This window comes from Macaca thibetana, chromosome 7, assembly GCF_024542745.1.
Source record: "Macaca thibetana thibetana isolate TM-01 chromosome 7, ASM2454274v1, whole genome shotgun sequence".
Taxonomy (NCBI): domain Eukaryota; kingdom Metazoa; phylum Chordata; class Mammalia; order Primates; family Cercopithecidae; genus Macaca; species Macaca thibetana.
The window spans coordinates 77288577-77432755 of record NC_065584.1 but is presented as its reverse complement, the minus strand read 5'-3'; the positions used below and the strand labels follow the sequence as shown (position 1 = coordinate 77432755).

The window sequence follows — 144179 nt, the reverse complement described above, 5'->3', positions numbered from 1 at the left end:
GGCTTATTTTCTCTTTAATGGGCATACCTCAGATGCTACTGAGAATCATAAATCTCTTTTACATCACTATAGGATTTTCATAACAGGAGATCTTTAGACATGACATAAAAATATTCCCTTCATAATGAAGCTTATCCTATATTTCCAATTAGTTTAGCAGACCTTCAGTGCATTTTTCTGTTTCTTCCATTTCATTTTTATGATGAGGTGGCTAAAACTCAACATCACATTCTAGACAAGGATATGCTGTCAATTTATATAATGGCACCTTAATATTGTCCACATTATTCTCACTCCTCTTCCAGTGGCTTATTTTTAGCACTGTTGCACATTGAGCAAGGCTTATGATCTTTCTCTTGGAAGGTTATGGCTAATTCAATACCCATCACTGTGTATGATTAGCTTAAATTGTTCTTTCAGATGTGCATCACCTCACACTTGCCTGTTTCAGATTTCATCTTCATCATATTGTCCAATTACCTGGTTTTGTTAAGTCTTGCTGGAATCTCTTATAGTCCTTATTGGACTGAAAATTTAGGGTCATTGAATAATATCACTCCTTTATTCACCTCCTCTTATAAATGGTTAATAAATATATTCAACAACAAAGATCTTTTCTGGCACAGATCTCCAGGGCATTCAGCTATTAACCTCATTCTGCATCCACAACTGGACCCACTGCCATTCTCTCAGGGCTCTTTCCCCATCTTTTTAATCCCTGGTCTGGCTTTTACCTCTGAGGCTACAATGACAAGGTTTTCTTATCAGCTGCTTGAAAGGTAATTTATCGAAATGCCTGTATGGGTCAAAAAAGCTCATATGCATGCCTGGCAGTGTTCATGTGATCAAAACTTAAATGGCAACCAGTATACACAATACCGTAGCCCAAGTTACACTGATGAGCCATTTTGTATGCTGCTCCCCCTTCTCTTTCTCTCTCTTTCCCTCTTTCTTTTTGTTAGAGGAATAAGATGCTTACTTTCAGTTACTTATAAGCCCTCTGGGCTCCTCTTATTAGAGGAGTCTTTGGACCTACCATCTGCCCACTCTATCTCCTTATCTGTTTAAAATAGTAACTGGATTTGACTTGAAACTCACATGATTGTGAGGTGGTTTATGATTCACACAAAGTGCATTATTTATCTTTTCCTATGGAAACCACACAGCCTAAAGAAAAGAATAAAGTTTCAATGTCATCTCGAGAAAAGGAAAGGTTTTACATTGCCAAATGAGTCAATATGAGGAGTCAATTCAAAATTGATTCTTCTGAACATTGGCCAAACAAGGAAATAAAATATGTCTTAAAGGGTTGGTTATTCACTCCCATGGCATAGTTTGACTTATATACAGCTTTCTGGCAAGACACCCTCAACTACAGGGGTGTGTGTGTGTGTGTGTGTGTGTGTGTGTGTGTGTGTATTTGGCTCTGTATAAATGTGAATTCTTAATTCAAGTTCAATGTGCATTGCCACCTTATCATCCTAACTACACAGAATTTTATACTCTAGCTAAAACTAACATAACCCCCTCTGGGATCACCCCCAGATAAGTTCCAAAATGCCTCCTCAGAGCTGTTAGGTAAGTGGTATCTCATTTAAGGTAAGTGGTATCTTATTTCAACTTAACAGTTTGAAATCACATGAATAGTGATAGATTCCATTTCCCTTTCAGATTCTAGCAGCAGTTAAAAGAACCAAGAGGAAGAAGCGGTTATCTGGACAGGGCACTCATTTCAAAACATGTATTACATTTTCAAAGATCCTAAAATTGCTAATGATAAACCACTTAATGGCACAAACTCTCTCTTCACCAAGAGCATTTTTTGCTGCCCTAGTTGTCACCCTTAAAACAAAATGTGTGGGAACAATCGTAAGGCTGCCCTTTTAAATTAGAAAAATCATACAGAGCAAGAGCAGATAAAGTAATGTCTCAGTGGCAAAAGGTACATTCCACAGTTCTCAAATCCCCTTCCAAACCTAAAATTGAGAGTTGTTTCATACCTAGATAATTTGTAGATTCAGACTAATGTGTGTCTGCTGTTTCAAAGCTGGTATGTTGTGAAGTCTTTCTTAGTATCTAGTACATTTATGATGGTTTTGGAAAAATTATCATCTAGCACTAGCATGGCCACTACTAGCATAAATCAAGTAGTTTTGGGTTGTGCAAAGTGGGGATAAAATCATATCAAGCCAAACAACAGATGCCAAAAGAAGGTGACCATCTCAGAGGTGAATAATACCTTGAGGGGAGATACCATATCTTCACTTAGTTCTTTCACGGATTTTTAGTTCCAGGCATTTGGTTCAACCATCAGTTGTTTCATTGAGTTAGACAAGCCTGTGCTGTGTTCTGATTTGGCTATGAATTTATTCAGTTAACTGTTTACTGCCACTGTATGGCATTACTCATGATATTATGAGTATAAAAGTGAAAACAAGTGTCAGAACTTAAATGTCTCCTCTCAGGGCTCCACCTTGTCTAGGTTTCCTCATCCTAATTTTCTTCTGACATTTTATGATTTTAAGATATCATAAAGATGACAGTAGCAGAGGACCATTTTATCCCCACTTTGCACAACCCAAAACTACTTGATTTATCCTAGTAGTGGCAATGCTAGTGCTAGATGATAATTTCTCCAAAACCATCATACATGTACTAGATATGAAGGAAGAGTTCACAACAGCTTTGAAACAGCAGGCACACATTAGTCTGCATCTATAGATTATCTAGGTATGAAACTGAACTCTCAATTTTAGGTTTGGAAGGGGATTTTAAGATATCATTAAGATATCACCTGAAGATTGTTACCATACAGAGAACAGTGGGAAAATCTCTTATTTTATATATTTGCATTTTTCCTTGCTTTCTCCACTTCTTTTACAGAGCATGTTGTCATGCTAACTGAAGCACCAGAGTGTAGCATGCAACAACATGGACAACATGTCTGAATTTAGTTAAGCCTGCAAAGCTTGAACAGTCATTCAAGATATTCACATAAAGACCTAGCTAATGTCACCCATTCTTAGCATCAGGATCTGTGAAATGATCACCTCTAGTAAATTTCTATTTTTAAATCTATTGAGTGAAGTGAAAAGTGTTTCACTATTAATTATAAAGCTCTATTGAGTTTCAGTTATCATCTCAAAAAGATGGAGGAAAAGGGAAATAAGTTCTAAGTTAATACCTTCCATGTTGCTGGTGGGCCAGGAAGGAGGAGGTGAATTCATTTTCCATATGCCATAATATATTTTAGCAGAAATCCTTTATTTCATTTTCGTTTTTAATTTGAATTGACAGCATAAACAATAGCCTAGATTCCTGCTTCCTGCTAAGCTATTTATTTTTGCAAGACTTATGTTGTCATATTAAGACTTTTTTTCTGATTACTCAATAAATCTCTGGCACAGAATTTATTTATTACTCAATAAATCTCTGTACTTACAGAATTCATGCCACTTATTCCTATACCTCATAAATGATTTGATTATATTTTATAATATTAATATATAAAATGATAGTATTTTAATTTTTTTTTTTTTTTTTTTTTTGAGACAGTCTTGTTCTGTCGCCCAGACTGGAGTACAGTGGCACAATCTCGGCTCACTGCAACCTCCACCTCCCAGGTTCAAGCGATTCTCCTGCCTCAGCCTCCTGGGTAGCTGGGATTACAGGAGCTGCTACCACACCCAGCTAACTTTTGTATTTTTAGTAGAGACGGGGTTTTACCATGTTGGTCAGGCTGATCTGGAACTCTTGACCTCGTGATCCACCCACCTCGGCCTCCCAGAGTGCTAGGAATACAGGCATGAGCCACTGCACCTAGCCAGTATTTTAATTTTTATGAAAAATGTTTCCAATGTTTTCCAAACATTAAGATTTATCGGCCTGGCGTGGTGGCTCACCGCCTGTAATCCCAGCACTTTCGGAGGCTGAGGGGGTGGATCACCTCAGGTTAGGAGTTCAAGCCCAGCCTGGCCAACATGGTGAAGCCCCGTCTCTACGGAAAATACAAAAATTCTCTGGGCGTGGTGGCAGGCACCTGTAATCTCAGCTACTCGGGAGCCTGAGGTGGGAGAATTGCTGGAACCCGGGAGGCGGAGGTTGCAGTGAGCCAAGATCGTGCCAAACTCCAGCCCGGGCCAAAAACAGCAAGACTCCGTCTCAAAAAAAACCAAAACAAAACACAAAAAAACAATAACAACAACAACAAAAAAGATATATCACTACTCCCAAAGTCTTAACTAAGATTGTTCTCCACATTGAAGCCACTATTTTCTTCCTGATAATCATGCTCTCAAAGTCCAAGAGGGTTGCGCAAATTGTTACTCCCCATTATCTCTTTCCTAATATCTGGCCATTTTTATCATCTTCTCTCTCTTAAAAATTCAGCTGGCGGAGTTTTCTTTTTAACCCTTTCCAATCAACAGTACCTCCCAAAAATGAGGAATAAGGAGAAAGAGGAAAAGAAGCAAAAATGGAAAAAAAGTTCTGAAAGTTTTTTCTGGTGCCTTTGATAAGCAGTTAAAAATAACCAACTTTGTGCTTTTGGATTTGCTGGAATTGCTTGACAAGAATGGCTGGGGGCCCAGGAAGCAGTCGTTGGACCTCTGGCTCTCTGCTCACCTGTTATTGTATTTACCCAGAGAGTGCTGAAGCAACATTGCCGAATGCTTGGTCACAATCTCCTTCCTATTCATCTTGTTCTACTGCCTCAATTTGGCCTCAGAAAAGGAGAGGGAAAGGAGGAATTAGGAAGTACAAAATGGGGGGCAGAGAGTACATTGAATGGATCTTTGCCCTTTAAATATCCCATAAACAGTTTTGGTTATCATACTTTGTGTGACTACCATCAATCCTGCATTGAGACCTTGGTTTTTTCAGTAAGTGACCCGACTTTAAAATAGTACAATTTACCTATTTTGGACAGCATCAAGAATAAAGGAAAACATTGCACATAGTCTTATTTATTCTTTATTTGCAACTTTAGAGAGTAGGATTATTTAGAGTGGGGTCATTGAACAAACGCAGTTTTGTTTTGCAGTTACTCTTGTTATTGTACATATCACACTGACTTTTGCTGCTTAAGTGTTCCGCTCTTTCAATGTGTCCTGATTTTTAGAGATATATATATAAAATACGTATAATATATATACATATATTTTAAAAACCTTTATTCCTCTCTGCACATAGACTTATTTATTATTCAGTCCTTCAAAAATTTACTTTCAAATAAAGATGTAAGCCCATAGAAAAGCATTCCACCTGATTCCCAGAACTTAGCACAAATCCTGGCGTAATCCAGTCTTAGAAAAAATAATATAAAGAAGTATATAAGAGCTCAAATATAATATAAAATTGTAATAATTCAAACAATATCAACAGGTTTTCCATGCTAAGTGCTTCAGAAATGCATCATTCCTTTTCTAAAGCTCTGTGGAGCTGAGACAAAATTCTTCCCCAAAACAACAGAAAAAGTGAATGATGACTAACTAAAGTCATTTGCTCCCAGTTTTCTGACCAGCCTGTGCTGTGTAGGAGCCCGGCCTCACTCCCACCTTTGGTGTTTGGGTCAAGACTCTGCAGGCAGGACCTGTTATCTAGAAACCATATCTTAAGGTGTCAAGTGTCACAAAGCTGACCAACTTATAATCCTGTATTTGTCTCTCAAACACCCTTGGTTTTATCATCCATGGAAGCAATCTCACAAAGAGCAAAGCAGAGAGGAATAAAGGTTTTTTAAATATATGTATATATATTATACATATATTTATATATACATATATAAATCAGGACACATTGAAAGAACTGAACACTTAAGCAGCAAAAATCAGTGTGATATGTACAATAACAAGAGTAACTGCAAAACAAAACTGCGTTTGTTCAATGACCCCACTCTAAATAATCCTACTCTCTAAAGTTGCAAATAAAGAATAAATAAGACTATGTGCAATGTTTTCCTTTATTCTTGATGCTGTCCAAAATAGGTAAATTGTACTATTTTAAAGTCGGGTCACTTACTGAAAAAACCAAGGTCTCAATGCAGGATTGATGGTAGTCACACAAAGTTAAGGGGTTGGTTGATACCTGGTAAAGACTATGTGAGCTGAGTCATCAAGTCAGTTTATCTCAAAGACCCCCAAATATGTGGTCTGTCCTCAAAAAAATAAACATTTTTAAAACCAAAATTGTATAAAATATACACCGAATACAAGTTAAACTAAGGAAGAACAATAGTGACATTAACTATGCCATCAGCCCGGACACTCACCCACAGAACTAGAATCTTCTGAGCTCATTTTAATGACTGTAAGTATTTCACTAAAGCTTCAATATACTAAATATATTCATTATCTTCCAGGTTTTCAGGACCTGATTACTAATATGATCTTCTGAAATATTGTGCTTTTAAGTTAAAACAGACAAACAAATTCAGTACAACATAAGTTGGTTCAGAGCATGGAGGTTATCTCGATGCTCTGAAATTCTTACTCATCTGCTTTGGCTATGCAAGTAGTGACCCAGTGCCCTGATTTGGGTCATCATTCACAAAAAGCCAACTTAGTTACTTGATTTAAAAAAAAATTCAAGTACAGCGTCTGAATAGTAAATATTTCTATTTGAAGTGTGAACACAAACATGTTTCCTTAGCAGTTTATCCATTGGGAAATCCTTTTAGAGATGGGTGATGCTGTTCTTTCTCTAAGTGCTCCTAAAGCAAAAATGTGTGCGATTTATTTCTAAACTCAAGAAACAGCATTAATTCAAAAACCAGGTGCCACAAACCTGACGAAGTTAAACGGTGCTTCCAGTGCACTTTGTTTGCTGTGTTTTCTCTTCCACGAGCTGTTCTGGTCTAAATCGAGTCCCTCGGATTTCCCAGATCATTGTCCATCTAAACCCAGAGCAATTTTAATTGGAAAAAAAAAAAAAAAAGACTATTCAAAAGTTGAACATTAAGACTTTAAAAGTCACAAAGTAATAATAGTGAAATAATATCTCATTTCCTTCTGTTGCTTGATTACAGGTGAAACCAATTGTAGTTTGTTGGTGCTTTCTGATTTGGAAGATGAAAATGTCAGAAATCCAAGCATCTAAGAAGTATCCACTTAAAATGGCTAGTTGGGAGAAAACCAGCCAGAGGAGTTAAAAAAAAAAAAAAGTATAAAAGCAAGGGTCTATTGTTTCATTAAGAAAACAACAAAGGTATCTAAAGTCTGAATGAGAAAATATTTAAAGAACAAAGAAGTGTATTTAATTAGCTATAAAACTAAAATAAGTCTCTCAGGTTTTAAATTTCATAATTTCCCTATGACAACAGGATTAGGGTTCTGGGGAACACACCAAACTGGGCCTCACATACACCATCTCAGCAAAAAAAACAAACAAACAAAAAAAAAAAAAAAAAAAAAAAACAGAGGAGACACACCACAGCAAAGTGAATCATGATGTCTATCTTCATGATAGCTATATCGTGCCACAGGTTTAATACACTGAGCTCCCCCAAGGAAATAAAAACACTTTCTCCTTCAATTAACTGATTTTTTTTTTTTTTTTTGAGACAGAGTCTCGCTCTGTCACCCAGGCTGGAGTACAGTGGCGCAATCATGGCTCACAGTAGTCTTGACATCCCATACACCCACCTCTCAGTCTCCCAAGTAACTGGGACTACAATAAGTAGCTGAGGGCCACCACGACTTTTTTTTTTTTTTTTTTTTTTTTCGTAGAGATGGGGTTTCACCGTGTTGTCCAGGCTGGTCTCAAACTCCTGGGCTCAAGCAATCCACCTGTCTCAGACTCTGGATGCCTTTTAATTCCTTCTTTTGCCTGATTACTCTGGTTGGGACTTCCAGTACTATATTGAATAGGAGTGGTGAGAATGGGCAGCCTTGTCTTATTCTAGTTCTCAGGGGAAATGTTTCCAGCTTTTTCCCATTCAATATGATGTTGGCTGTGAGTTTGTCATAGACAGCTCTTATTTTGAGGTATATTCCTTCAATGCCTACTTCCTTGAGGGTTTTATCATGAAGGGATACTGGATTTTGTCTAAAGCTTTCCTGAATCAATTGAGATGATCATGTGGTTTTTGTTTTCAATTCTGTTTATATGGTGAATCACATTCATCAATTTGCATATGTTGAAATAACATTGCATTTGAGGAATGAAGCCTATTGGGTCATGGTGAATTAACTTTTTGATGTGCTGTTGGATTCAGTTTGCCAGTATTTTGTTAATGATTTTTGCATCTATGTTCATCAGAGATAGTGGCCTCTAGTTTTCTTTTTCCCTGTTTCATTTCCGGGTTTTGGCATTAGGCTGATACTGGCTTTGTAGAATGAGTTACAGAGGAGCCACTCCTCCTCAATTTTTTGCACTAGTTTCAGTAGAATTGCTACCAGCTCTTCTTTGTATGTCTGGTACAATTTGGCTGTGAATCCATCTGATCCAGAGCTTTTTTTTTTATTAGTAGGCTTTTTACTACAAATTCAATTTTGGAATTTGATATTGGTCTGTTCATGGTTTCAATTTCGTCCTGATTCAATCTTGGGAGAGTGTGTGTTTCCATAAGTGTATCCATTTCCGCTAGATTTTCTAATTTGTGTGTGTAGAGGTGTTCATAAAGTCTCTGAGGATGTTTTGTATTACTGTGGTATCAGTTGTAATGTCACCTTTGTCATTTCTGATCGTACTTATTTGAGTCTTCTCTTTTTTCTTTGTTAATCTAGTTAGTGATCTATCAATCTTGTTTATCCTTTCAAAGAACCAACTTTTGATTTTATCGATTCTTTGTATAAATCTTTGCATCTCAATTTCATTCAGTTCTTCTCTGATTTTAATTATTTCTTTTCTTCTGCTAGCTTTGGGGTTAGTTTGTACTGGTTTTTCTAGTTCCTTTAGGTGTAATGTTAGATTGTGAATTTGAGATCTTTCTAACTTTTTAAGGTAGGCATTTAATGCTATAAGCTTTTCTCCTAACACAGCTTTTGCTGCATCCCAGAGATTTTAGCATGTTGTGTCTCTGTTTTCATTAATTTCTGCCTTAATTTTGTTGTTTACCCAAAACTCATTCGGGATCAAATTGTTTAATTTCCATGCAATTGTGTTGTTTTGAGAGTAATGCCCTTATTTGTCCTTTTTTTACTTTTTGTTGTTGGTTTAAAGTCAGTTTTATCTGATATAAGAAGAACAACCCTTGCCCTTTTATTGTTTTCTGTTTGCATGATAGATCTTTCTCTAATCCTTTACTTTGAGCCTATGGATTGTTATATGTGAGATTGGTCTCTTGAAGACAGCAGACAGATGGGTCTTATTTTTTTATCCAACTGACACTCTGTGCCTTTTAAGTGGGATGGTTAGGCCATTTACATTCAAAGTAAATATTGACACATGAGGCTTTGATTGTATCATGAACTTGTTAGCTGGTTGCTTTATAGTTTCTATTGTGTGGTTGCTTAAAGTGTTGGTTGGTTAGGTACTTTAGTATATTTTTGTGATAGCAGGTATCGTTCTTGTTTCCATGTTTAGAACACCCTTAAGGATCTCTTATAGGCCTGGTCTACTGGTAATAAATTCCCTTAGCACTTGCTGGCTTGGAAAAAATTTTATTTCTCTTTTGCTTATGAAGCTTAGTTTGGTGGGATAAGAAATTCCTGGCTGGAATTTCTTTTATTTAAGAATGCTTAAAATAGGCCCCCAGTATCTCCTGGCTTGTAAGATTTCTGCTGAGTCAATTTTCTTTTTGAGGACATAAGTAATATATTTTTCAAATTAATCCTTTTCCCTAAAATGTCAAAGCTGGTGTTCATACAGTTCACACCAGTATAGTCATGCCAGTTATACACAACTGACAACCATTCTGATTAGTCAGAATTAGTGCCTGTGTTGATTAGTTGGTGGATATTTTGAATAACATCCCTCCCTACCTGAAGTTAGTATGTATGCTTACTTTCTTGTTATTTATATTCATTGTTGGGCCAGATGGATCTGATAGGAAAGCCCGAATTTACTTTTAGCTACTTACATTTTAATCCAAGTTCTACAGTTTAACTAGTTTTGTGACTAATTTCTGGAGATTAATTTTCTCATCTGTAATAGAAAGATAGCAACATATGTCATTACATATATATTATAGGTTTATTGAGAAGATAAATTTAATTCATGAAGAGTGTTTTGATCAGTACTGATTCTTGGTAAAGTGTTCCATTACTGGTAGCTATTATTAGGCATTTAAAGGCCAAACCTCTAACTGCCTATTATTAGGCATTTAAAGTCCTAACCTCTAACTGCACTCTTCTCACATATTTTCAACATTCCTCTCCTGATAAAATAAAGGAAGGGAGGGATTAAGATTAATTTCATAAGCATTGTAGATTATCTGACATGAAAAAGGACAGAAAAAGGAGACACAAAAATATAATTTTAAGACAACCTCTTCAAGCTCAAGACAGACTTCCTAAACAGACATCACCTGCCTGGAAAGAAGTTACAAATATCAACTGAGTCCAAACACAGTATATAATATATTTTCAAATATTTCATGCCATGAGGATTGATTTGTATTTTGTGAGAAAATCCTTTAATCTTGTATTTATTTAATGTTTATATAACACAATTCCTTATAGAAATTTGTAAGCTAGTTTCTTCCTTTCTGTAATATACATTCATCTGGGTTAAATAATAGTTAACATTTATTGAATGCTTATGAAGTATCAGGCACTATTCTAGGTGCTTTATGCATATTAACTATCTTAATTCTTCCAACAAACCTATGCAGTATAAGTACTATTATTATTTCCATTTTCCAGAAGACTAAGCTAATCCATAGAAATGTCTTTAAATTTACTATAGATTATATACCTAGCAATGATGAACCTGAGATTTGACCTACCATGTGGCTGTAGAGCTCTTTCTATCAGCCATTCTACTATACAATTTCTTTTCTGGATGCAACATATGTAAAATTTCCTAGCCTCTTTTATAGATGTGACTATTTCAGATGATAAATAACAATTGAATTAACAATTGGACCCAACTGCACATCTACCATTTGCCACTTCCTGCATAGGTCGTTCCAAACACGTGTTTTGAATTAAATTGAGTATAAAAGTCTTTGAAATAAATTTTGGAAATAAGAGTTGACCAAGTAAATTTGAGAAAGGATACACTCAAATAGACATGGACCCTGATCAAGCAAGGTATGTTTTGTTAGTTTACTAGTGATGTCCAAAAAAGCATTACAAATTATATTTGGATCCACCTATTTCAGATAGATCTCTATACCGATACCTCTCAGTTTTATTTTTTTTAAATATTGGTTTAGGTTAGAAAAATAATCTATGATATTCATGGACATATAGGAAACATGAAAAAGCACAAAGGAGAAACTAAAAATTCACCATTATCCTACCTCCCCAAAATAGTCGTTCTTAATAATTGAGTTCTGTTAACTTATAGTTTTCTAGGGAACAAAAATATTACTTCATTAAGAATCATTAATAATTATATAAAAACATAATTTTCAATGATTGATAATTGAGGATACTTGAATCCACAGTAATCATGGAAAGCAGTTTGGAGATTTCTGAAACAACTTTAAATAGAGCTACCATTTGACCCAGCCATTCCATTACTGGGTATATATCCAAAAGAAAACAAATTGTTCTATCAACATGAAATATTATCCTTAAAAAGAACGAAATCATGTTCTTTGCACCAACATGGATGCAGCTGGAGGCCATTATCCTAAATGAATTAACACTTAGCTCTAAGAAATAATTAATGTATTCACAAATATACATATGCAACAAAGTATTAATAATACATAGGCATAACTAGGAATATGGGCTTTAGAATCATGCGTTCAAAGAGCTAGCTATATCCTTGCCAAAGTATACAACTTTGGCCAAAATAAGTAAGTTGTCTATGCCTCAGTTTCCTTGTCCATAAAGTAGAAATAATCAACTGTATGTTGTGGGCCTTTTGGGAAACGTTAGAAGAAAAGATGTGTAAAAAACTCTTAAAGCCATTCCTGGCACATGAGGGCACTTCATACATTTCATTCTCCCCTTTTCTTCCTCTCTATACTTTTGGGTCAGGAGCACATTTATCTCTTCAACGGTAAATGACATTTATTTACTTATTTATTTATCTAGCTAGTAACAGTGGGTTCAGTGAATATTGAACTCAACTCAAGCATGGGTGGCCTCTACTAAAGATTTATTTATGCTAATTTTGCTTCATTTCACAATCATTCATAACATGTCCTAATATGACAGTATGCATTTAAACTTGAACAGCTCTCAAGTATGTAACTGATGACTTTGACTTTAATTAGAATTATTGATCTAAAACTTCTATGTCAAGCCCAACAACAGTCAGCTCTTTGCTGAACGTGTCAGCTGGTTAGGATGAAGAAATTAGGAAATTAGGGAAAACAATTTTTTTCTTCAAAATCTCAGGTGGGCTGCAAGCCAATTTAAGATGGGATTAATTTGGTCACATTTGGACAGCCATGGTTTAAAAAAATTGTTTGTCTGGAATGACTAGTTAGTATCTATCATGACTCTGCATTAAACATATTCTTCTTTGACCTCTTAGATCTGTTAGGATCTGAGATTTCCCTCTCTGTTTCATACTGATTGGTATCTGGGCAGGTTTTGTGTCAGAATTGGCTCCCTGATTACAGAGTTCTCAAGCTCTCTGCCTGAAATTACTCAAATTTGGAATCATAAGGGTTTTCCACAACGACACAGATTTGGTCAGCCATATTCCTATTATTCTGACAATTTCTGATCCTATTTACTATTACACAGATTCTTGTAACATGGGAAATTCTAAAAGCATGACACTCTGAGTGTAAACTTACATGTTGATTTTATATATAAAATATCTCCTTTTGCCAGTGAATGGATCTGTCGGTGCCACTATGAAAAGATTATATTATTTTCCCTGTCTTTACATGGTGAAAAAAATGAGTACTAAGCTGTTTCCTGGAAGATTCTTCTCTGTTACTCAACTTTCCACTAGAATCATTTCTTTTTGTGTCTATCAAATATCTCCCCAACTCTCAGTTGCAGTAGTTAAGGTTAAAGCTTGTTCTTTATGTGAGTTTGTGCCTCATGTGAGTTTATTTAATATACATATATGTATATGTGCATACATGCACATATTATAATATACATATTTTAAATATATATGTATATTTATTATTTGTGAGGTACATGTGCACTCATCTTACCTTAAGAAACAGTATCATTCAACTTAAATGATGGCAAAATTGGTTTTCTAATTAAATCACTGCGTGTTGTTTTCTCAGCAGCTCTGCTCTCATCTGAATCTCTTGCTCTCCTCAGTCCCACGCACCATCCATAGCTTGTTCTCTTCCTTCCCACTGTGCTGTCTTCTATCAACCAGAGCAGTCAAATCAACCCTTAGAGTGTTCTTAAAAGCACCATATGCCCAACAGAAGAGCACTTGAATTACTCTGTATACCAGAACCTGCTGTACATCACAACAGATTATTAACAGAGACCAAAAACTAGGACACTGTGTGATCTTATAACCCATCTGAAACTACCACCTGAGAGCACTTCTTGGTCCATTTATTGTATTTCCCAGAATCTCACTTCTACCAACTAAATTAGTCAGACACTTACAGGCAACTTGGATGCAAATGACTTCTGACCTAAAGCTTAGCCATCCTGCTCCTTTCTTTATAGGCATCATATATATATTTTAAAAGAGAGTACTCCTTAGCAAGCTGCCTTCTCCAGAATGAAGAAAAGCAATAAAAGCAATAAAAACAAAGAATGTTTTCTGAGTAACTAACTTGAATGTCTTTCTCTGTGGAGTTTCCCATAATAAAAGAAGGAAAATGACAGGGTCGAGATAATTTGTTTAAGAACACAGGCAAATAGCATGTATTTTTTTTTTTTTTTTTTTTTTTGCTTTTTTAATATATAAATGCTCCTGATAGCTTTATTTGGTTTTCTGATTTGCGTTCTCTGTTCAAGGCCTAGTCCTGCCTTGTGAAAATTTTTCAGATTGCCTCCATTGTGCTATTTAACTTCCTCAGACTTAAAAACAGTATCTTTTTCATGGAGGCCTGACAGCCTAAAGAAGGCTGTGTTTCATTACCACATCAAATGATTTGGGGTCAGAAAAACAAGGTAGCCTCCCTCCAGCTTTACCTTCCTCCAGAAGAAAGACACTGAAAGAATACAGGAATGACAATCTATTCTTAACGACATTACCCTACAAGGCAAAGTATGTGATAAAGTGATCTTAGATGGTATAACTTACATGAATGCAGTTGAGTCTTGTGAGATGTGGCAGCTGAGAGGGCTACAAAAAGTTTTACATGATGACACCAAAGGGAGAAGGCAGGATAGGAGATAATCACTTGAAGCAGCCTTGGGAGGAATGGTTGCGTGTGGACACAAACATGGAGATGGGCTTATTTCAAAAAGAGAGACTGTGGAATATTACAACTTCATGGCCATACTCTTTATACATACACATTTTTCCTAAAATATACATAAATATCAATAGAGATGAATGGTTAATCTAAAACGATTATTAAACTGTAGTGTCTAAAATAGACATTGCAATGTAAAATAGATTAAAACTCACATATCAAAGTTGCAAAAGTCACACAACTATCCATCTGCCAGTTATATAAAGTTATCATAATGAAAAATTAAATTCATAACAGTATATCAAATTATATTGTTGTGAATATTTGTTTGCAGGTACTTTATATTGTCTAGGTGTATTAAAGGCATGGTTACAAATTATTAATACTAATAATATCCTCTAAGAAGAAGAATATTGATCTTCTTTAGTGTAGTAGAAAACAATTTATTGAGAATTCAAAGACCTGGGTTCATATTCCATTCTGCTCCATGACTGAAACATGTCATTTTGTTGCTCTGATCCTGTCACATGTGCTTACAGGGATGCCTTCAGAATCAAGTACACTGTGAGGTACCATATAAATGAAAGACATCAGTACATAAAGGTTTGGGTACTTAAGAAAAGTTAAGTATCTTACACACACAGCCATAATGGATTGATTATAGAATCAAAATACTTTCAATGCTGTTCTTGTACACTTTTGCTTACCACTGAATCAATTTCTTTCTCAAGAGGATGTGGATATGGCTGCCAACTTCAGATTAAGAGCACATTTTATGCCGAGATCTATAATATTTAGATAATATATTCACATATATTTGCCTGTTTTGCATTTTATTTTAACGCTGTATAAAGTGGCATTAGTTGAATGCTAACATAGTATGCTGCCATATGAAACATACAGGGCTAATCTCTATTAATTCAGGTAAGAAACTGATTAAAGATGGAAAGTGCCCTCCTTTCTTGTGAGAGGGAAAGGCAGGTCAGCAGGTGCAAAGATCTAAGTAATACAGCAGCATCCAGTTGCTCAAGAACTAAAATTAAGTTCCTGGGAAAAATGAATTGCTGAGGAGAAAGAAGAAATTAACAATGAGAAGCAAAGATGATTATTCCTTGTGGCCTCTAAGTAGAAGATAGGTATCAAATCCCCTTAAGTCTTGAGATATCTTCTAAGAAAAGGCAGTTCTTCAACCTTCGTCTTATTCTGCAAACAAGTTCTGCATGTCTCTACAGTGAAGCTTCAATGGGGTTAGAGAGAGCAAAGTTTTGCCATGGATATACCTTCAGGATCCATTCTGACTTCATTGTGCCTTCCTGGGCTGCCAACTATATCCCTCGGGCTTTCCTGAAACCAGAATTCAGGAGCAAATGAGGTTTCCCCAATCAAATGTCAGCAAAAGCATCATAGCGTGAGGTTTTCTTGGTTTGGTGTTCAGTGTCCAGTGTCTAGTTTTCTAGGTGTCACGAGGCAGTTGCACAGGGAAATGATAAACATTTTAGATGATGGATATGCTAATCACCCTGATCTGAACACGGTACATTACATGTATCAAAGCATCACTATGTACCCCATGAATATATACAACCATGATTTGCCCATTAAAAAAACTTAAAGATGTCATTTGTTATCTTTTCACCCTTTCATTTTTTTTTTTTTAGACAAAGCCTAGCTGTATACCCAGGCTGGAGTACAGTGGTGCAATCTCAGCTCACTGCAACCTCCATCTCCGGGGTTTGAGCAATTCTTGTGCCTCAGCCTCCCAAGTAGCTGGGATTCCAGGCATGTGCCACCACACCCGGCTAATTTTTGTTATTTTTAGTAGAGATGGGGTTTCACCATGTTGACCAGGCTGGTTTAAACTCCTGACCTCAAGTGATCCACCTGCCTCGGCCTCCCAAAGTGCTGGGATTACAGGCATGAGCCATGGTGCCTGGCCTCTTTTCACCTTTCTATCTGTAACACCTAGCATGATGTTGAAACATACTGAAAATACTCATTGAGTAAATTGAATGATATAATCGTAAAAAGAAAAGAAAGTAAGAGGCAATGGTGTCTGTGGGAATAGCAGCCGTATTGTGTATCCCACTGTCCAGTGAACAGCTTCCTGGGTGCTGAGAGTCAGGGATGGTAATGCCGGCTTTCTGATTGCAGCTTTCTCATCCCTGGCTTGCAGCTACAGCAATGTGTTCTGGAGCGTTAGAATTTTCTGTTGTAGCCTCCTGATTCCTTCTGTTCCCGACTGCAGCATCCGACAGTTTCCTGGGGCCTCAGTTCTGCAGTCCTCCAGGAGTCATTCCTGAAGGTCAGGCCTGAGGCCTACTCCTCCAGCCCTTCTAGCAATGTTGCAAGCGCTTAATATCCTGTATTACAATCCTTCCTGCAGAAAATATCTAAAGCGGGTTTTATTTTGTAAACTATGCCCTGATGCCAAAGGTTTTGACACAAATGCCTACTTAACTAATTGTCAAGGACTGCCTAGAGCAATGTATTAAGAACATTGAAACTGAGTCCAAATTCAGTGAAAAAGATTTTCTATGCCTGGCATGGGAGAGTCATTACACGTTTGCCACCTTATAATACATCAGCCTTACCTAACAAATCTCCGTGTGTATGTACTAATAAATATAAAATTTAAGATAGATAAAATTTCAAAATTTTATTCCTATGCAAACGGGTATAGTGAAAATAAACTAGACCAAAATTAAGCAAAGATCGCATAGAAGGAAATGTTAAATTTATTCACAGGAATGCTAATTGAACCATATGCGAGTTACAATTTATCAAACTCGAAATAGCAAAAGTTACTTCAATACAATCCCACTAATCTAAACCTACTCTTTAAATATAAAATTGTCTGGCCATTTTGTTCTTTGAAATTGCTGAATTGCGCACTGCTGGAAAGGATTTTAAAGGATTAATTTTAAAGAAACTTCAAATCAAAAATCAAACTATCAGAAAAGAATATAACAACAACCCCCCAAAAACCCTCTGTTCCTGTTCCTTTATAACAATTTACCTTGGTAGGTAGGTTGGTGAGGGTTAGCCCCCATTCTGAAGGGTAATCATTCTTCTCCTGAGAGTGTTAATACTTCAGTCATTTAAGCTTCCTAATTTGATGCTTTTTGGTTAAGAAGGAAACCTTAAATGAGGAAAGGAAATGCTGAGAGGAAATTACTTGAACAGAATTTAATAGTTTTGTGATGTGAAGCTGTGATCACATTTTTTTCACAGTATGAGTCAGTCATATAAATGTTTGGTTTACTTAGTTTCTTAATTTGATTTGAAACTAAACGAAGCAAAACTTGTCAGCAAAATGTAATTTTTCATGAGTTAAACTACACTGATTTCATTATAATATAACATTCATATTTGTAAATGAAACTGGTTTAAATGGCTTTTGGTCAGCATAAAACTCATTTTTAAAAGTATGTTTTTAAATGAATTTGTGGTCCATGCTATAATTTCAATAAATCTGCCTCCTACATGGGGATTTGAAGATCAAGGTTATAGTTACTATTAGTGTCAACACAATGTAAGTAGAGTTCATTATGAAACTCACTGGGGATTTCTAAAGTGATTACATGCTCTTTGTAATCCACAAAAAGGAACTCTTCAAAAGATAACAATTCAATGAGATGAGATGGGAATCATCTGGTTCACTTGTAAATCACATCCTCATTTTTTTGTGGTATGTCATTGCTGTGCTATCCTATTAGCACCAGAGAATGAAATTCAAGAAGGTTGTTTTTTATTTTGCATCCTTATAAAAATGGAGAGCGGACTGAGCATCAGCTCTTAGGGTAGCTTCCTACCTAGTCTCTGGCAGAGGCCTCCATCAAACCCACAGAAACTCCAAACCACCTTTTTTAATGCAATCAAGTATGTTCCCCAGTGGTTTCACGTTATAAGCAAATACTCAGTACTAATTTTTCCTTTTAAATTTTACACCAATCTTTTTTTCATTTTTCTATTCCCCACATATTATTCTCCTCAAGCGGTCAGAATGAGCAATAACCAACTTGATACCTCAATGCTCCCATGACCAAGCATTGTTTTAAACTACTACATTTGTGGTAACTTGTTAGAGATGCAATAAAAAACCAATACAGGAGTATTGTAAGAAAGCATAATTACAGGGCCTACTATAGTGCCTGATATATATTAAGCCCTAAATAAGTCTTAGTTTCCTCCCATAACTTATCTAGGAAACTCCAATTCATTTATTCACCAAAAGCTTAGTAATAATAATAATAATAGCACATTCTATGTGCTGAACACAATTCTAGAAACTCACGGAGTTTACCTCTTAATCAAAGGAGCAAAATCACTTTATATACTTGAGGTGATTGTTCACACGCTATCCAGATCAGGCTCAAGGAGGCGTTTGTTTCTCTCATCTATCACGCCACAGGCTCCCACACATGCTCACACACGTCAACAAGACCTACCAACAGCTGCTCATTTCCTAATCTTTGACCTGCTTGCTTTGGGTGAGTTGGTTTCTGTGGAATTTTAAATGGAGAGACTTAGTTATGTTTTGTTTTGCATTCAAGAAGCAGATGAAAACTAAATGCTACTGATAGATTTGGTCTTCGTGTGCCTATCTCTGTTCACACAACCACAAAAATTCCGAAGGTCCAGCCAAAAAATCTCTATGACCTCTAATGGCCACAAAGCACAGAAGTTCAAATCACTCTCCTTAAATGGTAAGACAGGAGACAGGGAAGCCCGGAAGTGAGGATGGGGGTGGAGTAAAAATGAAATTGCTGCTATTCCCCTTAAAGGTTTCATAGTTGGAAACACTGAATCAAACATCTATTTTGGTAAGTTCAAACTTACAACCTCGAGTGCAGGTGAGCCAGGGCATAAACTCAAGCTGTTTTTCCAAAAGAACTGTAGAACTTGCTAGGGAAGAGTTGATTTAAACAGCCAAGCATCCTGCCTTTGCCTTCTCCTGCTCCACCTTTCCTAGAAAGCTTGCTAATTTATCCAACGAACTCAAACCCACCACAGAAATGAAACAGTTCTCTGACTAGTCCTTGGGACAAAAATGCTTCCGGATGCAAGGGACTTAGAAAATCCTTCATTATCCTGCCAATGCTGGACGCTGCAGGGTCCTCCACCCCAGACCAATTCCTCCTGGTAGGACTAAGGTAGTTCTGCTTCTACAGTCACCATTACAGTCCCCTTTCCAGAGTTCAGAATCCTACCCAGACATGAACAGCGGGGAGTTAGTCACCCCTGAGGAGCACTCAGTAGAACACATTCTCACCCTGTGACCTTTGTAGTTTGGCTCTGCTTCCAATTGCCTCCTGCTATATTTGGGTCCCTGTGACTAAAGGGAGGACCTACTGGAGAGAAGCAGACTTTTATTAGAGCAGGGATCCTGGTCAGATAGGTTAGGGTCTCCGCGGGGGGTCTGCCAGCCTCATAAACTGATGTTCACTCTGCGATTGCAGCATCTCACTGTCCAGGGAAATCAAGTCTCGCTGTCAGAGAAGGAATCTAGCTGCTTTCCTCCGGAGTGATTCTGAAGGTCTTTTGGTTTGCTGGAGCTCTCTCTTTTGCTTCCCTTTCCTCTCTATGTGTAAATGGCTGTGTGATACTTTTTTCATGTTTTTATTGATGTTGAGAAGTTGGTACAAAAACAATACTAACAGTGTACGATTTGGTCTCCTGGTTTCCCACATCTCCCCATCTCCTCTAGCAGCTGGTATAGCTGGAGGACTGTTTATTCCATGGCTTATTTCCCCTTTATCTTTGATGTCCCAGGATGTCAAAGGTTGTAAATTTAATATTGATTTTATAAAGTAGTTTTACTCTAACATGTCAGTTATGATTAACTTCAACCTGGAAGAAGCTCAGCCACCGATCTGGATTCGCACGCAATGTGGCTCCCCAGCTCTCAGACTCTCTGAGTGAATGCTTTATTTATTAGAGTACACAGCGGGTTTGTAAAGGCCAGAACAGCCCTAAGCCCCCAGAACCTGGGCCCTTACATTAAGCTTGAAAATCTAAGTAGATCAGAGAGACATATCATTTGCTGGTATGTCAACAGACAGAAGAGTTTATAGATCACATTATACCCCAGTGCATATAACCAGGGAGAGAGGAATGAGAAGTCTTACTTGAATTTCAACCCCTCCCTCCCTTTCTCCAGGCCTCCAGTGCTCTTATGTTCCACCACCAGGATGGGGGTTATTGCTGTAATAACAGTGATAAAAGCTGACACTTATTGAACCTTTTCAGTGTGTTGGCCACTTAATAAGCATCAAGCCCAGTGTTAAGAATTTTCTATGTGCCATCTCATTTAATACTTACATCAGTCCTATGAAGAGAGTATTTATGATTATTATTATCATTATTTATTATTATTATTACCCACATTCTACAGATGAAGGAACTAAGAAATCACACTGCTGCCACTTTGGAAGTTAGAATTCAATTCCAGGCAGTCTGATCCCCAACAGCCCACATTCTAGTCCCTAATGCCATAATGCATTACATATCAGAAAACTGGAAAGTGACATTTTTGCACCAATCATGCTGAGATGACATCTTTGGCTAAATTAGTATTTTCTGCTCTTTTGATGCAAACTGATCTTCAAGCAAAATAGTATAATTCATCCCCAAATTCCAATTCATCCCCAATTTCTTTGTTAAGTGAAGGCAAGTGGTGTTTTTATCTGGTGATACTAAACCTCTCTCCCTCCTCACCCTCTGGAACAATTTCTCCCTGGATGATGAAGCTCAGGATGTTCACCACTTTGTAGCGGGAAGCTCTTCCTGAAGCCATGTGACCGTGTTCCTGCTCACCAGCTGCTCACTGCAGGTGCTGCAAAGGGGCCACTCAGGTTAAAGATATGGATCACAGCCTTCTTATCTTGGGGATCTCAGCTTACAATATTTGAGCATTGCAGAGGCCAATACAACAGGGAGCTGACAGAGGTGTACTTGGATGCTTTATCACCCAAGTTCAATGTACTGCTTGAGCTTATGCATGGCCTAAGTCCTCCACTTCACCCTCCAGGCTGAGACAGAGCAGGCCAGGAGTCTGTCTGGGATATTTTCCTTCTTCCTTTTCCTGTATTTTAACAGCGGGAAAAAGGATAGATTGAGGCAGATTGAAGATGGTGCCAAATTCATTGAAACACCTCTCATCAAGAGGTGGAATCTCTGTTTCATCCCCTTGAATCCGGGTGGACTCTGTAACTCCTCTGACCTATAGAATACCATGGAAGGAATGCTGAGTCCATTTCTAGGCCCAGACCTTAAGAGACCAGCAACCTCCACTTCCACTTACATTCCACAAGTAAAACCTATCCTGACAAAGAAACCATAGGCAAGGCCCTGAGATTACATGGCAAGGGACAAGGGCCCAGCTGAGCCTGCCAAGGCATCAGACATGTGAGTAAAGCTGTCCTGAACCCTCCAGACCAGACCAGACACCAGCCAAATGCCACCAAGTTATGCCAGTTAAATGACAGGGAGCAGAATTGCCTGAATTCCTGCCCTGCAGAATTGTGAGACGTAGTAAAATGGTAGCTGTTTTGTGGTAGTGGGTTACATAGCAGTAGATGAAAGCTATAGGTACATAGGTGCCTGGAATAAATCACTTCAGCTTTGAAGGCCCCTGGACTTGCAGCTGGCATTCACAGGTGGAATGGTGCTCTGCCCAGCCCAACTTGATGCATTCAAGCATAAAGAAGAGCATGCTGCCTTCTCCAAATAACTCTTAATGTGTGACTGGAGACCATTTCTGTGAGACAATCACTTGTGTGCTGTCCTGGGGAGCAAGTCTTCCCAAGTGATTACACATTGTTAATGAAAGATTAATCCTTTAGCATATTAGCATCTCATAATTCATGGGCCAGTTGGAACCCAAACCTAAGCCAAACACACTGAGCCCATGCTTTATTTTTCCCATTAATTTCCTCAGCTACCACATTACTTTCAACAGACAGAAGGTAACACTCTTCACTTCAGAAGAAACACATAGAAAGCCCTGCTCCCAAGTGGATAAGGAAACACAATCTTTGTTGTAAGGCCTAACAGTTATGGTGAAAGACATAAAGGTAGGCTCTTTTAGTCAATAGTTTTCAAAAATAATTTCATTCTTCTATTTAATGACATGTGCTTTCACGTACACTGTCATTTAAATGACTGAGAAAAAGCAGTATATTTTGGAAACATAATGCAAAGTCTTTGAATATTCACAGTTTGTCAACACATAATATACTTTCATGGAAATGAAATTATTAAAAAACAACCCAAGAAAAAGAAATAACGGAGACTTGAGCCCATTTATTTGACAGAAGATGCTGAGGCTCTGGAGGTTTGGGGTTTGATTGCCAGACTTGCCATGTATCAAAGGTGTGATTTGGCACAAGTGACTTCAGCACATCACTGAGTCTTACTTTCCTCCTATGTAAAATACCTACCATATGTGCTTGCACACATGCAAGTCCTCGTCTCCAGCTCTGCTGTAGGAGGAAACCAAGCTAAAACACCACCTACAGGGAAATATTAAGTTGGCAGGATTTTATTATTGGAGGAATATATAAAATTGACCATACACTGAAATATACAACTGTATTAGTCCATTTTCACCCTGTTGATAAAGACATACCTGAGACTGGGTAATTTATAAAGAAACACAGCTTTAATGGACTCGCTGTTCCACGTGGCTGGGGAGGCCTCACCATCATGGTGGCAGCTGAAAGGCACATCTTACACGGTGGCAGGCAAGAGAGAATGAGAGCTAAGTGAAAGGGGAGGCCCCTTATAAAACCACGAGATCTCCTGAGCCTTATTCACTACCACAAGAATAGTATGGGGGAACCACCCCCATGATTCAATTGTCTCCCACTGGGTCCCTCCCACAGCACATGGGAATTATGGGAGCTACAATTCAAGATGAGATTTGGCTGGGGACAAAGCCAAACCATATCAGCAACCATTAAGAAGAGTGAGAGGGCCAGGCACGGTGGCTCACGCCGGTAATCCCAGCACTTTGGGAGGCCGAGGCAGCCAAATCACGAGGTCAGGAGTTTGTGACCAGCCTGGCCAACATGGTGAAACTCCATCTCTACTAAAAAATACCAAAAATTAGCTGGGCTTAGTGGCAGCCACTTGTAATCCAAGCTACTCGGGAGGCTGAGGCAGGGGAACAGCTTGAAGCTGGGAGGCAGAGGTTGCAGTAAGCTGAGATCATGCCACTGCACTCCAGCCCAGGCAACAGAGTAAGACTCCGTCTAAAAAAAAAAAAATGAAGAGTAACAGAAATCAATCCAGTTGATTTGAGAAATTTCCATGACATATTGTTGAGAAAGAAAAGCAAGATGCAAAAGAAAAAAGAAAAACCTCAACCTTCTATCTGTATATAAGCATACTTATTTTTAATTTTATATATGTGAACTATAAAAGGGTACATTACTCATTTGCTAAATGTGGTAGGGGGTGTGGAAATGAAGGGGAGGAGGCTAGGAAAGCAAAGCAAAAGAGGACCTTAAAAACGCCACATGTATGGCATGATGACGTGACTCCATTCACGTAAAATCGCACAGTCATGAATCCAGGCCTAGGACGAATGAACAAGAGTTGTCAACATGCTAATGGTAATTATATCTGGAATATGGTACTTCAGGTAGGCATTTACTTTCTTTGCTCTTTTCTTGTTTTAAATTTATAATAAGTATAGATTAATTATAAAATCAAAAAAATATTAAAGCAGTAAATATATACACAAAAACCAAAGAAACAGTTTAGCATAGTGGTTAAGACCACGGATGCTGGGGCCAGATGACCACATTTAAATTCTGGCTCCGTCACTTATGATTGTGTGGCCTTGAGTGAGTTATTTCATTTCTTTGGGCTTCTGTTTCTCCATATGTATGGAGATAATAATAATGTAGTAATGGGCTATTAATAAAATTAAGTGGCCAGGTGTGGTGGCTCACGCCTGTAATCCCAGCACTTTGGGAGGCCGAGGCAGGCAAATCATGAGGTCAGGAGTTCAAGACTAGCCTGACCAACATGGTGAAACCTCATCTCTACTAAAAATACAAAATTTAGCCAGGTGTGGTGGCGCACGCTTGTAATCCCAGCTACTTGGGAGGCTGAGACAGGAGAATGACTTGAACCTGGGAGGCGGAGGTTGCAGTGAGCAGAGATCACACCACTGCACTCCAGCCTGGAAAAAACAGAAAGAAAATTAAGTGAAAACTATAGGTAAAGTTTTTAGAATGGTGCCTGGTCCATAGTAAATGCTACACAAAGGCTAGCTGTTATAATTTATTTTTAATTGATTGTTAAAATGGGAAAACTGAAGGGCTTAAATGCTACAACCTTTAGTTTGTCAGGGAGGGAAGATATGCCTCACCGTAGTCATGGCCTGTATGAACATCCATACATAGCCATTCTACTCTGGCAGCTAAGGCAGCTTCTATTTCCAGAAAGAAAGAAGAAGAAAAAAGAAGAAGAAGAGAGAAGGAAGAAAGAGGGTAGACAGAGTTGGAGGAAGAGAGGGAAGAAGGAAAACAGAAACGGTTTAGGGAGAGAGAAGACAGGAGGAGGAAGAGTAGGAGGGAAGTAGAAAAAGAAAAGAATAAAATGCTTCAAAGAGTCCACTTGGATGCTGGTGGGATAGTGTAGGTCTGACAAACTCTCCCTTTCCCCAAGGTGTCCTACCTAGCCTGAAGAATTCACTTCCCAGCTTTCTGGTCACCCTAGTTCTTCATGAGGCATGCAAGTTCATGTTAGTGATTTTATTTTTCTTAATTGAAATGTAACTGTTAGTATAGTACATTTTGCTGACATTCATGTCACATTTCCTGGATACCAGATAAAAAAAACTTTTAATTAGTTATAAATGAGAATGTATACACAACAATTCTGAAAGTGTTTCTTCATCAAAGTTTGCTTCCAAGTATGATACATGTGACTTTAGTGCCAATTCTTATTAACTGTGCACTGCAGTGTGCGAACACCCATGACACATTTCCCCAAATCCAGTCACAAAAATATTTCTAATTAGCCGTAAATGAGAATGTACACACAACATTTCCAATAGCCACTCTGTTCCTATCAAAGTTCACATCAGAGAAAACTTAAACTGTTGCGCTGAGCAGACTTGCTCCGATTCCAACAACTCCTGTTTCAGAAATGCCTAGAAAATTGACTCTTTAGATCTTGCTAGGTAACAGATCTGAGGCAGATTCATTTCAACCCAAGTCCTTTATTTGATATACGTGTGCTCCTGAACCCACCTAAAATGCATACCATAGCCCTTCAAAGGCAGTGATAAAATTACTTGGTTAAATATTTTGGCTGGATTTCCTGTTTTCAGAGGCCTGGGCTTTGCAATCTGCAGCTTCTGCATCTGCACGTGGCCACTGGGGCAGTATTAAATGGCACTACAACTGCCAACCTCCAAAAGAACCAGGTCTCACAGGGAAGGTTCCAGGCCCCCATCCTCCACTGTGAGTCACACTGACCAATGACTCCAGATCTCAGTAACTGCCTTCAAATCCTTGGACCACCTTTAGCTTTCTATAGAAATGCTTGGCTTTAAGCCTCTTAAGATGATCACAAATCATAAAGTACCCTCCTCGGTTCGAAGTGTCAAGTTTGTAAAATCACGTTGGTTATAATTCAGATATTCTCCATCCTCAAGGTTGTGAAGCATTCTGATCTGCTCTTAGATTTCTGTATAATCTTTCCTTAGTTTTATAACAGGCTTTGTCTTCTGTTGCTCTGTGCAAATAGCACCCCTTGACAAGTCATAAGGCCATGATATGCGCACGGTACATCACAGTGAAAGAGGGGCTTTATGTGAGGGGAGGAGAAACGGTTCTGTGCGACTTTGCTTACTTTCACTACCTTTAAAAACTCATTAAGTAGGATTCTGCCTTTTACTTGCTGAAGTGTTTAAAATCCATTTTAATGAAAAATTCTAATCCTATATAATCACGCCATAAGTACCTTCTTTCTGTTCAAAGACGAAACAGTGTTAAATTTTAATGCATACCTCTGGCAGGCTATAATAAAAGTGTTCAGTCAGTTTTAAATCCGATTAGTGTAACTGTTACAGATTAGAAAAAAAAAAAAATCCCAAGTGATTGGAGCAAGTCCCCAACTCAAGGAAACTAACTTAGGGGGCCTTCATTTCAGACTCAAAGAGAGCATCAAGACCCTAGAATTTGTTCAGAAGCGAATAAAAGCAAGGACTTGTGCCAGGGATTGCAGGGATGTAAAGACAAGCTTGCAAATAGGAAGCAGATAGGACAGAATGCAACCTGGAACGAAGTGGACTTAGAGCCAGAGAGAGAAAACTGGGAAATCCTACGGGAATTCTGAAAGGATAAAAGGACATTCCAGGGAGAGAAGCATTGAGAACTTTCAGAGAATGAAAGTTCTAAAAGAGGCCTTAAAAGACAGATAGAACTCCGTAGATGAGGTAACAATGGCATTGTTGCTAAGGTGGGAAAGGTAGTTTTCATAGAATTAGGGAAAGTTCCTTTTTTTTTTTTTTTTAGAACTTAGAGAAGGGGAGGGGAATTCCTCTTTGTTGAGCGCTGCAATTGCACAGGCACTAGACACATACATGTGTTTTCTCGTTTAATCCCCACAGCATCCCGGTGCGGTGGGCATTTTATCCCCATTTTATAGATGGGAAAACTGAAGCTCAGAGAGATTGTAAGACTTGCCTAAGGTCAAACAGCTAGCCACTGGTGGCACTCAGAAGAAAACCACAGTTGAGCCCCTCTCAGTATTTAGTCTCAGGAACTCCTTGAATCTCACCTTCCTCTTAGCCATCATGAAGGCCTAACCTGTTCTAGAAGAGTTTCCTGACCTCCTGAGTCAGAAATGACATCTCTGGTCCTGAATTCACAGCATTCCGATTTTCTATTTCCCACATGGCAGCAATTGCACCCTGCCTTAGGTTGTTATTTCTCATGGAAACATCCACCTCAGTGCTTCCAAATTGGTAGGGTCAGCTGAGTAGGGCAGGAATGGTTTTAAAACCTGAGAAAATGCACATATATGCACTTAAATATTTATATTTATAAGACTGCCCTCTCACTCACTTCACCTCACTTTCTCCCATAGTCTAATACGTACAGAGTGGGTGACAGCTGTCTAAACCCTGAAGGCACCAGCAATGAACTCTTAAACATAGGCTAAAACCAACCCCACACAGGTGAGGACCAGTAAGCTAACTAGACTCAAAATCAGGTGACTTGATGTTGGGTCCTAATTATGACATTTACTAGCTGTGCCATCCTAGACAACTTACCCCCTCTGAGATCCAATTTTATCATCTATAAATTAAAAACCATTGTATCTGCTTTACCTGCACGTTAGGACTATTGTGCAGATACGATGGACAAACCTGTAAAGTCATACACAACGTTATGATATTAATGTGTGTGGATTAGAAACACATTGAAAATAGAACCCTGCATCTTGCTTTTTTATACATATCGTCAGTGATTGCTCATAGTAGATATTTAATAATAGGTGTTGAATCACAGACGGAACTCTTATAACGTTGGGGAAGTAACAGCGTATCCAACCATGATGTCAGGAAAGGTACTGAGATGTCCTCCACCTGAGATAACATTTGCCATCCTTGCCTCCCCAGCCTAGATACGTTTTGAAGGCAATGCCTGTTTGAAAGGCATGGCTGTGTGGGGCTTTGTGCCTTGAAATGAAAAGTTTTGGGCTCTAGATGATGATCATTCACCAACTTTATTCCATCGTGCTCTCCATTTTTTACCTCCAAACCAAGATGCTCACCTATACCTCTTCAAAGCCAAGATGCAACTTCTGCCTTAGATCAGTTAGTGGCTGTTCAAGAGCAGAGGACACTTTTTACCTTTCAAAAAAAACTGCTAATGGGTGACTTAAAAACTTCATTTCCTCATTAAAAAAGGACCAGGAAGGGGAAGTGAAAGCCAAATACAAACCCCCACAGTAAGAGAAAAAAACTGTAAAAAATAAAAATAAAAACAGGGAATCATGAATGCAGGAAGAAATTAAAACCAACCTGTAGGCCCTCATAAATACAGCAATCAGGCAGCTCCACACATGCAGCCCACATTTGAATTTTTATTTTACATGGAGTATTTTTGTATCTGCTTTGCCTAAATTTGGCCTGTTACCAAAGCCTAATGACGCTACTTTATGTTAAGCTTTTCGAATGAACTAAACTTAAAACTAGGGGAAAAAAAAACTGTTAATTTATCTTGCAGGAAAAGGTGTTATAATTTGAATGAAAAACAGCAAGCAGACAGATAAAAAGGAGCTGGCACAACACTTGGGCAATCAGTGATGGTGTTTTGTACCTGCAGGTTGAGAAATTGTCTCCCTTGTTGTATGATGTTATTACCATTGCTTATTTTCACTTGTACATTAGGTTCAAGCATAATCGTGCGAAGATTTGAATGTTCTCCACAGATTTACTATTTTAATAAGCTCATAATGTAAAACGCTATGTGTGTTGACAGTGGTACTTACCCTGTATTAAGAAAACAAATCAAATCATTTTCTTTAAAATGATAAGTAGCCTAATTTGACCTTTCTACAGGCTCTGGTCAGCAGAAATGGACCCCTACAATAGTCTTCTCTCCCATCTTCCAGTCTTTTATCGCATCTATCAATAAGGATACTATTCTCACAGACCATGTTGCCTTATCATTTTGGAAACTGCCCTTGTCCTACTGAAGGCCATGGGGCAGAGTGAGACAACAATAAGCTATATTCATGAATATTCATGGAACCAAAAATATTTTCAGATATAAGAAAGCAGATGTGATATCTAGTTCATAAATCTGGATTATGAAGTAAAATCTATGGCTAAGTGGGTGATATGCAAACAGCAGTAGACATAGAATCAATGCATGAGCAAGGGGGAGAATCGTTGGCATAGGTAAATTCAAGTTGCAGAGGAAACTGGAGGCTGACATTGAATTCAACATGGAAACAGAGAGAGAGTAGTGTATCCAGTCTCAGTGGGTCCTTTTGGGTCTCTATTTTGAGAAATAATTTAATAGCATTTTTAAAGATATGGGCTCACTGTAAAAAAAAAATTGGAAAATATAAACAAGCATGAAGAAATCTATGGGTCTATTTCTCAAAAATAATCCTTGCTACTGATTTCAGATCTTATTATTCTAGGCTTCTGCCATGCATATTTTAATAGGTTCATCTGACACATACTGATTTTTAAATTACCTTTTTCACTTAATGTCTGGTTAACGTCTTTTCATGTGATTAAATATTCTCCAACTGCAGTAATACTTTAATAGCTATATAATATTCCATTAAGGAACACTATGCTGCCTGTGGTTGGGTATTTAGGTGCCTCCACAACCTAAGATAGTAATAAACTTACAGCAAGTTCTTTTTGAATACCAAAGTCTGACCATCCCCCACTCCTCACAAGACATTTTGCAGCTTTCTTAAAGCCCCTGACTCTTGCAAATTTAGTGACTCAGACTTTCCCGTCGACTTCTATTTAATTTTAAGGATGTATTACACACACATCGCTCAAAATAAAGCTCCTCAAAATAATTGCATCTACATCAATTAGCGTTTTTATTCTGTAATTCCATAAGGGTATTTCATATATACCTCTATTTTCTTCTGCAACAACAACCTTAGAATAAATATGATATGAGAAAGTATACACGCTTAAGACGCACTGCACAATTACTTCCACCTAATCCAAAGACGATTTTCATTTATCTATTGATTCACTCAAGAAATATTTATTAAGCACCTATTGTATGAGTTGCAATGTGCCACATGCTGAGACAGAAATATTTCAGAATCTACATTGGGTATGTCTTGACTTCAAAGCCAAAGCCACAAGGAAATCTTTATGTTTTTCCTATATTTTCCTCAGATATTAAGTACAGAATCAGTACTTAATTTATGTTATATAAAGATGTCACTCTACTTTTGAACGGTATGTGAACTTTTTCAGCTTGTTGACTGATTGATTGATAAGAAGAAAATCTAATGAGTCTCTCTGGACACAAAAATAATTGTACCAGTCAGGGCCAAATCCCAAGGTTTTCAGCAGTTCTGTCCTTACGTGACCCTTAGATATCAGTTATGCAAGACACTCATCTTGATAATTGAGATAAGCAAATGAACAGTTATGTTAATAATTTTCCCATCACTTCCCTCATGACATTTTAGGCCCTGTTCATCAACATTCATCCAATACTTCCCTTGTGTCTCCTCATGCCAGCCTATGACCTTTTATCCCATCATTTCACTTACACTACATCTGCCCTTATTTCTCAGTTCTTCACTGGTTCAGCTCTAAACCAAAGGCTCCACCCATTCCATCTCCCAGCCTTCAAACACCCTCCAAAACTCCAATCAAACTAAACAATGGCCTTCTCCTCCTAAGTACTTCAAAGAACACTCAAAGCTGGCCTCAAAAATCTTCCCTGACTGGTTGGAAGGAAAAGCAGCTTTCCAAAGAGTTCCATCTCAACAGCATGCCATTCCCCATGGAAAGTGTATTTGGATATAGATAGTGTTGTTACATATGTATGAGAATATGTCTTACTTATTCACCTGCCTTTTTTCAGCCTGATTGTGAGCCCCTGAAGACTGAGAACATGTTTTCTCTGTATTCTATAATGATCCCATCCCCACAGTCATACTGCTAAATGTTGGTGCCACCTTTCTTCAAGGCAGCTATCAGTAATAACAATATTTTAACTGGTCAAGTCTAACTGGGAATACAGATTTTTAGAGCTGGGAGGTGACATTGCAGGTCACCTAGTCCATCGCCCTCTCTTTCTTTAAGGTACATTTCTTATCTACTGTGTGTCACACACCATGCTAAGCTCTTTAAGTGAATTATCTCATGTGATCCTCACAAAAGCTCCAAGGGTAGGATTTCTAATCATCCCCATTTTTGTGTGCATACCAAAACTCTCCTCATGCTGTTTCACAATGAAATATACATAAATGAATGAATATTAACAGCTCAGCCAAGATCGGGACTTGAGTAAGACAGAAGAAGCACCTGGGGAACAAAATGTAAGGAGACACTCACTCTCAGTGTTGTGAAAGTGCCTCCTTCGGTTTTGCACTCTGGGTGCCTCCCTTGCTTCACCCCAGTCCCAGCCCCAGCCTAAACCTTATTGCATGTCAGGTACCGCTCTAAATATATTTACATTTTTAATACTTACAACAATCCCATGAGATAAGAAATATTAGTATCTTCTTTTACAAATGAGGAAACAGATTAAGTAATATGCTTAAAAATCTCAGAGTTAGCAGAGACAGGGATGGGATTCAAATCCAGTCATCCTGACTGGAGGTAGACATATAACTGAATGAATACCTGAATGAAGGAATAAATAAATAGAATGCTATAAAATGTTGGGAAATGCAGAAACCTTTACATTTTATATTTACTTTTTATATATTTACTTTTAATCCACTTCACTGTTTCAGTTAACAAATAAAGCCAGCATAGTGAAATGGAACAAGTATAGACTTTGGAGCTAGACAAGACTGGTTTTGAACAGTGCTTCTGTGTGAACTTAGGAGAGCACTTATCTATCTGCTTTAACCTGCATTATCTCGTTTTGTAAATTTTTATGAGTCTTCACCAAAAAGTACATAACCAGCATACAATACCTAGAGCTGGGTGCAGTGTTCATGCTTGTAATCCCAGCACTTTGGGAGGCTGAGACAGGGAGACTGCTTTAGGCCAAGAGTTCTAGGCTAGCCTGAGCAACATAGTGAGACCCCATCTTTACAAAAAAAAAGAAATTAGCAGGGCATGGTGACATGTGCCTGCAGTCCTAGATACTGAGGCAAGAGAATCACTTGAGTGCAGGACTTCAAGGCTGTAGGGAGCTATGATCACACCACTGCACTTTGGTCTGCAAACATTTGTCAAGTACTCAATGTAAGGTAACTTTTATTATTTTATCATGTATACTTTTGGGACAAAAGAATCATACTGTAGAAACTATGGCAAATTGATACAATAGTCACAACTCTACTGTAAAATATGGCTGCCATGGACAAATCACATATTGAAGACTCATGTATCAGTCAGGATAGGCTAAATTATGCTGAAGTCACAAACTAAAAGCCCACTTCTCAGTGGCTTCACACAACAAAGGTTTGTTTCTTGTTAACTGTACATATCTGAAGCCAGCCATCAGGGGCTCGGCTTTAGTTACTCAGGGACTGGAGGTGACAGAGGTATTATCTTATAATAGCCGCTCCTTCTGGAATGTGCAGTAGCCTCAGTCACCAGCAGAGGGGGTGCTAGAGGGCCTCACATTGTTAAGTACATATTAGTATTGGAAATGATGTATGTCACTTCCACCCACAACCAACTGCGAAAACTAGTCAACGTGCCCCCATCCAACTGTAAAGTGGTAGAGAAATGTAGTCCTCCCATGCTTGGAAGGAAAAAGCAATCAGACATGGCGAGAGCTAGATGATTTTCCCACAGACAGGTCCCTTAGCCCACAATGCTATCAGAAACAGTCTTAGATTATGCAAACAACTGAAGGACTATTTCCCAAGTTGGTTTATTCTCATTGTTGAAGAAACGAAGCGTAGAATTGGGTTCATAATCTAGTTTTTGTTTTTTGGTAAGAAATGTGTTTTATCCTCATGCTGACTTAGCACAGGCTGATCTGGTCAGTTTGGGTGTGGGGAACAGCCTTATATACAGTCATTGCTGGAGTTGTCCTGAGTATGCCAAAATAAAAAATGCTGTCAGCTAGAAAGAAACTTTGCACAACAAAGTGTTAAATGAAATAGTACCAGGCAAAATAAGGTAATGCTCTTTTGCTGTCTAGCACCACATAAGATGCTAACTGAAAGAGTAAATAAAAACACTCAACGTGCATTTAGCTTTCATAATTTACCTTCTGCAAGGTTGATTTCAAGTATGCAGAATGTGCCACATTATTTAGGCTGTAAAAAGGAGCTGCTTTACACTACCTGCCATGTACAATTATAATAATCTGTCAGACAAATATAATTAGGGAGTGTGATGTCTGTTTGAGTGTGAAGGCTTTGATTGTGTGGTATTGTCTGCTTTCCCCTGTGGCACAGCATAAACAATTGTACCCAGTGGTAACTCTCAGCCAGGACTAATGCTCAGAGTCAGCAACGCCCCATCAAATAGCACAGATGGTTGGGTTTAGGTTTGAGGTTGTTGGCTTGTTTGCATCCACCTCCCCACACACAACCCTTTCAAGTTTTGGTCAGCAAACCTGACTAAAATGAAGCCTTCTGCAGTACAATCTGGTGGGTCTCCAAGATATTATATTAATAAATCATAGTTAATAAGTCATAAAAGTGAATGGGAGACTCAGGCAGAGTATGGTCAATTAACAAGTCCCAATCACTTCAGTGATGAAAAACAGGCTGAGAAAAGAATGCGTGGGTCACTTTAATGATTAAAAAAAATTAGGTGACACTTTGTGGATTTAAAAGATAAAGTTGTTATTATGTGGAGTAAGTTGTGATTGTAATTTGTTATTAGATTCTCACACCAGCTGGCAAAAATAGAAAAGGTAACCATCATTACAGCCTTTCATAATAGTATTTAGTAAACTAGATTGGAAGCATGTTTCATTTTAAATTAGTCAGTAGTCTTGCCATTCCATCTCTACTAACATGAATCAGCCTATTTTACTTAATTTCATTTTGTTATTATTTTCTGAGACAAAGTCTCGCTCTGTCACCCAGGCTGGAGTGCAATGATGCAACCTCAGCTCACAGCAACCTCCTCCTCCCAGGCTCAAGGAACCTTCCCACCTCAGCCTCCTGAGTAGCTGGGACCACAGGTGCATGCCATCACACCTGACTAATTTTTTGTATATTTGGTAGAGATAGGGTATCCTCATGTTGCCCGGGATGGTCTCAATCTCCTGGACTCAAATGATCCTCCCACCTCAGTCACCCAAAGTGTTGGGTTTCAGGTGTGAGCCATTGCTCCCAGCTGATCAGGCTATTTTAAATTTTATTGCCTAATTGATTATCTTTTTATTACTGTAACCTTCATAACCAGAGATTTTGCTGCGGGACTTCCCTACAGGAGACCATTTTTGCTCTTTAAGAGGAGACTTACTTAGATGAGACTTAAGAGATATCAACTTACCAAATTCTGCTGTGTTGTAATTCATGTGGTAGAGAAGTTTGGTATTATAATCCAAAACACAGCACCTAAACTAATGGTCAACCCAAAGGAACAATGAGGATTTGACAATTTGTTTTCTTTTAAACTACAAATATATAACATTCTAATGGTTTCTGGACCAACTTAGAAAGATCAACAACTTTGCATTAACCACAGAGGTTTCTTGCATTTACGAGACAGCATTAATATTCTCTCTCTCTCTGGCCAAATGAGAAAAGAACCCCAGAGATGAATTCTTATATTTCTGGTACCTTTATGCTAGCTATAGATGTGAAATAATTTTCTGGTTGAATCCACTACTGAGAAAGAATATTATTTTTACAATATTTTGATGTTCGAGTCTGCCAATGTAGACTCTAAGAAATATAACAAACCAATAATAAAATAATGACAGATCATAAAATCTTTGCATTGGAAAGACCTCTTCCCAAGTCGAAATGATTATTTCCTCCTTTGGATCCCACTGCACCTTGTACAGTTTTCTTTTCTGGCTGTTATAAGGATATGTCTAACTCTATTGGTCTACAAATTTTCTGATGCCAGAGATTATGTTTTACTTCTCTTTGCCTCTCTAAGGCTTAAAATAGTGCCTAGGTTATCATGAATAGGTTACCATGAATAGCTGAATTGATAGATGGATAGATGAAGAAAACAAATTCTACATTGTAATAACGGGTATTTGTTGGCCCCTCCCCAGAATCCATTTCCTGCCTTCCTATCTCCACTTTTCAACAGTTCCAACTTACATTCGAAGACTCAGGTGGTTCAAGGGAAGCACTTATCATCTCCAACTCCAAGAGTCAAATACGCAACCTATGTTAAACCAATCAGCACATTCCATCCAGCTAATCAGTGACTGGCTCTGCCTTGAGCACATGACTTGAGTAAAGGCTTCCATTCAGAGTGAACCTCAGGATTATTTCTGGAAAGGAAGAGACAAAGATGCTCTTTGCTGTTGGCTGTAAATGTGGAAATGTGTAGTCCTGGAAGCTGATGGCAGTTATCTCAGGACCATGAGGAGAACTAGTCTTAGGATGGAGCCAACAATAAGAAAAGTATAGCAGAGGCAGAAAGAAATTGGAAACCTCACTTGAACCCAATCTTATCTTTGGACTCTTCAGATACAAAAAAAAAAAAAAAAAAAATGAAGAAGAAGAAGAAATTTTCTTATTTTTTCATATCAGCATGGGTCAGATGTTCTGTTCTTTGCAAAATCATGTAACCTGATACAATTGTGAATATCATCATTGAGCAGATGTGATTTAAACAAACACAATGTACTTCAAAAATGTTGACAAATCTTAATCCAAAAATATATATATACCATTTCTGCCAACTAGAAGTGTTGAATACCCCTAATTCCCATTTTCCACTAAAAGGGACCAGGACTCCTTGAAGAAATGATTGATTCTAGGTTTGGACAGGAAATGTACAAGTTCAGCGTGGAACATGTGGTTATGCCAAAAGTCAGGAAAGTTCTCAAAAGCTGCTACGTCAAAGATCTTAGAAGCCAACTTGAAAAGGTTCCCCAAAATGGGACAACTTGAGGATCAACAACATAATAATAATTTCCATGGCTTAAAATTAATCAAATATAAACATCCACACATTCATAATGGTATGAGGGGAAACAAATCGCGTTGATCTTAGAGAATATTATGAGACCGTCTACATAAAGAGAAACAATCAAGCACATAACCTGCTTTCTTGTATGAACTGTATCCCAGGAAGATCTAATCATTATTGTGGAAAAGTTTCTCCCTATAGATGTGTTCTAGCAAGGAAGTGAAGAAAGCCCCACGTCACAAACGCTTAATGCAATAACAGATTGAGGCAATGAGCATCAGTGGCTGCTAAAATCCCCCAAAATAGAAACAACCAGACATGTATGCCTCTTAATGTAAGTACACCGTATCATCAATGACGTGTTCTTTTCAGGTTATCAAACCTGAATGAGATCAAGCCTCTAAATCTAAATACTATTTCACAGGAAATTTTAAAAGAACGCAATCAACAAAATCCAAAATGTGAAACTCTGTAGAGAAAATGACTCAATTTTCGTCAATAAATAAATTGCAAGAAACAAAAAGAAATGGAGGAAGAACTTATGGATTAAAAGATTTATAAGAGACATAACAACCCAAGGTAATAGGAGGACCTTCCTGATATTTGGATTTGAACAAACCAACCATTTAAAAAATGAGATAATCAGAGACATTTGGAGGCTGACTAGCTATTTGATGACATATTAAGGAATTAGTATTAATTTCAATTAATACTAATGATTGTTTTTATTGGATGGTGATGATTTTTTAAGGATTCTTCATATTTTACAGACTCATACAAAAGTAGTTATGGATGCAAACGTATGGTGTCTTGGGTTTGCTTCAAAATAATACTTCAGGAATGGGGGAGAGGAGTAGTAAAGATTAAACAAGATTGGCCATGAGTTAATTGTTGAAGATGAATGATGGGTATATGAGAGTTTATTAGACTATTATCTCTCCTCTTGTGCAATAGTTGAAATTTGCCATCATAAAAATTGTTTAAGTATATCATTCTATTATCATTCAAAATCATACACATATGTCAACCTTCCTTGTTTTTACATAAACAGGCTGCCATTCTTCAATCACATTCTAATTTAACCATGCTCTATTTCACCTGCATGCCTAGCCACCATCACCGCAATCTGCCTGCCTTCTTCCCAGACAATGAGCATTGTCCCACACGTGCACACTCATTCCCATGGAGGTGGTCATAGCATATCCACCATTCTCCCAGACCACACACAAAATTCATTTTCATACACGTGGTTTTCTTCCATTCATTCTCTGACACCTCTGCTCTACACCCATGGCACTGCTCATTCCAATTCCCGTATCTCTTTTAAAAGGGACATGCTTCCTAACTCATGCAGACAGAGACAGAGCGAGTGCTAGTTTGAAGAGTTGCAACATCCACCTTCCTGTGGGCCTCTACACATAATCTGGCTCAGTCTAAACCTCTTAAGTGAAATGCTCTCCTGGAAATAAAATCTGCTGTCTACGTTCTATTTTATTTTAAACTCAATACAAAGCAATGGTCCCCAAAGAAAAGTTATGCTGGAGTTAGGTTCACACAATATCCCTGAAATGTAATATGAGATTTAAACACAGATGATATGACTGGTTAATAAATGTCACCATTGAGCGGCTTTGTTCACCTAATAATATCATTCAGATCATTATAAACAAATTGAAGGGGTTCTTATGTGAAACAAACACGGCGGGACTTATTCCTGCGTAACACAAGACCAAGGCAGGGCAGCCAATCCTAACGGCCTGTGAGAAGGGGCAAGGCCGGCGTGCAGCTTTGTGGTATCCCGGGAGGATTTTATTTCCAAATATAAAATCCATGCCATGCTCACAGGCAGAACCTTAGAATAGTCATAATGATCTAATGACAGCATTACCATGGAAGGCTGCTACTAATACCTTCAACTACTGCCGTTCTATACAGATCCAGGGATATGATTTCAAAGCTCATGTGGAATGAAGCCTGCCCCAACTGAAAGCAATCCACCCAAGTAAAAAGGAGAAGGAAGAAAAGAAAAGGGCAGAATGCAACTGAAGCCCACAATTTGGTATATCTAGGATGGGGAGGTCAGAGTTGGTTCTTTGTGGGGTTTCTTTTATTATTGTTGTAGTTTGGGGAGGGAGTGGTATTTTATGGCAAAGAAAGAGAAAATGTCTCTAAATTGGACAGCATTGCCTTTCTCTGACTTTTTGAATTACCTCTAACTTAAAGATTATAAAGTATTTATTTTTCTCTTCCAAGAAGGGAGGGCATAGTAATTTCCTCCATTACCCTCATGCTCTCCTCCTTCTGCTGTTGAGGGGACAGTTCATTGATGACAGCTCTCTTGTGCTCAGTCAACACCGATGGCAAAAGGAAAGAAAATAAATAGCATATTACCTGTGAAAGAATGGGGAGCCCCTGTACGTCCAACCTAATAAACATCCAAGGACTATTGGGCCTGTCACTTGACATTTTGATGGAAATGGCTGTTGTTGTATTTCTAGAAATCAAAGGAAACATCAGAACCTTTGCAAACAGGAAAGCTGCATAACATTTCAAATACCGGTTAAGCGCCTATATTTATAGATAGTGTTCACTGTTTCAAATATAACCCTGCAATTCTTTTGGAGAGAGGTTCTGACAGGGCTAACAGACCTGTTTAAAAAAAAAAAATATATATATATATATATATATGCATATATATATCATTTTAAAATGATGCTGAAATTTGCTTTTATTCCTTCAATAATATGCAGTTGGAATTCATAATTTTAGCAGTATTTCTCACATATAATGCCAAATTCAGTAACACCTACTTAAAGTGCATTGTAGCATGTGTTTAAGATACATTGAGCTCTTTGCAGAAAAGGTGCTATAGAAATCTAATAAATAATAAGTAGATGATTGACAAAGGATAATATTAGGAGCTCATTTTTGAAACTTTATAAAAATACATGCATTTGGGTTAATTCTCAGCTAGACAATCTCCTTGGCAGGTAATGTGTAAGGGATCCTACATGCCCCAGAAACCTAAGACATTAGTTATGGAATATGACGGGGAGGAAAAAAAGTCATGGCCTACAGAAGATAGTTCTGAGGTTACAATAGTTCTCAACAAGAATCCAGGCAGGAATCCTCCCAATTTTGGCCTTGAAAATGCATTCACTGATGTTATTTGGAATGTGAAAGAAATCCAAAATATGTAGAAGGTAGAGTTATAAAGGGCAGCTGGATTCAACCACATGGCCAAATTTGAATCAGCAAACTGACATTCTCTAAGATAACACACATTATGTCCTTTAAAATTAAAAAGGAAAAACAGGAGCCAAGTATCATTACTCATTTGTTATTTTGTGAGTTGGTTCAACTCAAGAATGCATAATTTTCTGGTTCTAATGCAAACTAAGGAAGGACGAGAGCCAGATATAAACAATTTCCTCCTTCTGGAGTAAAATATATAGCTATCCAGGGATTCGATGTGATTATGAAAAGAGACCAGATGCCTTGAATCTTGGCTGCTACAGGACTTGGCTTGGCAGCCTATAGGTTGATCTCAGAGAGGTAAAGATGAGTCTAAGAGGACTACTTAAAAAATGGAAATAAAATGCTTTATAAGTAAGCAAAAGTAGGAACACATTTATCATAAGCAGAGTAAGCTGATGAAGGTGCAGTTAAAACTTCATCAGAAAACCTGTGTAGTATCATTTATGCCAAAGCATGACATTTGAATCTTCACATAGGAGTATGAGTTTCCAATGCATTTGGTTTTGGGATTACATCTTGGACAAGTTCTTTCTCTCTTTTTTTTTTTTTTTTAATTTTTCTTTGGTGATTTTGTTGACTACTATGTATTAGCAATATATACATGTAGCCTACATAGCAGTTAAGTAATATGTGCATTTTGTAGAGAAGTTTTATATATGCCAACTAAATAAAATCCTTCATACATGTCTCTGAATGTTGGACAAATGTAGATACATTGTTTATGCTAATGTCACTTGTTACATTGAAGTTGCACTGATCATTTAATCTCCTTGTTTATTGTGGTTGGAAATACTTTACATACTACCATATCATCTACAATTTGATCCTATACTATCTTATTTTCTTCTTCTAAAAGTGTAATATGATATATTATATGTGCCTCCCTAATGAGAATACAGAAAGAGACAGGGAGCCATCTTGAGACCATGAGAAAACAGTTTGCAAACCAAACCAATATACCAAGGATGGAGGAGTGGAGAGAAGGAAAAAGCCTGAATCATAATTGACATGGCTGTGCTATAAACCAACCCAAGAACTGTCCCCTGTCCCCACCTCCTCTTATATAATATCATTAAATCTTTTTACTATGGAGGCTACATTTTAGTTAGGCATTCTGTTTTTCAGAAGAAAGCATCAGAATTAATAAAGTAGGGTTTGAGGTTTCAAAATCCTAATCCCTGAAAGACTCAGAGCATAATATTTATGCCAACAGATTTGGAAGCTAAGGTCAAGCCAATCTGATCTAAAATCTAATTCCTTGGGGCAAAGAAAGAGAGAGAGAGAAGAAACTAAGAAACCTAAGACATTAGTATTTCCTAAGAAGAAGTCATGCTCCTTGCTAAATCCCTGTCCTAATCTCAGGGAGAAGAGGAAATAAGAGAAATTCCAGTTACATGTGCACAGAGAGGAGACAGAAGGAGTCAAGAGAGAACAGGCCAGCATAGCTTGTGATCTGGATCAGGAAGGTGTAGCCATTTGAATGATCAGTAAATGGAGACCAGGCAGGAGTGAGGGGGCTCAGGGATGCCAGACTGGACAATTAGGGACCAAACATATCCCATCCCCCACCCTCATTTACATCAGTACTTCATAACCTGCCTGAAACCTACACAACCCTTAGGGAAGTGGGGGCTGGAGACAGCAGTATAGGAAATCTGAATTGATTAAATTTGAGAATTTAAAATAGAAACTTTTCAAAAATAAGAAGAGTGTCCAGACCAGAGCTTATGGTTTGACATTTATACTCACTAATCAATTAATTAACTGCTGGTAATAATGATAGAATGCCAGTTCCTACACTCAAAAAGCTCACAGTTTAATAGAAAAGACAGGCAAGAAAACAGTCAACCATGACACATGAAGTGTTTGATAGATAAATATGCAAGACGGCAGAGTACAAAGTGGGGGTTAGGGGTTGCAACTTGAGCTAAGTTTTGAAGGGCAAAAAGCAGTTAACCATAGATGGTGTGGGGAAATACAGAGTTCTATTTGGGTCCTGTTGCATCTGAGGAATGGTTTTTGTTGTTTACGATCAGGGAAACTTGGGAGTTTCCACCTGTTAAGGGGAATGAGGCAGTAGAGAAGTGGAAGATGAAGAGAGTGGCTGGAGGTTATGTCCCGAGAGCTCTGAGGAGGCAGAGAGCAAAGGGACACAGATCACAGGCTCAGAGGTTGGCTTTGGCCCGAATAAGGAAGCTGAGAAAAGGCATAGATGCAACACTGTAAATACATTGTACACACCTTGAGAGTTGATAGGAAGATAAGAGAGTTCACTCTAGATGGCCTCTATTTTATGTGAGAAGTGGAGGTATGCAGGATTTTAAGGTGGGGAGCTATGTGGACAGATTTGCATTTTAAACATCACACACCAGGTCCTATTGTGGGGAGCGGGGAGGAGGGAGGGATAGCATTAGGAGATATACCTAATGTAAATGATGAGTTAATGGGTGTAGCACACCAACATGGCACATGTATACATATGTAACAAACCTGCACGTTGTGCACATGTACCCTAGAACTTAAAGTATAATTAAAAAATAAAATAAAAATATAATATAATAAATAAAAAAGTAAAACACTCTGGTAGAGAGTCAAGGAATGAATTTATGAGAGAAGCTGAGAAAAGACTAAAAGGTGACAGACTTATTAAGAGATTATTGGAGTCATTCGGTGAAAAAACAATCATGAAGGCCTGAATTAAGACAGTGACAGTGGAAGGGAATAAGAGGGAATCCACAGGTATTTCTAAGCCAAAATCATTCTAGGAAGTGATTGTTTAGCTCTCAGGAATGAAGGAGAGAGAGAAAAGGAGGAGGATACCTGGGACATATTTGGTTTATCAGAAATCTGAGCAGGAACAAGAAGAAGTTTTAGGGAGAAAATAATGAGCTTAACTTTGAACACATTGAGATTTTGATAAAGATATTGATGAATTATAGATTTAGACAGAAATTGATTTAGATGTAGATACAGGCAATTGGATTTGTGGCTCTAGAGTTCAAAAGAGAAGGTTTTAGCTGGAGAAAGTGTGGAGAAATCTGTTCCCACCAGAATGGTGGTTGAAACAATGGGGATGTAGGTGAGATCAGCCTGTAGGAATTTGTGAAGAAAGGGATTTTACAGTCTTTGTTTTTAATCCATTCCTGTAATTCATCACTTCGTTCACCTTCTCTATATTCAATGATTCCTAAATATCTACTCCACTTTCACACTTGGAGTCAATATTATTTCCTTTCATTTGGTGCTCCTATTGGTCAAGGGAGCCTCCAAAAACCCACACAAGCCATGGGAAGTAAGATCCATGATAAACATGTCCTATTATAATGAATTTATTTGTTAATAGTTGTACCGTGAAGGCTTAAGATTACCAAATGACTATCTCCTTAGAAGTATAAAGCAAGCCTAGTAAGCTAAGAGTCAGAATCCCCTTTTGTCAACTCTGACACTAGTTATGGCGTATTGGACAAATTTATGCAATATCTGGTTACTGAGGCTGATACTCTTATTATGAATACAGTACAATGTATTGTTTTGCTCTTTAAGCAATCTTATATACACAGACATGAAATTATCAAAAATGCTTTTAATCCATTTCAGTGCATGTATTATAATAAACAAGATAAATATATTTCCGTTTTTCACCACAGAAAGTCAAAAGGTCTGTTTTTCTTGTAGTATCCATAAATGACCTTAAAACTGACCCAAATATAACCTACTAATTACCCTCCATGTACCTTCCGACCCTGATTAGTTGTATTTAGCATTTATGTGAGACTGTGACTCTACTCTGGAAATCTTCTGTATAGCTTGTAACTCCCAGTGGAAAAAAAAATTGCTGTGACCTATACAGTTGGTGAAAAGAAAACACAGCTACACGTTTCCAAAAGCAGAACAAAGCAATGAAATAACATACCTTTCACTAGGGACTTGGTGTTATCTGAAACCCTATAATCCACATCCCATTCTGCTTTTTCAATAGGTTGGATGATTTCAGTGGGCGAGTCAGAGAACTAATCAATTTTGAAACAGCATCTGCAAAAATAGATAACGTTCATGTAAAGGGCAACCTAGTCATAAAGCCTCATTGGTGTGAGTAAATAAACACACAGGCTTTGTATAGAGGGGTTCCCCTAAAGAGAACAGGAGTTCAGGATTGGCAGTGTGATATCGCATCAATCATCAAAAGAATTTACCAAGCACCAACATGTAGAATGAACTATGTGATTAAAATGACATGGTCCCTGAGCTTCTACAATGTAATTTAACTTCTGTGCTCCTAATGGAACATTTAAGAATCTAAAACTTATTGGGTCCCAAACTAAACTTTTCTCCCAAATTGCTTTTTCTCCTGTGCTTTCTGTGCTAGTGAAGGAATCCATGGTATCCAAGATTTCTTTCTCTCCATTACCCCAGTTACCAATACATCTTTAAAGTTTATTGGCTCGACCTCTTAATGATCCCCTGAACCATTGCCTTTTGCTTCATTTCTATAGCCATCACCCTTTTCACTAAGAATATTGTAACATCAATTGCTCTGAACTCTCCTCTTCCAATGTATCCTTCACACTGTTGCTAGAGTGATTTAATCTTCAAATCTCAGTATATCACTCGTCTGCTCAACTGCCTTCCAGTCAAAACTCTCTACCTTTTCTTTTGTGCCATTCCTACTCATCTTTTAAGGTTCTCAGATCATTCAACTATTCATTCACTCAATAAATATTGATTAAGCACAAACTTCATGTTACACACAGTGCTAGGCACTGGAAAGACAGTGATGATATAGTCCTGGTCTCACAAAATTTGCAGTGGCAAGAAAGTAAATGAAATAACAAAATGTGGCCGCGCGGTGGCTCACGCTTGTAATCCGAGAACTTTGGGAGGCCGAGGCGGGCGGATTATGAGGTCAGGAGATGGAGAACATCCTGGCTAACACGGTGAAACTCCGACTCTACTAAATATACAAAAAAAAAAAAAAAAAAAAAAAAAAAAAATAGCCAGGCGTGGTAGAGGGCGCCTGTAATCCCAGCTACTCAGGAGGCTGAGGCAGGAGAATGGCGTGAACCCGGGAGGCGGAGCTCGCAGTGAGCCGAGATCGCGCCACTGCACTCCAGCCTGGGCGACAAAGCGAGACGCCGTTTCAAAAAAAGAAAAGAAAAAGAAAAGAAATAACAAAGTGTGATTAATATTGTGAGGAACTAACTTTGGTAGAAACAATTTATAAAGAGCTCTGGAGACCCCAAATATTTAAGGTGTGGGTAGAGGAAGAAAGGTCTCCAGAGGAATGGAAAGTAAGGTGGGAGAGAATATGCTGCCCTGGAATGTCAAAGAAAGACAGTATTTCTGAAAACAAAAGAATAATTAAGAGTATCAAATCCTGCCAAAAGGTCAAGAAAATAAGAACTGAAGATTATCTTGGAATTTTGCAAAGACAATTGAAAACAATTTTGGTGGAGTGGTGTCGCCCAAAGCCAGCATGAAGTGAGTTGAGGAATGAATGAGAGATAAAGAAAGGGGGATAGCAAATATAGAAATTCAGCTGTGATGGAGAGAGATTTGGTAGCTGGAAGGGAATTTAGGGTTGAGGGAGCCTCCCCAGAAGGACCCATGCAATTTTTAGTGCCTTCTTAATAATATGATTATTGTCTTGTGTTATGTAATATTTGGCTTTCTGTTCCAGCACTAAAAGGCAGGAAACACATTATTTCATCTTTGTATCTGCAACTCTTAGCACAAGTTCAGGTACAAATAAATACTCCATAAAAATCGGTTTAAAGGCTGAATATATTAGCGATCTGCTGTAATCCAAATTTGAAACTCATTCTTCAATTGCCATCATCCTTGACTTGTCTCTATTTTTCCTCTTGTCTGCCCTTCCTGACTAGCAGCCCCAAAGGTTACACAAGTTGTGGGTTCTTGGACTCCTGTTCTGACCTGTGTACACTCCTTCTGTACACCAACCCCTGGAACTTAACACTTGTGCAATTGCTCCCACCACTGTTCTCCCCCATAAGTCAGCCAGTCTACTTTTCCAACTTCTCTAAGACTTTTTATACTCAGAGGTATTTGAGGACTGTTCTGAATGTTGTGTTCCAATCCTTGCTTGTTCAGATGTGGTCATAGATATGGCTAGACTTGAGCATAGATCTTTCCATATTCCAAAAAGGCAGGCTTCTGCTTTTCCTGAATAATAAGTTATTGCTTTATTATACATTCCATCAACACTGTATACCAGATGTTTGCTTGACAAATTACGACTCTGAATTCTTGATCCAGCATTTTACCTGATGAAGATACGTATTTTAGATATGATTATCTACCACAAAATAATTTACCAAGAACCATATTTGATTATTTGCATATTTACTCACTTTATATTCATTACTTGTATTTTTATTTACTTTCCCAGTCTTTATTACTCTAGACTGGTTAAGGTCTTAAGGTCATAGGCTAAAGTTAAACACTGTTAACATAGAGACTCCCTGCATCATAGTATTTCTGCAAAAAATTAAGACAGTAGGAATTTTCTCTGGACAAAGCACTTTTAAAAATCCAGGGGGAATATTTCCTTCTTATTTTTGTGACACCACTTTTTGATGAGCAAAGCATATGCCTTATATATTTGTTAACACAAAGACAGACAATATTTCATACATAAACAATAAGATTTTATCAGAATAACCTAAGATGATCTAGATTTGGCCATTTTGTGTTAGCTAAACACGACCTGAAATAAGAACTTTAGCTGTAATAATGTAGTGATTCTAAAATGTAAGATATTCTTTTAAAAGTTTCCTCATTCAGTTGCCTCATGTATTTAGAGGATGCCTCAGAAAATAATCATTGTTCAATAGTGGCTTCATTGACATTTAGCTTAATTTAGTTTCACATCTTAACATTTTTTAGCCTCCTCCAGCTAATTCCATTTAGAAAGTAAACTCTCCTGCTGTGCTGGTTAGTTCCTCTGGGAAGCAGACACCATGATGCAGTCTATCATGCAAGAGATATGCCTGAGAAAGATAAAAGGGAGATGGGCTTAGGCCATATTTGCATGTACTATACAAAAGGTGGAGAACATGCCAATTACCCATGTCAAAGGATTTGGAGGCAGTGAGCCAGTGAAGATTATGCAGGGGCTAAATTCTCTCCTTGGCCACCTTTGACTTAGACACAGAGTGGCTGTTCAATCAATCCTAGCTCATTTGAAACTTCCTTGAGCAACAGCAAAGTTAAACATTTACAAGGTCGCACGCAGTCTCTTCTGAATTATAAAGCACTTTTTTAACATCCTCAATGTCAAGAAGGCAAACTGAGGCACAGTTCATGGACAGAGCCAGGCAGAGCCGGGAGCTCTTGCCCTCCAACGGGCGATCCTAACCCAGCACATTCATTCCCTTCCCCTCCCCCTGCTCCAAAGCTTGATGTGTGTTGAATACACTCAGTAGTTCTCAACATGTTTTTTCCTTACAGTTCTTTATTAGCAACATTCATTTAGGTTTTGGACTCTTGTCAAATGTAATGTGAATGGAGACCAGATGCCTTTTCTGAACTCAACAGAACAAGAGGAGAGTCACAGAGCCCATCTTGCCACAATCAAAACTAGAGCTTACAACAACACCCACTGTTGGTGACAGGCTGTGTGGAACAGGGCCAGTGCTGATCTAGCAGTATATGCCAGCTCAATGAGTCAGAAAAATGTTTCAGATGTGCCAGGTTGCTCAGAAATCCCCATCAGTTCCTGGGCAGAATAATTGTTGTGTTCTCCAAGAGCAAGGAACCAAGATGATCAGAAGCAACATCCCTGGGATGGTGTGTGTCATTCGTGTCCCTAGCTGGCAGCAGAGGGTCATTGCTTTGAAAAGGGCACCGTAGACCCACATGAAGGGCTGCAAAGGCTAGGGGTAGGGTATCTGGCAGCCATTCAAAAACACAGGATGGGGGAGAAGCAATTGTGGGAAGGAATTCAAGGCAGACAAAAGGATTAACAGCAAAAAGATGCAGGGTGTAGGGGGATGGATGATTATCGTTTGCTGTGGGTTTAGCAACACTAACATGTTTTTATGAATATTTACAAGAACATTTGGAAGCTGTGTCTTCTGCCCACACAGCCTCCGCCCCCAAGCCTCTTGGTAGGAACTGCATCATATTTAATGAGGTTGGGGGTGGAAGGGGGAACCAGGTCTTCTTTCCCTCCAGGTTGCCATTACCGAGCCTAGTTGCCAAGACTCCCGGGGCAAATATTAAGTGAAGGAACGTTCGAACAAGAGAAGCCAGGCCTAGGTTTCTCTGCTTGTAATATGAAGCCTGACAGGTGATGAAAGGAAATGAGAAGTGAAAGCAACGGTATCAAAAAGATATGAAAGAGATGAAGTGAGAAAGTCTCAGGAGAAAGGTCCATCTTGATGCCGGTGTTCTTGACTTCTTCAGTAGGGTAAAGGAGTTTATCATCAATGTCTCTAAATTAAATGAACTGTTAACAAAATCCCATCAATTCTCATTTCCTGTGAGTGGACTAACAGGTCAGACTCCTGTCCCTTCTGACTCCTGATGCCTGGCTTTAGTCCACTTCATTCTACCACTACTTCCACCACAAGAGGCTTCTATCCTCATTGATTTTCTAAGTTTTCAATCCCCTAAAGCATGTATCTAATTATGTATTGAGGCAGAAGGGTAGCAGTCAGGACCACAAGTTCTGGAACTACACTGTCCCCAGTCTAATCCAAGCCCCATAACTCTGGGAAAGTTACCTAGCCTCTTTATACCTCAATGTTATCATCCATAAAAAGGAGCTGATAACAGATAAGGGTCAGTGGATGTAAACCAAGGAAAGCATTTGACATGCAGTAAGAGCTCAATAAGTGTTAGTATTATTATTATGGACTATCCTCAACTTTCATGCAACAAGCGTCTTGCATATGACCCATGTTTTCATACATGACACATTGATACCCCTAAAATACTGAATTGAGACTTTCAAATGTCAGTTGACTCACAGTAGCGTCTAGTTAATCAAGGCACTTGACTACCAGCTACTGAGAGAGAACAGGAGGTTTCATGCGTGGGAATCTCTGGCAGTATTAACCTTGGGACTAATGCAAAGGAAACTTTCTGGCAGATTTGTGATATCTCTTCAGTCATGATCAGCTATATTGTAGAAAATCATAATTACGGTTGTTTTTTGTTGTTGTTTGTTTGCTTTGATTTTGTTTTTGTTTTGAGACGGAGTATCCCTCTGTCGCCAAGGCTGAAGTACAGTGGCACAATCTCAGCTCACTGCAACCTCTGTCTCCCGGGTTTAAGCAACTCTCCTGCCTCAGCCTCCCGAGTAGATGGGACTACAGGCACACACCACCATGGCCGGCTAATTTTTGTATTTTTAGTAGAGATGAGGTTTCACCATGTTGGCCAGGCTGGTCTCAAACTTCTGACCATGTGATCCACCTGCCTTGGCTTCCCAAAGTGCTGGGATTACAGGTGTGAGCCACCGCACCTGACCTAATTATACTTCTTTTCTAATAAAGTTGCAATTTGTTTGTCCTGGAGTTAATATTCACATCTTTTTATTGTTGTTCATTTGTTTGTTTCTTTGTTTGCTTGATTTTCTATGTTCCTTTCTCTAAACCTTTCCAAACTCTTTAAAAGAAACGTAAAATCCCTTTTATCAAAATTTTCCACATAATCAAGTGATCAAATTCATTTCATTTAACTGAAGACAGACTTGCTGGAACTTTCCATCCTCCTGCTCTGATCTGTACTATTGGCTGTCAGCATTCATACTGAAATTTGTTCCTAACTATCACCTAAGGGACTTCTTATCTCTCTCCCACATTGGATTCTTTATTTGTTGTGTCACCTATATTTCTCTCTGGTTCATTCCTCTCCTTTACTTAAGCACAGTCACAAATAGCTTCTTAGGAAAGAGTGCATTGAATGTAAGCTTTTTGAAAATTTGTATACTAAAAAAATTATTTATTCCCCCTTGGCACTACAATGATAGTACGGCTGCTGGGTGAATAATTTTAGGTTGAAATAATAATTCCTCAGAACTTTGAATTCATGTTTCCACAGTATTCCAGTCCACTGGAAAGTAGACTTCCAGTGTTGCTGTTCAAACCTCAGATGTCATTCTCACTCAACCCTTTGATATGATCTGGTTTTGTTCTTCTTGGAAGCATTTAGTGTTTATTCTTTATTCCCGGCGTTCTGAAATTTCAGGATGATGTTCTAACATGTGAGTCTTTTTTTCTTTTTTTCATTTTGCTGGATACTTAAAAAGGTGATTTCCAATCTTTAGACTCATGATGTTCAATTTGAAAAAAACTGTCTTTTTCTTTTGTAATTTCTGCCTTATTATTTTCTATGTTCTTTCTTTTCAAACTTAGATGTTGACCTCTTGGATTGAACCTCCAGGGGTTTTTTTTTTTTTAATTTATCTCTTACTTTACTTTTTTTGTCTCATTCTGTTTTCTTGGGGCTTTCTTAAATTTTGTCTCCTTAGCCTTTAATCAAAAAACATTTCTATCACATTTGTTTTGGTTTCTTTTTTTTTTTTTTTTTTTTTTTTTTTTTTTTTTTTGAGATGGAGTCTTGCTCTGTCACCCAGGCTGGAGTGCAATGGCACGATCTTGCCTCATTGCAACCTCTGTCTCCTGGGTTCAAGTGATTCTCTTGCCTCAGCCTCCTGAGTAGATGGGATCACAGGCACCTGCAAAAATGCCCAACTAGTTTTCTGTATTTTTGGTAAAGACGGGGTTTTGCCATGTTGTCCCGGCTTATCTCAAAGTCCTGACCTCAGTGATCCACCCACCTCATCCTCCCAAAGTGCTGGGATTACAGGCATAAGCCACCACACGAAGCCACACTCTTTTTTTTTTTTTCTTTAAGTATCCTGTTCTGGTTCCATCAAAAGATATTACAAAGTGTTTTATTTTGTTGTTTACATTGTCTTAATCCTTGATTCTTTTTTCCTCTGAATTCCTTAGTGAGTTAGCTAGTTAATTCTGTTATTTTGGTCTCTGTTGGAGGCTTTCCTTAAATGTCTGGCAATCTGTCTGTCTACAGACATTTAAGAGTGGGACAATAAAAAGCTGACTGGAAGCCCTTGTTGACCAGTATACTTTTCTCATCGGCAATTAAGCAGAAATCCAGACTTGTCTTTAGGAAGCACTCCAGATGTCAGTACCCATAGGTCTTTTCTAGGAGCTGGTCTCTAATCTTCTGTCAGTTAGCATTAATGGAGCTTAGTAGCAGAAGGAGGCTGAGAGGAGCTACTTATTTTCCACTGTAAGAACTTTCATTCAACCTCTCTGTTTCTAGTGAGGCCCTTACTCCTGTCTTCCACTGTGCCTGGTGCACCAAAATCCAAAGGCTCTTTGATTCAACATATCTAATAAATAAATAATATAGTCACGTTACATATACATATACACACACAAATGGGATTATACCATCCACATTACTCTTTATCTTGCTTCTTTCTTTTAACAACTTGTCAGAGATACTTTTCTGTGTCAGTACACACAGCTCTACTTTTCACTAAGAGTACCTGTTCCCAAGAGGCATCATCCTTAAAATGACAATTTGATCTGAAAATCATGTTACCTCTTTAAGGAAAAATGTCCAATCAGAAGAAAACTCATTTGCCCAAAACTTAATACGTGATATTCAACAGACCTATCACATCAAACATGATCTAAAACAGCAATGAAAAAGTGTCAAAGTTTGTCATCATTTATGTTCGTTTATTGTATTTATATCATCATTGATATTATTTGGACTTACATACATATATCTCTACTACCTTCCCACCACTCCCCAAATCACTACACTGTAAGAACCTAAAATTCCAAAATCTTTTCACGGAAAATCCAGCGAGTGTTCTACCCATAGGACTCCATTTTAATCCCAATAAAGATTTTCATGTAAAGCAATAATGAAAAACTGGAGGCAAAAAGTGGGAAGATGCAGAATATATAAATACATTTTAGGCTGCTGATCAATTGTTTAGCTAAGTAAATTAAGAATCTTTCCACACCCCCTCCAAAAAAACTAAAAATAGAAAACGAATTTGAAATTTTTCTTTAAAATATGTTAATTTTTATATTCTTCCCCTTAGGGGTTATATTGGTCAAGTCACTTGGTTGCAATCAACATAATCCACTCCCATTACGTTAAGCAAGAAATTGATATATTAAAGTATATTAAGTAACTTACAGAATTGTTGGGAAGGCTGAACAAATGGACCGGAGGCTAGTAGTCTAAAGTGAAATCATGCCAGTAAAGTGGTCTGAGAAGAAAACTGCCACTACACCATCAATATCCCTAATGCCACTTCCTTGTCAAGAGTTCATCCTTGCAACTACTTATGTCCCCCAAAAGCTGAATACCTCTAACACAGGCTAACAGACTGGAAGCTATTTTGTTTTGTTGCTCATTTCTGAATTGACATATTGCTCAGATGGTCTGCATCCTAGATTAAAAGTGGCTGAAGTTTTTTAATAATTAAAATAATAACTATGTTTATTGAATGCTTTCTAAGTTAAACTATTGTAAGTACTTCCCAGGTATGAAATTATGAATGCAAACATCATCCCAGCTCTCATGTTTACCATACAAGTTGAACTATTCTTTCAGTCCTTTTAAGATGCTTTTCCTTTTGGTCTTTGTAATTTTTCTTCAGCTTTATTAAAATTGGTAATGCAATAAACTGCACATATTTGAGGTGTATTGTTTGACAAGTTTTATTGTATAACTTACTGTTGATAAGAGTAGTCTCCTGTTATCTGCAAAGAACATGTTCCAAATCTCTCAGTGGATGCTTGAAACTGTGGAATGGTATCAAACCCTAGAGGTATACTGTTTTTTCCTATATTGAATATATATGTATATACAATAAAGTTTAATTTACAAATTAGGTACAATAAGAGATCAATAATAATGAATAATAAAATAGAGCAATTACAACACTATACTGTAATGAAAGTTATATAAATGTGGTTTGTCTGTCTCTCAAAATACTCTAACCTTTTCAAACCACAACTGAAACCATGGAAAGCAAAACCACAGATGAGGGGGAACTATTTTATACACCTATGACATTACCATGAAAATCATGAATTTATCCACTACATCCAAAATTTCTTCACAACCTTTGTAATCCATTCCACCCGCTTCATACTCCCCTATTTATAGTCAATCACAGATCTGTTTATTGCTCATATAAATATGCATTTTCCAGAAATTTTAACAAATGGAGTCATTTAGCATGTATTTTTTGTCTAGCTTCTTTTATTCAGCATAATAATTTTGAGATTAATCCATGTTGCTGCATGTATCAATAGTTCATTCATTTTTATTTCTTGATAGCATTTCATTGTATAGATGTAGCATATTTCAGTTGTCTATTTATCTGTTGATGGATATTTGGATTGTTTCCAGTTTGGGGCTATTTCAAATAAAGTGCCTACAGACATCCATAGGCAAATCTATGGGCAGGCATATGTTTTCATTTCTTTTGGTTAAATACCCGAAAGTAGAATGGCTAGGTCAAATGGTAGGTATATATTTTACTTTCTAAGTAATTGCCAAATTGTGTTCCTAAACGGCCATACCATTTCCAAATGGCCATAACATGAGCAGTCTATGAGAGTTTCAGTAACTCCAAATTCTCGGCACTTAATATGGTCAGTCTTATTAATTTTAGCCATTTTATTGGGTGCTTATTATAGTTTTAATTTGCATTTCCCTAATGACTGTGATGTTGAGCATCTTTTGTGTGTTTAATTACCATTCGTATCTCTTCTTTGATGAAGCATCTGTTAGAATCATGTACCCACTTTTAATTGGATTGTTTGTCTACCTATAATTAAGTTGTGAGATTTCTTTATATATCCTACATGAAAGTCCTTTGTCAGATGAGTGTTTTCAAATATTTTCTCCCATTGTCTCACTTGTCTTTTCAGTTTCCTAAACATTGCATTTCAAAAGCAAAAGTTCTTGATTTTGATGAGGCCCTACTTAACTGATTTTGGAGCTTGTGATTTTTGTATAGTACTTATAAAATCTTTGCCAAACCCAAAGACACTAATATATTTTCCTATGTTTTAGTTTAGGATTTTAAAAATTTTAGCCATTATTTTTAAGACTATGATTCATTTTGAGTCAAATTTTTATGTGGTGTGAAATTAGGGTGGCAGTTCATTCTTTTGCATAGGGTTATCCAATTGTTCTAGCACCATATGTTACAAAGATTATATTTTCTTCATTGAATTTCCTTAGCATATTTATCAAAAATCACTTGACCAAACCTATTCAGATCTATTCATGGACTCCTGATTCATTGAGCTGTACTTCTAACTTTGTACCAATACCACACCACCTTGATTATTATAGCTTTATAATAACTCTCGAATCATACAGTTTGTACTTCTACTTTGTTCTTCTTTTTCAGTGTTATTCTGCTGTGTGTGTGTGTGTGTGTGTGTGTGTATTATTCTAAATGTTTTGCATTTTCAAATAAATTTTAGAGTTGTCTATTCTAAGCTGGACAATTTGTACAAAAGCCAACTGGAATTATGATTATATTACATCTATGCATTAATTTAGGGATAAATGACATCTTAATAGTAAGATGTCTGATCCATGAAAACAATACATCTCTCCATTGACTTCGGCTTTTTTTAGCTGCTTTCAACGTTTTGTAGTTTTCAGTGTATATGTCTTGTGTAAATTTTGTCAAATTTATCCCTAAGTATTTCGTATTTTTGATGTTATAAATGGCATTGTTTTTATGTTAATTTTAATTTCTGCAAGGGAAAATGACAGTGATTTCATATATATATATAAATATATATATATATAAAATTAATTCTCTTCATTCTTCATCTAGTTCATCCTTAGCTCAAATTATTGTTGTTTCATCAGCTGAATTCTCACTGTAGGTCTCTATTTTCACTTACTTATTTAAAAAATTGATGTTGTTACTTTCTAAATATGTTGATAACTAAGCCATCAAATGAGTCATTTAATCTATTCTGATTTTGTTTGAATGTTCATTAATACATAAGTTATGATTAATTACATATTTTATGTATAAATGTATTTTGTCAATTGATTGAGTTAATTGATAAACATACCATGCCAGTCCATTTACTTAAGTTAATCATTAGAGTTAGAGGAATAGCAATGTCAGAACTAATATATGTGATAACATGAAACAAATGAAAAGGGGAGAAATAAGTATTTATAAAATCTAATTTACTTCAAAATGATATTTTTAAAACTGTACCTGAGTAAATGGAACTACAGCCTGGAACTGTGACTTCAAATAGAGCTCAGGGTCCAGTCTCCTGACACTCAAACATTTAAAGCATTGGAGAAAATGAGGGCTTCTCCAAGGAGATAAGCCATGACAGGTTTATCGTGACTGAGCTTCTCAATGAACCAAAAGCACATACAACAACTAAATGGATTTCAACATTTTGAATGGAAATCTGTGTTGTTAATGGTTTTACTGCATAATATCCACAAAGATGCCTTGATAGTGAGCAAATGATCAAAATCAATGTCAATATGCAAAATAATTTAAGTCAAAATACACATGACCCAAGCCTTTTAGTAGGTAACAAGTTGTCTTAATCATTTCAAACTATACTTAAAGAAGTTATTCAAAATGCAGAGTGAATAAAACACTTTTTTCTTTCGAAATCTTTTTTTTAAATTAGCTTGTCAAGGCCAAAATGATATATCATTACAGACCTTCAATGAGACTGCTTTTCAAACTCAAAATGTCTATTACAAATTTCAGATTTGCCTGATTAAATTAATATGAGGCTTTTTGTAGAGAAAAAATTTTTAATAAAAGACATATTTTAAAATATAGTCTCTTGCTTCACTCCAGATGCCTTCTATAAAATCAACACATTTCAAACAAAAGTATTCAATTATTATGTTTCCAAGCTCAACCAAAATGAATTTGGATTTTGATATTATAGCTGTGCTTCCAAATTATAGATATATGAACATTTGGCCAGTTTGAAGGCTGGTCCTAGACAAAACATTCATCATAGTCACAGCGGTCCTAAAAATAGGAAAGCAGTGTTATCATCTGCATTGAACCTTTCTCCAACTCAATAATCACCATGGGAATTCTAAGAACTGCATTTCCCCAGGTGTGGGGAAGACAGGAAGTAGCCTGCCCTTGTCCTAATTGGCTTTGACCAAATCAAAGCTATTACTTCTATTGTTTCTACAACAGTGGAGTGCTTTAGGCAGTGACAACCACTCATAAAGCAGACACTCCTATGGGATTTTTGTTGTGGTCGTCAGAAGCTTCCTTACAAAATATACAGATATTATAAGAAAAAGACACACAATACAGAAGTCAAGAAAGAGGTGTTACAAGGGGAAAGTTAAATGGTGAAGAACATCATAACAAATAGGTTAGAAAATATAAGCATGTCTTTCTTAATATAAATTTTACATTTAAAATTGTTTGTAATGATAGCTTGAGAGAGAAAAAATAATATGTAACCTACATGTCTTTTGTTATACAACTTCTCATAGGCAAAGGGTGTTTGCGCCAGGGCCAGGAGTTTTATAGGTTAGTAGATGAAAAGAAAATACTAAGCATTCACAATATTCCAGCCAGAGATAGTACTTGTGCTGGTTAATTTCTGTTTGGATTGCTAGATCCATTCACCATTCTTCTCTGCCCTGCTCTGTACACCGGAAGGCTGATCTCTAAGGACTGCATTACCCAGGCTTTTCATATCATGTGCCCAACCAGGACCTCAGAACATCAGAGTGTAGGAAAAGAGCTGGTTTAGGATCTGTCACAGCTTCAGCTCTTTCCAGTCTCTGGTAATCATCCCTGCTTTTGGTCCCTTCAAGACTAGGGGTGGTAGCCCTATCCTCTGCTCTTATGATTCCCATAACTCTGCCCACATCTCTATAAATCATCCCTTCTTTAAACTTTCTTCAGCTAAACCTTACGGAGTATGTCAACTGTTACCTGCTAGGACCCTTTTCTTTGGATCACCGCTAATATTCTGTTTTAATCCCATTTAGTCTTTTAAGAGTATACTTCCATTTTGAATAATGTATTATATAGTAAGCCCCTGTATTAGTCAGGGTTCTCTAGAAGGACAGGACTAACAAGATAGGTGTATATATGAAAGGGAGTTTATTAAGGAGTGTTGACTCTCACAATCACAAGGTTAAGTCCCTCAATAGGCTGTCTGCAAGCTGAGGAGAAAGGAGGCCATCTGAGTCCCAAAAACTCAAAAGCAGGGAAGCCAACAATGCAGCCTTCAGTCTGTGGCCAAAGACCCTAGAACCCCTGGCAAACCACTGGTATAAGTCCAAGAGTCCAAAAGCTGAAGAACTTGGAGTCCGATGTTCAAGGGCAGGAAGTATCCAGCATGGGAGAAAGATGAAGGCCAGAAGACTCAGCAAGTCTGTTCTTTCCACCTTCTGCCTGCTTTATTCTAGTCAGGCTGGCAGCTGATTAGACGGTGCCCACCCGGATTGAGGGTGGATCTGCCACTCCCAGTCCACTGACTCAAATGTTAATCTCCTTTGGCAGCACCCTCACAGACATGCCCAGGAACAATACTTTGCATCCTTCAATCCAATCAAGTTGACACTCAATATTAACCATCACAGCCCCCATATTATTGAAAACTTTTTACAAATATTATGTGAACCTAATTTATTTAACTGTCTCCTGGACTATGAAAATTTGAAATAACATAAACAATGCTACAAAGAACATTTTTGTGTATAAATTGTTGTTTGAATTTTTGATTCTTTCCATAAGATGAATTTCTAGAATTTAATACTGGATCAAGAGTAAAAACACATTTAAAATTCTTTATATGTACTGCCAAATTGCTTTCCAAATTGTACAGATTCAGTTACTACTGTAAGTGCTCACCATGCTACATCATTGACAGCATTGAGTATTATCATTTTCCATCTTTGCTAATTCCATGAGTGAAAAGGCATGTATCTTTTTCATTTGCGTTTTTGTGTTGCTTGTAAGAATAAATTTTCTAACACTGGTTAGTATTTTTTCTTTGATTTTTTTTAAATATCTTTCTTTGTTTACGTACTACAATTTGTATGAGCTCTTCATATTTACAAATTTAATTATATTCTTCTTGTGTTATTTTTCTTGCAAATATTTTCCTAACCTATATTTTTTCTTTTAATTTTGTTAATGATTTTACTGCTTTTTAAAGTAATCAAATCTATCAATAATTTGTGTCTTCCTTTTACTAAGCTTGCAAAGTTCATCTTCACTTGAAGGTCAAAAATATATCCACCTATATACATTCTGTAGCATTGTTTCAAAACATTTTCTAACTCAGAAAAGTTGCAAGAATAGCTTGAATCACTCATCTATTCTTTACCAAGATGCATTAATTTTTAACATTTTGCCACATTTGCTTTGTCATCTCTCACTCTGTCTCATGTATGTGCATGTAATGTATTTTTCTAAACTATTTGAGAGTAAATTGCTACACCATGACCCTTTTCTCCTTGATAAATGAATGTACATTTTCTAAGACCAAGAATATTTGGTTTACATACTACAGAACAGTTATCAAATTCAGAGAATTTAATGTTGAGATCATATTTTTACCTTATCTGCAGTCTATATTCCAATCTTTTCAAATGTTTTCATAATGTCCCTTATGTCATTTTTACCCCTCAGGTACAGGATCCAGTTGAGATCATGTATTGTATTTAGTTGCCATGTCTCTTTGGTCTCCCTTCATTTGGAACAATTTCTCAGCTTTTCTGTATCTTTCATGGTATTTTAATTTTTGAATAACGCAGTGAGTTATTTCATAGAATATCCTCAATTTGAGTGTATCTGTTTCCTCAAGAGTAGATTCAGGTTACACATCCCCAGTAATGTTTTCATCCTTCTCATGGTATCACATCTAGAAGCACACAATATTCATCTACCCTCATTGGTGATTTTAATTTTGATTTTCCAGTCATGGTATTGTAAGGTCTTTCTTCTGTGTAATTAAGAATTTTTCTTTTGTAATTAGTAACAAGCCATGGGAAGATAAATTGAGACCAAGCAAATATCATCTTCATCATACTTTCCCCATAGATTTAGCATCCATGGGTGACTTGCTCTAACCAGTCTTTACCATATGGTTGCAAAATGCTGATTTTCCAATTCCACTTCTCCCTCTACACTTAGTGGACAGAAGAGTCCTCTAACCTTCCATTCATTCACTCACTTATCTATTTTTATCACTATGTATTCGTAGATTTTTTTTTATTCATTGTTTATTCTATTCTTAAAATTGATTTTAAATCTTTGGTCTGCTTTGTTAACTTTTAGCACAGTTGATTTTATTATGATAAAAAAGCTTTCTTCTTTGAGAATTTGTGCTACTGTAATTTCAAAATATTTTCATAATCATTATTCATTTTATCTTCATTTGAACTGTCTATTGCTACATAACAAACCCTTCCAAAATCTAGTGGCTTAACACAACAACAATTTATTATTTCTCACAATCTCACTCATGCTGCCTCAGTTAACTGTAGGAAGATCCTGGAGGGTCTCACTCACATGCCTGGCTGGTTAGCTGGGTCTCTGTCAGCACAGGCTCTTGCCTAGGCCTCTCTGCATGGTGGTTTCAGGGTTCCACGAGGGCAAGCGTGGAAGCTGCCAGGCTACTTGAGGTCTTGCTTCGAAGTCAAATGTCACATCAATTCATTAGAACAAGTCACCAGGCCAGCCCAGATTCAAGAGGCAAGGAGACGAGTTATTCCTCCTGCCGGGAGGAGCTGCAAAGTACTTGTACCCATCTTTAATTCACCACAGTTCCAACAGTAATCCCAAAAATGAAGACAGCTGGTTATTATCATTTGTCTCTAACAGATGAGGAAACTGAGGTACAGAGAGGTACATCAGTATAGTATAAAGCAGTGTCACTTTGAAAATGGACTGCACTCCAGCCCCATTAATATGAAAATTCTCAGATCCCACCCCAGGCTTACTAAGTTAGTATAGAGATACTATCTCCATACTATGTTATTACTATAATAATAGAGATGTTACAGAAATAGACACCATAGTATCATTCCATAGTAATACAGATGCCATGCCTAGGAATAGGTACCAGGAATCCATGCATTAATAAACTCTTTAGGTGACTCTTATGCACCCTGGGGTTAGAGAAGCAGTGATACCAGAATGAATGAATTGGAAGTGAGTGAAATCACACTTATGGTCCAGCCTTGCCACCTCCTAGCTGGGTGACCCTAAGTAGATCACGTATCCTTTCAGAAGTTCAGTTTTTCTTATTGGAAAAAAAAAAACTGCCAATAATATCTGCCTTGCCTTCTCTGGCAGCCTGATATGAATATCAAGAGATGTTGCATGGAAAAGCAGGCAGTGTAATAATGATGAATACAGTAATATTGTCTAAGGTTAAAGAATATATTAGTAAGAGAATAAAGACTAAAACAGCTGATTTTTCTGGTCTTAAATCTCTTCAACAGCAAACACTAATTGGGCCAGAAGCTTTTCAGCCTTTTCTAGATCTTCAGAGCTATAGCAAACTGCAATACTAATTACAAAGAGCAGGCAAGGAGTCAAGTGTGACGTGCTTTCAATGAAATAAAGAATCACTTTTCTCTCCTCTCTTCTTCCTCAGTGGCACAGACCACTTCATTCCCTAAACAAGCTCACAGACCATCACAGCAGGGCATGGCCATCTTCCTTTTCATGGGAAAGGATTATTGAGTGGGAAGTGCTCAGGATGAGTGAGTGTTACTGGGGAGTAGGAGGTGGAGTGACAATCCTGGCCTAGATTGTGTTTTTCAAGTTTGATGCATGTCAGTGAAATGGCATCCACAGCCTGCTGAAGCTTTTGGAGAGTCAGAATTTGAGAGCTTGTGGGTGAGAAATTGCAATCTCTCCCTGATTATTCACCTCCTCCAATCTATATGTTTAATTCACCCACTCTCAATCTAATCTTCCCTGCAAGCAATTTTCTAAATTTCAAAAAGCTGGTTGCTGTCTTCTCAACTGTCTCCATCTTCCTCAAACTCAGCTTAATGTAGAAAGGAGGTAGGAAAGCTTAGATAATTCCCTCATCCTACTTAACCATAAACCTAATTTTCCAACCGAGAAAAAAGGTGATGTATCCAGGCATTGAAAAGAAGTACCACCTATAAAAAAGAAGGCAGCATAGATTTCCTGGGTTCAAAGCCTAGCTCCATCCATCCTTTAATGACCTTTGGCACTTACTCTGTTCCTGATTTCCTATTCTTTAAAATGAGAATGATGATTATAACACAGAAGTATTATGAGAACAATGTAAGTTAATACATGTGAAGCCCTTAGAGCAATGTCGGCCATATGAAATGACAAGCAGCATCATAGATTTTTCTATACCGTACTAGATTACCACAGCAACTGCCTATCTGGTCTCCCACCTTTAATCTTTCTTTGCATGTCATCTATCCTCCTATGATGAACCTTTCTCGATCGCTGTTAAGACCTCCTTCCCCTAATGTAAAGAATGTATTACCCACTGCATGCACTACAAACTCCCTTGCTTACCATTTAAGCCATTTACTCTTCTCATCAGTCCCTTTAACTCTATTCGACCACATTACCCCAATATCTCTACAACACAGTTTCTTACCCTCCGTACTATTGAAATTTGGGGCTAGACAATTCTTTGTTGTGGAGGGGTTGTTCTGTACATCTCCTCAGGCATGTTTAGCAGCATCCCTACCTCTACCCAATAGATGCCAGGAGCAACCTTCAACTGTGACAACCAAATAAGTTTCCAGATATTACACAATGTCCTCTAGGAAATAAAATTCTCCCCCTAGCTGAGAATCACTGCTCTACAACGACCCTTCTCTATTGCTATGCTTTCCTTACCATTTCTGAAATGTGCCTGGACCGATCTCATTTAGCTTCCTTTTCTCAAAGAATATGTTACTTTTTTAAATTTGGCATAATATACATAACATAAAATTTACCATTTTAAGTGTACAGCTCAGCGGCATTAAGTACATTCACATTGCTATGAAATCATCACCACCATCTATCTTCAGAACTTTTTCATCTTTCTAAACTGAACTCCTTACTCATTAAACAATAACTCCCATTCCCCCTTCTTCCAGCCCCTGGCAACCACCATGCTACTTTTTGTCTCTATGTATTTGACTACTTTAGGTATCTCTCAGAAATAAGCATCATAGGATAGTTGTCTTTTCAGGTCTGCTTTATTTCACCTAGAATAATATCTGCAAGGCTTATGTGTATTAAGAAGGGGTCAAAATTTCATTCTTTTTTTGTTTTTCTGTTATTTATTTATATTTTATTATATTTTAAGTTCTGGGATACATGGGCAGAATGTGCAGGTTTGTTACATAGGTATACACGTTCCATGGTGGTTTGCTGCAACCATCAACCTGTCATCTACATTAAGCATTTCTCCTAATGCGATCCTTCCACTATCCCCCACACCCCGACAGGCCCCAGTGTGTGATGTTCCTTCTCTGTGTCCATGTGTTCTCATTGTTCAACTCCCACTTATGAGTGAGAACACGTGGTGTTTGGTTTTCTGTTCCCTGTGTTAGTTTGCTGAGAATGATGGTTTCCAGCTTCATCCATGTCCCTGTAAAGGACATGAGCTCATCCTTTTCTACAGTTGCATAATATCTCATGGTGTATATGTGCCATATTTTCATAATCCAGTATATCATTGATGTGCATTTGGGTTGGTTCCAAGTCTTTGCTATTGGAAACAGTGCTGCAATAAACATAAGTGTGCATGTGTCTTTACAGTAGAATGATTTATTATCCTTTGGGTATATACCCAGTAATGGGATGGCTGGGTCAAATGGTATTTCTGGTTCTAGATCCTTGAAGAATCGCCATATTGTCTTCCACAATGGTTGAACTAATTTATACTCCCACCAACAGTGTAAAAGCGTTTCTCCAGAAATATCTCCACATCCTCTCCAGCATCTGTCGGTTCCTGACTTTTTAATGATCGTCATTTTAACTGGCATGAGATGGTATCTCATTGTGGTTTTGATTTGCATTTCTCTAATGACCAGTGATGATGAGCTTTTTTTAATACGTTTTTTGGCCACGTAAATGTCTTCTTTTGAGAAGTGTCTGTTCATATCCTTCGCCCACTTTTTTCTTGTAAATTTCTTTAAGTTCTTCGTAGATTCTGGATATTAGCCCTTTGTCAGATGGATAGATTGCAAAAATTTTCCCCATTCTGTAGGTTGCCTGTTCACTCTGATGATAGTTTCTTTCGCTGTGCAGAAGCTCTTTAGTTTAATTAAATCCCATTTGTCAATTTTGGCTTTTGTTGCCATTGCTTTTGGTGTTTTAGTCATGAAGGCTTTGCTCACGCCTATGTCCTGAATGGTATTGCCTAGGTTTTCTTCTAGGGTTTTTATGGTTTTAGGACTTACGTTTAAGTATTTAATCCATCTTGAGTTAACTTTTGTATAAGGTGTAAGGAAGGGGTCCAGTTTCAGTTTTCTGCATATGACTATCCAGTTTTCCCAACACCGTTTATTAAATAGGGAATCCTTTCCTCATGGCTTGTTTTTGTCAGGTTTGTCAAAGATCAGATGGCTGTAGATGTCTGGCATTATTTCTGAGGGCTCTGTTCTGTTGCACTGGTTTATATGTCTGTTTTGGTACCAGTACCATGCTGTTTTGGTTGTAGCCTTGTAGTACAGTTAAAAGTCAGGTAGCGTGATGCCTCCAGCTTTGTTCTTTTGCAAAGTCAATGGTAGCTCGATGGGAATAGCACTGAATCTATAAATTACTTTGGGAAGTATGGCCATTTTCACAATATTGATTCATCCTATCCATGAGCATGCAATGTTTTTCCATCTGTTTGTGTCCTCTCTTATTTCCTTGAGCAGTGGTTTGTAGTTCTCCTTGAAGAGGTCCTTCGCCTCCCTTGTAAGTTGTATTCCTAGGTATTTTATTCTCTTTGTAGCAGTTGTGAGTGGGAGCTCACTCATGATTTGGCTCTCTGTTTGTCTATTATTGATGTGTAGGAATGCTTGTGGTTTTTGCACATCGATTTTGTAACCCGAGATTTTGCTGAAGTTGCTTATCAGCTTAAGGAGATTTTGGGCTGAGATGATGGGATTTTTGAAATATACAATTATGTCATCTGCAAACAGAGACAACTTGACTTCCTCTCTTCCTATTTGGATACCCTTCCTTTCTTTCTTTTGCCTGATTGCCCTGGCCAGAAGTTCTAATACTATGTTGAATAGGAGTGGTGAGAGAGGGCATCCTTGTCTTGTGCTGGTTTTCAAAGGGAATGCTTCCAGCTTTTGCCCATTCAGTGTGATATTGGCTGTGGGTTTGTCCCAAATAGCTCTTATTATTTTGAGATATGTTCCAACAATACCTAGTTTATTGAGAGTTTTTAGCATGAAGAGGTATTGAATTTTATCAAAGGCCTTTTCTGCATCTATTGAGATAATCATGTGGTTATTGTCTTTGGTTCTGTTTATATGATTGATTGTGTTTATTGATTTAAGTATGTTGAACCAGCTTGCATCCCAGGGATGAAGCCGACTTGATGGTGGTAGGTAAGCTTTTTGATGTGCTGCTGGATTCAGTTTGCCAGTATTTTTTTGAGGATTTTCACATAGATGTTCAGCAGAGATATTGGCCTGAAATTTTCTTTTTTTGTTGTTGTGTCCCTGCCAGGTTTTGGTATCAGGATGATGCTCGCCTCATAAAATGAGTTAGGGAGGAGGCCCTCTTTTTGTATTGTTTGGAATAGTTTCAGAAGGAATGGTGCCAGCTCCTCTTTGTACCTCTGGTAGAATTTGACTGTGAATCTGTCTGGTCCTGGGCTTTTTTTGGTTGGTAGGCCATTAATTACTGCCTCAATTTCAGAACTTGTTATTGGTCTATTCAGAGATTCGACTTCTTCCTGGTTTAGTCTTGGGAGGATGTATGTGTCCAGGAATTTATCCATTTCTTCTAGATTTTCTAGTTTATTTGCATAGAGGTGTTTATAGTATTCTCTGATGGTAGTTTGTATCTCTGTGGGATCAGTGGTGATATCCCCTTTATCTTTTTTTATTGTGTCTATTTGATTCTTCTCTCTTTTCTTCTTCATTAGTCTGGCTAGCGGTCTATCTATTTTGTTAATCTTTTCAAAAAACCAGCTCCTGGATTCATGGATTTTTTTGAAGGGATTTTGTGTCTCTATCTCCTTCAGTTCTGCTCTGATCTTAGTTATTTCTTGTCTTCTGCTAGCTTTTGCATTTGTTTGCTCTTGCTTCTCTAGTTCTTCTAATTTTGATGTTAGGGTGTTGATTTTAGATCTTTCCTGCTTTCTCCTGTGGGCATTTATTGCTATAAATTTCCCTCTAAACACTGCTTTAGCTGTGTCCCAGAGATTCTAGTATGTTGTGTCTTTGCTCTTATTGGTTGCAAAGAACTTATTTATTTCTGTCTTAATTTCGTTATTTACCCAGTAGTCATTCAGGAGCAGTTTGTTCAATTTCTATGTAGTTGTGCAGTTTTGAGTGAGTTTCTTAATCCTGAGTTCTAATTTGATTGCACTGTGGTCTAAGAAATTGTTTGTTAAGATTTCCATTCTTTTGCATTTGCTGAGGAGTGTTTTACTTCCAATTATGTGGTCAGTTTTAGAAAAAGTGCAATGTACTGCTGAGAGGAATGTATATTCTCTTGATTTGGGGTGGAGAGTTCTGTAGAAGCGTATTACATCTGCTTGGTCCAGAGCTGAGTTCAAGTCCTGAATATCCTTGTTAATTTTCTGTCTCATTGACCTAATACTGACAGTAGGGTGTTAAAGTCTCACACTATTATTGTGTGGGAGTCTAAGTCTCTACGTAGGTCTCTAAGAACTTGCTCTATGAATCTGGGTGCTCCTGTATTGGCTGCATATATTATGTACAATAGTTAGCTCTTTTTGTTGCATTGTTCCCTTTACCATTATGTAATGCCCTTCTTTGTCTTTATTTTTGTTGGTTTAAAGTCTGTTTCATCAAAGACTAGGATTGCAATTCCTCCTTTTTTTTTTTTTTTTTTTTTTTTTTTTTTTCATTTGCTTGGTAAATATTCCTCCATCCCTTTATTTCGAACCTATGTGTATCTTTGCACATGGATGGGTCTCCTGAATACAGCACACTGATGGGTCTTGACTCTTTATCCAATCTGCCAGTCTGTGTCTTTTAATTGGGGCATTTAGTCCATTTACATTTAAGGTTAATATTGTTACGTGTGAATTTGTTCCTGTCATTATAATGCTAGCTGGTTATTTTGCCTGTTAGTTGATGCAGTTTCTTCATAGTGTTGATGGTCTTTATTTGGTATGTTTTTGCAGTAGCTGGTACCAGTTTTTCCTTTCCATATTTAGTGCTTCCTTTGGGAGCTCTTGTAAGGCAGCCCTGGTGGTGACAAAAATCTCTCAGCATTTGCTTGTCTGTAAAGGATTTTATTTCTCCTTCACTTACAAAGCTTAGTTTGGCTGGATGTGAAATTCTGGGTTGAAAATTCCTTTTTTTTTAAGAATGTTGAATATTGGCCCCTACTCTCTTCTGGAATGTAGGGTTTCTGCAGAGAGATCTGCTGTTAGTCTGATGGGTTTCCCATTGTAGGTAACCTGACCTTTTTCTCTGGGTGCCCTTAAAATTTTTTCCTTCATATCAGCCTTGGTGAATCTGATGATTATGTGTCTTGGGGTTGCTTTTCTCAAGAGGTATCTTTGTGGTGTTCTCTGTATTTCCTGAATTTGAATGTTGGCCTGTCTTGCTAGGTTGGGGAAGTTCTCCTGGATAACATCCTGAAGAGTGTTTTCCAACTTGGTTCCATTCTCCCCGTCACTTTCAGGTACACCAATCAAACATAGGTTTGGTCTTTTCACATAGTCCCATATTTCTTGGAGGCTCTTTTTGTTCCTTTTCATTCTTTTTTCTCTAATACTGTCTTCACGCTTTATTTCATTAAGTTGATCTTCAATCTCCGATGTCCTTTCTTCTGCTTGATCAATTTGGCTACTGATACTTGTGTATGCTTCACGAAGTTCTCATGCTGTGATCTTCAGTTCCATCAGGTCATGTATGGTCTTCTCTAAACTGGTTACTCTAGTTAGCAATTCCTCTAACCTTTTTTCAAGGTTCTTAGCTTCCTTGAGTTGGGTTAGAACATGCTCCATCAGCTCAGAGGAATTTGTTATTACCCACCTTCTGAAGCCTACTTCTGTCAATTCGTCAAACTCATTTTCCATCCCTTGCTGGAGAGGAGTTTTGATCCGTTGAAGGAGAAGAGGCCTTCTGGTTTTTGGAGTTTTCTGCCTTTTTGCACTGGTTTTTCTTCATCTTTGTGGATTTATCTACTTTTGGTCTTTGATGTTGGTGACCTTCGGATGGGGTCTCTGTGTGGACATCTTGTTTGTTGATGTCAATGCTACTCCTTTCTGTTTGTTAGTTTTCCTTCTATAAGTCAGGCCTCTCTGCTGCAGGCCTGCTGGAGGTCCACTCCACAACCTGTTTGCCTGGGGTATCACCAGTGGAGGCTGCTGAATAGCAAAGGCTGCTGCCTGTTCCTTCCTCTGAAGTTTTGTCTCAGAGGAGCATTTGCCAAATGCCAGCTGGAACTCTGCTGTATGAGGTGTCTGTTGACCCTGGCTTGGAGGTCTCTTCCAGTCAGGAGGCACAGCAGTCAGGGACCCACCTGAGGATGCAATCTGTCCCTTAGCAGAACTCGAGCGCTGTGCTGGGAGATCTGCTGCTGTCTTCAGAGTCACCAGGCAGGAACTTTTAAGTCTGCTGAAGCTGCGTCCACAGCCACCCCTTCCCCCAGGTGCTCTGTGCCAGGCAGATGAAAGTTTTATCTATAAGCCCCTGACTGGGGCTGCTGCCTTTCTTTCAGAGATGCCCTGCCCAGAGAGGAGGAATCTAGAGAGGCAATCTGGCTACAGTGGCTTTGCCAAGCTGCGGTGGGCTCCGCCCAGTTCAAACTTCCAGGTGGTTTGTCTACACAGTGAGTGGAAAACCGCCTACTCAAACCTCAGTAATGGCAGACACCCCTCCCCCAACCAAGCTCAAGTGTCCCAGATTGACTTCAGACTACTGTGCTGGCAGTGAGAATTTCAAGCCAGTGGATCTTAGCTTGCTGGCCTCCATGGGCTTCAGTCCCCTTTCCAGTGCAGTGAACAGATCTGTCTCGCTGGCATCACTGGGCTATGAAAACAAAAACAAAAACAAAAAACTCCTACAGCTAGCTCAGCGTCTGCCCAAATGGCCGCCCAGTTTTGTGCTTGAAATCCAGGGCCCTGGAGGCATAGACACTCGAGGGAATCTCCTGGTCTGTGGGTTGCAAAGATCATAGGAAAAGTGTGGTATCTGTGTAATAGCTACATCCCTCATGGCACAGTCCTTTATGGCTTCCCTTGGCTAGGGGAGGGAGTTCCTCAACGCCTTGCAGTTCCTGGGTGAGACGATGCACCACCCTGCTTTGGCCAGCCCTCCATGAGCTGTACCCACTGTCTAACCAGTGCCAATGAGATGAGCCAGGTACCTCAGTTAGAAATGCAAAAGTCACCCACCTTTTGCGTTGATCTCTCTGGGAGCTGCAGACTGGAGCTGTTTCCATTCGGCTATCTTCAATCCAGGATCCCAGTTTCATTCCTTTTTTTTTTTTTTTTTTTTTTTTTTTTTTGAGACAGAGTCTCGTCTGTCACCCAGGCTGGAGTGCAGTGGCACGATCTCAGCTCATTGCAACCTCCACCTCCTGGGTTCAAGCAATTCTCTGCCTCAGCCTCCTGAGCAGCAGGGATTACAGGTGTCTGCCACCACACCCAGCTAATTTTTGTATTTTTAGTAGAGACGAGGCTTCACCATCTTGGCCAGACTGGTCTTGAACTCCTGTCCTTGTGATACACCTTACTTGGCCTCCCAAAGTGCTGGGATTACAGGCGTGAGCCACTGTGCCTGGCCAATTTCATTCCTTTTTAAGGCTGAATAATATTCCATTGTATGTATAGAGCACGTATTGTTTACAATTCATCTGTCAATGGATATTTGTTTCATTTCCAACTTTGGCTATTGTGATAATGCTGCTATAAACCTGAGTGTACGAATATCTGTTTGTGCCTCTGCTTTCAATTCTCTTAGATATATACCCAGAAGTGAAACTGCTAGATCATAAAGTAATTCTGTTTAATTTTTTGCTGAATCATCATACTGTTTTCCACAGCAGCTGCACTATTTTACATTCCCACTAGCAATGCATTGGAATAACTTCAAGTAACTTCATAGCCATTCTCACTGACAGTTTTATTTTCTGTTTTTTAATAATAGCCATCCTAATGGGTATGTAGTTATTTTGATTTGCCTTTCCCTAATGATTAGTGACTTTGAGCATCTTTCTATGTGCATATTGGCCATTTGTATACCTTCTTTAGAGAAATCTCTATTCAACTCTTTGCCTATTTTTTAGTCAAGTTGCTTGGTTTTTTGTTGTTGATTTGTAGGAGTTATTTATGTATTTGGAATATTAATCCCTTATAAGGTATATAATCGGCAAATATTTTCTCCCATGCCATCAATTACCTCTTCACTCTGTTGATAGGGTCTTTTGATGCACAGATGTTCAAAGTATATTGTTTTAATTTAAAAAACTAAATTAAAATTAAAATTAGATTTTAAATTAAAAACAGAAAGTCCTTGAAAGAGCTGTCCGGCCAGGTGTGGCGGCTTATACCTGTAATCCTAGAACTTCGGTGGGGCCAACGCAGGAAGATTGCTTGAGCACAGGAGTTTGAGATCAGTTTGGGAAAAATAGTAAGACCCCATCTCTACAAAAAAAAAAAGCCAAAAAAAATTACCCAGGTGTGCTGGCGCATGCATCTAGTCCTAGCTACATGGGAGACATAGGGGGGAAGATGAAATAAGCCCAGGAATTTGACGTTCCAGTAAGCTATCATCACACTGCTGCACTCCAGCCTGGTGACAGAGCAAGGTGCTATCTCTAAAAATACAGAAAGAGCTGTCCTCAAACAAACACAAACCTTCAATGTGTAATTTAGTACTACCTTCATAAAGCATGTGTTGATTTTCTGTCACTGCTGTAATAAATTACCACAAATTTAGTGGCTTAAAACACTACAAACTTACGATCTTACAGTTCTGTAGGTCAGAGTTCTGAAATGCGTCCTTCAGGGTTAAAATTAAGGTGTCAGTGAGGCTGCATTTCTTCTGGAGGGTCTAGAGGAGAATATGTTTTCTTGCCTATTCCAGCTCCTAGAAACTAGCCATATTTCTTGGCTCATGGCCCCTTCTTCCATCTTCAAAGCCAGCAACTTTGCATTGCTCTCTGACCATTCTTCCACAGCCACACCTCCCTATGACTCTCACCTCAGAGGAAAGGTTCTTTTAAGAACTCATTTGATGAAGTTGGGGTTACTCAAATAGTCCAGGATGATCTCCCCATCTCCAGGTCCTCAACCTTTCTCACATCTGCAAAGTTCCTTTTGCCATATAAAGCAACATATTCACAGGTTCCAGAGATTCAAATGTGGATATCTTGGAGACTCCCTTTTTCTTTCTGTCACTAAGAGTAAAAAAAATATGAAGCATAAGTAAACCTGGAATTGGTGTTGTTATATGACTTTCTGAACACATTTTCTCTCTCTCATCTCAACTGAGCAGCATGGTAACTCTGCATCCTCTGGACTTGTGGATGCTAAGTGAATTTCTATAGACTCTCATGACCATCTGCTTTACTGACCAAGATATTTTATGAATTCACACTCTCTTTTCTGGTTTAGAATAATCAATATCAGAAACAGATGGGGTGAAATCTTCCGAATTTTTTCATAACTAAAGTTATCATAACTAAAGTTTGTCATAAGTGAAACAAAAGAACTTAGAAAAATCTAGAAAACTTGAAATGCTACCTCCAGATTAAGTTTTAGTATATACACTATAAATATATCAAGTATTCATGGAAAGTATGCTAATTACCTATATAAGTATGTAATAGATGTTCAACCAAAAGTAGACAGTGGGATTCTCCTTTAAGTATTAATACCCCAGAGATACCTGGCACTAGACAATGTAGACAGAACCATCATATGTAATTATGTAGGTTGTTTTCTGCACAAAATGCCTAAAATCCCTCTTCTGTTTCATCCCTAATCCATGCCCTCAGGACCATAGAGAAGACGACGTATTAGTCCGTTTTCATGCTGCTGATAAAGACATACCTGAGACTGGGCAATTAAAGAAAAAGAGGTTTAATTGGACTTGCAGTTCCACATGGCTAAGGAATCCTCACAATCATGGCAGAAAGCAAGGAGGAGCAAGTCATGTCTTACATGGATGGCAGCAGGCAAAGAGAGAGCTTGTGCAGGGAAACTCCCCCTAATAATACCATCAGATCTTGAGAGACTTAATTGCTATCATGAGAACAGCATGGGAAAGACCTGCCCCCATGATACAGTGACCTCCCACTGGGTCCCTCCCACAACACATGAGAATTATGGGGGTTACAAGATGAGATTTGGGTGGGGCACAGAGCCAAACCATATCAGATGGAGAACCATTTTCCTGGTTTTCACAAAGCTTTCATATAAGCTATTGGTGGCCTGACTTGGAGGACATTAGGTAAGAAGGAATAAACACCCTTAGCAGCTCCTTACTGGGACACACAGTTAACCATCTTCAGGACCCTAAGAGAGGCTCAACATACACTTTCCAAAGTATTCTAGTTCATGGCCAGAAGAGTATGGAGTAGCCAACAGTGATATATAACTCCTATCCCTAGATACATAGCTGAAATATTCTGTGCAGAGTCAAGCTCACAGTCTCCATATGTAGACATCAGTCTTTCATGGCCTACACCTTAGCTTCTATCATCCCATTCTATATCCATTTTGGCCAGGTCTACCATGAACTGTTCATTTAAATTCAATGGTCCGTTTACAAATTAATACAGATAGAGCACCAAATATAGCTGCTTTCTGAGAGGAAACAGCAGCTTATCTAAAATCAGCCCCAAAAGTGACAAGGGGATCCACCAAAGTAAACCCTACTTACATAAAGCCAATCATTTTTAAGCTTCTCATTTTATCAAAATATATTTGACTAATCTCAATGTCAGTCAGTTTAGAACTATAGGCTAGCCACTAAGTCTGGGGACATAGGTTAAGAAATGACTGATTAATAGCAAAATATATATAAAATAATATTATTGTGTTTCCAGACTTTATTGTTACCCTGTACACAAGCAGAGAGGTAGTGAGGTGGGGTGGGAGAGGAGACAGAGAGTTAGAGAGAGAGAAAGATGCATTAGAAACCACCCAGCATAACCTCATATACAAAGATAAAATTCATCATCATCAAAAGAATTCTGTGAGATGCTTTTTGTTAAGAGCCCACAATTTGCTTTTTCCCATGCAAAAATGCACTATTCAAACACTGACAAACAATATCTAAGAATCCCTAGTGGAGATAATGCTATACTATTGGCTTGTCATTCATTTTAAGGACTTTTTATTGTAGACTAGGAAAGAGCTGATAGAAATGATATGGTTCTGTAGAAATAAATATTTTAGTAAAATCACACACATTTCTACAGATCCATATACTGAATGTCTGTTTCTTTTAGAAAATCAAATACAAATCAATGTTGTTGGAAAGAAATGTATTGGAATTCCTTTTCAAAATCTTTCTTTTCCTTTTGTATACATCTTAGAAGAAATGAAATGCAATCCTTTACAGAGGCAGTGAAGTGAGAGCCTGTCTAATGAGTCTAGGATTTTGAGTAAGACTACACTGTAGCACAATATTCATGATGAACAAATAAAGATGCAGTTTGCAGTCTGCCTGGTTGAGATTTCCAGGCTCATGTGCAGCCTCTCCCCGATGTGTGTGGTCATATCTCTAAGCACAGCAGATTTCCTACCATGTCCTGAGTTTTCTGACCTTCAGTCCTTTGGAGAGACTCTTCCCACTGTCTGTAATCCCCTTTCCCCCTTATCAACCTGACAAACTCCCATTTATCAATTAAGGCCCAGCTGACATGCCACTTCTTATTGGTTTCCCTGACCTTTTTTCCACCTTTTCCCCTACTGTGACTGCAGAATTATTAACTTAGCGTTTGTGTTTCCAAGCACTAATATTACGTGTGCTTCTATTACAGCAACTATCACAACGCATTCTTACTTGTGAACATGTACATATGCCATCCACCTCTAGGCCGCCTAGCTTTTTCAGGAAACTTTATTCCTCATTTTTCCAGTACCCAGAAGCCAGCACATTACATGACATAGTTTGGTGAATAGAATTGAATAGAGGAAATGTATAATAAATGAACTTTCTTTTCCCTGAGATGATATCTGTCCCAGAGAATATAGAGATATCTTTACAAGACCAATAATGAGCTTAATGGTACTTAATATCAATTATGTTCAATCTTCAATTTCAGAAATAGCTTCAGTTAGGGTTTTTTTTTAACCAATAGCAGTTAAACGAAGATATTAAAGGAAATCTTATTGCAGCAATTGCTCAAGTTGAAACAGGTTTGAGAACAAATCCAATTTAAATACATGCCATTTACTTCTATTTACTTATAGGATGTTTAAAATGGAACACTTTGGGGCAGAATTATAAAAGTCTCCATCTTCAATTGTGAGTTGTGATGAAGTCTTTTTTACAGCTTTTCAAACATTATACTGTGGTTGGTTATTCAAAAGTTCAAATTATCACAAATTGTTCCACAGTCATAGATTCCTAACTATAACACTTATTTAAATGAACCTATCCTCTATGGAAAGCCCTGATTCCAAAGGATTAGCTGTTGACTTCCATAAAATGGCACAGATTAGGACAATTTTCCTAGGCCCTCTCTGTACAATTTCATGCTCTCGTAATGATGGCCAGCAACTCAGGGCACCAGTTAATGAAAAGAGGTGTATCTCCTCCAATTGGGGTTTTTTAAACACCTGTGGCTGCAAAGATTTTTTAAATTTTAATACCCAGCTAGTGACATTATGGAGAAATTAGCATTCTCATAACATTTTGATGAGTTTTGGTAGATCACAGGAATAAAACTAGTTTGGAGAGCCGCACCAAGAATATATATCAAGGACTTTTTTAATGTTCAGATGCTTTCTACTGAATTGTATCCCTAAAACTCTCCCATAAAGATCTCAATGATGCCAGACGCGGTGGTTCATGCCTGTAATCCCAGTATTTTGGAAGGATGAGGCAAGAGGATTGCTTGAGGCCGGGAGTGTGAGACCAGCCTGGTCAACATAATGAGACCTCGTCTCTACCAAAAACAAACAAACAAAAATTTAATTACCCAAGCCTGATGGCACGCACCTGTAGTCCCAGCTACTCAGGAGGCTGATGTGAGAAGATCACTTGAGTTCAGGAATTTGAGGCTACAGTGAGCAATGATCACACCACTGCACTCCAGCCTGGGTAACAGATTGAGAAGTTATCTATAATCAGAGACAAATAATAAATAAAAGGATCTCAATGGTGATGTTTCTAGGTGCTCTCTGAGTCCTTGCTGTGTTTAACACTTATTTCTTTGTGCCATTTGTTTTCTGAGAGCAAGTTCATCTTCTATTTACCCAAAAGATCTCAAAGCAGTGCCTATTATTTATGAGGTTGTCATGGCTGCTTTTCTACTGGAGTCAGTTTTTCTCTCACCTGAGTGGTTATGCAAGAATATTAGTCATTATTTGAATATCTTGGTCATATTTTCTTGCATTTATAGAATAACATATTCTGCTTTGGATCATTTGTAGCAGCAAACACAAAACCGGGTTTGATTTCAGAACAAATCCAATTGAGTTGTTCAGCTGATGGCATCTGGGGGAAAAGAAAAAAACTAGACTTGAAAACTGTCCCTCTGTTTTTAAGTTGTATAATCCCTTATCAAAGGAAATCTTAGATGTACGTGAAAACAAATATTTGTCTTAAAAAGCAGAGCATCTGTGATGGGAGAAGAAGTCAAGAGGCACCAGATACCATGATGATCCCACCTCATTCCCTCGCCTGCTGCTTGACCTCCTCTGAACACAGTATGAAAAACACTGTCCTATTGTCTGTAAGTTCTTTTTTTGTTTTTGTTTTTGTGACAGAGTCTCACTCTGTTGCCCAGGCTGGAGTGCAGTGGCACGATCTTGGCTCACTGCAACCTCCACCTCCCAGGTTCAAGCAATTCTCCTGCTTGAATGTCTGTAAGTTCAAGCAATTCTCCTGCCTCATGTCTGTAAGTTCTTGATTGAGAATTGAAGCATTCCAGTTTTGGTTCTCTATATTTGAGTATAGAGAACTTTCATCTCAAACAGCACTTCTTGTATAGAGACCAAGAGGAATGCATAAATGGACACATTCAAAGATGTATTGCTTTTATTTTCCATTATTTGAGTTCTTAAACAAAATGCTATTTTCCCTGATGAGTAGTTTCACTCTCTCCAGCAGTATGGGTCTTCTGAAATGCTTGCTCCCCTTTCCACGTTATGAAAAGAAAAGAACAGAGCAGGGCAAAGATTTCTGTGGTCAGAAGACCGGCATGGCAGTCCTGGTTTTGCTTTTATCACCAGGTGACCTTTACTGAACATTCACCTCCTGGTGTGTTAAATGAAACTAGCAATATTTACCTCACAGAGTTGACATTTGTATCTGATTAAATGAAATAACATAGAAAGGGCTACATAGAAGTCCATTTCTGCTGTCCACAGTGATCTTAGAGTTGGCTTTTGCTGCAGATATAAAAGATGCAAGACAATCCCTAACAGCCATTGTTTTTACCACCATGGACTGATTCTCTTTCTTTCTTTTTTTTTTTCTTCTTTTTTGAGATGGAGTCTCGCTGTGTCACACAGGCTGGAGTGCAGTGGCGTGATCTCAGCTCACTGCAGCCTCTGCCTCCCAGGTTCCAGCAATTCTTCGCCTCAGCCTCCTGAGTAGCTTGAATTACAGGTGCCCGCCACCATGCCCAGCTAATTCTCTTTCTTTTAAAAGACAAAATACCTAGCATTGTCCCTTCCTAATTTTCTGGATGAGGCAAGGGGTTGGCTTTCCTAAGAGCCCAGAGCTTGTCCAGGACCTCTAAAACTGTTTACCAAATGCACCCCGCCATGTGCCTGAAGTCAAATTGTGAAGTGGCATTGGTCGCTCAAGTGTCCCATCATCCTTAGGACATTTATCCAACTTCAAATAGCCACCTCCTTTTCCCAACACATACACACAGGAAAGCTTACCTATGTTTCATCTCATCTCCTCAGGAGCCCTCTTAGCACAGCTGGCAGGGCGTGAGTCTCATAATCTGAAGGTCCTGATCTCATCTCCTCAGGGTACACTTAAGTTGTCTAAATTAATGAAGAACCTGTGGGTTAAAAAGTGGTTCACGTATACATTTCACTACTGACCTCTTATCATTCCTATCTTCAGATCAACCTTCCTCATCGTTATCCTTATCTACTCAAAAGCCTTCCATTTCCTCCTGTTTTAATTCTAATTATATTGCCCTTGAGATCCTGGCACAATCCTAATCATTCAGTTATTTTCCACTGCTCCTGTTGGGTTCCTGCCATTCAAGTCTTCAACTACCAATGTGACAAGGTCCTGGGATGATCTCTCTGCTTCTATCCACTCCCTAAAATCATTCCCTCCCTCAAGGCCTGATCCTCAGACTCTGAAACCTTCCTCCTACTCCAGGCCTGCCAGACCTCTCCTCCCCCAACTTTCTACAACTCTTGGAAATGAGAACACATAGTTTAGTTATTAATTAACTACTGCCTTATCTTTATTGTTTTGTTTTAGTGTCTCTTATCTGCCTTCTTTCTCCATTTACATTTTAAACCCTTTAAGACAGGAGTAATCCATGTTTGTGTCTCTCATCCTTCCTAGCACATGGTAGAAAATGTTGGTGTTGTGTGTGGCTTACCTTGCCTGGTATTTCATTGTAAAGGTCATGGTAACCACACCAGTGGAGGAAATTGCAAGCCAGGAAGAATGCTTGGGGGAAAGATGAGTTGGCCCTCAGCATTCTCCATGCATGCTATGTTCCCTTCTTTCCACATAGAGATCAGACCTGGACACAAGTTCACATTTTTTGGCTCTAAGAATCACTATGAATTAATTCACTGCTACGTCTCACTGGAAGTTCCCTGGAAGAGGTAAGATTAGCTTGATTGATATACAATAGAGACTCAGCTATCTAGAATACATGGGTAACAAATGAGACTGCATAGTTACATTTCCAGGTAAACAACAATTTACTCCTAAATTTAAAGCATCATCACCTTTTGTGTTTTAACCATTTGAGGAAATGTGTGCTACATTCTAAAATGTGCAATATATTTCCCTGTTTTCTTAAACAGGCTAACATCAGTTTGATTTAATAACAGAACAAAAGTTCTCAAATTTTTCTAGACAACCTCTCCTACCAGCAGAAAATGGTAAACATCTGTCTCCAAGAGAATAGTCACAAAATGCCCCACTTTTATCTTAAAATATCATCTAAATTTTGTATTTAATACTAGATCTTTGTTTGTTGAAGAGTGAAGTCAATAATTTAAATCAATGGTTCCTTAATATTGGTTCAAAGTGAAACTTTGCCACATGACCTCTTTTAGGAGGTTTACATCCCTCCTATTTAGTTAGTATTTTTAAAAGCCTTCCTTTATCAAATGATGTTAACAGATGCCCTTAATTGGAAAAAAAAAAAAAAGAGTTCCTCCCCTTTTAGTTTACTAGTATTTAAAAGAAAGAAGAAACCAGGACCTGCTATTCCAGTTTATAATAAAGCTGGGAAAAAAAGACATTTCAGAAAGGTGTTCACATGAGTCCCATATTTTCTATACCCCTAGCATGCTGCCTTATGTCCCAAGAGTATGCATCTGTATGAACCTGAGCTTTGGGGTTTGCTCTCAGGACCTCCAGAAGTAGGTGGGTTCCCGGCTCTACACTGAAAATCCCAAACCGTGATACTTGGCAGGTTTGCCCACTGGCCATCAAGTCATAGGCTGTCTGTATTTCCTTTCGTATGCATGCTGGAACAGACTTTATCTCACTTTTACATTTTTATGATGAGGAAATCAGCCTAGCTGATTATAATACGTTATCAGCCTAGCTGATTACGTTATATTGAATGTAAGTGTTAGAATAAGTATACCTGAGTGTCTGAAGAATTCTCCTAGGAATAAATATAACAGCTAGTGTGTGAACATCATATCTATTTGGGCCGCTCGTTATAGCTATAGTCCTCTCTTCTGTATTCTTGGCTACACTACAGATTAGTAAGGTTCCTGGCAGCTAAATTTTGACTCGATGAATTATTACTGAACTTAAGCAATAGTATAAACAACAAATTTCCCACTTGAATTAAGAAATACTACTTAATAGGAAAAAGCTCTGAAAAAATAATCAGCCCCAAAACTCAGTGGCATGCAACAATAAACATCTAGTCCAATGCTCATAGATCTGCAACTCAGCTAGGATTCAACTCATCTAAGCTAGGCTTAGTAGGCAACTTTGCTTCAGACTGAGGGTCTGACTGGGCATGACTCTGCTGCAGACTGGGCTCAGGTCTGTTCCATGTGTGTTCATTCTGAGATCCAGGCGGAAAGGGTAACAGGTACCTGGAGAAGCTCTTCTCATGGTGATGTCCACTACTTAAGCACATTTCTTAATGTGCAAGCCCATCTACTTAAGCACATTTCAGTCCTCCACTAAGGCATGTCTGCTAACATCCCATTGGCCAAAGCAAGTCACATGCCAAAACCCCAAAGTCAAAGGATAGGAAAGTATTCTTCACCCACCATGAGGCCATGGCAAAGGTATGGATGTATAATCTCCCTACAGGAGAGTGAAGAATAGTGAGAAATTCAATCTATCACAGGCTGGATAACTTCTGACTACAGCCACTAATCATAACGGACTTTCTAGAAAAAAGAAGAAACAAGTTTTAAGGCAATTTCTGAAAGTGGAAGGGAGATACCTATTGGATATAAAGTGAAAGCTTTCAATTATGATTTGTTGAATAAAAGACATTATGAAAGAAACAGAAAGTCATGCTTCCTAATGTGGCAGTTGCATTAGGATGCGTGTAAAACTGAGTTTGCTATAGGCTGGTTTTATAAGTGATAATTGATTGCAAATTATATTGACAGTTATTGAACATAATTATTCACCACAGGAACCATCCTTAATCAATTAATCAGGGCACAATTCAACTTCTTGCATGTGGGAACAACCAATTTTTTTTTTTTTTTTTTTGCTTTTTTTTCTTTACCTACTTTGTTTGCTGTTGTTGAAACATTTTAACAAATTAATTAGATGCTAATTCTTAGCAATAAATGAAACCCTTAAGGTGCTCAAATTGTAAACCCCACAATAAATCCTGTTTATTCTCAAAGATGTGCCTCAGATTCTGAATGAACACAGATCTCTTCCAGGGGTTGCATTCAAGGGATGGGTCCAAGGTTCTCATTGCCATCAGCCAGGAGAGATATCCCCAAGGACATACTACAGGTCTATCTGTTTTATTCCAATTTTAATCAAATACTTAAATAAACACACTGAAACCAGGCTTTCTGAGTTTTCAGCTGGCTCCAAGATAGAAAGGATGGGTAGCATATTAGACACAGACTTAAACTTCTGAACAGGCAGAATGATACACAGACGCTTACAAGATAAAACTCAATAGGGAGAAAAGTAATGCCATGTTTTCAGTAGTGTTGCAAAGTCAAAGCCTCCAAACAGGATGGAGGAGATAAAAAGAGAGCCACTCACATTAAAAAAAAAAATCTAGCTGTTTCAGTTAACATCAAATAATAGAAATCAGCAGGGAAATGTAACTTCAAAAGCACTGTTGAATACGTGGGCTAAATGCATATCAATAGCGCCCAAAATAAGAAATATAATAGTCTCATTGTCTTCTGACCTGGTCAGACTCCAGGGAGAGTATCAGATTTAGTTACCAGTGTTATTGTTTACAAAGGAAATGAAAATACAGAAGTGGATATACAGGGGGCTGAGATTAGGGTAGAGAAGAGTTTCAACACCAGATTAGATGAAGAATGATGGGAGAAAAAGAAGACACACTGCATGAGCAAGGGAGAAGTCAGGTGAGACACGAGAGGTGTCTCTAAATAGTTATAGCCTTGGTCTGACGGAGAGGGATGAAATTAGATTCTGAGCGGCAATCTCGAAAATCTGAGAAAGTCTTCATTGACAAAACCTTCAGGAAGGCAGCTTTCAGCTCAATATGAATCTTAGACGTCTCCTACCAATCTCTTTGTCTCATGGAAGTGGCCCTCTTTTATAAGCACCCTGTGACCTAAGGCCCATGTCAGCCCCACAAGTCTCAAGATTCTGTACAGGAAGAACAGATGTGTCAAATTTGTTATTACACTGAATTTTTAAAGTTCTTTCCTCTATTGAAAAATCAAGTACATCTTTGCAAAATAAAAATAGAATTTTATTATAGCAGTACAAACATTTTATGCTATTCTTTATAGTTTCAAAACTATGAATATCCAATCAAACTTCATAATTGCTTTCATAAATGCCTAATTAAACTATAAATATTATTAAATATATCCATGTACAATAAGAAATGGAAACATCTGGATGAAAAATGAAAATTTAGACAAGCAGCTGGATATTTTACCTACACAATGCTAGACACCAAGATATTCAGAAACATCAAATGGCTGATAGAATTTTGGCATTTCATCTGGATATTCAACTCTATCTTCAGCTTTATTTCAAATTACTTCTTAGAGTCTCAGCTTCTCTATTTTTTAATGGGAATATTTTATACACTCCTCCTACTGAATAGCATTATCCAGTCACAGATAAAACACTGTTTCTCTTCCTCTGCCAGCTCCCCCTACTCTGATCCCACCCCCCCCTTCACTTTACTATTCTACAGGAATACCAGAAATGCAGGAAGAATCAGGACAGGGGCTTTGGGGATCCTCCCCTCTTGCAGCCTCCTCTTACAGGCCATGTTGACTGTCAGAAAGTCCAACATGACTCTCCAATCTGGCTTTGGATGTTCCTCAACCCCTCACCACGTTGGCCCTCACTCTGTGTTTCCATCTTAAATACCAGTGATTCATTTCCAATTCCATATCCTCTCTCACCTCAGTTTCCAAGGCACCATCTCCTTTGATATGCCTGATGGCCCATGCCTTCATGATGCCCACAGTCAAAACAATATGATGAAAATAGTAATTCCAACTTAATGAGCACTACATTACATTCAAACATTGCTGTAAGTGGTCGACATGAATTAACTCATTTAATCTTCACAACTCTCCTACAAGCAGGTACTGTTAACATGTCCGTTTTGCATACATGGAAATTGAGGCAAGGTATTTGATAACTTACCCAAATTCTCATAGCAGCCCAGACCTCCAGTACAAATTCTGGTTTTCTCACTTTGGAGCTTCTCTCTTAGCCACTATATTATACTGCCTATCCGGTCAGTCTACTCTAATTTGTAAACTTTTTGCCAAAATTAAAGTGTTCTCAAACTCAAAGAATATGGTTGTAATGGAATATTCCCATGTTTCAAGCAGTATCTGAAACTCTATCTCTTTCTAGAAGCCTACATGTATTTGGTACACGAAAGATGACATTTTTTTCCTAAGAAATTCCAACAACTGCCTTCCAAGGATAAAAATACTTGTCCCTTATTTGTTCTCCTTGCTTTCAGAACAATAAAAATGCAGCAGGTAATCTTGTACCATTTAAAAATTTTACTTGTTTTATTCACATGGTTAATTCGCATGAATAAAATATCTCAGTTAGTCAGTCATTCATTTAACAAGTATTTACCAAACTGTTCTGGGCACTGAGAGGACAAAAATCTCTACCCTCACGGAGCTGGCATTCTGGTAGGGAAGACATAATAAGCAAGATAAATATATAAATGATACAGTATGTTAAGTGATGACACATGCGAATGAGAATATAAAGCAAAGAAAGAAGAGATGCAATGCCAGAGAGGGACTGAAATTTTAGATGCCAAATCCAGGGACAGCATCGCAGAGAACATGACTTTTGAGTGAGACCTGTAGGAGGGAGGGCCTGGCCATGAAGCTGTGGAGGAGAGGAGCATTCAAGGCAGAAGGGACAGCCTGCATTTGGAATGGGCCTGGCACATTCCACAAACACCAGGAAGTCAGTGTGGGCAGAAAAGAGAAAATGAGGCAGGGTGGGGATGGAGATGAAGGCGAGAAGGATGGAAACAGAAAATAAAACATAAAGGCTAGGGAGAAAATAGGGAGGGGGATCTAGAACATGAAGAATGTTTTAGGCCATTCTAAAGAGTTTGGCTTTCAAGAGAGGGCTGGGAAGCTACTGGAGGGTTTTGATTCTGGGAGTGGCAAGATCTGACTTACGCTTGAACAGGATCCTCTGACCAATGTTGAAAACAGACAGCAGCAGAGCAGGAGATGGAGAAAAGGGGCCAGGGGAGGAGGTTAGCACAATGATTCAGGTGAAAGATGGGGGTAACCTGGGCTAGGTGGTAGCAATAGGGGAGATAAGAATTGATAGAATTCTATTTTGAAGATAGAACTGATAGAATTTGCTGACAGATGTGGGATATGGAAGAAAAAGTGGAGTCAAGAAAGACAATGAGATTTTTGGTCTGAACAAATAGAAGAGGGTTGATTAAAAACTCCTTGGAGAGAGAATCAGCCACATGTGTTCGCTTAATACATAATGAATATAAATTTTAAAATAGTAAAATGAATTGAAATTCCTCCAGAAACTGTTAAGTATGTGTAAAGTAAAAGTAGAATAATATGAAGTTGTGTTATTAAAATATAGGATTCTTCTCCATTTAAATATGACATTGAGGGTCCTGTGTACCCAGTAAATAAAAAGAAAGGCTTAATCTTTTCCACAGTGCTGTTCAGATAGCAGATACTGAACACAGCATTAAATATTTGCCAGAAAATCTGATAGTCAGATTTTGATATTTATTAAAGACTTTCCATATTGAGTTTAATTAAGGATTTGATTATGAATTCTACCTTGAAGGCATGATTACTACTTATCTCTTCACTCTTGGGCCAACGAGAATTACAGATGCTGAATCTCTCTCCATTGCATCCATGAAATAGTCATTAGTTTGAAAAGACATCTCTTTTCTCAGTGCTGAAAACTGCCTAGAGAAATTGAACTCATTCAGCTTTTATGGTACTCTCGTAAGGAATACTGGATGTATTTTTAATACCAGAGCCAAGAAAATAAATGAATCATCCCAACTAATTTCCTGATAAATACACAATTGTCTTTTATTCCCCTTTTATTATCACATATTAGTTTTTTATTCCTGTTAATACTGTGAAATATGGCAGGGAAATAATGCTACTTTTTAGAGAGTATGTATAAAATTCACCACTCTCTTTCATTACATAACTTGGCATCTTCTGTTCCTAGCTTTCCCATTTCCAACGTGTCAATGGAAAAACCTCACCATGGATGGAGAGACTCACTCTTTAAGGAACCTTATTATTAGCTAAATATCTTGGTATCGTAAAAAACTGAAGGGTTTTGGCAGCCCATTTTAGCTCTTGGAAACTTTTGAAATGCACTATTAAATGTCTGAAGAGTCATATGGCTATTCAGCAAAGAAGGAACTTCTGGGACATAGGTGGTGTCCCTTCCCTAATGGGATCCAGTCAAAAGGCTAGAATATCATAAACTGGCAACCAATGGCAGACAATCTCTCAAAAAGTAAAGGTTCACTGCCAGAAGATAAAGTATGCATCCCCATCACTCAGATTGCCAACTATTTCTCGGGGTTTGATTCCCCGGCCTGGGACTCTGCCTTTGATTCCCCAGTCTGGGACTCTGCCTGAGGAGGTGGCATGGGGTGGGGTCCCTTCTCAGTGACCTAGGGCTCTGGTTTTCTTTCTAGCTCCCCACTCCCTCTTCCCCAGCCCAAAGAAAGCCTTTATTTTCCCCCTTTGTCATGGGAGTATGGGTGAGTGGGGAAGCACAGAGTCTGGCTTCATAAATATCTTTCATATCCATCATTTATACAGTGGTTTGGTTGTGAGTTAATTTGGCTTCCATGTGGCCTCCCCAGCTGTAATTTATCTCTATTCCTTCTCTAGCAAATCAAGCAACTGTACAACTTCTCACTTGATTCATCCATCACCAGTGTCAAAATATAACATAAAAGTTTTTCTTTCTAGTTAAAATATAAAAATATGAAAGGAAGTCTATTTTCTCCGATCTTTCTCTAACATGATTCTTGATCCTGTCAGAATCTTCAGGTTCTCTCTTCTCTTCTCTATACTTGTCCATGGGTTAAGTGTCATTTATTAGTGATATATCCCCTTGGTTTTAGAAAATGTCATGACTGTAACCATAGGTAACCTGTTTCTCCAGAACTATAGCCTAGTTTTAATCTTCACTCCTTTCTCAGTAATCCTGCTGGGAGCTATCACATATTCAGATAGCTTTTGCAATCTCTACATTGCAGTTGGTTTCTATAACATTCCTTTCAAAAAGACAGCCTCATCATAATACTGAAAATAACTATGTTTTCAGATGTTTCTCTAATTGTCTTACACATAATAATAAATATAATTATAAAAAGAAGAAACTGCAGTGTATCCATTTTGGGTATTAAAATTAGTTGAATCACTTTTCCTGCTAATATTCTTCTATGAGAATTACATTCAGAACTTACAAACTGCAAATGTTTATTTTTATTGAAGAAAGGTAGCTTGCTAAACTTATTTAATATCAGGAATAAATATGAATTTGTGAGAGAGAGAACTGATTTAGTGCCAATCATGTATCATTGTTTCAAAGATCAACTAGAGAGCTTTATCCAAAACAAATTTACATAAAGTAAAAACTTCTTCTCTCTCTCTCTCTTTGTAGCTCATAGACAAATATTTAAACATAAATATGCAAACCAAGGGATCCACCTTCTTCTGGGTAAAAATGGATGAGGAAAAAGTATTGAGAATAAGAGATATCCTATGTTAGGTGCCAAATGTTTGGGAGCAACATTAAAAAGTGTAGATTACAAGAGTTTTAAAGAAGAGATCATTCTGGGCTAAGATTATCCACGAATTTTTCAAGAAGGAGGCAGAATATGAGGTGGGTCTTTAGGACAGGTAAGATTTAGATAACTGTAGAGGAACTGGGAGGCATTTTTCAATGGGAAGAGTGACATTAGCATAGTGAGCATACTGAGATGGTTGTGAAAAATAAAAGGCAAATTCATCTAGTTAGAATTGATAACATAAGCAATCACGAAAGATCATACTAGAAGACAGATTGAGAGCAGACCTGGAGGACCTTAGATGGCCAAAAAATGTGAACTTTCAAGGATACTACCCAGAAAGTGAAAAGAAAACCCACAGAATAGAAGAAAATATTTGCAAATCATATATCTGATAAGGATCTGATATCAAGAATATATAGAGAACACTAAAAAAATCAGTAATAAGGGAAATAGCCCAATTAAATTGGGAGGAAGAAGTATTTGAATAGACATTTCCCCAAATAATAAATACAAAGGACCAATAGGCACATGAAAAGATGTGCAGTATCATTAGTTACCAGGGAAATGCAAAACAAAGCCACAATGAAACTTTACACCTACTAGGATGGCTATGATGAAAAAGGCAGATAATAACAAGTGTCGGCAAAGATGTGGAGAAATCAGAACCATCATACATTGCTGTAAAATGTAAAATGATATTCCAATCTGGAAAACATTTTGGCAGTCCTCAAAAACTCAAAATAAAAGGGCCTCATGAACTTACATTTATGTTACCAGACAACTCAGTAATTCCATACCTAGGTATATGCCCAAGAAAAATAAAAACAAATGTTCACACAAAACAACTTGTATACAAATGTGCATAGAAGCATTATTCTTAATAGTCAAAAGGCAGAAACAACCCAAGTGTCCACCAGGTGAACAGTAAATAAAGAAAATGTGGTGTATCTATACCATGGAATATTATTTGTCCATAAAAAGGAATGAGGCCGGGCTCGGTGACTCATACCTGTAATCCCAGCTCTTGGGAGGCTGAGGTGGGTAAATCACCTGAGGTCAGGAGTTTGAGACCACCCTGGCCAACATGGTGAAACCCCATCTCTACTAAAAATACAAAAATTAGCTGGGCGTGGTGGCTCATGCCTATAATCCCAGCTACTCAGGAGGCTGAGGCAGGAGAATTGCTTGAATCTGGGAGACAAAGTTTGCAGTGAGCCAAGATTGTGTCACCGCACTCCAGCCAGGGCAACAGAGCAAGACTCCATCTCAAAAAAAAAAAAAATGAAGTATGGATACATGCTACAACATGTGTAAACCTGGCAAACATTATGCTAAGTGAAAGAAGCCAGACACAACGGCATTTATTGTAAGATTCCATTTATATATGAAATGTCCAGAATAGGCAAATGCATGGAGATATAAGATAGATTCATGGTTCCTAGTGGCTGGGAGGAGAGAGAAATGGGGAGTGACTGTTAGCAGGTATGGATTATTATTACTTTTTTTGGTAGGGGGTGATGAAAATGTTCTGGAATTAGGCTGAGCATGGTGGCTCATGCCTGGAATCCCAACATTTTAGGAGGTCAAAGTGGGAGGATCACTTGAGCCTAGGAGTCAAGACCTATTGTACCACAAAGACAGACCCTGTCTCTACTAATCACATTTAAAAAAAAAAAATTAGCCAGGTCTGGTGGTGCATGCCTATAGTCCCAGCTACTCGGGAGGCTGAAGTGGGAGGATCACTTGAGCCCAGGAATTTAAGGTAACAGTGAGCTATGACTGTGCCACTGTATTCCAGCCTGGGTGACAGACTGAGACCCTGTCTCAAAAGAAAAAAAAAAAAAAGAGAGAAAAAGAAATGTTCTGGAACTAGATAGTAATAATGGTTGCACAACTGTATAAATACACTAAAAACCATGGAATCATACACTTTAAAATGATTTTAAAAAATACAATAAAAGAAAGAAATATGAACTATTAATGTATCTTTTAGGCCCTACATAGCTACTGAAGATTTTTGGGTAGGAGAGTGACGTGTTCACCTTTGCATTTTGATGCATCTCTTTTTTTTTTTTTTTTTTCAAGCAGAGTCTTGCTCTGTTGCCCAAGCTGAAGTGCAGTGGCATGATCTCAGCTCATTGCAACCTCTGTCTCCCAGGTTCAAGCAATTCTCCTGCCTCAGCCTCCCAAGTAGCTGAGATTACAGGTGTGTTCCACCACATCCAGCTAATTTTTGTATTTTTAGTAGAGATGGGGTTTCACCATATTGGCCAGGCTGGTCTCAAACTTCTGACCTCAGGTGATCCACCTGCCTCGTCCTCCCAAAATGCTGGGATTACAGGTGTGAGCCACCACGCCCAGCCTTAATGCATTTCTTTACCTTCCCTTAGCCTTAACAGCATGTCTCACAGTGTGTGCCTTGAATAGTTTAATGCCATGAAATGCTCTAGCAAAAAAAGCTCTCCAGAGTCAAAAAGCTGGAAAACTGTATGATATAGCTCTCAAATATTTCTTATTCATATTAATGCAATAATTGCCCTAAGCAGTCCTGCAATAAAGAAACCTATTTAACTTTGCTCAAGGAGTATTTTCTCAGACTCACTTGACCATGGAGCATCCGCTTCTCTCTCAAGAACACAGTGTTCCACAGAAATCACACATTAGGAAATGCTGGCCTCTCATCCTGCTTAAGTTCCTCTTATCTAAGATCCCATCACTCCCTCAATGACCTTTGTCTCCTTTCTTCTCTCCAAGCCCCCTTGATGACCAGCCACATGCTCCTTGCCATCTGGCACCCAGCTTTATTACACTAAAATGCTTCTCTCAAAAGTTACCCAAAGTTTCCTTGATACAGATCTAGTGGGTGGATGTTTGTTTGTTCGTGCCCAAGTAAATAAAACTTCTTATGTGGTGATCATGACGACTGTCTTTTTCTTGTTATTTTCTGCTCCTCACCTCTTTGAACACCTGTTTTCCTCCTCCTGATGCCTAAGTGATAGATATCCCCACAAAGACGTGTTCTTGACCTTTTTTAAATTTTTTGAGACAGGGTCTCACTCTGTGGCCCAAGATGGAGTCCAGTGACACGATCTCGGCTCACTGCAGCCTCGACCTCCAAGGCTCCAGCGATGCTCCCACCTCAGCCTCCAGAATAGCTGGGACTACAGGCATGCACCACCAAGCCTGGCTAACTTTTTTATTTTTTGCAGAAATGGGGTTTCACCGTGTTACCCAGGCTGGTCTCAAACTCCTGGCCACAAGTCATCTGCCCATCTGGGCCTCCCAAAGTGCTGGGATTACGGGCATGAGCCCCCGCACCTGGCCCTCTGTACCTTTTTTATCTGCTAGAACCCTGGGTGATTTTATCTAACTCATGATTTCTGGAGGTCTTGAAACTCTTTGCCCCAGCCTCTCACCACCGCTCCAGTTGCTCATTTTCTACTGCTGGCTACACCTGCCCACTGGAACATACCAAAAGGCCTTCTCAGCCTCACTGTTCCCACAAAATAAGGCAGTGAAAGCCATCTTCCCTACTACTGGAAACCCTGGAGTCAAGAAACATAATCACTAGAATATATTTTCCAATTTAAAATTTCTACTGCATCGCTTTTTACTCAACTGGTTCCTAAAGGAATTTAAACTAGCTAGCGCCTTATATACAAGAAGCCCTCAATAGCTGTCTGTTAATGAACAAAATATTAATGTGATCTTAATTTGTTTTACAAGAATTTCTCTCCGAAGCATTGCTGCCAGAATTTTAAATATTTAAAAAAAAGAGAATACTCATCACAGGCCCCCAACTTACTTATATCTTATGCAACTAGCTCCTTATCTAGACTAAGATAGAAAGTCTCCTTCCCTCTCAGCTATTACCTTTACCATTACCATTATCACAAAGTTCTTTTCCCTCTAGAGGGAAAAGTTCCTCTCCCTTTACTGCAACAGACAGGACATTGGTCAGGATAAGGTCAGAACTTTAGACCCCTGGTGATCCTTATCTCTCCCCAACCATCCCCTTCCTTCTCTTCAGCCTGCACATCTCACTTATCTGGCTCCCATTTTAATCCCTCAGGCCATCCTCCTTCAACCTCTCTCTGCCAAAAATTCCTCTCCATCACAGGAGCCACCACCGGTGCCTTTGAGCCACAGCACTCCACGTCCTATTGCCCACAGATGGGAGAGGGAGTTCTCCTGTTCCACGTGGGGATGGGGAAAATGACCTGCCCTGATATTCAATGGCATTCAGAATACATTTTCTTATATTATAATACTTAAATGTTATTTAATAATTATTTAATATTAATATTACTTAATTGATACTATATTAATATTCTTTAATAATATTTAAAATAATAATTACCTTCTGCATTTCAAATACATTTCACCTACTGGCCAAGAAACTCAATAACCATCTATCATAGGGTTTTTGTGGGAAAAAAAAAACGACTTCTGATTTTTAAATGTAAATTTACAAATGAAATTAATTGCACAAAAAATGTTCATATATTCGGAACTGTATTTACCCTGGCATATAATTATTAATATCTATATTATTATTATACTTGATTCGAAATTCCTGTCTACGTTTTGTTGCTATTGGTAGCTCAAGAGATTAAATCAATGCAATCCAAGAAAGACCTCCCCAATTAAGTTAACTTTTAGAGTTGAAATTCAGGAGACTGTGCCTCAGACTCTTTCAGGAAAAGTGAACAAATATTTTGGATGAAACACAAATGAAAATTTGATTTTCCAGCTAACTCGATTTTGTGAACCTTTGTAGGTAAAGTCAGTCAAAGTTTTAATATTAAAATGATAAGAACTTTTTAGCCACTTTTCTATCTACTTTGGATTTCTCCCATCACCTTAGGAAGATGTTATACTGCTGATGACGAAGTGTGATTTTTGTCACATCAAAATACATATACACCTATGCTTAAGATGGAAAGGTGATTGTAAGACCCACAGTTCAAAGATACAGCAGGATGGGACAGAGCAGAAGGTTTAATAATGAGAAATTACAGTTTTCTGCAATTCTTGAGGACCGGAGGGAGGGAATTATTTGCTTTATGCTGGCAGCAATTTCCCTAAACCCTGTGAGATGACATAGCTCAAGCTGTTGTAAATGCAGATACCAGCCACAGCTCTTGGTTGGAGCAAGATTCCCTGGGGCATAAAATATATTCAAAAACCTTTCTAAATAGGATTGATCACTTAATTTGACTGTTTTAGAGAACATCCTATGTAGTCTTCCATTTCTGACATTTGTGCACAGCCCCTTGGAAGTTTAATCACTTCCACCATAGATGTGTACATATCTGCACATGTATTTTAGTTAGATCATCTAAGCACAGAGTTGATAATAAATACAATGTATTAAAGTGTTAGACACTAGTTATAGAACATTCCTTACCTTGGCTTTCACAATATAGTACCATAGCCAGTAAGTTCTTCCTCTGAGAAAAAGGTTAAATCTGTAGATGCATGCTTGCGTCTTTTTTCCAAAATATGTGTAGTGACATCAGCAATTGCGACCAGGCCTCAAAACAAAACAACCTGCAGCACAAAGAGGACCACTGTGTTTAAACACAGAGGAGCTGATAGATGTTTAGTTAGCCACACACTTTATTTTGAGGGGTTAACTTTTGCCTCTCACTTATACTTTTTCTTTCATGAATGAGCAATTAATTACTTCACTGCTGTCGCTGTTTCAGCACTTCAATTTACAATAGCCCTTTGTTTTCTTGCAAATGAAAAAAGCTTTGAAGGATTTCAATCTTCAAAAACACAGAACACTTTCTTTCTCTTTATTTCTGAACACATAAAAAAAGTCTATTCTTATGTATATTTAATAACAGGCTTCAAAAAGAGCCTTATTGTGCACCTTAACATGATCTGATTGATTCTTGCAGCTAAGTCAAAGGAACACATACAAATCCTAGTTCTGGGAAACGTTTTCTATTTAAAAATTCTGAAGTGTAAACTTTATAATAAACTAGGGGAGAAATGTAAATATGTTGTATTTCATTTTAGGTACAGTTAAGTACAGTTTAAACACAGATGATAATGTGACTTGGATAATGAAGTGCTTCATCTTAAGTCACAGAAAGTTCAGTGCTGTTACAGTTACAACTAGAAAGAAAACCCTCTATGTCTGTATTTATGTTTGTGTCTTGAAAACAAGGAGATACATGTTTGTATTTACAGACACACACACACATTCTTCACAGGCAAAGGAAAATAAAACTCTGAGGCATTGTCTGGTAGAATTAGTGGGCATTGATCATTCCTGAGACGTAAATCCCTAATATTCATCTTTTATTTCTCAAAAACAGATAGTTGATAGGGCAATAAATTTGGCTAGGATTAATAAAACTTCAATTATTTAGAATGTTTATGGAATTGAAATCTTCTAGCTGACACACTAGTCTGATCAATTCAGCATTAACCAATATATACTTCCTATTTTAGGCCATGAAATTAAAAATATGAGCAATTCAATTAAACGTGCAGAATAACTTCCATCCTCAGTGAAGATGAATTGAACTTAGTATATGTTAATATCTTAGTCTTGCTATTAAAAGAAAAATTATAGTCCTGAAACAAGTTTGCTGATTGTAAATTACTCCTTTCTCATAATATTGGTGAGACTGCCCATGGGCATAACATCCAAATCAGTTAACAGAGGACGCTAAGTAGTTAAACTCCAGCAAATTGAGAATATACTATAAGTACACAGCTGTTCAGTTAATCTTACGTTTTACAAGTGCAGCATTTTGTGTTTTTTAATGTTATTGTCTTATTTCTGGTCCACTGAGAACTCAAGGTGTTTTACCATTTATGTCAAAATCAGGTACAAATTAAAACAGCAAGGCAAGATGTATGCTGGCCTGACAACCCACCGCCCCATCAGCTCATGTCTGCAGAAACAGCTTGCACTCTGGTGGTGAAAGTGACCACCAACAAGGTCCTGAGCTGTGGAGCTGCCCTCCATCATTCTCTATTCAGTTAAATAGCGGTTCAAAGTCAGAGCCATCCTGCTAAGCTCCTTGGTGGATACTGGGCATCCACAGTTAGGTTAGACTGATGGGAACACAACTCTTTATTTATGGTTACCTCTGTACCACCAGAGATAACCATGGGATTTCGAGACCTTCAATGGACACAGCTGGAATCCAGGGATCTGCAAGTCCTATGTTGCAGAGAACTGGAAGGATCTGGTGCAACCCAGGAACAAATACTCAGCTTTCCAACCTTGGAGTTCTATCTTAATACAACCACATGGAAACAGCCTCACATAAAATACAATGGACCATTTGAAAAGATATTCTATCTTGGCTTAAATTCCTGACTGGGACACATTACTCATCTCCATAGAATTTTTGATGTTTGACTATATTACCCCACACATGGCATTGGCATAATGTGTTTAACCAATCTCCCAGTGCTGGCCATTTCTAGTGTTTCCCATTTGTGTGTTAAAATAGTAGCTCCGCAACAACTATCCACACAGCTGTATTCTTTAGAGGATAAAGCTCAGGAGTTAAGAGTATAATCATGGGTGCGCAACAGACTGAAGTTCAGACATTAACGCTGTCACTTTCTAATGGTGTTTTCATGGGCAAACCACTTATCATCTCAAAGCTTTAGCTCCTGCGTCTGTAAAAGGAATATAATTGCTCCTAATTCTTCGGGGTCTTGTGAGACTCCAGTGAGAAAGTACATGTAAAATTATAGTAAATAAGTTTTAGTTTTCTCTTAAACATCTAGTTGACTATATTTATTTCCTTAGGATAAATTCATAGAAGTGAAATTACTTTACCCATGTACATTTTTAAGGCTCCTGATGCATGTTGTCTAATTGTCCTCAGTATACACAGTTCCCAATAGTAATATCCCATTGTATTGCAATTATTTGTGAATTGGCTTGTACCTTTAACTAATCTGAGAAGTACTTAAAAGAAGTTCTAGGTCTTACTTCATCTCTGTCCTCTGCCTACCACAGGGACAGATATACAACAGATGCTCAATCAGTGTTTGTTTAGCAAATATCTATATTTTCCCTTCTAACATAAATAAGCACATCCTTTTTTTTTTTGGAGATGGCGTTTTGTTCTTGTTGCCCACACTGGAGTACAATGGTGCAGTCTCAGCTCGCTGCAACCTCCAGCTCCCAGGTTCAAGCAATTCTCCTACCTCAGTCTCCCAAGTAGCTGGGATTACAGGTGCCCACCACCACAGCCGGCTAATTTTTGTATTTTTAGTAGAGACAGGGGTCTCACCATGTTGGCCAGGCTGGTCTCGAACTCCTGACCTCAGGTAATCTGCCCTTCTAAAGTGCTGGGATTACAGGCATGAGCCACTGTGCCCAGCCAGCACATCCATTTTTCGAACAGCACCACCTTTTCAGAGTTTCGGCAAAGGCCCTGCTTCTCATTCCTTCTGGTGGCCACTGTTGGTAAACAGAATCAGGTGGGTGACATAGTCAATGGCAGCAGTTCTCACCTAAGGAGCTTATTTTAAAATGAGAATTCCCATGTTCTACTTGCAGAGATTCTGATTGAGAAGGTCTCAATAGGGTCCCAAGCATCTGAATATTTAATTGTTAACTTCCAACCACCATCATTCCTGATAGAGGTAATGTATGTATCCAATTTTTATAGGCACTGTCTCTGGAATCTTTGCCTCAAAATACCAGAATTCTGAGTTATTTTCAAATTCTCCCTGTGTATCTATAACGCATTTTCTAAAAACATGACTAATCAGAATAAACTCAGAATGCTTGTAATTTATACATAATATTGACTCATTTGTAGAAGGTGGATTGTTGCTAAACTAGATAAGCTTTCTGTTTATATGGGGGGAAAACAGATGAAATAAGGATGAAAATTCATCCTGATACCTGTCCACACACAGCCAAATTTCATCCTGGTACTTGTTCATGGTATGATAAGAACTGAGTTGATCTGCTTGATTTTCACAGAAAATAGAAACTATGCTACCATGGGTCTCATTTTGTTTGATCCAGATTTTCCAAAGACAAGGGCTGGGAGTGGCCTCCATGAAGGCCACCAGCATCAAAGTCCATGAAGGCAGAAATAATCAGCTTCCCCGTCACCTGCTGTCCTTTAAGGGGCATTCCAAAACTAAAAGACTCAGGCGAAGGTTTGAAGAAGGCAGCCCTCAGAAAGTTCTTCAAGGTCAGCAGGGAAAATTCAAGAACCATCCGCTCATTTTGCAACTGAGACCCAGAAGCCAAGCCCAAGAAAGGAGCATGCAGAGCTAAAAGACAAATGATGCTAGTAAAGAGAAGCTCTTAAGCTTGACTGCCAGTTCATGTAGTTTTGGCTTGTATAGTTCTTGGTACATCTATATCCAGCTTTTCTCAGAATGGTTTCCAAGTACCCAACTACCCTGAGCCTCAGATGAGAAAACAGAGATGCTATCACATCACTTTTGTCTTATATAAAATAGGGTAGAGTTGTTGGGAGTAATATATTAGATGACTTAGCAGAGTGCCTGTTACAAAATACAGGTGGTAAACCATTTTACTTCTCTTTCCCTCTCTACCCTCACCGCATCTTTACCCCCAGTCTCTATCTCTGTGCATCTGAATTGGCCTGCTAGTTCACATATTCCTATGACATATTCCTATGGCACATTCCTATGTCTTTTTAAATCAACAACAATAATTGTTTGAAAACATGATTATTACGGAGTGTATAGTGAAAATATAAATCATGATTCACCTGGGTGTGGTGGCTCACGCCTGTAATCCCAGCACTTTGTGAAGCTGAGGAGGGAGGATTCGTTGATCCTGAGAGTTTGAGACCAGCCTGAGCAACATAGGGAGACCCCATCTCTACCAAAAATTTAAAAAATTGGCCAGGTATGATTGCACACACCTGTAGTCCCAGATACCCTGGAGATTGAGGCAGGAAAATGGCTTGAGCCTGGGAGGTCAAGGCTGCAGTGAGTCATGATCACGCCACTGCACTCCAGCCTGGGTGATAGAGCAAAACTCTGTCTCCAAAACCTAAACACATAATGATTCATAATCTCAATGAATTTATAGTGTAATCAGGGAAAGAAAACTAACACACACGTATAATCAGGGAAAGAAAACTAACATATATGTAACAACTCTGGAGAACACTGAAATTTTTATTAAATTTTGTTATTAAGTAATTTGATGGATTAAAATTTAATTCATTAAAAATTAGCTGCTGAATCTTCCATAAGTACTTTGGAATTCAGAGACAGAAGGAATCTATGAGCCCAAATCTCTAGGGAAGGCCTCGAGGAGTGGTCATGGTTTAACCTTAGTTCTGAAATAAAAACATTCACTGATTATTTACTATGTGTTAATTATACTAAAAATACTTTACAAGAATTATTTTTATTCAATCTGCAAAACAACCCAATAGTTACGTATTATTATTCTCATTTACTGACATAGAGGGTGTTTTTCCCAAGGTCATAGCTGATAAGCAAAATAAGTGGGACTCCAACCAAGGTCTGTTCTCTAAGAACAGCAAAACCTGTTCTCTAAAAGATGGGAAGGATTTGCATAAAGAGAAAATGCAGTGAGTGTTACAAGAGAACAGAACAGTATCACCAAGTGATCAGGACTGGTGATCAGATCAGGAACGACTGGCATAGTCAGGAAACCATGGTATGGTGAAGGTGGCTAAAGGTGAGATTTCATAGTGAGAGGGAAGCCCAAGGAGCCCAGCTGTTAACCTAGTGCCACAGATGAAGAGATCAAATTTTACAGACTGTCAGCCACAAGAAGAGATTCAATGAGTTCCCTGATCTGGTTAGAGAAATGCAGATGTAAGGGAGACCAGGCTTTGGTGTCTGTCACCAGATAGGTCTCCCGGCTCTGTCCAGGTGATTCAGCTGTGAGACAGGTCCCTATCCTCCCTCTCTGCTCCCCAAGAGAGGAGTAAATGTTGCTCTGTATCAAGACTTCCCAACAAGTTTAGAAGAATCTCTTAAAAATGACCCTTTTTGTTTCAGACACTCAACTTGTTTTTGACTATAAAGGCAGTTGCCTGAGAGGCTAAACTCCTCCAAATCACAGGGGGCCAGTTATTACTGTGACCTCCAGAGGAAATAAGGCTTTCTTCAAATGCAACATCTTAAACATTGGCAAATAAAAATGTCCATTTTAAACTGCAGAGACTTGAGTTAAAAGAAAACTGTATTTTGATTCAACTTGCTCAAAAAAACACTTCAATGCTTACCCCAGATTTGCTTTGCTTTGCAATCTAAAAACATATAAATGCAAGTAAATATGTATGTATATCTGTGTGTATATTATATTATGATGTATACATGTAAATCTATACTTGACAACATTCAAACAGGCTTTGAGAAATTTTGATTCTCTGTGTAGTGACAGGGTTCAGGATAGGGTACTCCAAAATCTAGCACCTTGGTGTTTGGGAAAACAGCAGAAGCAGGACAGTCTCTCTGACCTCCTGTCTGCCCTCCCCTGAAATGGGGCATAGAAACTGGAATCCCTCTCCTCGCTTCTCCCCCAATGCAAGCCATAAAACCTAGCTGATCTTCTCCTGAAGTAGGTAATGAGACCCCCATTCCAAAGGGGTCCTCCCTATACCGAGAGGAAATAGACGCCTGAAGACACAGAGACACAGAAAAGAACCTGAACACGCCTTGATAATTCCCCCCAGTCGATTATTATTAGGTCTTATCCTTCATCCTCCAATCACACTTTTGCATGACTATCCAAAAAAACACACAGCGTTTCCTGTTTCTTTGGGTCTTCATTTCTGAAGGCGCTTGTATCACATGAAGCTTATATTAAATAAATGTGTATGCTTTTCTCTCATTAATCCATCTTTTGTTATAGAGGCCTCTCATCCATACGCCTTGTGATGGGTGAGGAAAAAGATATTACTCTTAACCCCTACCATAGCTAAGTTTTAAAAGAATATTCTAGAGAGGTCTAATTATGCTTCAACAAATTAGGGCAGTATATGTCAGTTTCAGTTCACTGTTGGCTGGGATTCCAGTGTTTTCACTATGTCCCTGCTTTATTTTATAGTAATAATCAGGAAATCAGATATTAGCCAAATGTCTCGTCAAAGAAAACATTTTTGCTCAGATAGCTTTGCCTTTATCATTACTCTCTCCTTTTTATGAAAGTACCGTTCAGTTTACATTAAAGATGTAAGATATAACCAACAGGAATAAGAAAAGAGGCAACTCTGGGACAGAGAAATGTTGAGATTTGTCCCAAGCATTATTCAGGCAACACTACTCTACAAATAAGCCCTCTTTCAAGACCCCAATACACCAGGCATTCTCCCCACTTTCACACCCAAATCAATTCTAGTCTATGCCATATACCTACACAATTCAAGTTCTCATCATTGTATTGATAAAGCAAATAGTCCATGGTATCTGAGACTCAGATATAAAAACCATTCTATATAAAATGATGGCAAGTAACATGAAGAATAAGGCAAGACTATATTCTTGAATTTGTAGTTATGGAATCACTCTAACTGTTCCTGTACCATGAGAATGCTGCTGGATGGAAATGTGGCAGTGTGAGGTAGTAGAAAGTACACTGGCTTTGGCGACAAGTCCCCAGAGTTAGTGTTCCTTCACTCCCCCAACGCGATCCCTGTTCCCTGACACTTGCTGCGTGACCTTGAATAAGTCATTTCATCTCTCTGACTTTATCCTTGTGTGTAAATTGAAGGTATAAAAATATCTATTTATCCTATTGTTCAAGATTTTTGTGAAGATCAAAGGAAACAATCCAGTTAAATGCCTTTTGGAAATTATGAAGCATCAATAAATATCACTGTTGCTGCTTTCGCTATGATTTACAAGGCTAAGAATTCTTGTACCCACTGACTAGATAGATTTAGATTTGCTTAGAAGGACATGTTTCCTATAAAACGCACGCTTGGTCTTCCTTCAGACACTAAACCAACACCATAATACAAGCTCATGCATTTAACTGTCCTTTCCGCATAAGGCTTATTTGGGACTCATACCATCAGATCCCCTTGCCTTATGAGATGCTCAAAATACCTTTATCTGTCCTAAAAATTAGAATTTCAGAAGCCATTGTGTTGTTCTCCAGGCCTAAGTACACTTTTTTCACTATCAAAGAAAGATTATACAGCCAGAATAATTAGTATATTGCTGCCTCTTTAAAAGACATCTATTCATTGCTCCTGGCTTGTATTGAAACCAGATGGTAAAACCAAGACTGGAACATCCTTTGGTGTCCAGAAGGAGGCCAGTCTGGCCAAAGCATTGTCATTCCTGTCAGCAACCAGAGTCAAAAGCATTTTTATAGTTAATCATCAGGAGTGCCTACTGGCTCCAACAGCCATTCATGCAGTATTTGTCAGCGTGAAGGCTCTGTCCACACTACAGATGACACCATGTCGGCGGGAAATGTGTTTCAATATCCTTTAGCAATGAGCTGAGCAAATTTTCATGGCTGATTCCCAAAGCAAAGAATAATATAAAATTTAGTGCCGGACTTCTTTTTTAACCAAATTGAGTGGATAATAATACCTTTTATTTCTAAAAACTAACCCCTCACATCAAGTTTGCCCTGGAGCATTCATTGAAATACAGGAAGTTAAACAACTGCAGCAAATTACCACAGATAACTTTAAAGAAATTAACCCACCTCAAAATGAACTTTTATTTCAAAAGATGTGAAGCTGCAGTTTTAGACTCTGAGGGGCCTAAGTAATTTCATGGATGAGAGCCGACCAGTAAAAATCCTGTCTCCACCTACAGTTGCAATAATCATTTGCAGCAAAGAGATGGTGAATACAAAAATAACATAATTGGAATAAATGCACTATGCTTTGGAGTTAAAATAGAGGAGTTTTCGTGGCCACAGAAAAGGAAGGCATTGAATAATAACACTTTAAAACGTGTCGAGGGGGTGAGCTGATCAGGCCTTGTATATAGCTGATGGAGGCTATTCATCTTTCAAGTACTATGGAGAAGCAAATCCAGATATCTGAAAAGGAACATCCAAAAATGGCTTTTCCACTTCACAATTGAGGCTTGTCACCATATCAGAGTGACTCAGATGAATATTTCATATGAAAGGTTCAGGTAAAGAAATTTGAAGGAGATGCTTGGGGCAGCAGAACTCAATTGCAATTACATACTACAATATTGCAAGAGGATCAAACACAGATCTTATTTCTTTGCATCATGGAATTGTACAAGCAAAACAGTGTTTAGGACCCAAACCACAGAAATTTCAGGTTGTAACTGATGAATACTTGCAGAAGCTAGAATCCCATAACACTGGAGTTATTCTGCCTTCCATGGTATCTATATAGTGCTTATAATTCATGGTTTTTCCACCAAGCAAAGTAAGATGAGATTTGTAATGGCAACCCTAAATATTCTCTAGTTCATGGAAGTTAAGATACATGATGCAATGCAGATTGATTTGTTTTGGGTTGATAACATTTGAAATGTGATGATCAGTGTCATTTATCTTCCCCTGTTTAAAAATGTTGCAGAAATTACCTCAGATATGTGGATGCTGATGGGAGCTTGCTGATTTGGTTTGGTCTTCATTGTTTCTGAATGAGGAATGGCTATTTTCTCATAAGTAAACCCAAGGTTATCATCTGTAATGCTCTCTATTATTTTTGAGTTTTTACACTGAGAATATGTTATAACAGCCATCTAAAAGGACAGAAGAAATTTAAAATTAGGCATTAATCAGGAATCCTTAACACTGTGAACAGGAATTATTTAATAGCATCTGCTATTTTGAAAGGGTAGCAATTGAAAAAAAAATTTTAGAAAAAGAAACAATCTAAAAAATGTAGTCAGATTTTTGTTTACAAACTGTTGTGTTATGGCTTGTCCCGTGTGAAGTTTAAGAAAAATAGTACCACACATCTTAAAAAACCAAACACCACAGTAGAGAGCAATAATGTAGAATATAGTACAAAGATTTCTTTCCAAGAGCCCACTGCCTAATTTAAATGTCTTTTGACTGGCCAATCATTTTCATTCGTATGCCAAAATGATTGGAAATAAGCTTCCTCTAACCCCTCACTCTAGTTATTAACTGAGCCAATCGGAAAAAAAAAAGACCGATTTTTAATCTACACGGTAAACAGATTCATACATTTAAAGAAACATGGCTCTCTTAGCTGCCCTTTGTTAGATTAAAAAAACCTATTTCATTCCTCAAGGAAAAGTTATTTGCTTTGCTTTCTGACATACAAAATGAACTATAAACAGCTTTGCTATAATAAAATAAAATACCCTGAAAATCATCCCAATACTATAAGAGATTTTTACTAATTAACCATGACTAAAAGACATTCAATGATGAAAGCTATATTAGGCTAAAAAATATTGTTCAGAAAGGAGTTGCAGGATTCTGTCCCTTTTTTGCTCCACGTATTATATAAAAGGAGAGCTGAAAATCATCTGGAAATAATTTTTAAACATTTTAAGCAGAGCCCCTTATATCAATTTTCTTCTCACATTTATATTAAGAAGCTAATAAAATATAGATTACATAAAGTCAAAGGATCCATACAAGCCTTCACTTGTTATATAAAGGGCCAGAACCTTATGTAATATGCATTTTCTTACTAATTCTTCAAATTTTAAAAGCTTTGTGTAATAACGAGGAATCCTGAATAATGGGGTTTAAATGGTTCTAAAAACTGAATATGTGCAGAGCGTTTGAGCTACTATTGCCAGTAGTTTGGTGACATCTAGTGGAAATAGTGACTTCAGCCTACCTTCCTGAGTTAACTTTAAATCCTATAGCAAAGGGAAAGTGTTTAGAAGATGGCTAAATAATCAATTCCCTACCTTCTTTGCTAAGTAACAAGAGTGAGTGAATTTAGTTAAGCCTCCCGAAGAAAAATAACATCCACCTCAATTACTGTGGACAAATTTGTTCTAATTATAAAATACATGGTCTTTGTAAAGAATTTGGAATATGCAAAAACATACAAGAAAATAAAAATTATCCATAATCCTTCCACCCACAAGTAAACACCAGTGATATTGTATGTCTTTTCTTCTAAGCTTTATGATATATTCTTGCTGGTGTTGGTTTTTACTAAGTTTGGTTATTATAAATATATAATTTTATATCCTAATTTTTTCAACATTATGTGAGCAGTTTTTATATTTATCAGGTAATGAAAATAATCTTACTTATAAGAGGCAGAGAACTATATCATCACTTATTTTTCAAAGTAGGATACAAGCAGCCTACAATTTTGTGAATCCTATATGGCAATCCATGAATGATAGAAAAACATGGTTCCAATAAGGTTCTTTTATTAGCACAATACACAAAAAGACCATGTTATTTATAGAAATGTTAAAAATGTGTTTTACATCAACAAAATTTTAAGGACTTAATATGTTATCAGACACTAAGGGTATCGTAAATGAGTGAGACCCAGACCTTACCATAAGACACAAGTAGTCTAATAGGGAAGAATGAAATATTGTTTAAAACAATGGAATTATGATCAACCTGTGGACTATAACAAAGGAGGGAGGTATTTAGAGAATAGGTAAATGGAAAATCTTCAAACAGAAGATAATGGCTGTGTAGGACTTCGAAGAGTGAGTAAGAATGAAGGGTGTTTCACATAGAAGAAAGCCTAGACAAAAACAAGAAGCATGGAATGGCCTTGGTAGGCTGGTATCCCTGGAGAAAAGTCATCACTTCAGAAGATGTGACTAGAAAGGTGAGCAGAAGCAGATGGCTGAAGATCTTTATCATGGAGGTTATGAAAACCCACTAAAACTTCTTTTTCAGTAACATGATTACATTAGCATTTTATAAAATCATGCTGACTGAAGTGTGGAAAATGAACAGCAGAGGAAAAGACCAGCTAGTGGGCTGTTGTAGCAATTCAGGGGGAGACAGCAAGGCCTGAACTAAGAAAACGCAGTGAATTCAAACAGAAGACCAGAGAGCAGAGGCTGTTTAAGAGGGGATAATCCGCACGATTCAAATATGCTAGATGATGGAGAAGGAGGTATCAAAGATGACCCTAGTTCTGTTGTAGGGGACTGATGTCTAGAATAGCATTCAGACAATTATTAGCTAGATGTTTATGATTTTTAGATTATGTGCTGCAATACAGTTTAGGATTGGACAAATCCTAATTTATTTTACCACCATATGATAAGTATTAGGGAAAGGGGTGTGAACAACTTATAACACCAGTCCTAGTTACTAAATGTTTTCTTTGGCATAGAGGTCAAAGAAAAAGAAAATTTGGCATGTTCTCACCACCCTAATGACAAAAAAAAAAAAAAAAAAAAATGCCTCTACTGTAGGCACCGAGTGGTTAACATCTCTAATTGGCCTTAGCACAGTGCCAAGACTCAGGGGGTAAGAAGAGTGCTAAAGAGGTTGGAGACATAATCAAGGAGATTCAAAAGAAAAACTAATTTCAGCTGTCACTGAGATTCGTCTATATAGAGTGTCATTAGAAAGAGTAAATGACCTGCTGAACTCTTTGGTATTGAGAACACATTTCTAAAATGTGGAGAAAATCAAAGTTACATCACTCAAAGGCTGTCTCTACGTGCCTCTGTGCACCTACATACCCAAAAAGTGAAGTAGAGAGAGAACTTGTACAGCATGTAACTTGGACACCTGAATTCCCTGAGTAATGGTTACTAGTGATCTAATCCACTAAGTCAACAAGAACTATGTATCATGCCCTTGCCATGTGCCCAGTGCACCGTGCTGCCAGGCAGCACACATTTTCGGCTACCACTGATGGAGTGCTCATTTTGGGCTAAGTGCTTAACAACCATTATCCAGCTTAATCCTTTCAACAGCCTATGAGTTTGACCTCATGATGCTTAGGGAGGTTAAGCCATTTGTCCAGGGTCACTCAGCCAGTAAGCGGAGAAGCTAGGGTTCAAACTCTGCTTTCTTCTGACTCCAGAGCTGTGCTTTTAACCGTCACACTATGCTGGGTCACTGTTCACTTGTTTTCTTTTAAAAAATCATTTTTCTAAGTTGTGCTGTTATTTACTATTCCACGAGCACAAAGAACCATGCATGGCACTAGCTAAATCTTAATATCGATATAGAGACATAGAGTTCCATCCTTCCTTCAGACTTGTGGCTCCACAACTGACTAGGCAGTGTGTGTGCTCCTATTTTGTTTCAGGGCATGCAGAGCTGGTATGTGAGAGACAGGTGGCAGCCAGTTGCTATGGCAATTGCCTGTCATTAATGATAAAGGGTAATTACTGCAGCAAATTTCTGTTTCGCTTGAAAATCTGACTTGGCCCTTCCCCACAGGGAGCACAACCCTTTATACCCTCTCTACTCACCACGGCCTATCATCTTGTATAAGCTTTACCTAGACCACTTGGCTTTGCTGCAAACAGCTAAGTAAAGCTTGACATCTTAAAGATTCAGGAGAAGAAATATTAGATGAGTCACGGAACAAAAAAAAGCTCAGAAGATACACATTTTCCTCCTCTACAGACTGTCTAAACTTGCTTTCCCTTAATTAAGTTTGCAGGAAATAATCCCAAGTATTGTACATTTGTGGACCAATTTCAATGATTGCTTGAATGGCCATATGTGGTTAATTACTAGATGCTAAGACTGCAAGACCACGTAATTTTTTTTTAGATGGTGAAATTTTTTTAGTACTTTAAGTTCTAGGGTACATGTGCACAATGTGCAGGTTTGTTACATATGTATACATGTGCCATGTTGGTTTGCTGCACCCATTAACTCATCATTTACATTGGGTATATCTCCTAATGCTATCCCTCCCCCATCCCCCCACCTCAGGACAGGCCCCAGTGTGTGACGTTCCCCTCCCTGTGTCCATGTGTTCCCATTGTTCAAGTCCCACCTATGAATGAGAACATGCAAGGACCACATAATATTTTTAAACTGACTTACAGAACTATAAATCTATGTCTCAGTATGATTTTCAAATCTTTCCAAGCCAGCTAATAACCCTTTTGTTGGGAGAAACTGTGTTTTGTATGCCAGGGGCAATATGGAATGAAAAATTTCATTAATACCTTTTAATTCAGTGTTCTATATGAGTTTACAAAGGAAAACTTCTCTCCATAGTAGGTTACACATTATGGTAGGTAAATATTGTGATAAAATAAATGCCAAAGTAAAAAGCCGAGAAGCTGGAAAGCAACACAAAATCAAACACCTGTTAGTCTCTCCACCCCTAAACTTGGGGTCCAAGTATATCTCCTGCCTTAAGTTTCTTTTGAAATGCAACCCGTAACTGCTTGGCACACTGATGATGAATCCCCAGGAATTGTTCCTACAAACAGGAGGTCTAGTGATGGCACTAAGTTCTGTTTCATAATCATCTTTTTCTTTTTCAATCCAGCTCCCACTTATATTCAATACCTAGCCCACAGAGAAGGAGAAAACCTTTTGATCCAAAATAATGGAGTGTTCTCCACGACAATATGTGCTATTCCCTGGAGACTAATGTGCCAATATATCTAGAATCCTAGCCTCAGAGTTTGGCCTGTTAACTGGAGTTGCATTTTGTTCTGTCAAAACTTTATGTGCCCACAGAGACACTGTAGCAGAGAAAGTTTGGGCAGAAAACAATCCAAGGGGTGGCTCGCCTATATGTGCTGTGCAACAAAGGTGGGAAAGGGGGAGGGTTCACTAGTATTTGTCATCCCCAAAACTGTGATTGTGAGAAGCGTAGAGATTCAAGCACCCTGGAGCCTATGGCATAAAGACCAGGCTTTTAACCTGGGAGCAAACATCTCTTTTGATCAAGATAGGATGGCTCTTTTTCATCTTTCAAGCCTGCAACTGACAGAAAGAAGATTAAGAGTTACATTCAAAAAGCTATATTCAGCTCACCTATTGCATTTCTGTTCCATAGTACAGCAAATTAAGGGCAGGAAGTCTGGAGGAGAAGGAAAATTGGTAGCAGAATGGATGTGAAAGAGGAAATTGGAGTCAATAGGGCTTGAGATCAATCTTAGCCCATATGCACATCCTTGTTCAATAGGGCTATTACTACTCTAAACATTTGATTAGCTAATTTTTATGAAGGGGGGTATTTTTACCTAATTTGCCCCCAAATGTATCCCAAACCTTCTGAAGGGTGCCTGGCCTATGATAAACTCCTGATTAATATTAGTTGAATATATGGCAAAACCATTTTACTCTGTTTCCTGCCATTGTAATCCTTAAATCATTTTATCTTCATTTCAGTTGGAATAACCAGAAAGGCCCATTAATAAGAGGAAACAAGACCAAATAAAAACAGGCTGAAATGTAAGGCATAGCCCTGATTTCCTTACCTGCTTCCAAGAGTTAAGACTGAGGCTAGCAATTTCACTCCTGCAATGCGCTTTGTTAATTGAAACAAAAGATACAGGTCTTATTTCACAGGCCTTCCTCTAACAAGGGATGCTCTCTGAGACCAAGGGAGCGGGACTCAGGAGGTTCCTATCAGTTGGGAGGAAAGCTAGTGAAAGACATAGAGTCTGAAGCACCTAAGAATCTCTAGACTCTGTAACTGCAGACCTCTAAAGAGCCCCCGCCCCACCCCCAGGATTTAGGAGGAACTGGACAAAACAGTTACTCCCTCCGACTTTATCCCTTCCCTTGCATCTTCTCATTGACAACAGGCTAGCCTCATCAAAGAGGAAAAGCACACGTGGCTGGTCCTGTTTCCCCATAGACTTCCTCTCCCTCAGCCTTACCCTTACTATAGTGTTCATTCTCAACCAAGGGCAAATTTCCCCTATTCCTAGGAGATACTTGGCAATGCCTGGAGATATGTTTGGTTGTGACAGCTGGGGTGGCCGTGGGGAGGAGGAGGAATGCTACTGGCATCTAGTAGATTGAGGACAGGGATGTTACTAAACATCCTACAGTGCACAGAACAACAGTAGCCCCAAAACAATGAATTATCTGAGCCAAAATGTTCATAGTGATGAGGTTGAGAGACCCTGTTCTCCATTACCTGGTACTGTGTGTCAGATGCTAATGCCAAATACTTTTCACATGCTTAATCTCATTTAATCTTCACAGGATGATTGAGGCCTCACAAGAAGTTTTGAAGTGAATTTTCTTATTATCTTCATTTTACAGATGAAGACAATAGAGGCTTACAGAGTTTAAGTAACTTGTACCAAAGTCACACAGCCCATGATAGGGAGCCTGTCACTATACCCAGAACAACCTGGCTGTGAAGCCACACATTACTGCCCCTCTAACATTTTAAAATGTATTTGTGGAGACAGGGTCTTGCTATGTTGCCCATGCTGGTCTTGAACTCCTGGCCTGACCTCAGCCAATCCTCCTGCTTCTACTTCCCAAAGCCTCCCGCGTCGGCTTACAGGTGTGAGCCACTGCACTTGGCCTAGTTCACATTTTAAAAGTAATAACCCTTGCAATAACAATGGGTGCATAGCCCTTGCTTTATGACAGGCACTGTTATAAGAGCTTCCCTTCATATGTATTAACACACTAAATCCTCTAATCATATGAGGCCGGTATTAATATTATCCACATTGTACAGATGAGGAAACTGAGGTTTAGAGAGGTGAGGTCGCACAGCAGCAAAGTGCAGACCTGGGATCTGGATGCAAGAAGTCTGACTCCAGTTTCTGCAATCCTTCTTAGCCACTATTCTATTTTGCCTAGTACACCTACAAAGCTGGGGAAATGGCCACATAAGCCACTCAGTGGAATGTGACCCATCCTGCTTCACACCTGTACCTCAAATATGTTAGTAGGAACTGGTCTTCGCTCCCTTTGCTATTCTCTGTAGAGCTGCCAAGGCCTCGGTAGATCATGATACTGAACGTATGGAGATCAAAAATAAACTCTTCCAGCTTAACTAGCCCCTGAAGGCAAACCAGCATCACCCTCACTTACTGCTTTGAAATTCTCTTTCATTGTTTGCATAAAATTTCCTTTTATTAAGTGTAAGATTTGAAAAGGTTTTCAAATAATTACTACAGTTAGTCTAAATGTAAAAAAGCTAAAAGAAAAACTGTTTGCAATTAAGATTTGCATAATTTCTTTAACACTGCCTAAGTCATCTACATTTGCAGCTAAAAGCAGGGCAGTATTTTGGATGAAACAAAATGGTGAAAGCCATTTGCCTGACCTTTGACATTTCTTTTAAAAATACCTCAACTTGTTATAGGAACCCAAGTAATTAAACATTTAAGCCCTTTTTCAGAGAATTTTTATTAATTAAAAAAATTTCTTACATCTCATGTGAACTTTATAAAAGGACAAAGGTTAATTTATGGTTTTTCAACCATGAGTCAGTAGATCTTAAGAATCATTTTTCCTCATAGATGGCCCTCACAATCTCTCAAATTCCATCAGAAAAATACTCAACTTCTCTCACTTAAAAAAACGCATGTTTTACGGGTACCTATATATAACTGTAAGTTTACATAAATATATACATCGCCTACTGCCAATTAGTATGCATTTATGAACAGTGCCCAATAACCCTGATGATAAGTGAAAGTACATCAGTGATGAGATGTCTCTGGGAAACCAATGGGAATCTCAGCAAGTATTTAACTTAAGAGTAGGTGGAGGAGACTCATTACTGGCCTGGCTTGTTGCCTTGTTCTGTTTGAAACCTTGATTAAAGAAATAACAAACATGGAATGCTAATTAAACTGTTTGACCAATTTCAATAAACAAGCAGTCTAATTTGGGGAGCGCAGAGAGGGGATAAAACACTATGGCTCTGCTATTTGTTTTCTTACATCAGTTCTCTGATTCCTGCTACAAGAGTTCATGTCCCCAAAGGCCTCCAGATCAGCAGGGTAGCTGATTCTAGGGTAAAGAGAAAGAGAAAATGTGTCAACTTGGTGAAGCTCGCCACAAGCTACAGCTTGCAGGACTCCCTGAGATCACAGCCCATGATTGCAGCCTGTCCTGCTCACGGACTGTCACCTAGTACAGCATGTTATAAGCAGTGAAGAATGTGTTTAAGTATAAATAGTCTTGCCCGGCTTGAGCAAGCAAAACTGTTCCTTTAGTTCAGTGCACACACAGCTTGGAGGCCAGTGTCCTGGGCATACTAGTTGTATCTCCACATAAAATGAATGTCGGCAATGCCCTAGTATATAATATTGTCTATTAGACAGTGCATAAAGGCCTGCACTGTGTGTACATACCGTAGCCACACAGAAAACATTACCAAATGAGCCTGCTTTTAGCCTACTGCCTCATACGGTGGTAATTAAGGAGAACTGCCTTTTGATTTGCAACTATTTGCTGTTCTGTAGGAAAAACAGAGCTTAGACCATCTTATTCCATTTGTTGTTGCCATGCTTAATCTTCTGATTCATAAGGAATTATTACACTCAGGACCTATGGGGAATTTAATTGTTTGGCTCCTACTCCTCTGGCAAATGTAATCGTGGAGGAGGATGTATAGATTAACATTTTTTAAAAGCTGCAGCCAAAAAAAATAAATAAAAGGAGGTGGAGTTTTTTGTAAAACCTTATATTGAATAACATCCAGGGTTGAAACAATGCCAGAACTGAGCTTAAGAGAAAACATCAATACCTAAACGGGAGATCAAATCAAGGCCATGTGGCCCAGAAGTTTGATCCCATCACCATTAACTTGGACATCAGCACACCCCATCTATCTCATGGATATTTGTAGATAATTGGAATACATTTTCTGTGTGTGGATAAAAATATAAGATGAAGTGGTTTTGTGAATTTCTTAAGTCTGTTTTCATTGCATTTTAACGCTAAAGCTCCAGTGTAGGGGCCAAGGGAAAATTGCCCCTTTGCTCTCTGAAGCATCACTGAAAAGACAAATGAGGCTGGGCACAGTGGCTCATGCCTGTAATCCTAGCACTTTGGGAGGCCGAGGCAGGTGGACCACAAGGTCAGGAGATTGAGACCATCCTGGCTAATACAGTGAAACCCCGTCTCTACTAAAAATACAAAAAAATTAGCCAGGCGTGGTGCTGCGTACCTGTAATCCCAGCTACTCAGGAGACTGAGGCAAGAGAATCGCTTGAACCCAGGAGGCGGAGGTTGCAGTGAGCCCAGATCATGCCACTGCACTCCAACCTGGGTGACAGAGCGAGACTCCATCTCGAAAGAAAAGACAAATTAATTGGAAAAAAGGCATACAAATTTATTTAATGTGTATACACAGGAAACTTCAGAATGAAGACCCAAAGATACACGGGAAATCGTCCATTTTTACAGTTAAGTTCAACAAAGTATAGACAGCCATGTAGAAATATGATTGGACAAAAGGGGTATGGTCTAAAGCTAACAGACTGAGAGGGAAAATGCAGCAAAGCCTGTCCGGATTCATCTTGGCCTCTCTGAGCCGCATTCCTTCCTTTGGGTGTGGGACAGGACCCTCTCTAGAGTGAGGGTCTTATCACCTACAGTCAAACAAGGTAGGTCAGATCATTTCTTTATGGCCAGTTTTTACACAGAAAGGCAGAGGAAAAGTTAGAGTAATATTTTCAGGTTTTATGGCTGGCTTTGGGAAAAGGGGGTTCTGGTTTCTATGCCTGCGTTGGGGAAGAGGGATTCTAGTTTCTATAGCTAGCCTTGGGGAAGAATAGGACTGAGAGACAGGCAGGCAGGAGCAGAAGGTCCAAGAAAAACTTCTGTTTCTGAAACTGCTTCTGAGGCCCTTAGTTTGAGGTATTGTTTTCTGAGCCCCAACAGCAGGAAAGACCTGATACTTCATATTGTGTCAATAAACTTTTGGGTGCTGCTAAGTCATGGAGACAGATGGATGAGTGCTACAGCAGGGACCTTAAGCCCCACCCATGTTCCTGGGATGCTTGCATTTCAGCAGCAGGTTTCCAGCTGCCAGGGTCAGTATCTCTGTACCTGGCGACTTTCTGGAGCTGTGGCAGACCCTGTTGCCTGTAGTAACGGGACAATGACCCTCTCAGGAGTCAGTGAATGACTACCCCAGCTCCCTCACCCTTTAGAAAAGATCATTTGCACATTTGACTTTTATCCTTTCCCAGAGTGTCACCACAGGATTAAGCTCCAGTTTCCCATGGCAGTAGCTGACTTAATACCGCAATTTTTATTGGCTTCCTTTCCTTCCTTTAATCACCTCCCTATTCCTCTACAGATATTCCCTGCATCTGGAATCTTTGTCTCAGGATCTACTTCTGGGAGACCCCAAATAAAGATAGGTATTATCCCTCAAAGACCACACAATCTGATAAGGAAGATGAGATTAGAAAAGGACAGGAGATGAAATAGCTGCATCAATTGTATGGTAAATGTAATGATGTGGGTCAGAGACACCACACCCCAAGAAATGTGGTGTTTTCTTTGTTTATTATCTCTATCTCTGGACAAGCCCACATAATTTGTTTATTCAACAAATATTCATTGCATGCCTACTACCTGCAAGGCAATAGCATAGCAACAAACCAAAAAGTCCCAATTTACATGACATATATATGTATAAATTCACAGGTCATATGGTAGTAAGTGTTGCAAAGAAAAATTAAGCAGGTGTATTCGCCTGGTTGGGCCACCATAATAAGATAACACAGAGTGCGTGGTTTAAGCAACAAAGTTTGTTTGTTTATTCGTTTGTTTGTTTGTTTTCTCACAGTTCTAGAAGCTAGAAGTCCAAGATCAAGCTGCCACCAGAGTTGGTTTCTGGTGAGACCTCTCTTCCTGACTTGTAGGTGGCCGCCTGCTCACTGTGTCATCGCATGGCCTCTTCTCTGTAAAGAGAGAGACCTCTCTGGTGTCTATTCTTCTTCTAATTACACTAGTCCTATTGAAGGAGGCCCCCACCTTTGTGACCTCATTCAACCTTTATTACTTCCTTCAGGCCCTGTCTCTAAATACAGTCACACTGTGGGTTAGAGTTTCCTTATATGAATTTGGGGATCACACAATTCAGTTCATAAGACAGGGTAAAGGCAAAAGTAACCATAGAAATTAAGCTTATAATCTTCAAACCAGTGAGGAATTCAGCTCTAACATTTATTCAATATCTGCTTGGAACACATGTGGCTGGGCAGTAGTTGACTACTGTCTTTGGTCTGAATTTTAACAGGATAAAATTTTTAATTATGACTCCAAAGAAATTTTATGAATGAAAATGCCTTCCCCTCCATTTCTATCTCTATTGTTTACCTTTCTCATGTTGCTATGATCTACATGATAAAGTTACTTGTATTAAAGTCTTCAGTTGATGGTAGAAGCAGCTAATTTTAAATCTTTAACGGAATGTTCCTAAGCAGAAAGAATGAGTAAAACCATGGTGTGGAAACCCTAAACCAATCCACAGGAGAGCAGAGGGGTCTTCGAAGCTGCTATGCCAAGTACTGATGGGCTTCAGAGAACTTTTAGAAGAAGAAAAAGTTTAATTGTTAAGCTGTTTTCGAGGTCTGGCTGCTTTCTCCAGAATATGCTGAGCTCTCCTTCAAACATGCTCAACGTGACCAAATCAGGGAGCTGTATATAGATCACACACACTTCCCTCCTGCTCCCCCTAAAAAAGATAGTCCATACCTTCAGTACCATTATATGATACAAGTAATTACGGTTTTGTTAACTACCAGCTCTTTTTGCAAAACCTATCAAATATCAGAGACCGTATAATGCTGTAATTGCATCTATGAACCAGTGTAACATTTGGACAATGAGTTCTAAAGGTCAAGGTACATAATACACATCTAATATATTTCTCTGATGAACCTAAAATGTTTAATACGATGTGAAATGAAGCTAAGCACAGAACATGTGTTTCTATATGAGATGTTCATTTCTTTAGCTATTATCAAACGCCAAAATACTATTTTCAAAGAATTTGTATTGTTTACTTGCAATTTTACTTATTGAAATTACGGAAGGATTTCATGCAACATATAATTGGCTTAACTTTTAGTCAGTAATGAATGGTATAAAAATCTCTGCTATGTTTTGCTATTGATATGGATCAAACCTCAGTTGATACTAATCGAACACAGGTTGCTTGGTCATATCAAGAAATGACTTCTGTAATGTTAGAGGGTCCCAAGGTTCAATAACTATATCTACAGGTTTTCATCCAGTCTTGGCTTTAAATCCCAGCTGTGGTTCAATGACTCTCAAATTTATATCTTCAACACAGTCTTCAGTCCTGAACTTAGGACTCATGTATCCAACTGTCCGCTGGATATCCCCACTTGGACATCTATTAATTATGTCAAGGTCAACAGCTTCAAAACTGAGCTTCCTGATTTTATTCCATCAAATCTGTCCTACCCATAGCATTCCCCACCCCAGTCAATGGTAGTTCCATCCTTCCAGTGGCTCAAACCAAAAATCTGTGAGTTTTTACTCCTTTTTTCACCTACCACATCAAATCCACTAGCAAATCATATTGGTTTTACCTTCACAAGATATGTGGAATCCAACATTTTCTTCTCTACTAGTACTACCCTGGTCCAAGCCACTAAAATCCCTTTCTTGAACTATTTCAATAGCCTTTCAACTGGCTTTCCTGTTTCCAGTTTTGACCGCCCTTTCTGTTTTCACCACAACAGCCAAAGGAATCCATTTAAATATATCATATCACTCATCTGCTTCTCATCTCACTCTGAATAAAACACAAAATTCCATTATGGTCTTCAAGACTTTACATGATAAGACCTTGAACCTCCTCTCTGCCTCACACTATTCTGATCATATTGGTCTCTTTGCTGTTCTTTAATCAGGCCTGGCAAGTTTCTTCATTAAGGTATTGGCCCGACTGTGACTTTTGCCAAAAATTCTCTCACCTTAGATCCCTATGTGGCTGACTCCCCCATCTCCTGCAAGCCTTTGCTCAAGAATCACTGTCTGAGTGAGGCCTACCCTAACCACCCTGCCTGAAATTGCAACCCACAAAACCTCTTCTTACATTCCTGCTGTTCTTTACTCCTCTGTTTTCTCTTTTATCACCTCCTACTCATTATACACTTCATTATTACATTTACTGTTTATTGTCTAGCTCACCCAGGCAGACTGCAAGGTCCATGAAGGCAGAGAGCTTTCTCTGTTTTGTTCACTGCTGTATCCTAAGAACCTAGAACAGTGCTCAACACATAGTAAATATTTGTTAAATTAATGCAATGCCTTCTTAAAGATTTCTTTGTCCAAGAAGTATCACTAGGGCTTCATTATAAGAAAAACAAATCATCAAAGAGAAGGAACCACCTATGGTCACCACAAAATAATAATAATACATAATAAGAAGAAATCCAATCAAATAAAGTTTTAAATTTGAAAATACTAACAATTTTATTTAATGATATGCTTGCTAGAAAAAAAATTTCTGAAACTTGGAAACTGTAAAAAGAAATAGGTATTATTTCACTGCAAGGTTGTGCTTAATGTTATTGCCTGGATTATTTTCCAATTCTGTAGGGGCAAAAGTTAAGGTATAGTGTTTTGTTCAAAAATATACAAATCATTTCTGTCCGGTAGAACAAATGACCACAAAGACTTACAATGTTGTTGGACATTAACTAATTCTGTATCCAACCCAGCAATCCATTAAATTTCTTATAGGCACCTATCTTCTCAAAGCTCTTTGGACTAAAATAACATCTTACTGGTTTCCTCATTACTTATGAGATAAATAAAATCTTTGACATCTGCTTATTCTACATATTCATAAGAGTCATGATTTACCCTCTTTGAAAATTATATTTTAACATATTCAATGAGCAGTTAATATTTTTAGTACTTGGGAACTATAGTGAAATATCTCAATATTTTAAAAATGAAAGAAGTAAGATTCTTAAAACATAAAACTCAACTATGTTGTGTTCATTAACACAAAGACTCAATGCGCTAAAGTCATCATTCTTCATAAGTTAATTCATAAATTTATCAGAATCCTAATAAAGCCCCAATCAAGTTTTTTATTTTTGTTTGTTTGATTTTTGAAACAATTCTAAAGTTTATTTGGAAAAAATAAAGAATAATAGGAAATCAATGAAAGAGGAGAGCTGAGGGAGGATTAATCTTACAAAATATTAAAACATATTTAAAAGCCTCAAATTAGAAGATATGATACCAATACATGAATAAATAGATATGCCAATGGGACTAATAGAAATAGATCCAGATACACAAGGGAATTTAGCATAAGTTAAAATATAGCAAAAGTGGTACCTCAAGACTGTGGGTAAAAGATGGCCTATTGAATGAATAGAGCTGGAGTAAATTCTTGGGGAAAAACTATGCTGGATTCTTACCTTACGCTTTAAACCAAATAGATTCAAGATTTCACTGTAAAAGATTAAATCATATATATATATATGTATTAGTCCATTCTCATGCTGCTATGAAGAAATACCTGAGACTGGGTAATTTATAAAGGAAAGAGGTTCAATTGACTCACAGTTCTGCAGGGCTGGGGAGGCCTCAGGGAATTTACAGTCATGGCAGAAGCAGAAGCAAACACATCCTTTTTCACATGGCAGCACGAGAGAAAAGTGCTGAGCAAAAGGGAGCAAGGCCCCTTATAAAACCATTAGAGCTCGTGAGAACTCACTCACTATCACGAGACCAGCATGAGGGCAACTGCTCCCATGATTCAATTATCTCCCACCGGTTCCCTCCCACAACACCTGGGGATTATGGAAACTACAATTCAAGATGTGATTTGGGTGGAGACACAATCAAACCATATCAACATACTAGAAGAAAACCTAGGAGAATCCCTTCATGTTCTTGGAATAGCAAAGACTTTGATAAGTGTGACGCAAAATCCAGGAGCTCCTCCCCAAAATATTTGGCAAATTTAAGTACAAGAAGAGTTTTTAAAGTATATGCATACTCTCTGTGTCTGTGTGTGTGTGTGTGTGTGTATTTCTTCCACATGCCAAATACCATGCATAGGTAGAAAGACAACCAAGAAACTTGCAAGTTTCACCTCATTATCATAGATAAATGGGTAATCTCCCTTATATTTTTTAAACTCCCGTAAATCAATAAGAAAGAAACAACTCAATAGAAAAATAGGCATAGTATAAGAACAGCCAGTTAACAGAAAAGAAAAATAAAATGCCTCAAATATCTATATTCAAATCTACTCTTTATAAAAGTTAAATGCAAAACGAAACTAAGCTGAATAGCACTTTTCACTTCTTATATTGGCAAAAATCCAGACATTTGATAACATTCATTTGGCTATGTGAACAAAACGCACTTTTACACATCAGGAGTATAACTAGGTATAACCCCTTTGTATAGGTTTCATGTTCTATGGAGAGTAATTTGACAATACCTGTCACAATTACCTATGTATCCTTTGACCCAGCAGTTCTTTTCTGGAATCTTTCAATCTATCCTACAGATATATTTACAAAAATGCAAAATAGTATCTGGAAAAGTTTTGAAACAACAGCATTTTTAGAATAGAAACAACCTAAATGCCCATCAGGAAAGACTGTTCAAAAAAATAAAGATCATGGTATAGCCAAACAATAGAACACTAGCGAACTGTAAAAGAATGAGGAAGTTTTGCATGTATTAATATAGAAAGGTGTCTGAGATTTAGATGAAAAAGGCAAGTGGAATGTTCCTAATTTTGTGAAAAAAGAAGAAAAACAGAGAATATCCTTACTTTTTTTTTATATACAAAAAGATACTTTGTATTTTTAGTAGAGACAGGGTTTCACCGTGTTAGCCAGGATGGTCTCGATCTCCTGACCTCATGATCTGCCCACCTTGGCCTCCCAAAGTGCTGGGATTACAGGCGTGAGCCACCGCAACCGGCCCAAAAAGATACTTTGAAGGGATTCACAAGAAACTAATAACAATGCATAATGGCCATGAACTGTGTCTTTCAGGTATGTTATTGCAGGGAGCATCATTGGCTTATGGCCCCAGCCACCATCCCTAGGGATCTCTACCATTATATTTGTGCCAAGGCCAACGTCCCACAGGCTGCTCCCACACAATGACTAAGTGTAGGAGCACTAAGATTAGGGCACTAAGACAAACCATTCCAGCAAGCCAGGAAGCTCCTCTTACAAGATACTTCCCATTATTAGCTCAGCTGACCTTTCTTGGAGCTAGGCTGCAGTCTAACACTTCTATCCAATCCTATTTCCTTCTCTCTCCTTCCACAGGTTACAGACATACACATCTAATCCCATTTTGGTGGCTGCTTCTCAGTGGGCCACAGGGGTGAGAGATGAGGCAGCTTTGAGACTGGCATTATTATTTTTGAGCCATATATTATATAGTCAAAAATTTAATTTAAAATACTCTCTAGGGCTGGGCGCGGTGGCTCACACCTGTAATCCCAGCACTTTGGGAGATCGAGGCGGGCAGATCACTTGAGGTCAGGAGTTCAAGACCAGGCTGGTCAACATGGTGAAACCCCTATCTGTACTAAAATTCAAAAATTAGCCAGGCATGATGGTGGACTCCTGTAATCCCAGCTACTCGGGAGGCTGAGGCAGAAGAATTGCTTGAACTCGGGAGGCAGAGGTTTCAGTGAGCCGAGATCGTGCCACTGCACTCCAGCCTGGGAGACAGAGGGAGACTCTGTCTCAAAAAATAAGATAAATAAAATAAAATACTCTCTAGCAGTGTTTTTCACAGTGTTATCTATCCCAGGGTCTCCTGCAACTAAGTCCTCTCCTGGGATTCACTCCTGATCCACTGAACAGGTGTAACTCTTGGGGGTCCAGGAATCTTCATTCAAAGGTCCCAAGAGAATACTGAAATACATAGTTAAAGGACCAGAGGGTTAAACTATAAGATGAGCATGAACTGGACCAAAATATAAACATGTAAAGTGAACTGAAGGAACCAAATGGCCATCATACTTACACATTGATTAAATTATGCAGCTCATCCTAAACAAAGAATATGTGGGATGGGGGAAAGCAAAACAAAACAAAAAAAACTAGAAAGAAGGATCAAGCAACCAAACATAACTTTTCTAAGCTTCTTTCAGGACAGAGGGAGCAATACTCAAAGGACCTCCAGTATTCTCGTTCCATTTATAAAACCAATTCTTCCCTAAGAAGGATAGCTCAGGCTATCTTCTTGCTTCCATTAAACATCAAATTAAACCTCACCCCATTTATTTGATTCCCTGTCCTCCAAGCAACTTTGTAAAAATAATTTAGGCTTCCCATATAGTTCTGCCTATAGGAAGAGATTGATAGTTTCTAAAGAAAAAATACTCTGTGATATCCGATAAGGGCATGAAAAACACCATATTTTACACGTAACTGAATTCATTCAAATTATGCTATTCTTTTAACTCACTATCCATTTCTAGAAGTGCTTATATTTATTTCAGTTTCATTATCCTTTAATTGTCTGACCAATTATGTTCTAATCAAAACTAAATTCTAGGAAGTACCTGCGTATAGCTTTATTGTGAATCTTGTTTGCCAAAATAATGAATAGAAAACCAAGTCTTGTTAATTACAAATGCTGAGATTTCTATTCCTATTAAAGAATGCAAGCCCATGAAGTTCACTGAGTTGTTAGAATTATTGCTTTAAAATGGACATTATTTTTAATTATTTGATATCATTGTGATGGGGTGACAGAAAAAAAATATAAGCTATCTTTTAAGAGTATTTCTTCTCATGGGATATAGTCATGCACCACATAACAAAGTTTCATCCAATCACAGATCACATATACCCTGGTGGTCCCATAAGATTATAATACTGTATTTTTACTGTACATTTTCTATGCTTAGATAGACTAATACTTGTCATTATGTTACAATGGCCTGCAGTATTCAGTACAGTAATATGCAAGCCTAGAAGCAATAGGCTATCCCATGTAGTCTAGGTATGTAGTAGGCTATATCATCTATGTTTGTGTGTGTGCACGCTATGGTGTTCCCACAGTGACAAAACTGCCTAACGATGCATTTCTTGGAATGTATCCTCATCATTAAGTGACAGTTTTCTACATGATCTATGTTCTGTGGGCTGCCCTTAGTTAGTTATTGCAACTGCTTGCAAGTTTATAATTAATGGTCAATTTTTTTAGTTGACTTTCCAGAATAACTAGCAAGGTCTAGCCACTCAGCTTTAACTTAATTTATTCTACAACTTAAAACATTGGTGTTGCAATACCTTGCACTTTGGCTCAACAAAAAGGATAATATTTAATGTTTTCTCGGGCCATTACTCCAAATCTTCAGAGGCTAAATGACCTGATTCCCTCTACAGGCAAGTGAAGACAAAAACGATGGCTTTATTTTATAATTGATTCTAGACGGAAAAAGAAGAGAGGGAAAGAACTCAGTATACTTTAAGTATGCTTTTCATTCTGAATATTTGCAAATGAAATCCGTGATGTAGAATGGAATTCCTATGAAAGTGCTGTTCTCATTATGTCTTTGGTTTGCCTGCTAGCTTCAGCTGTGTTACTTTTATTGCCGTTTTCAGCAAGAACTCGGAAGAGAAAGGATAGAAACTCGAACAGAATGACTACATGGTAATACAAAGATAATGAACTCCAATGCAACAGGACAGCAAATTAGAAGGCTGGGAAGTTGTTAGCCATTAAAAAAAGAAGAAGAAGAAGAAAAGCAAAGGAGTTTTATTTCCATACTTTTGAAGCATCCTTTGGAAACGAGAAAAACTTAACAATAGTTAACCCAGTTACTGTCAGTGTGGTTCTACTTTCAAAAGAAGCCCAGGCTAACATTTTAAACAGCAATTATATTTTATGAAAAGGGAAGAAGAGGGAGTGAAAGGAACATCAAAACCCCAAAAAAGCATGATGATGACAAAACAATCAGAAAACAACCTAGATCTCCATTCACCTCAGCTTTTTGAAATGAGCATTTCTAGTTCTTGGCACTCTATCAGTCTTGCAAGGACATGGAGGGTGGTGGGGCAGGCTGGGTAGCACCAGTGGCTGCCAAAGGGATTCATATGTGAAACAGAAATTCCTGCTTTCCAAAATGAAGTAAAACAAAGGCCGTCCACCCAGTGAGGAAGCAATGGAGTGAGTAAAGGCTCTTTTGTAGCCTTCTCTTCTTAGGTGACTCCCCAGGAGTCTTAGAGAATGGGTCACCTTGAATTTATCTAGGACAGTTTTTCTAGAATAAGTTTTAATCTTTCAAGACACTAAATTAAGATCAAGATTCTTCTGAGTTTGTGGAACTCATGATGCACCGGGGACTGATTACAAGTGGAGCATCTCAAAACAATAACAAGTAAATCAAACTCTGGGATAGGCTTTCAAAGCTGCAAAATCCAAATCAGTTTCCCCTGAATATTCCAAGTGATTTGTTGAGTTTCCAAAGAATTTTCCTCAAGAAAAAAAGAAAAGCCTCAAAATCCTTAAGATGATCTTTATACATACTTCAGCTACGATTTTAAATCTGATCAAATACATTTAATGAAGAAAATTACTTTTTATAGCAATTATCTTATTATCATAAAGGTGTTTTGAGAAAATTATTTATGAAACTCCTTTTTTTTTTTTTTTTTTTGTTTTAACCCGGCAAGCTAAACATCTTCCATTTATTTTTAAATGAAGTGAAAATTAGCCAGGTGTGTTAGATAAGCTTTCTATACACAGGTCTAAATATTGACAAAGGGAGATTTGTCACTGGAAAAATCATCAGTCTAGCAATTATCACGTTAGCACATGAAGTGGAAAAAGATGTGAAACTTCCAAATGTGTCAATACAGATTATTTCATTTCCACCAGCTATCAGCTATACTGTGAACACCAGTTCTTTAATGTACGCTGAGCAAGCAGTTCAGCTAAAGAAATTTCTCCTCTGTGCCTGAAAAAAACTAAAATCACAAAGTACAAGATCTGGTGTGGAATCACATATGATTCTAACTATTGTTTCAAATGACCTAAAAGCGGGGGAAGGGATACACAAGATGGCAAAAGTACTTTTCTGTGTTGTTTAATTGTATAAGAACTGCATTTGGACTCCTCTTTCATTGGGTTATGTGAGTGTTTCTCTCAGTTCTCATCAGTCCCAACCCCACGGGCCCTTCAGGGACACCTGTAAAGTCCTATCACATCACTATACTGTGGCACTGGGAAAATACAGACTATCTCAGTAATAAGTATCTTGTTGCACACTTTAGACTTCTATGGACTGCACTTGAAGGTGAGAGAGATTGCCATTAATCTTCGGTGTTAAGAAAGAGACAGGTGTATGTAAGAGTAAATTCAGGCAACATTAACATTCCTTTTTGTCATTAGAGGATTGAGTAACCAAGTAAGATAATGCTGTCTGTGCTAGAACATTCATAAATATATCCCTTGATGGATATATGCTCTCCCAAAATATGGCACCTTGGCATCTGAGGAAACAGCAGAAGCAAAAGCCTCTCTGAGGCCAAGGCGGGAGGATGACCTGAGGTTGGGAGCCCGAGACCAGCCTGGCCAACATGGTGAAACACCAAATCTAGTAAAAATAAAAACATTAGCCCAGCGTGGTGGTGGGTGTCTGTGGTCCCAGTTACTTGGGAGCCTGAGGCACGAGGATTGCTTGAACCCGGGAGGCAGAGGTTGCAGTGAGCTGAGATCGTGCCACAGCACTCCAGCCTGGGCAACAGAGCCAGACTCCATCTCAAAGAAAAAAAAAAAAAGTCTCTCTGATTTTTCCCTACCCTTGTCTGAAGTACACCACAAATGCTCTGACCTTCCTCTAAAGTAGGTCATAAGGCCAGATCCGGTGGCTCACACCTGTAATTCCAACACTTCAGGAAGTTGAGGCAAGAAAATTGCTTGAGCTTTGGAGTTTGAGCAACATAATGACACCTCATCTCCATTTTTAAAAATAAAAAAATTTAAAAGTAGATCATAAGACCCTTGTATGCCCTATACACAGAAGAAAGGGAGGGACACAGAAGAATTTGAGCAAACAGATTCTGGCTAAGTTCCTCCCAGTTTATTACCATTAGATGATACCCCCTTTTGTCTAATCATATTTCCCCATAACTCCTTTACCAAACTTAGCATAAAAATACACAATTTTCTCTCTTTCTTTGGGCCTCCATTTCTAAAGATTCCATGTCACCTATAACCTCTATTAAATAAATTTGTTACGCTTTTCTCTTGTTAATCTATCTTTTGTTATAAGGGACTCAGTTATGAACCTAGCAATGCGTGAAAAAAAGAAATCTTTTCTCCTTTACATTCTCATGGACACATTTTGGTCCTTTTTGCTTTCCCCCTTTTCTATTTTTCTATCCACATCTCTCTTCTTCCTGTGCCTCAGTGGTGTTTCCATTTACTAAGCCACCACTCCTTTTCTTGCTTGATGTTCATTGATCCTCATCTTGCTGCTAATCACAATTCCTTCCTGGTTTCACCAAACTCCCAGACACTAGCTTTTCAAATCTCTAAAAACATGGAGGTCATTCTCTCTGTCCAAAAGCGGCATGTTGAAACTCCCCATTGAGTTTTCCTAGATTTTTTTAAATATTGTTTTCTGAATTCCCATTTAGTTTTGTAAAGGCTGAAAGGTGTGCTATCCTTCCTCACACATCATAATGATCACAGCCAACACTCCTATAACAAAAACCAGGTTAACAAGAAAAAAAATAACAAATTTATTTAATCAAAGTTTTACATGATATAGGAGTCTTCAGAAATGAAAACCTAAAAACCCAGGGAAAATAATTTATTTTTATACTTAGGTTCAATGAAGAATAGACACCTGTGTAGAAATGTGATTAGACAAAAGGGTATGATCTAAAGGTAACAGACTGAGCGGGGAGACCCAGCAAAGCCTGCCTGTTGAGATTCTTCTTGGCCTCTCTGTGCAGCATTCTTCCTGCCAGATTTGGGCCAGGATCCTTATGGAATGAGGGCCTTCAAGAGAGAATGGAAAAGGGAAAGAGCGGTCTTTCTAGGTTTGATGGCTTGCTTTGGGGGAGAGGGATTCTAGTTTCTATGACTCGCCTTAGGGAAATGGAATTCTGGTCTCTATGACTCGCTTCAGGGGAGAAGGAGGGGCAGGAGGCAGGAGGGCAGAAGAAGGGCAGAGAGAGGCTGTGCTTCTGGGGCTGCTTCTGAGGCCTTCCAGGCTCCTTTAGTTCAAAGTACTCAGCAGGCCAAAGCGCTGTAATTTGGGGTATCATTTTCTGAGCCCCAACAGTTTCAACTTCGTATTTGGTTGCCCTAGGGTCTTCATTTCGTAGCCATTTGCTTACTCCTTAAGCTTTTAGAATCTTATCTCTGTCCTCCTACTTTGCAGAAATTTCTCTCTTAGAGGTCACCAATTACTTCTTCATCAGAGAATCTAATGACACTGGAGGCTACTCATCTTTTTCTGCAGGATTGGACCCTCTTGGCTCTTTGTTGAACCTTTCTCTTCCTTTTTGCACTGAAAACACTGTTCTTTCCTGACCACTCTTGTTTCCTACTTATCCCACTTTGAGAAGGTAAGAATCTCCACAGTTCTGCTTTTGGCTCAGGCCTTTCAGTCCCGCTATATTTCCATATAGTGGGTGGAAATGAGTGATGATGGCTTGATGGCTTCAAAACTTCCATTTCTGACCCCAACCTCTCATAAATAAGAAGTCCCATTTCCAAGTGTTTGCTGAGAATCTCCACCTAAGTATCTTTCTTGCATCTCAAATCCAGTAGGCATTACTTCATAAATAAATGCATTATCAATCTACCTCTTTGAGTAATCTTCCACAACTACCTCTATTAACACTACCACCAATTATATAAGTCTGATTCATGTCATCATGAACTCCCAACTTCATTCTCCATATCCTATAAGTTCCTGAGACATGGACTCTTTCACTCTGGTATCTTTCTATCCTATTGCCACCATTCTAGTTCAAGTATTCCTTTTCTCTACCTGCACCAGCGGTCAGTAAAGTGAACTAACAGCATCAGAATTACCTGGAAACTTGTAAGAAATACAAATCCTCAAACCCCACCTCATACCCATTTAGTCTGAAACTCTGGGGGTGAGACCAGCAATCTATATTTTAACTAGACTCCGATAACTCTGATATGCACTAAAATTTGAGAACCTAGATTATTGCAGATGACTTTTATCTGGCCTTCCTGTCTCCAGTCTCTTCTTTCCCATGCCACTCTAAGAGTTACTTTTCTAAAGAATAACTCTGATCATGCCACTTCCGTGATAGAAACATTTGACTCTTTATTGTCAAATAAAAGCCAAACTCCTCATTATGACATCTGAATGTAAAACACTCAACAAGTTAGAAATAGAAGGGAACTTCCTTATCTTGACAAAAAAAGACATCTATGAGAAACCTACAAACATCACACTTAATGGTAAAAACTGAATGCTTTTCTCCCAAGATCAGGAAATAGATGAGATAGCCACTCTTCCCACTCTTACGCAACATGATACAGTAGGTTCTAGCCAGTGCAGTCAGGCAAGAAAAAGCAAGTAAAGAATAGAGATTTGGTTTTAAAAAGAAAGAAAAAAAACACAAATTGAAAAGAAAGAAGTAAAAGTGTTTTTATGTATGAATGATATGATCCTAAGGGATCTATTTTCTTATTTTTTATTTTTTTATTTTATTTTACATTCCAAGATACCTGTGCAGGTTTGTTACATAGGTAAATGTGTGCCATGGTGGTTTGCTGCACCTCTCAACCCATTACCTAGGTATTAAGCTTGGTAAGCATTAGCTGTTTTTCCTGATGCTCTCCCTCTCCCTACCCCCTATCCCCAACAGGCCTCAGTGTGTGTTGTTCCCCTCCCTGTGTCCATGTGTTCTCATTTTTCAGCACCCACTTACAAGTGAGAACATGCAGTGTTTGGTTTTCTGTTCCTGCGTTAGTTTGCTGAGGATAATGGCTTCCAGCTGTATCCATGTCCCTGCAAAGGACATGATCTCATTCCTTTTTATGTCTGCATAGTATTCCATGATGTATACGTACCACATTTTCTCTATCCACTTTATCATTGATGAGCATTTGGATTAATTCCATGTCTTTGATCTTGTGAATAGTGCTGCAATGAACATACACATACATGTATATTTATAACAGAATGATTTCTATTCCTTTGAGTATATACCCAGTAATGGGATTGCTGGGTCAAATGATATTTCTGGTTCTAGCACTTCGAGGAATCACCACACTGTCTTCCACAGTGGTTGAACTAATTTATGTTCCCACCAATAGGGTAAAAGCGTTCCTATTTCTCTACAGCCTCGCCAGCATTTGCTGTTTCTTGACTTTTTAATAATTATCATTCTGACTGGTGTGAGATGGTATCTCATTGTGGTTTTGAGTCACGTTTCTCTAATGATCAGTTATGTTGAGCTTTTTTCATATGTTTTTTGGCCACATAAATGTCTACTAAAACTAATAAATTTAAAAGGCCACAGGATACAAGATCAATATGCAAAAATTAACTATTTTAGTTCTATGTAATAGCAACAAACACCAAAAGTAAAATTAAGAAATGATTTCATTCCCAATAAAATCAATAAAAATAAAATATTTAGGAATAAGTTTAACAAAAGAAGTGGAAAACTTACACTCTGAAAATTGTAAAACAGACTGAATGAAATTAAAGATCTAAATAAATAAAGTTACATTCCATGTTCATAAACTGGAAGCCTCAATATTGTTAATATAGCAATATATCCCAAATTGTCCTGTGGATTCAATGCAATCCTAGTCAAGATCCCAACAGTCATTTTTGTAGAAATTGACAAGCTGATCCTAAAATTCATATACAAATTCAAAGGGCCTGGAATAGCCAAAATAATTTTTAAAAATAACAAATTTAGAGAATGTATACTACTCAACTTCAAAACTTAATATAAAACTACAATAATGACAACAGTGTGATAGGTATAAAGGCAGACATATAAAACAGTGGAAAAGAATTCAGAGTCTAGAAATAAATCCTGACATTTATGGTCAATTGAGTCATTATGAGTACTATGATTTTTTTCAAAAAATGTTACTAGGGCAAATAAATACCACAAAAATGAATTTAGACCCTCACCTTACACAAAAATTACCTTGAAACAGATTAGAAACCTCATTGTAAGTGCAAAAGTTATAAGACCTAATTGTAAGTGCAAAAGTTATAAAACTTCTAAAAGAAACCATAGGAGAAACTCCTGGATTAAAGGGGAAAATGCTTAGATATGACACTAAAAGCATGATCAGAAAAGAAAAAAAACATGACAAATTGGGCTTCAGCAAAATTAAAATCTTTTACTCTCAAAAGTTACCAATAAAAATATAAAATGACAAATTACAGACTAGGAGAAAATGTATGCCAATCATATGTCTGAAAACAATGAATAATAGGCAAATGACAACATTCTCAATGTTGTTAGTCATTAGGGAAATACAAATTAAAATCACAGCAAAATGCCATACCCACACATTAAAATGACCAATCAAAAAGAGTGACAATACTAGATATTGGTGATAATATGAAGAAATTGGAACTCTCATACATTGCTGGAAAGAATGTGAAATGTCACAGCCATTTGAAAAACAGTTTGGCAGTTTTTAAAAAGTTAAAGCTAGAGCTATCATATGACCTAGCAATGCTACTCCTAGGTATGTACCCAAAAGAAATGAAAACATACATTGACACAAAACTTGTATAGAAATGTCCATAGCGTTATTTATAGTAGCCAAAAATTGGAAGCAATACAAATGTCCATTGACATGAATGGAAAAAACCAATGTGATAAGCATATCCATACAATGAAATGCTATTGCACAATGAAAAGGAATGAGCTATTGATACACACTACAACTTGGTTGAACCCCTAAAACAGTATGGTAAGTGAAAGAAGTCAAAAATAAAAAAACTACATATTGTACAGCTCCATTTATATGAAATTTCCAGGAAAGGCAAATTTATAGAGACTGAGAGCAGATAAATGGCTGCCTAGAGCTCAGTGGGGGGGTGGTTACTGACTGCAAATGAGCATAAGAAAACTTTTTGGGGTGAGAAAAATGTTCTAAAATTGAATCACAGTGAAATTTACCCAAAACTCTATAAAGTTGCTAAAAAATCATTGAATTGTACACTTACAATGGGTGAATTTCATGGTATGTAAATTATGTCTCAATGGGACTGTTTTTAAAGAATTATTTTAAAACTCTTTAAAAAACACACATAAAATCACTTACATAAATTATGTACCATAAGTTCTGTTCTATTTGTTCTGCAGCAGTGTAAAAACCACATATTTCGCTAAGGTTGAAAATAAGTATGAAGAAAATTAAGAACATTTTGTTATGTCAACCCATGACGGCACGTTAGTTAATGCCATTGTTACTCAGTTACTTTTCTATTTAATTGCTTAGGCCAGCTAGTTTATTCATATCATACCTGTAATGGTTAATTTTAAGTGTCAACTTGACTGGGCTAACACATGCCCAGATGGCTGGTAAAACATTATTTCTGGTGAGTCTGTGAAGGTGTTTCCAGAAGAGATGAGAATTTGAATCAGCAAACTAAACAAAGATTGTCCTCATCAATGTAGGCGAGCATCAGCTAACCCAGGAAGGACCTGAATAGAATAAAAAGGCAGAGGAAGAGTGAATTTGACCTCTCTTCTTGAGCTGGAACACCCACTTTCTCCTGCCCTCAGACATTGGCCCTCCTGGTTCTCAGGCCTTTACATGCAGACTGAGATGTATACCATTGATTCTTCTGGTTCTTAGGCCTTTAGTTTGGAGTTAGAATGACACCACCAGCTTTTCTGGTTCTCCAGCTTCCAGACAACAGATTGTAGGACTTAGCCTCCATAATTGTGTGAGCCAATCCTTCATAGTAAATCTCTTCCTATATGTCTATATATGTCTTATTGGTTCTGACTAATACAATACATAAACTGTATTTCATCACTTGGTAAAAGTTTTCTTACTCTCAGTATTTTAGCCATGGTCAGTTATGGTTTCTTTATTACTAACTGTGATTATTTGGAAAGAATATTTAAAAGAAAGTCTTTTTCTCTCTATGAAAATCTCCCCAGAACAATGCCCCTTAACTTCTATGCATTTCTGTCTTGCTATTCGTTCTCTTTCTTCTGTCCTACTACCTCCTCTTCTCTCACCTGGTTCAGAATTTCTGAGACAAATAGGAGAAATCAGTAATATCCTCAAGTTAGGGAAACTATGCTTCAGCATGGTTTCTCCCCACTGTGCCATACTGCCTGTATGAAGACCAGAGAACAAATGCAGTAAAATTCTAATAAGACTCAATAAATAAAATCTGAAAATATAATTATGTAAAATGCACATGCATTATTGTGAAATAAATAAATAGACCAGAAGTGGCTACTGCCTACCAAGCCAAACAGAAATTCCCACGAGTCTGGCTCTGCATTCCAAGCTCACTTGGTTCTAGCTGTATTTTGTCATCAAATTGTTGTGGTTTTCTACTCTACCTTAAATTTAAGTGGAGATAATTTGGAGCCCTGTAGCTAGCTAGAATGACAAAAGAGTGGCAGTGATTCCAGGAATACCTGATTGGTTGGTATACAGTTTATCAACCTGATCTAAAGAGATTAAGTAGAAAGAACACTGAGAGTGTAGGGGTCTGTTTTTGCCTCCACTTTCCAAGAGTTGCCTGGATATCTCTACCCAATATTGTTATTTCTCACACCTTACGTTCGTCCATGCTCAAAAGACAAGAATTTAGCCCACCCAATTTGTGAATGAGGGGTATAGGGAAAATCAATTGCCTATTGTGTTACATCTGAAGGCACATTATCATTGTGAGTGTAATTGCAGAGTTTTACTAGATCTAGCAATCAAAAGAGAATTTTGAATCCAGTACAGAAAAGTTATAAGATATGTAATTCAAAGTTAAACAAAAAGTATCCTTCTAGTGGTGCTCATTGTGATTGACTTAGCAAGATGATATGTCTAAGTTAATCATGGTAACCCATTTCTCATTTCAATTACTGGTTTAAAATTGGCACATCACTCAGTACAGCCATTAAATATGAGAGAAGTCAAGTGGGAGCTTCTGGAAAAGCCCTTTTTCCTTTAAAAAAAAATAGTTTCAAGAAAGAGACACTTTCACTTTCCCCTGGAAGTTATTGGGTCTGGATAGGAAACTTGGAACTATTGCAGCTATATATACTATATATCTTGTAAAAATGAAGCCAATGACAAAGATTCTCTCCTTGACCAAACTTTAGTCAGGCTCCTTTGAACCCTCTACTAGGTACAACCTTGGGCTTCTGTCTCTGTGCTTGGAGAGTCCAGTTTTAGCAGGAATCCTGAGAAGTCAGTTTAGCCAGAATCCTCCCCCAACCCCCAATATCTGATCATCCTCAATATCCAACCAAATTATTCATCACCCACCTTCCCTCAGGTAATATCTGAACACCCTGGCCTGCCTTCAGCAAGAATCCTATTAGGCCAGTTTAGCAAAGAATTGGCCTCTTCTCTAAATAATTTTCCATCCACCCAGCCCTGTTCCTTAGCTATAATCCCCACCTTTCCTTATTGAATTCAGAATTGAGCCCATTTCTATTCTGAGGTCTCTTTCCCCTATTATAATAATTTCTGAGTAAAATCTGCCTTTACTTCTTTAACTACTTAACTGCCCACCTGTGGTTTTCTTTGACATCAGCCTCTGTAAGAAACCATGTTTGAGGACAGCAAAGCAGGAAGAAAAAGGGACCTGGGTCCTCAATGATTTTTGTGAGCTGCTGATCATACAATGAATCAAAGATTTTTGTTTGTTTGTTTGTTTGGGGTTTTTTTTGTTTTGTTTTTATAACTTGCAGCAGAAAGATCTTAACACAATGCTTTTCTGTGATTGTTGAACCCAGGCATTCCATCCTAGACTAAGAGCATTTTCATAGGTTTGATCATATAGAAGAAATATCATTTCAAAAGAAGATGGGACTAGGGAAGAGGAATAGTAAGTGGTGGGTTCAGGAATGAAGGATGATTCTTATACTTAATCATACAGTATCCTCTTTTCCCCACATTTTGAGAACCATATCAGTACATCTCTGAAATCAAGAAAAAACAAGACAAAGAAATAATATACTTGCCTATAGCCTTAGGGGGTCCCAGGTCCTGGGTGAAGGCATATGCAATTTCACATTACCTAGCCAACCACACCCAGTGATCCCTGGGAAACTGCCACTGATCTTGGCCTTGCAGGGTGCCCCAGAAACTCCCCTTCCACGCATTAGAACAGCACAGCGCCTTTGAAGAATATGTTAAATGCCTTGCCTTTGTAGAACATTTTTAACTTGCTACAGTACTTTCAAATCCATTAGCTAATTGCGATCTTCAAAACAGTGTGCTAAGGTAGACATTACCCCCATTTGACAAATGACAAGTGAAGAGTGCATGGAGAAGGTGAAAACATTTGCTTAAAATAACCCAACTAACTACACTATGAATAGTACATAGCCTAAGATTACTTGCTTAGAAAAGCAAATATACTTGAATCCTGTTATAAATATGCTCTGCTCAAGATTTTCCAAGATCCGGAAGGGCCACAGTGTATCTGAGTATATGGGCATATACTGAATACATGCTTACTTACGTTTAATCTCTGCTGTGGCCAGTTTCTATTTCAGCCTTATAATTTTCTGTATTTCCCTCCTCTATTGCTCTTCATCCACACTTTATTTAGGAAATGTTCAACAGAGAAGCCAGAAAGGTACCTCCTAGGAAAGGTGAGAAGCAGTGAACAACAGAGATCAGCTACAATTGGGAAAGGTGCATCTTTTGCATTGATCATTACCAAAAAAAAAAAAAAAAAAAAAAAAAAAAAAAAAGCAGTAAAGACTAATGCAGTTCCATTTTTAAATAGAGTTCAAAATAAAGCCAAACCCTTAACATCACACATTTACAAAGGAGTCAATTGTAAACATACAAAAACAACTAATGACAGAAAAGGGAAATGGGTCTCTGCTTTCTTTTTCTTTTCTTTCCTTTTTTTTTTTTTCTTTTTTTTTTGAGACAGAGTCTCGCTCTGTCGCCCAGGCTGTAGTGCAGTGGCGCGATCTCGGCTCACTGCAAGCTCTGCCACCTCCCGGGTTCACGCCATTCTCCTGCCTCAGCCTCCCGAGAAGCTGGGACTACAGGTGTCCGCCACCATGTCCGGCTAATTTTTTTTTTTTTTTTGTATTTTTAATAGAGACCGGGTTTTACCGTGTTTGCCAAGATGGTCTCGATCTCCTGACCTCGTGATCCGCCCGCCTCAGCCTCCCAAAGTGCTGGGATTACAGGTGTGAGTCACCGCACCCGGCGTCTGCCTTTTTTTTTTTTTTTGAGACGGAGTCTTGCACTGTCGCCCAGGCTGGAGTGCAGTGGCGCGATCTTGGCTCACTGCCAGCTCTACCTCCCAGGTTCACGCCATTCTCCTGCCTCAGCCTCCCCAGTAGCTGGGACTACAGGCGCCCCCCGCCACGCCCGGCTAATTTTTTGTATTTTTAGTAGAGACTGGGTTTCACCGTGTTAGCCAGGATGGTCTCGATCTCCTGACCTCGTGATCTGCCTGCCTCAGCCTCCCAAAGTACTGGGATTACAGGCGTGAGCCACTGCGCCTGGCCTCTCGAAAGTTTTAAAATAACAATCAAAGGACTAAATAACCAGTTTCAAAATATTTGTTGTTAAATTTAATCCTCTTAAAGATAATATTCAAACTGTTAATTTCAAGTGCTAGAAAAACAAATCAGAAGTGATGGCCACTACTATAAACTATTCTTTCTTTGATTACCCGTGTAGGAACATATTATTTTACAATACTTTGGTTTTTTATTAGAATTTCACTGACCCAAAAGTAAAAAAATAAAATTTACACTATAAGTTTTCCCCTGTTTTGTGTGATAAAAACCACAATCAATCTGTTCATTCCCAAGACTTACTGAAGACACGTATTTCTATATTTAAAAGTACCCTAGCAATGTTTTATTACAGTGACTACTATAAAAAATATTCCTTTTCATATTCAATTATATGAAGATTTGTTAGCTGGCTTGCCTTGACCTTTTCATTAGATATTATATATATAATTTATTAGAAACAGAGACTGACCAGGGAATTACCTTCGGAAACGAGGAGGTAGGGAAAGAAGCAGCAAAAATTCTCAGCCAGACTTTGAACAGGAAGCTTTAGTAAGAGACCTAGAGAAGAAAGATTTAAAAAAACTAGATGATACATGGAGAGTACCGTTTACAAGTTACTAGAAAATTGACTAAGCAATTTCTGATACAATAGTTTTTTTACCATCTATAAGCACTCTAAAAGTTTTATTTGCATATATGTATTGTGGGAAATAAAAAAGCAAAATGCAGAATCACTGCCATTTAGTAACTTTATAAAGAAGTTTCTTGAATGTATTTCAATAGCTTAGAATTTGTCTGTCATAATATTAAATAAGGTAGAATAGATGAACTTAAATCTCATAATTGTATGTCTATCTTTAAGAAGTATACTTGAAGTTTCTAATGATAAAAAAATAATTTGAGGCAAAGAGAGACAATGCACATAACATATAGCCAAAGAAAAAAGAACTCCTTTAAAAACTTACAATGATTATCTTTTAAAAATAAAAGAAGGTTGTCTATTCATGAAATAAGAATAGAAAAATAGAAGGGTATGAAAAGAGGGAAGTCAGAGAATATTCAGAGAAGGATTTCTTAGGAATTAAGCCAAATTTTTAATTTTTAATCGTAGGGTAGGAAAATCAATTTGGGTAAGTCTTCAATAAAGTATTACAGGGGGAACAAAGAAAACCAAAGGGAGGAAATTCTCAAAGATATCACACAAGAAATGTTCTCAGAACTGAAAAACATAAATATCTAGAGAAGAGGGTCCCCATAATGAATGAAGAAGAGGCACACTAAGGTATCATCGTGAAATTTCAGAACACCGGGGTGAAGAGAATGCTCTTCAGTAGCATATGAATGCTAGGAAATAGTGCAGCAAGGCCTTCAAAATTCTGAGGGAAAATTATTTTTAACTTATAATTGTATACTTACTCAAACTATCAGTCAAATGTAAGATTAAATCCATTCAAATATGGAAGAAGTTACAGATTTTTTTGGTCTCTCATGTGCTGTTTTCTAGGAAGCTACTAGAGGATCTTCTTCACAACATGAGGGAGAAAGAGCAAGAGATGGATTTCAAAAAGCAGGAACTTCAACACATGAGGACAATGAAGGGAAATCCAGATTGACAGCTACGTAGCAGCCTGGAAAGCAACTAGTCCAACTGGAAGCAAGAGGAAGAACAATGGCTTCAGAAGGAATGTCTCAGGGTAAGAGCTTTAAATGTCGTAGTGCTTAAAATTGTGTTTGACTATTTTTTTAAAAAAATGATAGTATATGACCAAAAAATATAGTGAAGAGGACATAGAAATTAGAAAATTAAAGGAGACAAGTATTAATTCCAAGGAAAACAAAAAGTTACATGAGAAAGGAATCTACTTGCTTCTGCAGTCAATAATATTTTACAAGATCATGATTTCACAAATTTGATTATTGAATTAAACACTTATATATATATTTTTTTTCAGAATATGAGAGAGAAGAGGGCAGAGGAGAGTATAAAATAGTCAAAACCTCTATTACTGAAATCACTGTTGCATAATTATAACTGAGGAAATTATTACAGTGAAAGAGACCTGACCTGACCAACTTTATCCTGCTTCTAACCTCTAAGCTGCCTTTGTTCATTCCTGGGCATAGGTCAAACTAATTTGAGGAGGAACTTAGCTTATAGTTTAACCTTGAAACAAAAACGATTAACAACCCTTTCCCAAAACAAACCCCCTTCCCTCCTGGGGACTAGACTGCCTTTGTAGAACTAACAAATGAACCACAAGATTAGAAATTATGGCTTAGAAGTCACACAGCTGAAGGCTGCAAGACTCTGACATCCCAAAATGTTCCTGGGGGATAACATCACTATTGTAAAGTCTAAGATCAGTGATTGAGCTATTTTGCAGCCCCTGTACTTGATGGATCAGCTGGCACCACCCAGATCAATAAACTGGCTCATCTGGTCTTACGGTCCCCACCCAGGAACCAACTCAGTGCAAGGGGAGAGCTTTGACTCCCTATGATTTCATCTCTGATCCAACCAAGCACCACTCCCATCTCACTGGCCCCTACCCACCAAATTATCCTTAAAATCCCCCATCCCAAGTTTTCAGGAAGACTGATTTGAGTAATAATAAAACTCCAGTCTCCCATACTGCCAGCTTGCGTGAATTAAACTCTTTCTGTATTGCAATTCCCCTGTCAGTCTAGGCGGCAGGCAAGGAGAACCCATTGTGTGGTTACATTACCATTATGATAAAATGGTAAATGTCAAAATTTGATAAATTAAGGTTGGCAGGAGGTGAGGAAGGGTCAGAAACTGATCATTTTTATTATAAAACTTTGAGTTCACTTTGGGGGCATTGATGGGTTAATGTATCACCTTGATAAAAATGTAACTTAATTTTCTAAAAAAGGACAAAACTGTGAAAATACTACAGTGTGGTGATACAATGGGGGGCAAGAAATGTAGCTTCTCATCCCAATCCTTCTAACTCCAAAAGATTGTGGCCACGTCTCTCTACTTCCGTGTCTTTATATGAGGTCAGGGCTCTAAAAATTTCTCTCAACTTTACACTTTCATGCTCAAATCTACCCATCTTCCGTGTGGCTATTTCTTGAGATCTCCCTTAACAATGATCCATTAACTAATCATAAAAAATACTAAATGAACAGCATCTTCTCCAGGATCTTAAATAGCTAGAAATAAACACATTCTTCTCTGACCCAGAGACATTACATGCTATAGAACTGCAAGAAATAAAGCATTACCAGGTAGTGAAAGGAATGCAGTGCTCTGACAAGATCTTAATTGACTCACTAAGTTATGGAGATTTTAGGCAACAATTTACTCTGTTCTTAAATTTTAAAAGTAGTTACCATAGCAACTCCTAGACACAGCATATGGTATGTCTGGTACCTCCAAGATAACAGAGCAGATTCTTGATGAATTTCCCTTACAATATGTTGTGAACTTTTGTACTTTTTAGTGTTTCAGTGGGCAATGTTATATGGTGTTAGTATTCACTGATATTATCTATATATTTTCACGCTTATTTCAAAGGATTTGTCACTTGCAACACACAAAACTTAAATGCTTCTCATATCTCTTAATTTATTTTCTTCATTAAAAAATTACTACCTACCAGGAGAAAGATTAGCAAATGAACAGTATTCTTTAAAGAATAAATATAAATAAGGACTAAATCATATGGAAAATGTCTTGCTCATTTATAGGGAAAGAAAGAAAAATTAAAACTAGATACTATTTCTCCTCTAATCCAACTGATAAAATGTTGAAGAGTGGGAGGAATTTAAATTGGTACCGCCATTCCAGTAGTTAATTTGGAACTATAAGTTCAAATCCTTTATGACGTCTTGCCATTTGACCTAGTAATTTTGTTACTACAGGTTTTTATCCTAAAGGCTTTAAAAAAAAAATACACAAAGATTTATATGCAAATTTTTATGAAGAATTATGTATAATAGTTAAAAACTACTAATAATCTTAATCTACAGTAAGAGAAAATTTAAAATTAAAAGTTATATAAGAATCTCCTCTTATTGGGCATTCAGATTTGATGCAGTTTTTCTATTATAAATTTTACTACTATAAATTAGTACACATTTTATTACAAATTATAGCACTATTATAATTACAGTATATATGCATGTGCTATATATGTACTACATATACATATATTAAATTTAAAAACACATTTCTAAAGAATGTTGACAAAATAAAAAAATTATACTATATTTATAATATACTGTATTTATGCAATCACGGAAAAACCATGGAAGGGTAGACCTCTCTATGAAAAATAAAAATAAAGTGGCTGTGGTGAACACCAGAAACTGACCTTCAACGAGTCAGGCCCTTGTATAATCCCCTACCCTTGAGTGAAGACAGAACTGATGACTTGCTTCTAACCAATAGAATATGGCAAGGTGATGGATGCAGACTGGAGAGAGAGATTATCATACTGGCTTGAAAATTCAAGCTGTCGTGTGGCAAGAAACTGGCCCTCGCGCCCGTGGTCAATAAGAAAACAGAGCCCTCAGTCACACAGCTGCAGAGAAATAATTTCTGCCAACAACCTGAATGAGTTTGGAAGCATATTTTTTCCTAAACAAGCCTCCAGATAAGAACACAACACAGTCAACACTTTGACTGCAGCCTGGTGAGATCTAGAAGCACAGAATTATTCAGTTACACCGTCCCAGGAATTCTGACCTACAGAAACTGTGAAATAATCAACGTGTGCTGTTGTTTTAAGCTGCTAAGTTTGTGTTGATTTATCACACAGCCTAGAAAATGAATACAGTGACTGTCTCTAGAAAGTAGTAATTTGTACAAATTTTCCTTTCTTATTTGTACTTTTCTAAATTTTCTAAAATGTTATAATAAGAATTTCTTTGCTTTTAAAATCAAAAGATGTTATTTTCAACAAATCATCTGGAAGCAAAAAATAAGTATGCTCTGCAATTTTTTAACTGATTTTGAATGTGGCAAAAGAATATTTTTTAAAAGTGTACAATGAAAATATAGCACTAAGATTACCCCAGATTTCTATTTTTTTAAATGATCTTAACAGAAGATTTTATTTAAATCATGTTAACATAGACTGTTTCTGAAATTTTAAGCTTTCTATATTTAATAATGCCTGCTGGGAGGAAAAAAAAGAAATCATACTTGTAAATTTTTCTTTCCAATTTTGACCATGACTTAAAATGGAAAAAGTTATGTTGATTGTGGCTAAATGTTCTCGTTTTTAGAGGCCATTATGCACTTTAAATTCTCTGTTGGCATTTTAATTTCATTTTACAAAATAAATCCCAACTGACAACAGAATAAAGCAAATTCTAAGTCAACTAAGCGAAAAAGTGTCACCGCAAACAGAAAGAACTTTGCAAACTGATGCAACATTTCATATGGCTCCTGAACCTAAATTTCCAAAGTTTCAACAGGAAATAAAATGTGTGTATGTTGGGGGGAAGTATTGACAACTGAAACCAGCTCCACAACTTACTGTCTACAACATGATGTTACTATTCAACTGTCTGCAGTAACATACATTTACTATTGTAGGAAGTTCTTGCCAAGAAAGATTAAAATTGCAATAACCATTTCTTGTTTCAGGAACTTTCCAAAATTTCATTTATCTGACCACTAGGCTACCTAGCTTACCATTATTAGAGTAAATACCCATTTCTGAAGATAATCAATAGTTTAATTAAGCTCCTCAAATGACAGTTTACTCTTTAAGATTTGATTTGAAACCCTCACATTCCAAACTATCATATCATGAATTCTGCCTAATCTTAAGCATTATAAGATGAATTTTAACTCAAATTCTCAAAACTTCATAAATATACTACTATTACTCTTCCTTCTCAGAGATGTCACTAAGACTGTTAAGGTAGTGATCGCTCATACTGCGATAAACAATAAGCTTGGCTTTGTTTTATCAGCAGGGTATTTTGATGGTATTTTCAGGAAGCTAGCATTTAGCAGTCTTGGAGTTTCCACCAGTATGTGACCAAGACCTGCTCACTGCAGTGGCTTAAGGCTCTCCACAAAGAACAGAGTGTTCCTCAAAGGCCTCTTGGAACTCTTCCTCGGATATCTCCATGACAGTAGTAGTGAAGTAAGTCTACTTTAGGTTTGAGCTTCAATTTATTTTATTTTATTTTATTTTATTTTATTTTATTTTATTAACCTCCCCACACAATGAGTTTATTTTGACTCCTACAATACAAAATTCTTTTTTAGGAATTATTTTATTATCTGATAAGATTTACAAAACTTTTATCCTTAGTGAAAACCTGACAATTACTAACGATATTACTATTTAATTCTATCTGCCCTTATTTTTTATTGTTGTTGTGCATCTGTGAGAGGAAGTTCATTGGGAAGAGGACTTCCCAATGATAGGCCCATGATAAGACCATTGAGCTATTCTGGAAATGGAGATTTTCCAAAGGTTTCTTCTCAGACTAGTGTCTTTTGGACAAACTCTGTCCTGGGTCAATTATCAAAACATCGTGAGACCTTTTCTCTGTCCTGAGTTGTCCCTGAGATTCTGACTCTGAGAGATATTTCCTCTCTAAGTCTTTTCATCCACTGGGAACTACAAATAAGTTGAGTTTGCAGCTGGAGATGGCACAACTATTAGGCTAGAGATCCAATTCACAAAGTGCATGAGCAGACTGTTCCCAGACCCCCATAGCTTAGTCTCTGTCTAAATCTACGTCCCTACCTACCCTGAGCTGGACTCCTCCTTCTCACATGTATTTGTGCCACATCTCAAATTCTTCTACTTATCTTTCTAAGTAACATAATATCACAATATAGAATTTATAGTAGTCATGTTGGTGAGCTTAGATATGAACAAAATTATTCATTTGAAGGGTATCATAGAACACAAAAAAACAGTACCAATGGTCTGCATGGTTTTATTGACATGAGGAAGTATGCCAAAGAAATCCAGATGGCAAAATTGCTTTATTAAGAGATTCCTTGGCCAAGAGAAAATAAAATTTTGAAAATTTGAAAATAAAAATTTGAAAAAATTAAAACTAGCTCTCTTCAAGATACCCCAAATCTTGATTTGAAGTGAATGACCTTTACTATTCTTATCCATCCTATGCTTCTACATTTCCTTCTGTTCCTATAACTCCTCCTGATCTGCCTCCCTTCCTTTCTAGCCACCCAGTAGCACCCAAAGCTAAATTAACTCTTAAAATTAAACATCCTGCGGAACAGAAAAAACCCCTAATGGCTGAATATAAGTTCTAGTATCATTTAAGTGAAGAGTCATTGTTAAAGAATTCCCAGAGTCTAGATAAGAGAAGGAGTGATATGGTTTGGCTCTGTATCCTCACTCAAATCTCTTCTCGAATTGTAATCCCCAGGTGTGGAGGGAGGGACCTGGTGGGAGGCAATTGGATCATGGGGATGGTTTCCTCCATGCTGTTCTTGAGTTACTGAGTGAGTTCTCATTAGAGCTGATGGTTTTAAAAGTGTTTGGTAGTTCCCACTTTGCTCTTCTCTTTCGCCTGCCACCATGTAAGATGTGCCTTGCTTCCCTTTTGCCTTCCACCACAATTGTAAGTTTCCTGAGGCCTCCCAAGCCATGCAGAACTGTGAGTCAATTAAACCTCTTTTGTTTATAAATTACCCAATCTCAGGCAGTATCTTTATGGCAGTGTGAAAATGGACTAATACAAATAGAAATTTATAGAAGAATTTAGTATGATTTTAGGAATGTAAACTCCAGAGCGCCCAAATCTATAGCAATTGGTTCACATTTTGTGAGAACCTTATATGCAAAAAAAATTTATGCAAATAACAAAATGGGCAGACCCTAAGCATAACTTAAGGACCCTAAATTTCATAGGTAACCCAAGTTGTTGATAAAAGCAGTAGATGTTGGAGAAGGTTTTTTTGGAGACTCACCCAAAAGCACTTCATGTAAAAATACATTTGACTCAAGCTTCCAGTTCCTGAAAGGGTACTATACAAAAGTATCCAGCAACTTTGCTATCCAGCAACTTTGGTATACCCTTGTATACCACCAATGAGCAAATGGAATTTGAAATAAAAAAACACAATACTATTTACATTATCATCCCCCCAAAATGAAACAATTAGGCATAAACCTAACAAAATATGTACAGATCTATATGAGGAAAACTATAAAACTCTGATGAACGAGAATCAAAGAAGAACTAAATAAATTGAGAGATAGTCCATGTTTATGGGTAGGAAAACTTATCATTGTCAAGATGTCAGTTCTTCCCAACTTGATCTATAGATTCAAGGCAATCCCAATCAAAATCCCAGCAATTTATGTTGTTGATATAGGCACACAGTGATACATAATAGAGAGCCCAGAAATGGACCCACATAAATATAGTCTATTGATTTTTGACAAAGGAGCAAAGGCAACAAAATAGAGAAAAGACAATTTTCTCAACAAATGATGCTGAAACAACTGGACATCCACATGTGAAAAACTGAATGTCTAGAACATCTAGATGACCTTGGGTATAGTGATGACTTTTTAGATACAACACCAAAGGCAAGATCCATAAAAGAAAGCATTGATACGTTAATTCATTAAAATTAAAAACTTCTATTCTGCAAAAGACAAGGTCAAGAGAGTGAAAAGACAACCCACAGACTAGGAGAAAATATTTGCAAGAGACACATATATTAAAGAATTGTTATCTAAAATGTAAAAATAACTCTTAAAACTCAACAATAAGAAAATAAATAACCCAATTTAGAAATCAACCAAATACCCAAACAGACATATCACCAAAAAAGATGTATAGATATCAAGCCGGGCACGGTGGCTCATGCCTATAATCCCAACACTTTGGGAGGCTGAGGCGGGCAGATCACAAGGTCAGGAGATCAAGACCATCCTGGCCAACGTGGTGAAACTCTGTCTCTACTAAAAATACAAAAAAAATTAGCTGGGCGTTGTGGTGCATGCCTGTAATCCCAGCTACTCGGGAGGCTGAGGCAGGAGAATAGCTTGAACCAGGGAGTCGGAGGTTGCAGTGAGCTGAGATCACATCACCGCACTCCAGCCCGGGAGACAGAATGAAACTCCATCTTTAAAAAAAAAAAAAATATATATATATATATATATAGATGTCAAATAAGCATACAAAAAGAGGCTCCACATTCTATTTCATTAGGGAAATGCAAATTAAAGCAACAATGAGATACCACTACACACCTTTTAGAATGGCCAATATCCAGGATACTGAACCACCAAATGCTAGTGGGGATATGGAGCCACAGGAATGCTCATCCATTGCCAGTAGGAATGCAAAATGGTACAGCCTACTTTGGAAGACAATTTGGCAGTTTCTTATAAAACTAAACATACTCTTACCATACCATGCAGCAATTGCACTCCTTGATATTTGCCCAAAGGAGTTGAAAACTTACGTTTGTACAAAAACTTGCACTTGAATCTTTATGGCAGATGTATTCGTAATTGTCAAAACTTGGAAGCAATGAAGATGTCTTTCAAATAGGTAAATGGGTAAACAAACTGTGGTACATCCAGTAGATAAAATACTATTCAACAATTAAAATAAATGAGGTATCAAACTACAAAAGATACGCAGGGAGTTTCTTACAAAAGGCATGCATATTACTAAGTGAAAGAAGTCAATCTGAAAAGACTACATAGTGCATGATTCCAATTATATGACATTCTAGAAGAGGCAAACCTATGGCAACAGTAACAATCAGTTACTGCCAGGGGTGGGGCCAAGGCATGAGTAGGTGAGGCACAGAGTCTTTTTAGGGCAGTGAAAATAGTCTGTATGATACTTTAATGATGACTATATGTCACTATACATTTGTTCAAACCCATAGAATGTGAACTCTAAGGTAAAATATGGACTTTGAATGATTATGATGTGACAATGTAAGTTCATCAATTGCAACAAATGTACTCTTTGGTGCTGGATGTTGATAATGGGGGAGGCTATGCATATGTGCAGGCAGGAGTATATGGAAAATTGGTCTACTTCCTCTCAATTTTACTGTGAACCTAAAACTGCTCTTTAAAAATAAAATTAAAAAATAAATATGTTGTACTTAATTCAACCCTACAAACAAAAAAAAAGATGAATCCATTGAGGAGTTCAAGGATAACTCTCAGGATGATCCCCTGGTGGCACCAGAAGTTCTAAAACTAAACTTTATAAAATTTTTATATTAAATTGCCCATCATGATTAGGACAAAATTGCCTGCTATACACAATTAACAGTAGTGGGAAAAACATCAACAAAGTTTTGAGTACACCAGTGATGCATAAGTTATTTGTCACCATCACAATCCTGGTATAGTTCTAAAAAAATAGAACATGCAAGAGCCCAAAACCCCTATTCTCTATGGACATCCCTGAATGATTTTGATACAACTTCCTGAAATGGGTTTTGAATATATGCTGGTTATTCCTTATATATTAGGGATGGATTGATATAATCCTTACCAGAGAGTTATGACTCTTAGAGTAGCAAAAAATTACTTGATTTTGTGTTCCCAACTTGGGGGATGCTAACATTTATCTCAAATGACAGGAGAGCCCATTTTACTAGGACTAATATTAAAGAATTTTGCAAAGCTCTGTTACTTACTTATAACCTTCAAAGTCCATATTACTCTCAATCTTTTAGAAAGGCAGAAAGCATAAATGGAATTCTGCAATTCAAATTAGGATAGTTCTTAAGACATTTGAACTTCCATGGTCTAAAGTATTTTTATTGGCTTTAACGACAATGAAATCAACTCCTTGGATTCACTAACTCTTTCCTTACAAATTATTGATATATTGTCCCATGAATCTAAGAATATCATCTCTAACTCTATACACTATTGCAAACAGTCATAACTAAATACTGAAAGAGATTTATGCAATATACTCAGTCTTATCATCAACATTTGTGAGCAACCCTTCTTCAGTATTTTCCTAGATAATCCTTGCATAACATAATACTTAAAGACCTAATTCCTAGAAGAAACATGAGAGAAAGACGGCCCTTAAACTCTAAAGTAAAGACTCCATCATGTTCTAACATAGCAGTAAAACGTCAAAGGACTGATTCTTAGATTCATGTCTCTCAATGAAAAAGGGAATAATCATCCTTGAATCACTAAAAGACTCTCCCAACCAGAACTCTCAAGCTAAAGATTCTCAGAAACCCTACAGAAGTAGACAGTCTTCAGGAGACAGCTTCGCCCAAAATCTTTGAACCAAATAAATGTCTACCTGATATGTCAATAGCCTCCACCCAAAAGCCATTGAACAAGACGAGCGACTGCCCACTTTAACACACATTCTTTGGTTCTATTTTCCTAGTAATTTCTTCTTTTGCTGGTCTTAAGGCTATCTTTAACTATGTTACCTACAAAGCTTTATTCAATGTCGTTTTTTTACATTTCTAGTCACCCAGTTCCAATTTATGTATGAACTGGCTAAGCCAAAACCACTCTGACTATTGGATTTGTAGACATTTTCCTTTGGAAGCCACCCAGCTTCCCTTGGTACCAGTTCTTTGTAATAAAGCATTGGTTTAGTGGGTAATTGAACTCAACTAATAATTAAGGAACTTTAGATGGCAAATACCACAACAGGCCAGAAACTCAGAAATCTAAAATGCCCTATTACATTGTATTAGGAAAGGGAGGTTCCTGTCTCCACCAAATACTTGAGGACCTATTGTGATAGCTAGATTTTATAGCCAAATTGCACAGATGTAAAACATTAAAGAAAACTAGGAAACTAAAGCTGTGTATTTGGAAGTAATCTCACTTTTAAAGTAATCTCACTTTTACTCTCAAGTAAGACACACTACAGACTGCACCAAAAATTATTTTGCTTTAGATAGGCCTAATGGTTTTGATACACAGATTTATTGCCTGGAGCCAGACCATTCTTGACAAGTGGCACCAAAATGTTACAATATTATTTAAAGCACCATATGGGTGTTTAGGGCAAAAAACATATTAACTGTGGCCCCCAACAAGTGGTATTGGATTTGCTACATAAAAGTCAATTGACTACTAGTTGCAAATTGGACAGGGCCTAGTTACTTCAATAAACTAATGCCTGACTTCGGGATAGTTCCAGGGTCATTTCGAGCCATCAGTTTCCCCTTCTCAGGAAAAAGGGATTACAGTCATACTTGGTATTCTAGGGAATTGGTTCCAGAAACCCCATGGACACCAAAATCCTCAAATGCTCAAGTGCCTCACATGACATTCATACTATTTTCATATGACCTATACGCATCCTCTCATATACTTTAAATCATCTCTAGGTTACTTACGATACCTGATGCAATGAAAATGCTAAGCAAATAGTTGCTTTTACTTATTGTTTTTAAATTTTATATTATTTTTTATTGTTGTGTTATTTTTATTGGATTTTTCCAAATATTTTTTATCCACAATTGGTCGTATCTACAGATGTGAAACCTGCAGATATGGAGTGCCAACTAGAAGGTAATTTAAGATTACAGGCATGAAACTTTTTTTTTTTTTTTTTTTTTGGAGACAGTGTCTTGCTCTGTTGCCCAGGCTGGAATGCAGGGGTGTGGTCAAAAAGAGGCCTGTAGTTCCCAGGGCTTTCCACCATAAGGCTCATCACGTCTCTCCCCAAACTTTGCTGAAAGATCACAGAATGACCTTTGGTCCTTCCACAGACAAGGTAGCTCACTCTCCCTCAAAAGAACATGAGTTCAAGGCCAGTCGAAGTGGCTCACACCTGTAATCCCAGCACTTTCGGAGGCTGAGGCGGGCTGATCACTTGAGGTCAGGAGTTCGAGACAAGACTGACCAACATCATGAAACCCCGTATCTACTAAAAATACAAAAAATAGCCCAGCATTGTGGTGCATGCCTGTAATTCCAGCTTCTCTGGAGGCTGAGGCAGGAGAATTGCTTGAATCCGGGAGGCAGAGGTTGCAGTAAGCCGAGATCACACCACCGCATTCCAGCCTGTGCAACAGAGCAAGACTCCATCTCAAAAAAAAAAAAAAAAAAAAAAAAAGTGGCTCACACCTGTAATCCCAGCACTTTGGGAGGCCAAGGCAAGTGGATCACGTGCAGTCAGGATTTCGAGACCAGCCTGGCCAGCATGGTGAAACCCCGTCTCTACTAAAAATACAAAAATTAGCCAGTTCTGGTGGTGCACACCTGTAGTCCCAGCTACTCAGGAGCCTGAGGCAGGAGAATTGATTGAAACTGGCAGAGGTTGCAGCGAGCCAAGATTGTGACACTGCACTCCAGCCTGGGTGACAAAGCGTGACTCCAACTCAAAAAAAAAGAAAAAAGAACATGAACTCAAAGGCCACATTATCTAGACACCTAAGGAGATGACCTATTATAATAAAAGTCAACAACATGAATGACACACACCAAATGAAGTGAAAATATTGAAGTAGATATGACAAGAATATAAAATAAACACAATAAATATACTTAAACAGATAAGGTGACAAATGATATAAAACAGGAACAAGAAGTTTTTTTTTTTAAAGAGTGGGGCCAATCTCACAAAAGAATACATTAGAGGTTTACAAAAATATCTGACCACCTTTAGCTACTTAAAAATCAGTGGCAGGGGCCAGACACAGTGGTTCATACCTGGAATCCCAGTGCTTTGGGAGGCTGAGGCAGGAGGATCACTTGAAGCCAGGTGTTCAAGACCAGCCTTGGTAACATAGTGAGACCTTGTCTCTACAAAAAATTTAAAAAAGAAAAAAAAAAAACATCAGCTGGGTATGGTGGCATGCACTTGTAGTCCTAGCTACTTGGGGGGCTGAGGGAGTGGGGATAACTTGAGTCAAAGAGTTCAAGGTTGCAGTGAGCTATGATCACAGCCCTGCACTCGAGCCTGGGCAACACAGCAAGATCCTATCTCTAAACAATCAGTGATATATTGAGGGAGGGATATAACATATTTAAGCATGTTATTTTACTCTTAATCTAGTTATATTCTGGTGGTGTAGATAATCTAGTCGAGAATTAAATTTTTTTAAAACAACT

General features: G+C 37.9%; 1 long non-coding RNA gene across 1 annotated transcript; it reads right to left on the bottom strand.

Annotated features, from left to right (window-relative positions):
* Positions 1 to 43362: 43362 nt before the first annotated feature.
* LOC126959000 (uncharacterized) lies at positions 43363 to 131113 on the bottom strand. The gene is made up of 6 exons (XR_007727427.1): positions 131082 to 131113; positions 130597 to 130674; positions 129090 to 129213; positions 75746 to 75870; positions 69639 to 70068; positions 43363 to 43475 (listed from the first exon to the last, which is right to left on the bottom strand). It is a non-coding gene; the product is annotated as an uncharacterized LOC126959000 (long non-coding RNA).
* Between the last annotated feature and the right edge of the window lie 13066 nt (positions 131114 to 144179).